We start from the raw sequence: 132093 nt of genomic DNA, 5'->3' as shown, positions 1-132093 counted from the left end.
TCCCACACTACCATTTGCCAGACATAACGGTTGGCAATGGTGGTCACGAGAGATCTCGGCATGCTTTCTCTTAACGTTGCACCGTAAAGATATCGAAAGAGTCGGGTCGTAGTCATTTCATCAGATTGTCTTAGAAGTAGCCTCTCACAGTTTCAAGAGCCTAAAGGCATCCATCTAGCAGCACAAGAATAACGGCTCGCCGTGTGTCTAGTGCGGTATCTTAGCGATTGGCCGGCGGTTGCTTCAACCCTTAGACTTGGCCATTGAGAAAGTCGTGATATCTCTGACGATGGGTTCCGTTCTTGCACTGGAACGTATAACCGGCTATGTAAAACGTTCTCATCAAAGCCTCATGTTGTAAGGGTTGTCACTGATGACTATCATCACATGTTGCTAGACATAAGTCTTGGGCTCGACTGTATACTTCTGGAAAGGTACGTCTTTTGGGCAGTAACCCCAAGCGTCTCATCAACGATGAATAGAAAGGCTAGACCTTGGTTTTGAATATGAACGTTGAAGTTACCATCAATCTTCGGAGTTACATTCATACGTCGGGCTCCGTCGTGCTTCCCGGATCAATTATTGAGCTCTCAACTATTTTCAAGAGTGTTGATGGCACTCTGACATATCCAAACACCACTGGGCTTCGCTTGCATTATCATTCAAAAGCACGATGAACGAAGCCTTAACTGCCACTGCGTGTCCGTACGTTGCTGTCGTTGTTCAGCGTCCGGGAAAACCATGGGTGTGCCTTGGTCGACGTTTGCTTCGGTGACAGCAGAAACAAGAAAGCTTGGTGCAAATGACACAATCGCCAACCTTAATTGCAAGCTGTCGAGTCGTTCGAAACAAGTCATAGTACACCAGAGACCCATGTCAACCACAAGTCCTCAACAAAATAAGGTAGCAGCACTGGGTGTTATCACACAATTGAGGTGACGGGCGATGCCCGTAACCTGAACTGAAGAGAGACTCGAGGTAAAAGAAAATGAAAAAGGACCTTGTTCTTATCATCTAGTTTGCTTTTTGTAAAGCCTGATAGCTAAATGCTTCAAAATGGGGGGTATCTAACTCGCTGTAGGTGGTTTCTGGAAACTTTTCAGGGGATTACAAATGCTGCTCTGGTCGAATTGACCTCACGATGTCACGTCCTCTCCTCCACTGACACCGGCCTCGTCCCGTCGAATATGTGATCCGGCCGATCCGGCTCGGGCGACACCATCGGTCCTCTACCCTGCATCATCTCCCTCTGCGCCTGCGTCAAGCCCTTCGTCGTGCCTGTAGTGTCCTGCGTGATCAGACCCTTTGTATACCCGCCCGGCGTATCGTCCAAGTGGTGGCAGTCGCACGAGTTCATCTTGGTGAAGGCGAGCAGCTTGTTGAGCACCGTGAACTCAACCTTAAGCTTGATGCTGTAGACCAGGGGCTTGCTCGTCGTCTGGAACACAAAGTTGTTGGTGTACTCGAGCACAATAAGCCCGACATCCAGTAAAATGACGAGGACGAAGAGACCAAGCAGATACCACGATATCAACTTGGCCGCCCTCGTCTTGAATGCAAACAGCGGCTTCAGATTGAAAAACCCTTGCCGCGCAAAGATCCCCGTGATGAACGTCTCCTGCAGCGTAAACACCACAATCGACACCTTTTCTGTCACGAGTTATGGCACGCAGCAATGGGCATATGAAGTGGGTTAAAGTGGGTTAAAGTGGCTTGAAGTAACCCATCTAGAATGAGCACATGATGATGATGATGATGATGATGTATTTAACGTCTGGTAACAAAAGGACGTGCCGGGCGCAATGCCGACATGGTCTATACTAATCTAAACTATATTACAGGCTACCGTCTTCACCTAACGTTCCTGTTCAATGACTCGGGCAAATTTCGGAAAAGAAATTAGTCTCCTCTATCCATTCGCATAGAAGAGAGGCTCCCTTAGCAGAACCTAACAAGAAATCAATGCTTGCTTTAGCCATACGTTGGCGGAGGTAGCGCGGTGTAGCCTTGCGTCCACGCTTGCAGAAGTAGAAATGGACTGGTGTCTTGGGTTTCCCACAGCTGCAGTTGAGCAACGCATCTTGATGAGCGAATCTCTCGTGGTATGCTGCAAAGTCTCCATGATGGGATCTTGCTGCGTATAGCCTTCCTAGTAAGTGCCGAGGGAGGCGGAGTTCGGGCGGCTTGGGGTGAAGAATTATCTCGAGGTCGGCATATTGCCGAGGGCATTGGGAAAGCCATTTTCTGGCAAAGGCTTGGAAGGCAGCTGCTTTAGCTTGCATTTCTAGGTGCGCTAATGAGGGCTGTGGTTGTGATTTTGGGATTAGTTTGCAGGCTTCCTTGGCTAGAGCATCCGCTTCTTCATTTCCTGGTACTCCCGTGTGCCCAGGGCACCACCAAACATAAACCCTGCCGGGGGTTGTCCAGCTCTCTCTTTGTCTCCGAGTCCAGGAGGAAGAGAGCCTATTGAAGGCCCTAAATCTAGCCTGGCTGCTTCCTGTGCTCTAGGAGTATAGTCTAGCCGCGACTGCGAGGTTGTCGAGGCAGATGTGGACGTTATCTGCCATACGAGCCGTAGGAGCCCGGGTGGCTTCCATCAGGCCGTGATACGCAGCATGTGCCTCCGCGTCATACACCTCAGTTTGGGAGCCGAGTGGTTCGGATCCGCGGAAGATCTGCCGTGTAGCTTGGTACCCTACCCAGCCTGCTCCGGCGGAGGTGCTGCTGCCGTCCGACATCTGGGACCCGTCAGTGTAGACAACAATGTCCCGCTTGGAGAAAGTTGCCATCCTGCCTGCAAAGGAGAGGGCCTGTTCTTCTTTGGTCTTATTAGATTCGTAGCCGACCCTGGCGAGGGCTGTCTGCCAGTCCGCTAGTTGCTCCCAAGGGGGGAGTTCTAACGGATCGATGTATTCGGTATTTTTGCTTACGAGGCTTGCCATTCGTCGTAGCCGTGAGTCTGGTCCTGATTTGTCCCTGAGTCTCGTTCGGAGAGGGTGTCGCTCGTCCAGACGATGGATTCTGGTGGACGCTGTGTGGAGCTTCGCGTCCAGTATCACCTCTGCTGGGGGTAGAGCCGCCTCGCGCTGTAGGATCGGTACAGGCGTCGTTCTGTATACGGGGACCATCGCTCTGATGGCTTTGGTTTGCGTCGCGTCCAGTTGGTGTAGCAGACTACCAACCCCGTTTGAGATAGTACGTCCATTCTTTATCCGGCTCTTGCCGGGCCACCATGCTTCAGATGCATAGTACTGAGTGGGTAATACACAAGAGGTGATCGCTCGACGAAGTAAGTACGCAGGCGCGCCCCATACAGTGTTCCCTAGTCCCCGTAGTCCATTGACTACTTGGCATGCTTTTGCAGAGAGGTTTCTTACGTGACTCTTGAATGTGAGTTTACGGTCGAAGTAAACGCCGAGCCAGCGTAGAGAAGAGCCTTCTTTGATAGCCTGAACTGTATGATACCTCCCATCCGGCAAACCTACTGTGATTGATGGGTTTCCGTCTTTTCGTCTCTTAGTGAAGTGGATCAGTTCGGACTTATCGAGGTCAAAAGTGATTCCTTCCGTCGCGCCCCATCCTAAGGTTTCTTTCCATTCCTTGGTTAGGATGTCATAGTTGTTCTCTAGTGATGTTGAGCTTGCCAAGATAGCGACGTCATCGGCGTAGCCGAAACGAGATCGCTTCCTTCCTAGGCGAGCTATGCCTAGCTTGAAAAGAGGTTCAATATAGAGCATGAATAGAATGGGAGACACGGGTGAGCCTTGTAGTAGTCCGCATTCGAGACCGAAGACGTCTCCTACCTCCCCATCAAGCCTTATTCTTACTCTCCTTCCGGTAACAAAACTTGAGACCCAGCGTACGAGGTTCTCCGGCCATCCTTGTTCGCAGAGGCGTCGGACCAGTCGTCCTGGGAGCACGGCGTCGAAGAATGAGCACATGAGAGCAGTCTATATACTAAGAGAGTGTGATATCCACGTGAGAAAGCACGTGGCAAGATGCTTGACAAGTGCTGATACCATTCCTGTTTCGTGACATTTTCATACACCCCGTACTTCTCAATCCAACCCGCCTGCTCCCCCGCTGGCGTCGCCCAGCACAGAACCCACAGCACCGCCGTGGGGATATGTATCGCGCACCCGTTGGCGACGATCATGGCGAGAACGAGGCGTATCGACGTGCGATTGTACACGACGAGGTGCAGCCGCGACCACAGCACGACGGACTGGCCCGTCACCATGGCGCACCAGGCCAGCAGCGCGAAGGCGCCAGGCACAATGGTGCCGCCGCGCCGGAGGTAGCGAATCAGCGAGACGATGGCGTGGACGAAGATGCCCGTGTTGGCGACGACCATGCTCCAGAAGTAGCGGCCGCGGCGCTGGCGAAAGGTGCTGAAGATGAGGACGTAGATTTCGACGGCGTTGTAGATCCCTGCTGTGGCGAGGGCGGCGATGGCCATTGCCTCCTGGCGGGTGAGGTCCAGGGCGCCCTTGATGTTTTCTGCCATGGTTTCTGCGTTTTTTCCTTGCTCTTAGATCGTGCGTTTCCGCTCGCTCGCTTGCGGATATGATGGCTTGGGGGGTTGGTGAGAATGAACAGGGCGAGGAGCGGGCCGAATCGTCTCGGCAATGCAGAGGGCGTACTCCCCCTTCTTGGGGTCCTTGGTTGGTGGAATTGCGCGACTACCTTCAAAGCCTTCGATTGCGTATCCGGCATAGGAGACGCTGGCTCAACAGATATATGGACGGCCGAGAATCTCGGGCCTGGTGGAGTTTGGAGCCATTGGGCAGCAAAATGGAAAGAGCAGCCGGGTGGAGCGTAGGCAAGCTATGAAAGTTGATTGTGTGGTTGCCCCCATCCTATAAAGTAGAGCACGCGCTTCGTCCCTTGTCTGTTCTTGAAACGGGGTTCACAGCGATGAGTCGGGTTAAGGTTTCGAAAATCGGTTTTGTTGAAAAACTCCATGGTTTAGCCAGCCGAAGTTTGCAAAAGGAGGATCCTGTTTGTATGCACAAAGGCGCAGACATGCAGAGAGCAAGGGTGGGAAGCGAGAGGGCCTCGGTGTCGGTTCTCCTGACTCGGTCTCGCCGCAATATAACTATCCAAAGTGTAGAGAGGGCAGACATTATCGGCGTAAGGCGTAGTTTCCATCTGATGTTGCCAATTTTCCCCAAATCCCTTTCGTCCGCCCCGGTGTGCTCTGACGATCGACAGCAGCAGACGTGTTAGAGCCAAGCCAACCCGCCGGCCGGCAGCCGATGATTAACCGGTAAAGCATTCGGCGACCTCGATTTGACAACCAAATTGGGATTATCTGGGGCTAAATACTTTCACGAGAGACGACGAATGAACCGAACGAACCCTGTATCCGAGAGGAAGGCTACTGGTTCTGTGCGCGGAGCGCGTGGATGGACGGGTCATTCGGACATCATCTCAATCTTTCAGATGCGTACTGTTCTCTCGCCAAATGGTTCCCAGGTCAGCCTTTGGCAGGGCGCAAATTACTAGGCGATTTTATCTGTAATGACAGTTGACAGTGAGGACAAGCTCGTTTGCACTCAAAGAGCCTGCTGACCAACAACGCAGTTGTGATTTCTAGCTTATCGTCCCAAACTACAGCTGGTGGCTGGCCCCTTTATGGTTTACTATTCTCTTTACCCGGATCACTAAACAGTAACTTAAGTAGCTAAACAAGCGCTAGCGAGAAACCCAATCTTCTTATGGAGCGCTGCTTTACCATGCCTCGATGGGGATGTCGATACCGCCGGTGGAATATGTTTTCCGTGGATCGCTCCGGATGACGATCCACTTCGGCGCCGGCTCGAAATGCTTCCAGTTCTGGTTAAACGGGGCCGCGCCGAGTTGTCCGGGCCCCATTCTGACGAGCATGGACCGAAGCCGGTGGGCGAACCCCACTCGGAAATTCCGTTGAGATGGTACCTAGAATCGATGTCTCATCTGGAGAAACAATCGCTCTATCTACTTCTGGTCTAGATTTTGCAGAGAGAGAAGACATAACATGCCATACTGAAGCAAGGCCGATCTCCCCGAGGGGCCCGCGATGCGCGGGTCTCCGGGCTCGTGTCTGAGACATGCGAAGGGAACGTCAACCTAGAAAGAGTTGGACACGACGGTGTCCAAAGCCTTCAAGGGTAGGTAGTTTGGCAATGCCGGGTCTTCTGCAATGGAATATGTCGGAAGACCTAAGCCCCAAGCCAACACTCAAGCCATGGCATGGTGAGCATAGTTCACGAGAAGCTGCGTGACTTACTCCTCGGACGGCGTCCAAGTACAGCCTTTGTCACGTTGAAAGGTCAGTAATCACGCCGAAACCCCATATCCCTGAGATCGACACTGGTTAGCTGGCTACCGCAACATTGCGCTCCAGATTGTGTCACTACTTCAAGTCAAAGTCTCCTGTCTAGTTAGCAGCATCAGTAGTCTGCAGTTGAGACGCTACATCACTGGATGCAATCTAGAAGATGGTTGCGAGTCTACGTCCGTATCGCGCCTTGCCCGCACACCTACCTCAAAGTCAATATTTCTGTGTCTACTCTTATGCTCTTTGGGATTAAATGCTGTGTTGATCGTTAGATCGTTGGGTTGCAAGAAGCCCATCGTGAAACTTCTCGAACGCAGTCAGTCGCCGAGATGGTGACAATAGATGAACTCCTGCATCAAGCAGAAGCGAAGTCGTGGCGCTGTAACTTGGGGGGTCGCAAATGCTAGGTCTGATGCATCTTGCATCCGTTACTGCGCCTTTGGCTCTTTGCGGGTTCATCACCCGCAAGTATCATTGTCTGCACCAGCGGGGAGGTTTGAGTTGCCATTGCCTGGCACATCGTCTCGGCAGAACCCCGCCCCTGCTGCTTAACCACAACCTTCAAGTTTTTGGGTCGGCTATTGACATCCTAGCCCGCCGTGCGCGCGACTAGACCTCTGTAAGTGGGATCCCGCACCATCGCCAATTCGCTCGGGTAAGGGGGAACACCATCTCCGCCCGTGATGAGATAATTGTCCGGACGGACACTAGATGCATCCTATTCTCACTCAGGGAACAAGAACGATTCTCCTCATGACGGGAGCTTGTTCAAGTAAAGAAAGGGCTCGGTCCGGGGGCTCTGCCAACTAGGGAAACTGAACCATTGTTTCATGCGTCCACACGTGGGAAGAGGAGTCCAGTGACCCGTCGCTCAGCCATTCAATCCTGCAAGGCGATCAGCCTGTCAAGTCGTCGGCCCGCCGTGCTGCACGCACTACCCCTCGGCGGTCGGACGGCCGGGTTCACGTGTCTTTTGAGGATTGTGGCATGATTTGAGCATAGGCTTCGACCGTCGAGTCGCAGTCGGGTTCGCTCTTGATCATGGATCGTAGTGATAAATTGCCAACGTGCTGCATGCTGCGTGTTGCGCTGCCAGAGCGGGGGATCAGTCTCATCGCAGTGATTCTTCACACGCATCTAGTAGATGCTCGGAGTCTCCGTAGCAGAACTGCTCCGTACCGACACCGAATTCGAGAAGCCTGTAAGTTGGAAACTTGTTCTCTGCATGAACAATCCCACGTCGCTTGGAGACTTCTGCGGGAGAGGGCCGGTGGGATACTGGGTATTGCATCCGATGGGGATCAGATGGCATTTGGGGCAAAGACCCGATCTAGACAGTCCTCTTGAGTGAGAGATCGTTGGCTGGTGCTAGAGCCTAGAAGGCACGTGGAGGAATAGACCAGTAGATCTAGAAGGCGAGAGGATCTGGAGAAGATGACCTGGTGTCTGATCTGGCACTTGATGTTGGGGAGCAGTCGGGAGCAGTGCCCAGTTGGATACCTGTAGTAGAGAAGTTGCTGACAAAGCACCGCAACTAACAGCACGTGACTGACGTGACGAGTTCGCGCTAGGGCCATCGGCGCTGACCCGCCCGATTACGCCGGTGCCCCACCTGCGCAATGCGAGACGCGACTTCCATTGCGCCGTGAAATTGCGTCGAAAGTTGTCGATGGTACATTTTTGACATGCCCTAGGCGCCTCCCACCGGGATAACCACGCCTCATAGTCCCAGGCTGACCGAGAAATGGCTCGAATCGTCAAGAGTCATGCCGCCGAAGTGATCGACCTTCTGTCCAGCAGCCCTTCGGCTGGGGTTTCTCGTGAGAACGCAAGACCCCCACTATCTCGTCCTGTGTCACCCGCTGTTGCAGTCGTCGCAACGGCGCTGGCATACGGCGACGAAGATGTGTTTGACTTGACGGCCGAATCGCCAGAGATGGTCCCGAAATCTCTACCACTGCCATCCGTACTGCCGAAAGCGACATCCCCATCATCGACACACTCAGCGACAAAACGAGCACGGGAGGAAGCTGCTCCTGTAAATACGCCCATCTACTTCAACTCAGACGACTTTGATACAACTATCGACCTCGACAGCAGCCTACTACTCGGAAATGGGTTGCACAACGAACCGCGAGAACGCAAAAGACCACGGCTCTCTTCTCCCCGACGCAGTCGCAGGTCCTCCTTCGACCGTTCCCATTCCGCCACTGATCAGGGTTACCGGCCCCCGCAGAAGCAAGCTGTCGGTTTGCGACAAGTCCATTCGGTTGTGGACCCAATCGTCTCTAGCTCCCCCGGTGTCTACTCCCGACCAACGACAACTGCTCCAGCTACTTCAGCGGTGGTAGACAGGCTTGACTCCGATGACCCGTTCGCAGCACTACCACCTTCAGCCCAGCCTGCGCCGATATCTGAGCCCCCTCTTCCGAAGGCCACAGCTACCGGGGCCGGCCGTATAAACTACAACTTAAGCTCCGATGATCCTTTTGCGAGTTCACCCCCCGTGGCACGGAAAGCAGCGCCACAACCGAGTACAATACTCTTGGACGACGACAATGACGATCCATTTGCCAGCTCACCGAAACGAGCGCCGACGGAGACTATGAAACCTCCAAACACTAGAACATTAGCTGGGCCCACAGTCAAGGGAAAAGAGAAGGCAGTTTCACCGTCCAGACGAAAAGCTCATTGGGACCCGATCTCGAGCTCTGCGCCCGAACTAAAAGCTAGAAGCGATCCGTTCGAGAGCTCCCCTCCCCCGCCGCGAAAGACCATGACCAAAGCCGCCAGCGCTGTGATCAATCTCAGCGATTCTGAACCGGAGCCTGTAGCCCGTGGTTTCGATGCCGACTCAGATGGAGAGTTTCCGGACCTCGATAACTTCGACGTTTCGAAACTCAAAGCACGATTGGATACCAAGAAGCCTACTTCCCGACCTACGTCAAAGGCGACATCGAAAGCCACCTCCAAATCGAATACCGGCCGCGCAACGACTGCAAAAACTGCGGAAGACAAGACGAGAGAAAAGGAGGCAAAATCGGCGGAACGCGAACGCGAAAAGGAACGCAAGAAGCAAGAGAAAGAGTTGGCCAAGGAGCAAAAGGCCAAGGAAAAGGAACGAGCGGCTGCGCTGGCAGAGGTCAACAAGATCAGGACCGACAAGAAGGTCTCGACGCCGGAGATGATTGCAGACCTACCGGCCAGCCTGCCCGCCGCCATGACGCTTCAAATACAGACGTTGTTGAAGGACCTAGACGTGCAACACTCTTCCTGGGAGAGCCCTGTGGACAACGTGGTCAAGTGGAGGAGAAAAGTCGCAAGTCGGTTCAACGACGAGCTCGGGCACTGGGAGCCGATTCCGATGCGCATTCAACCAGACAAGTTCGCGCTCGTCATCGTCACCGCGTCAGAGTTTGTCACGTACGCTCTAGGACCCGAGGGCAACAACCTCGAGGCCCACGTCTCCAAGATGAAGCGCCATTTCCCACAAGAGCAGCTCATCTATCTGATTGAAGGCCTCAACCCATGGATGAGGAAGAACCGCAACGTCCGGAATCGACAATTCGCATCCGCCGTGCGCGGTGAGGATACCGCGACAGGAGATGCGCAGGCTTCGACGAGCGCCCCTCCTCCTAATCCGCGGCGGCGCAAGAACCAGCAACCGCAGGAATACATTGACGAAGACTCGGTCGAAGACGCCCTGCTCCAGCTGCAGGTCATGTACGACGTTCTGATCCACCACACCGCCGCGGCCGTCGAGACGGCGCAGTGGGTCGCCGTCTTTACGCAGCACATCTCGACGGTGCCGTACCGGAAGCAGCGCGAGGCGACCAACGCCGCGGGCGCCGGCTTCTGCATGGAGACGGGCCAGGTTCGCACGGGCGAGGACGTCAAGGATACCTACGTGAGGATGCTGCAGGAGATTGTGCGCGTCACGCAGCCTGTGGCGTACGGCATCGTGTCCGAGTTTGGGACGGTCGGGGAGCTGGTGAAGGCGTTTGAGGAGCGAGGGCCGCTTTGTTTGGAGAATTGCCGTAAGAGTACGAATAAGGATGGTGGATTTTCGGACCGGGCGGTTGGGAAGGCCGTCAGCAAGAGGATTTACAAGATTTTTACGGAGACGGATGAATGGAGTACGGATGTATAGGGTATGAATAGGATAGGTGTGGGTTGTTTTGTATGAATAATGACTGAATGATATTGGCATAGCATTCACAATTGAGGTGTGATTAGGATTGTATTCCATCGATGGTTATTGCCCAAGTCACGAGGCTTTACTTCCAAAGCAGATTCGCAATGGTCACGTCGAGATATGCACGATGAGTTTTACGAGGTACTTCAATCCAGATTCTATTCATGGTCACAAGAGATTCTAGACTAGGTGTCCCTTCGCTCTCCTTCGCCATAGCGTCTGTATCCAACAACAGTACTTCAATTAAGAGACAGATGATTATTCCCGTGAAATGAGTTTTGTATTTACACCCTGAGGCAAAGCCCTTGTTGGAAAGGCCGCCGATGTGACTGATGAGTACCGGCCCCCCTGGCCACGAGATGAGGGGTTCGAACCCTCCAGCACTCATCAGGATGTCATGTTGTATTTGACTTTAGGCAGTTTGTTTCTGACGCATGTTTTGCTTTGCTTGTAGACACAGTGTGCTTCTGACATGTGTTTATTTCGACCCTGGCTCCAGGGCGCTTGACTGGTAGACCAGAATACCGCTTGCCGGAAACACAGGGCCACCGTCAAAGGCAAGCCGCAAGGCTTCGAAAGTTCAGTGCCGTGGTTTAGATAGGTTTGCTCTGGGTATGTTGGTGGGTCCACGTAGAGTTCCTCTGGGCGTTTTCTGCTCTGTAGAGGTTCTTTGTGGTTCAAGGTTCTGCGCCTCGGGCGAATAGTGCTCTGTGAAGGCTTTTTTGATGTTAGCCAAGGCTCTCAAAATGATCCGGTAACAATGAAGATGAATAGCGCTTGGATGTCAGACAGCGGTTGGACGAAGTTGTTTCCACATGTATACTTTCGGTACAGGTCTGTGAATAGTCTTGCCTCATCATGAAAAGCGCGCATCGGAGATGTCGTTGACGAAATGAAAGATGTAAACATACCATTTGGTTATCGACCGAAGTAGGATGGGTAAAACTCTTACGGGGCAGCAAAATTTCCTCAATTCAGCTGTCCTCGTGCTTCCGTTTGGATGCAGTTGGTTTGAAGAACGCGCTGAGCGTCTTCTGCTTCTCGTCAAACTTTGCGCTGCCAATCCCTCCGCGCGTCTTTTTCAACCCGCGGAGGTGATCGGTGCAGTTGACTTCCACAATTTCGAGCTTCAAGTGGGGCCATTTGGCGTTCTGCGTGCCGCCTCGCGAACCAGCAGCAGACTCTTTCGCATCGACTGCCGGCGGCATCGTCTTGACACGCATCAACAGATAACCGGTGTTGCTCCACGAAAAGTGCTGCTGCTGATCCGACGTACCGGTTGCTAGAGACCCAAAGTTGCCAGCGGCAAGGAGAACCCTCGCCAGCACGCCCAGGATGATGCCATGGGCGACGATGATGATGCTCTCCGTGCCAATGCTGCCGCCTTCTTGTTCTTCATCCCGCTCCCCTTCGACGCAAGCGAAGAGGGGAGCGAGGTACTCGTCCACGAACCGCTCCGCACGCACGCGCATCGAGTCGTGGTCTTCGGCGCCTTCGTGTCTGTCTCCAGACGAACGGGCGCCGAAACTCTGACCCTCGCCTGTCCCAAAGTGTTTCTCACGGAGCTCTGCTAGCTGCAGCGGGATCACCCCAACAGTCGAGGCTGTACGCCCTACGTCGCTACTGGACGATGCCAGGGCATCGGCATCGCCAGTTTGAGGCGAGGGGGTCGGGGAAACCGGCGCTACCAGCATCGCAGTGCGGTGGGCTCTTTGGAGGTTCGACGAAAAGACGTGCGTGATTGGGGCCGGAGCTGCAGCGGTTCGTGTCGCTAGGTGTTCACCCAGGCGCTTGGCTTGCAAGACGCCATGGTTCGTCAAAGGTGCATCGCGAGACCCAGCACTGCAAACACGCGCCACGCCCACAAAGAGCGCGCTGCTAGTTAGAATGGGAAACAAGTTGAATTTTCGCTGAAGAGGCGAAAAAGGAAGTTGCGACCCAGACTAGAATCTGGCAAGCGCACAAAAAGTGGTATTGTGGCGGTGTGGGAAATGCGTACTAGAGGTTCGCGACGTTATCGACGGATTCGCCGTGGCGAATGAGGTATAGATGAACCGCGCCCATGGTTGCCTTTTCAAGCGAGCCAAAAAGCGCCTGTCTCAAGGAGTGCTCTGGAGATCGCTTCGGAAATGCTCTTGAGGCAGAGTTCGTAACGGAAACCGGATGAGGATGGAATGGAAGAAGGCTGGAAAAGAAAGAGGCGCGATCAGGGTTTTGTAGCCGCATGAGTGGGGCACTCACCGTGATCGTTTAGATGCATGACGTGCCCTCGGCTCGCTTAGTAGAATTTCCCAGCCCTGGTACGGATAAATCTTCTTGGATTCTCGTCGACGCGTCAACGCGTCAATGTCTGGAAGTTTAAGTGTGGATTCAATTGCAGATTGCCCCGCCTCTCTTGTCCTCCAGAATCCGAAAGTTAACTCTTCGATGTTCCATTTGAGGCTACCATATTCTACGAGCCTTACGTTCTACCTTCTGCCAACTTAAGTCTCCGGATGGGGACGACCAAGCGAGCACTCGGAGCTTTCACCGTGGAGGGAAGACTACAAACAATGGCCACGAGATAAAGCTACCACATGGAATTCTTGCCCGCTTTTCATGCATTCTCCCAAATCGGCACTACGCTTGTGGTGTAACTTGCTCTACTCAATCCTACTCAACATTTGCTGCTAGACTTCATCCCGAAGCAGCCCAGTTTGCTGCCAGAAAGCCACACGTCATCATCTACATCAACATGTCAGCAGAAAGACTATCGGCACGGCATAGCATGGCTCCATGCTCTTATGGCTGTACTCACCAAGGTATCTATGGGTCTCGCGAAACTGGGTTGGGCTTCCGAATGCGCACTGGCAGACAAGGTTGCCAATGTCGGGATGGTATACGCAGTCCTTGCAGCTCTTGGCGAATCCGCCCCTGTGCACCGTTATTAGCCTCAAAGGTTTTAGGTCTCGCATGGTATCTTTCGGGGTCTTACTTTTGTTGTCCACGTAGGACCCCGTGATCATTGATGATGCAGTCGTTGAGTTCCAGGCGGGAACATTGCATGTAAGGCGGCCTGTCCAATTAGCACGCGTAGTGAATCCAAGGGTTCTGGTCCTTGTCGCCGAGACCGAAGTTGACAAACTCGCAGTTGTGGAGGAAGTTGTCGTCATTCTTCCGCTCGTCGGCGTCGGCTGGGGCTGCCATTGCCAAGGTCGTAGCAACGAGGATGTCAAGTTGGGATGTTGACGCAGGGTGGAAGCTCTCAGAGGCCAACTGCAGTTAGGGGTAGAATGATGAATTACTGAAATCTACTCCTCCCTCGACGTGTACTCCCTGCGCTGTATATATATCTGAGCTGCTCCTTTGTTGCTTGGACTCCTTACTACCTCTGACTAGCCCCTATCCGGGAGGGCTCTGACAGAGGAGTACTGTGAAGCACTTCATCGTGGGATTGATTCTCTTACTTGTCGAAAAATAGTACAGGAAGGGGCGAAAGCACGCTATCGTAGGCCAGCTCTGGTCTCTGGATAAGTCAGTCAAAAGACCGATCTAGTGGTGCAGGTGACAGCTTTTGTTGTTGTTGTTGTTGTATTTAACGCCGTGGCGGCAAAGGCGCTGCCGCCCTTGCGGCCGACCTCCCGAGGGGTATATGGCGTGGAGGGCCGTAGGCTCGAGCTATATACTCTATAGTACACGCCTCTTCCTAACGTCCTCCAAATCTTGCCCGTGGGCTACTGTTTCTATCCGTCCCTAGTTCCCGCTGGTTCCCTAGCTCCGTTGTTACCGTCTGTCCCTCTAGGAGGAGAAATTCGTTAGTCAGGCCTAGGTCAAGACCTAGTCCTTAGTACCGCGGGCAGATCTTCTGAAAGAAGTCTGTTACGCAGAGAAAGGCCTGGAAGCCAATAGGATCAGTAATTAACCCCTTATAGTACCGCTTAAGGGATCCTATAGGTCCTATAGGATCGAGTAGGCTAGAAGGGTAGAGGGTAGGCCATTAATACCTCCTTATTAGGGTTTTTTAGTAATAGACTAGATGGTCTACCGCCTTTACCTCCCCGTAGGAGTAGGTAAGCAGTGCTTGTGTATGGTTAAAGCGTTGGTGGTATTGTTCGAAGTCTCTATAGCCTGATCGGGCTACTAAGAGATGATAAAGGATAGCCCGCGGTAAGGCTAGTTCGGGGCCGTAAGCGAGGGTAGCCTTGAGCCCTAGCTGGGTATAATAGGATATTGCCTCCCGTTTCCACCATTTTCTTTATTGGCGACGTGACGTGTACGCTCCTTAGCAAGCCGTTTGATCCCTGATAGAGTTGCTAGCTGTCCCTGTGGAGGCAATACTACTGTATTGGATCTGATGATGATGATGGGAAAAGCTGAGCGCTGGCTGGGCTGGATATCTGGGCAAGGTGTAGGTGGGGCAGCTCCGAGATGTGAAGGAGCTGTCTCACGTGACCCACCTGCACTTGCCACAGTTATCCCATCGAGTGCTGCAAGGCGACAGTACATTGGCTCCACATAACGGGCCCCCTTTTACCCCGCACCGCATCTGGTACATCCACTGCTTGAGTTGCCCCTATGATTTCCACTCCGGTACATCTACCAAATCCATCATTACCAATACTCAATTAATGGATTCTGACGATTCTGACGGATCTGGCCGTTCCACGGGCTCGGCGAAGTCGTGTATCTTTGCCCTGCTGCCCGAGGACCTCGCCGCCGCCTGCACTGCCGACTGTACGCCGGAGCAATGTGATAATGCCACTGTTCGGCCCCGCGAGCCTCCGGAGGTTGAGCCCGGTATCCCTGGGAAGTACACGAGGATGGGCTGCCTCGAGTGCGATGTAGCTCTCTGTAACTCAGAAGATTGCTGGTACCGATTTCATACGCAGAATCTCTAGTAATTGGAAGTATCTATTATCAATTACGTTGGTTGGTTGGAAAAAGGGGCCCGAAGTGGCCCGATTGGCTGCTCCCCCGCATCTCAATGTACTGTCGCCTTGCAGCACTCGATGGGATAGAGTGGCTGTCGGTTACAGTATCGGTTCGAATGATATCCCTGGCATCCAGGGTCATGTCTAATTAGGGTCTTCTTCTTTTGGATAAGCTGAGACCTGCTGCTTTGGTTAAACAGTCTGAAGGGTGGTACTTCCACAGAGAAGGAGATGACCCAGGAGACTTCGTTTATAATAGGGTTTATACCTAGCCGGGATTGCTGGGCCTGGGTAGGCTTACGTCCTGTTTAGGCAAGGACCTTATCTTCTACCAGAATAGCTAGGTCAAGGGCGTCGCCATCAAGAGTCCACATCTTAACAGGGCAATATAGGACGACGTAGGTAAACCACTTAGTAGGGGTCTCAACCTTATAAGCTCCAAGATACTCTGCTAGTTTCTGTTTGTTTGCAAGGAGGGCTTACTGGACCTGCTTATTCAGGGATCTTAGTGGGTAGCTAGTTGCAATATGGTAGATATATGGGATATCTGCCAGCTGGAGCCTAAGGGCCTGGCAGACTGTCCGGCATAGGGCGAAGGGGGCGTGCTTCCTAGCAGCCGCTAGGCCCTCTTCTGGGATACGGGTAAAGACCCGGAGGTCCTCCTTCGGTTGGGATAGAGCCTGGGCCCGGGTCTCCGTCAGACTCTGTGTCTGGACTTCGGGCCGGGTGGGGATTCGGGTACGGGTCGGGGCTATGGCCACGGCTGTAGTTGAAGCCGAGGCTACTATGTCAGTCCATTTCCGGCTCGGAGCCGGAGCCGTAATCTCGTTACCCATAATCCTCTTCAAGGCTTAGATTACATAGGTTGTAGCTTCTTTTGCAATCTGCTTCCTAGGCCCCTCAAAGCAAGAGATCACGTTATCCATAAACTAAGCAATAGCCATAAAGACGTCCTTTCGGGCTTCATAATGCTTAGCCTCTTCATTAAGAGCTGTAAGGACAGCTCCAGTAGCTGTCCCAGTCATAGTCGAGGGCCCCTTAGCCGGTAAGGGGGTTGTTGTTGGGGCGTCGGGCTGGCTTCCCACGAGGCTGGGCTAGGATGGCTAGGCCTCGGTTTCGCGGCGGCGTTTAGCCCTTGAGGATGGGGACGGCTCTAAAGAGGGTCCAGAGCCTCTATCAGGGCCGACCGAGGAGGCCGGCAACGGTCCAGAGCCCGCCGGAGGCTGCGAGGCCATCGCGGGAGGGCGCCGGAGGAGAGGTGAAGGGTTTTCAGCTGATAAGGATTTTGGTGGTAGCCCACTTATTACACTAACAGTAGATGCCAAGAAAAATTAGGCGAGAGGGAAGTCAGGTGACAGTTTTATTGTTGGAACAGCAAAGGCTGATGTCAGGCCCATCCCAGTACACTCGTTACAACGATTGTCACACTATGCCTATGAAACAATATGGTCTTACACAAGCATGACTAAGTTTGCCAAGGATATGCCAGTATAAAGGGTCTTCCACTCACTATATAGATAGTCGGGATATTCCCATAGCCACTCGTTCTTCATACTCATCAATACATCCCATTGACCCCCTACCTGATAATCGCTGCCCAACAAGGAGTAATAGGCAGGTACCATGGGCTGGCTGGCACCTGCCCTGGGCGAAGGGGGACAACTGGCTTAGTCATCACGGCCGGATAAAGGTGGGGCAACCACCCAGGCCGTCACTACCTACTTCGACCGACTCCTGCCTACAATGTAAGATAGAAAAACAAGACGAACAAGCAATAGGATCACCAACAGACGAGTGATAATTGCTACCACTATTTGTCGTATACGACCCCGTGAACCAAAATTTATGTACTAGAGTCTCAGTCAAGCTCCTACATGGTGAATCTCGTCCAGCACTCAGCAGATCATGAGCACGGCCTTTTCGGGCTTCAATTCTATATCAATCAATGGCTCGTGTGATATTGGCTGCTGGCATAGTTAATGACCTCGAGGTCGTTAATCACGAGGGCGGATATGACAATTGAATGATGTTTGGATGGACATTGCGATCCTCGGAACCAAGGGGGCCTCCAAGACTTCAGCTACCGTAACATAAGTCCCTAACTTCGTCGTACATGCTCCCTTTAAAAGAACAAAGACAAGAAAGAGCGATCAATTCACCACATATCCAAGCTCGATAAATGGCTCGGGCGAAAGTTCAACCATGCTTGCTCATAAGCCGCCTTCGAAAGCCCATTCCGGCTCATCTGGAATGACATCGGGAGCAGTATGAAAACGGATTGCCATCATCTCATGCTCGGTACATTCAATTACATTTCCCCCAAATCTGTGGCAGCCAAGCTGGCCTCCTCTATTGTCCATCCACTCATCTATTTCCCCAGTTGTTGAGTGAATGCTCTAGACCCAGCAAACAGTAGACGGAATTCGGGACGGAGAACTTACTCAAATTGATGACGGACTTCACCGATCCCTTGGGACCCGTGCATTCACATGACATGTTTGTGCCGACGTTCTCATACTTGCAATCCGCACAGGACTTGAAGAATGCACCGCTTTGAGAAAAGTCAGCCGAACGAACTGCCGTGCCCCCAAACAACTTCAAAAAGGGAACATGGAACTTCTTACTATCTCCGGTAGACGATCTCTCCGTGAGCGTTTGCGAAACAGGCGGTCAGGGGCATCCAGGAGCACTTTTGTCCTCCGTTGCCATCGCCGCACTTGGCCACAAGATAGGGGGTCGAATCCGTTCTCTTGTCGCCTTCTTCTACGAGGTCTCTCGGGTCGAAGAAGCGAACGTCTGAGCAAGAGGCCCTGAAATTAGCTGGTATCCTCTTCTTTGCTCGGGTTTGGATGACGTCGAGAGCCGTAGAGGACTCGTGTGGTGCTGCGATAATCCCGGAAGCCATCATCAGTATGGCGAGGAAGAAAAGGAAGATCATGATGAGTGTTAAGGCAGGTATCGGCGACGGGGGGAACTAAAGTCAAGAATTTGGAAAGACAGAAGATGTTCAGTAGAGACTGGAGTTGGTCTAGACTCTAGAGTGATCAGTGTTCTGAGGAGAGGTCCCGAAGGCAGGATTTAAATCATGTTGGCTTAGGCAAGGGTACTCGAAGAACACACAAAATCTTCCCTGGCCGGACAAACGTTTGATGGAGGCATTTGAAACGCACAGTCTTTGCCCGATGCCAAGCTCTGAATAGGTTGAAGATAGACGAGCAAAGAACTACCCTCAATCGCTCTAACGCAAAATGACAGCAGTGACATTCTCGGTTAAGTATGGACCTATTACACTGGAATTCAAACGACCATAGGAAGTTTCAATGTCAAACACCTTATGAGTATTAAGCGCTCGTTCCGAAGCGATTTGGGTCTTCTGGCCACGGATAGACGTCTGCAGACAAACTTGATTGCCTTGTGTCCGTAGATTACTCTTGCGACTCTTTGGCCAATTGTACAAGAGAGATATGCATTCGTTCTTGGGATACCGGGAACGTATTCTACATGGAAAGTTACAAGTATCTTAGTGACCAGTCTGGGAGTCGTAAGGGAGAGGTCTCGCGGTGCGGTGTCTCCGATGGCATGTTCCGATTGTGTGGTGTAGACGTGGACTTGTTGTGAACAAAGGGCGATGAATACTGACACCCCTCCCTTTAAGTCGCAAAAGAACCCCAAGCCTCTTGGCAACGACATTGAAAAAACCGGCCTTCTCCCTGACTTGTTCTACAAAGCCTTGTGAACAAGACAGGCAAGCCGGCCGAGCTTCTCGTAGCCATCGGAGCACTGATTTATCGCCACGGCGCTGTCCCTGGAGAACAGTTCGCCGTTGCTGCGAATACTAGACTTGGCCTCGCTGAACTGACACGGATCTTGTGAGAAAGAAAAGCTCAAAGGCATCGCTAGTCTGTCCCCGGATCATCGAAGTGGTATGATCTACCTTGAAACATCACCGGTAACCGGCAATGTCCCGGGTCCGAAAGATTACATGTTCTATCGGCCGAAGAGACACGCAAAAAGAGTTTTGATGCAAGTCAAGTCTGATTCTTATTTGAGCCATTACTCAGGAAACATTTTGACAACTTCTTGGCATCTCGCTGACAACAGGGCCACCCCGACAAGTCGGAGCCGAACCGGGCTCTGTGGGGCAAGGCACGATGGCGACTGGCCGGGCGGATCTCACGTCATTCAAAAACCGAAAAGACTTTTTGGAGCGGCACCCAATTTAGCCGCCGGTAGTTCTGGTCATTTGTCGGCGGAAGCCCGACATCACGTAAAACTCAGTGTCCGCACTCGGACGAGGTGCCACGGCCTTGGAACGACCGGCAGACCATGACCTTGCCTTCACCGATACCGAGGGCTTGGCTGCCTTAAGCCAGTGGGCTTTTGCCGGAATTAAGACATGACCCCTAGTAGGCTAAACATGTCGAATTTTGTCACTAAACATGTCGAATAAGACATGACCCCGTTGACGTGATAAGAGAGGATTTGCGGGCCTGGATAGCGCATCTTGAGAGATAAACTTGCATGGGTGATATAAGGAACCGAGAGAAGCCTGTGAGATATGAAATCCTCTGCGGAACTTGGTTTCTCGACTACCCCCTCGCTTCTGTCAATATGGCAGATTTCGGGAAAAACGCGACTGTTTCAAAAGACTCTACGGTTGTTACTGCGACTGCGTTGGATACAGACGTTCCCTCGGCCGTAAGCCGTGCAGCCGGTGCTTCGAACGAGGCACCTCCGATCCTGGAGGACGACAAGTCGGATGACGGTTTGAAGACGAATGATCCTGAGCGAAATGAAACAGATGACGAAAGAAAGCTTGTCAACGGCGGGCCTTTGTCTAAAATGCAGAGTGCTGAACATAGGCTGACTTTTGAAGGCAACGATGTCGCCAGATACGTCGTCAGTACCCAAGACGATGGTGATGCATCTTGCACTTTTAGATCTTTCATCATTGGCTCTGGTATGGTTCTTCATGTTGCAGTGATTCTAGACGATTGAAGCTCCCATGAGCTAATTTCGTACAGGCCTCACCGCCCTTGCGGCCTGCATCGATCAAATGTGACAAGAACCCGAGCCAATTCCCGATGTTTCGCGCTGACAAAACTATGCGCAGTTACTTTTACAAGCCCGTCGATGTCTCTTTTGCTTCGGTGTAAGCTGCTTTATTCTACAGTCAGATCCATGACCATAGACTGTCGATTTGTTCAGGTTCCTTTGCTTGATAGCATATGTGATCGGAGTTGCTTGGTCAGTTGTGCTCCCTCGACGGCAGCATGTTGAGAAGTACCTACCATCGCAAGCAAAATGGCTAGGACCAGTCGTTCACTTTATCAACCCTGGTCACTTTGGCCTGAAGGAACATGCCGTCGCATCAATTCTTTCCACATCAAGCGGAAATGGCGCTGCAATCGTGCAAGTCTTTGGCGCAGAACGGCTGTGAGTGTGGAATCGAATCTCCATCTAGCTCGATATTGACCGATGATCAGGTTTTACAACCGCACCACAGATCCTGCCACGGCGGTTTTAACAGTTTTCTCGGCATCGATCTTCGGGTACGGCCTCGTAGGCATTCTGCGATCCATCATTGTCCACCGTCAGTCACTTTCGGAGGTTATATCAAGCCACTAGAGAAGGAAACTTTTGGTATCACAGGCGTGATACATTTCCTCATGAGGGTGTATCTTCGGCAACAATCACGTCGATGTCCGTGATAATTGCTGTTGTTCTTCTTCCTATTTACATTGTGGGCAGGGGCCGATCGAAGTAGGTGGGGACGGCCTGTGTGGTTGCCCCACCTTAACCGGCCGTGATGACTAAGCCGGCTGTCCCACTTCGCCCAGGGCAGGCGCCAGCCAGCCCACGATACCTGCCTATTGCTCCTTATCAGCCTTGCCGTTCCGACAGAAACATATACTGACCAAAGGCAGCGAGTGAAATGGTCTGGTGGCAATGCCTCCCCACGATCTCCATCTGTCAGACTCTCCACCGCGAGCCCGAAGGCAACAACAAAGACAGGCTCCGAATGTTCGGCTTCACCTCCATCGGCATGTTCATATGGGAGCCCATAGCATCCTACATCTGGCCTTGGCTGAATGGCATCTCCATCCCCTGTCTCGCCTCCATGAAGGCCGCGCCGCCAACTCGGAAGGTCCTGATGACAATCTTTGACGGTATAAACTCCAACGAGGGCCAGGGCATCTTCAACTTTTCCCTGGACTGGCAGTATATCACGTCGCGGTACATGTCCTTGCCGCTCCTGCAACAAGCCAACTCCTGGGTGGGCATCGTGCTCTCCTACATCATGTGCTTCAGTCTCTACTATGGCGGGGCATGGGGCGCAAAAAAGTTCCCGTTCATGTCGACGGCCATGTTTGACGGGAAGACTGGCAAGGTCTACAACCAGACGGCCGTGTTTGGGCAAAACGCAATCCTGGACACCGAGGCGTTGGCAGTACATGGATTTCCTCGGATGACGGCGTCCAACGTCTGGGCAAATATGGCGGCGATGGCTGCTATAGGAGCGCTGCTCACTCACATAGCTCTGTTTTACGGACCGCTGTAAGTTCGCAAATCAATCTGGGTTTTGCAGGAGCATTTCTGACCTAAGTAGCATTAAGCGATCGTTGAAATAAGCTTGGAAGAAGGAGGAGACAGATATCCACTACAAAATCATGCAAGAAAACTACAAAGACGTGCCTATCTGGTGGTATGTCGCCATCCTTCTTGTTGGCTTCTTCACTGGCCTTGGAGCTGTCATCAAGGGCCACACCACCCTTGATGCCTGGGCATACGTTTGCGCTATTGTGAGTTTACCTTATCTCTTGAAGACTTTTCAGCAGAATACTAAACATTAATTCAGCTGCTCGGATGCATTGTTGCACCATTTTCACTATGCTTGTATGGCTTGCTCGGCACCAGCGTCGCCACGAACAACCTTTCTAAGATGCTGTGGCGTAGTTCAACCCGGAAAACCCGTTGCCAACCTCTACTTCTCGATGTTTAGTCATGAGGTTACTGTCCTCTCCGTGTTCTTGTCAACTGACCTCAAGATGGCTCAATATCTCAAGATTCCGTGGAGGACCATGTTCATCCTGCAAACTTGGGGGAGTTTGTTTGGAACAGCCTTGAATTACGTTATAATGGACACAATTGTGGCGAATCGTCGAGAGATTCTTCTTGACCCAATCGGCACCCAAGTTGTAAGTTGCCTTGAACTGAAATCCCAGTCATCAGATCTAACCCAAGACCAGTGGAGCGGACGCAAGATCCAGTCTCTGAACACAACTGTAGTCACTTGGTCGCTTGCCAAGTACGTCTATGGATTTGGTAAAGATGGTTACGGGTGGTGAGTATCTCTCAGAAACTTTCAGGTCTTTTTACATCTTTTGACATTGAACTGCTTCTAGGATCCCTCTCTCTATCGTCGTTGGGGCTGCTATTCCCGTTGCCCTGTGGCTCGTATCCATGAAGTACAAGACCATTTATGGCTGGGAAGTGAGCAAGTTTATTACCCCTGTCGTATTCCACAATGCCTCGGAGACAACATCCGGAACTACTTCTGTCATCTGGTCTCAAGTCGTGGTCGGCTTGTGGTCTCAGTGGTATATGCGTTTGCGCCATCCTGCTTGGTTTGGCAAGTACAACTACATCATCGGCGGTGGCCTCGATGCAGGTGCCAAGGTCATGATGTTCATCTTGACATTTGCCGTTGCCGGCGGTTCAGGCAAAGAGGTGCCTTTTCTTACGGTAAGCAGTCTATAACTGAACATAGGTCTGAAGATGCAGCTGACATGTTTGCAGTGGTGGGGTAACCCGGAATCTAGTTCAAAGCAGTATGCTGATTACTGCGGTACTGGTTAGAGTCCATACCTGTGGTCTTGCTGTATTGACTCCAGGATCAGAGTATCGGCGAAGCCTCGGGAGAAGCTGGTCTGACATGTCGATATGACAACTAAGTACCTTAGTTAATGGGTTTATCTAGGATCAGCTTAAACATAAATCGCAGCTGCAACGTCACCAGAATTTCATATGAATGGTCGTGGAAAAGTAGACATGATATTAATGGCTAAATTTACAAAGGCTCCAGTGTTCCTTGACCGCTAATGGGTTGAGGCACTGCATCTCTCGCCAGCTTCTCCCACACCTTTAACCGGCGCTGATCGACCCAGTTTCCGTGGACCTGTGCTTTGACGTGGAATGGCAACTGGATGACTGCAATAGGATTTTCAAAGTTCTTCGTGTCCAGTACCACAATCTCGTTTCTGTTAGCACCTCTGCGCTCGACCATGGTCATAAGTCAAACCCCCCACTTCCTGGCACCCCCCTGTTTCTGGCACCCACAAAAACGCGAAAATCCACCACAACCCAATGCCCACCCCCAACCTCCTTTTATCACAACATTTTCAATTCGCGTCCAAATGGGCTCATCTTTTGCACATACCTTCTTCTATATCTAATGCCTCAATATACCGAAGATCAGCTTCGTCAGGCTCTCGAGGACATCTCAAACGGCAAGAGTCAAAAGAGAGCCTCATTGGAGTATGGGATACCACGATCAACCCTCCAACTACGTCTCCAAGGTGGTCAGACTAGGAAAGTGGCTTTTGCTGACTGGCAGAGGCTGTCTCCTGATCAGGAGAGTAAGCTGGCACAATGGGTTCGCATTCAGGCTTCGCTGGGCCTCGCACCAACGCACCAACAGGTGAAGGAATTCGCAGAGCGAGTTCTGGCTGCTGCTGGGGATACCAAACCACTGGGAAAAGGCTGGATCTATGCCTTTGTGAGAAGGAACCCTATCATTAAGGTTCAGAGAAGTCGTTCTATCGATTCTAGACGCGTTAATGGGGCATCTACTGAGGTCATTAGGAACTGGTTTAAGTTCCTCGCTATCCCTGAGATCAAGGACATCAAACCAGCCAACAGATATAATATGGATGAGACTGGCATCCTCGAGGGTCAGGGAGCTAATGGGTTAGTGCTGGGTATGGCTGAGACGACGTCTGTTCGCAAGAAACAACCTGGGTCGAGGGCATGGTTCTCTATCATTGAGTGTATCTCAGCCTTGGGTAGGGCACTTCGTCCTCTTATCATTTTCAAGGGGAAGACAGTCCAACAGCAGTGGTTTCCATTACATCTCGTTCTGTTGGATTCACAGGTGGAAAAGGAAAATACTCGAGTATCGTGGGTAGCAACGATCACCGACTGTAGTGGTGATATTGCTTGTTCTTGTTGTTCTTTAGTGGAAGTCTAACCAGGTGCCAGCGGCGGCAGGAAGTCTGGGGTATACCACCCTCGTGTGGCTGAGCCACACGGACCACCGTGGCTGGAACGGACCGCGGCAGCAACCTCCTGCTGCCTAATGTAGGCCTATTCCAACACGTTCCATACGATGGGTGGGAGTTCAAAGCAACAGATAATGGCTGGACTACAGACTTAACTGCCATTGAATGGTTAGAGAAGGTGTTCATCCCACAGACTATGCCTGAGGCTGAGGGGGAGGCTCGACTGCTGATTGTGGATGGGCATGGGAGTCATACGACGACAGACTTCATGTGGAATTGCTATATTAACAATATCCATTTACTGTTCTTACCACCACACTCCTCTCATGTCCTCCAGCCTCTTGACCAGTCTGTCTTCAGCCCTGTTAAGTCAGCCTATCGGAAGGAGCTCGGTTACTTGTCTCAATGGAACGACTCTACCATTATAGGTAAAAGGAACTTCCTGGACTGTTACCAGAAGGCTCGACTTGCTGGTCTATCAGTCTCGAACATCAGAAGTGGTTGGAAGTGGACTGGTCTACACCCTGTGGCGATGGTTAAGCCCCTGATGAACCCTATGGTACTACCTGAGCCTCCTGCTAAGCCCACCACACCCAAACCAACTAGTCAGGGCAGAAAGCGATGCCATAATGGTCAACAAACTACCCCTGTTGAGCCATGGGATTCTGCCTCCTCTGCAGTGGTCTGGTCGACACCCAGGAAGCTGGCAGAGCTCAGCGGTCAACTGCACTTATACACCCAACTCGACAATGATACCAGCACTCAACGGCTGCTATTCAGGAAGGTGAAAAAAGGCTTCACAGAGCAGGCCTGGCAACTGGCAGCTGCCCAGCAGCAACTAGCTCACCTGAGGGCTCAAGTTACCAACGCTGCAGTGAGGAAGAGGAAGACTGTTCAAATCGATCCCAACACGAAGTTCGCGAACATCAGGGATATCCATCGGGCTCAAATCGAAGCGGGTGAAAAGGAGGTTATCACGGCTGAATCCAGCGACTCTGAATGCCCTAGTGAGGCTGGCAGCTGTATTGTAGTGGGTGTGGTTGAGGATCAATAGTTAATAGTAATGAGGAGGTCGGGTTGTGATCCCATCGTTTTTGTGGTGCCAGAAACAGGGGGGTGCCAGGAAGTGGGGGGTTTGACTTAACCCATCCGTCTCCTTCCGGCGCGTCATCACTTCGTGGTATGAAGATCGGCTCCTGACAGAATGACTCAGTTCCGGCGTTGAAGCACTGGGTTTCCTTCGTCTTTGAGTTATGCATAGCTAGGCCATTGAGTCCGTTGACAATGGTGTGGCCATCTCCGTTCTGGTCTTCGTGGATGTAAACATTGATCCAGACGTAATTGTAAGGCTTCGACAGGAAACGCTCATCAAGCCGAGGAAACTCTGCGGGCATGTCGAGAATTATCTCCGGATCTGGAACCTTGTTGTTTGTAGGCTGGGAGAGATCAAAAGTCCAACGGACGTAGTCGGACTTGGGATCAGGGGCGGGATACACCCCTTCATTTGGAGGAAAAAATGGAAAGCCATTGTCGTGCACCCGAGTCGTTTCCATGAACAGCGTCTCCCCATCCTCGCTCTCCCACGCACCACCCGTGTGAATGAGCATACAGTTCTTCCACGAGTACACTCGACTCTCGCCCGGCTGCCAGCCAGGTGGAAGCTTGGTCGAACTCCGACGGGGAGCAACAATGAAGGTGGCAGGAAGATCATAGTCCCAGGCCCAGTGGTGTCCTCCCTTCTTCATCCGCTCTACGCTGGCTTCGAATGGCCAGAGTGCTAGGATGATCCAGTTTGGCGTGATGGCACAGTCGTGTATCGGTGCACACCACGGCGACTTGATCCACTGCTCGTCATGCTTCACACCCTGACTATCCAGCGCGTATATGACAATGTCCAGCGACGCCAGACCTCTGGCCTCGTATCCGAATACTACAAGCTCATTCGTGTACGGATCGATCTTGGGATGAGCCGTAAACGTCTTTGCCTTGATTTGCCCAAAGGGATCGTACTTGATGGTCTCCAAGGTCTGCGGGTCCACGGAATAGGGCAAACCTCCTTCTTTCAGGGCGAGAAAGTGATCGACCCATAGCACGATATTGGTGTTAGCCGTGGAATCTACCGCGGCGCGAACACATGGGTGATGCGTGAACGGGTTGCGATACAGGCCGAACAAAGCCTTGTTGGCTTTGCGCTCGAGCTTGTAGCGCTCGGTTTCGACGTAGCGCATCTTCATGTCGACTCTGCCGTCTTTGATACGGAATGCTGAAATGTTACCGTCGCCATCAAGGGGAACGTTGTTGGGATGGGGCGGCACGAAGGGGTCTGTCATGACTCGGTAAAAGGTGCCATCGATCTCCTTTGGGATTTCTCCCAGGACCACCAGGTCGCCAATTTCACCCTCCAGACGGCATGGCAGATTGGATCCGGCGAGATCGTAGGCCTCCGGCCATTTCGTGTTCAGCCCATAATTTGAATTCGCCTTGGAAGAGGTAGAGACCTCAGCCGTCTCGTCGTCTGTTCGACCAGGAGCCATTGCTTTGGATAGTCGAGGGGTTGATGGTAGTAAGTTAGGTCTTGTATGCCGGCGAGGATTGCAGTAATGTAAGAGTTGGTTCTCAGCACGTCCCAGCTACGTCTTATACGAAGAATCATCAGACGATATCTTCCCCAAGACAGTGATGGAACCATTGTCATTGATCTCAACAAAGGGAAAAATGTAACTACCGAAACCTCACTCCTTGCCAAGTCGGAATAGAGTTCACCGGCCCAGACCCTTGCGGCCGGGCCGCGGGTCATTCACGCTATTTCCCCAGAATTCCCCGCATCCAGGGCGGCCGCCTCTGCTTCTAAGCGCCAAAATGGGGCCTCGGTGAGTTGTCGATGTCCTCCATCGGGCACCTTCCACAGAGATGCGTTGTGAATCTAGTTCCAAAATTTTCAATCATGGATGCAATTACTATCCGTCATCTCAATCGACCCGTTAAGGATGGTTCCCATCCTCAAGATCTGTTATCTCGTCCGCCGGTCGTCCGAAGCCACGGGTCCATCCGGCTTGAAACCCCATGTGACACTGACATAGACCCATATGCTGGTGCTGACACTGCCTTTCCTTCGCTTGGGATTGGTCGTTAGCATTACTTTTATTCAGATTGGCTATTTGATCAGAGGAGCAGTTCTTATGCAGCCTACGGATACCACTTGGACTCTACTTAGGTTTCATTGGCGCTACCTCGGGTATGTGGCGGCCACAGACCCGCTTCGGCAGAGTGCCGAGTTTACTGGGTCTGTGCAACGACATATCATCTGGTAATATTCTAGCAATGCGATCCCGAGACGGACACGGGGCAGTGTCCCGGCCCGTCCAATCGTCGATGTGTGCCTCAACCGCAGGATCATGAACAACTTGCAAGTTTCCGCAGCAAATATGCCTGCCGTGGTAGCTCAACCTCCTTTCGCCCGGAGTAGCCCAACATCGTCTTCAATATTTTGCGGCTTCGATAGCGTCCCGGTCTCCAGTGTCGTGTCAACTAGGGGCCTGTTTCTCTGTGCCAAGTGAGACACAAGACATCCATCCGTTCTCTCTCGGGGAGAAACGTTGTCCTCCGTTGCCCTTTCCACATCATGCCTGGATTTATCCGTCCGGCTGTCGAAGATCAACTAGCTTCAAAAAAAAAAAAGATTATAGGAACCCAGGTGGCTTTATTGTGATGAGCCACTTCGAAAGATGCGAGATATTCGCTAGAGTTCGGGGTATCGTATGGAATCAAGGTCTTGATGTCTGGTAAACCGATGATACGGTCAGTCATTTGTTTCAGGAACGATATCATAAGCCGGGCGGTTCTTTCAAATGACTTACATAGCCTGCAGTTCTGCAAATTCAATTCAAACTTTCTCTTGTTCTCCACAGGCTCAATCGGAACCCCTCTGTTCTGCCTGGTGAGAAGCAGCAATTCCTCCGACGGCTCCGGCAATGATACCACCGACGATGAGGATCGCCATTGCCAGCACGAAAATCCAGTATCGCCGGAACCACGATCGTTTGTTCCTGGATGCCATGGGCTCCGTCGAAATAGGAATCGCCACGTATGTGCCGGAAGGCCTGTTGTCGGATCGATCGACTACCGCAATTTCTGGCGGCGCCAACTCCCGCTTCTTCCCGTCTTCAACAAGAGCCGAATGCCCAGACCAGTCGCTGAGTGCCATCTGATCACCTTATAATTACTGTTGAGTTGGATCGGAAAAGTTGGCAAGCAATTGACCCTGAAGCAGTCGAGGGCAGAAGTTCGTTCTTGGCTTCACATTGGACGGCGAATATGAGAAAATCGATGAAGGTCAGCAGAAGATTACCTTTCGAATTGCACCTGGTGCAACAACGCGGAGGCGTGCTGCTTATTTCAAGCGAAGAACGGTTTGTGTCTTTCCACGTGCCCCTTGCACAGAATATGCGCCTGCCCGGAATTCCCGGCTCTTGTACGAGGCAATCAAGAGACAAGTGTATCTAGTTCGCATGGTCAAGCTTGCACGTCGAGCTAGTCAACGGCGAATGGGGTTGACGGTGGGGAGCCCATCGTGGTCGCCAACGCGCGCTAGCTGTGATATTGACAAGTGATAGGCGAATAAGCACGTTGACTCTCTGAAAGGAGTTGGGCATTTGATAGAATCCCGCTGTGGCGGCACGGGTGAATACTCTTCTTACTTGGCGACGGGCAAAAGAAATTACACAAGCCGTGAAGACGTGAACCTCTTTGCTTTTCTCGAAATCACCCCCTGACCCTCTATTGTGTCCAGGTCGATGTAGCCTAAGCTTGCATCAAGCAGGGCATTGAGCGTTCTTCTTTTAGCATCACCCGAAGCTCACGAGTCTGACAGAATACCAGCTCGGTTTGATAGGTGGGATAAGTCTGTAATACAAGGCAAACGGTCTTGATCGTGTCTGTACTTGTATTCGAATTGTATGGTCGAAATTCTGTTTACGCTCTGTGATACTTCAGCGCCGCTGGGATGTCCAATGTCTTAGCCACGGATCATTGGTTCGAATTGGCCGCGTGGATCTGAGACTAGCGCTCCTCGCAAAAGCGAATATGGACGCCTCCACGGAGCAAACTCGTACCACTTTGGAACATCGCTGCGTGTCTTCTCTATCCCTTCGCTCAGGCCTCGTCGGAAAAGCCGGGTTTCTCAAGCCCGAGCAGTGCAAGACAAGTTGCGGTCTTTCCATTCTCACAACGCGACTTTTTCGATGATTTCCTCATGATTTAGGTTTGATCATTATTAACTGTCAAGTACCTTATCGAACAAAGACGCTACAGTCATCTCTGAATGCTGACAATGAGCCTTTTAGTCATTTGACCATGTAATCTAGCAGCATTGGAAGGTCCCTTATTTCCCAGTCCAGCCGACATGCTCGATGATAACAGTTGAGTGGGCAGCATTTGTTCAACTCAGCATACCTCCAGACATGAAGACCTGGCCTATCGAAAACTGTTTCGCATGCTTTTATGGCTTTGTATCCGAAAGTTTGGTGACATTTACGTCTATCGACTTTTGGCAAGATTTTTGAACATTCTTTTGGATCTGACACAATGCTGCTGACCGATGAGAAAGTCTTGGCATGGGGTGAAGGACCTAGATGAGCGAACTCAGCTGTGGCACAGGCTCTTAACCATTTCTACCTGCGGGCAGAGATCAAGACTCTCGGGGTGTAAAAGAAGTCTCCTCAAGGTTGAATCTTTGGCAATTCATAACAGCTCCTGCTGCTGCTTCTGTGAAGGGCCGACGAAGGATCGTCAGGGTCCAATAATCAGCCTCTTAGAACCCACATGACCGCGCACCGTCGCCGCTATGCCGACAAAAATTACTAAAAGCGGGTGGCATATCGACCGTCTCTCGGGCACTAAGCACGGGTGGGAGATATCGCAGTCTGGATCTCCGGTCACGCAATTGCTGGTTGGCAGGGGCTCATCTAGACCCAACCCCGACGGAACACCCCGGTCTCTCGCCAGCTCTCACCACCGCGGCCTCCGTCACCACCAGTGATTGGACCAGCAGCGTGGTAGGAGGCGAGAAATGCAACGTTTGGTCGACCTCTGGTGGATATTGCCCAGACTTTGGCGTCCTTGAACAAATGCACGCTGGGCGCGGTATGCCAATCTTTTTGGATCGCGACATCGAAAATCACTTCATTCGGAAGGATTCGTCCAACTTTTCCTTGGTAACTTGAATCGTATTGATGGTTACCTTTAGCTAATACGGCCGAGCTGGCTGTTTATATAGCCATGAATCAGCACCACGTTTTTGCCAAAAGGCACTCTATCTCGCTCACCAGATCATCTCCACTTTCTTGTGCTCCGCTGGTCTTCAAATTTTGCTTGCTGGCAAATGACACTAAAGCCACGATGGGTGAAGCCACATCAGTGACTTTGTCGACACCCCGGCCAGAGGCCGAGGAATCCATCAACTATGGGCCCCCACAATAAGTCATCTTTAAACACATTTCAAAGTTCATTCCGTACTTCCGCGACCCTAGCAATGTCCTAGTCTTTAAGCTAGATGTCATGTTGCTTGCATGGATGTTCCTGGCAGGCATCATGAAGGAGATGGACCAGTCTGCCACAACCCAAGTCTACGTCTCGGGGATGAGAGAGTCCTTGAGCCTTTACGGTAATGAGCTTGTTGAATTCAATACATTTTTCTCTATTGGATATGCGCTGGGCTTGGTACCTGGACAGTTGATTCAGACGAGGTTCCGGCCTTCAATGTTTCTCCCATTCTGCGAGATGAGTTGGGGACTCCTGGTCCTCTTGTAAATCTCCACCAACGTCGTCCTCAGTAAACACCAACTTACCACTAGCTTAGCACATACAAAGCCCCTAATGCGCAAACCATCTTCGGACTCCGGTTCTTCCTCGGCCTCTTTTCATCCGCCTTTTGGCCCAGTGTCGTCGCCCTTATCTTCAACTGGTATACTCCCGCCGAGCTCGCCGTCCGAGTTGCCTGCTTCACAGTCTGCGATGTCGCCGGCGCGATGTTCCTCGGGGCTCTCCAAGCCGCCCTATTCCGGGATATGAACGGCGTCCACGGGCTCGCTGGCTGGCAATGGCTCTTCATTATCGCCGGTTCCGTCACAGTGGGCCAAGGTCTCATTGCCTTCGTCACCGTGCCCGACTCGCCGGCGAATACACGCGCCATCTATCTCACCGAGAACGAAAAGCGCCTGGCTCGCGAAAGGATGGGTAACTCTGGCGTCAACACATCCAAGCGCATTCCGGCATCGGTGCTCCGCCAAAAGCTGCGAAAGCTCATTGTTCACCCAGTCACATATTTCTGTCTCTTCTCATTTGCCTTTGGGGCTTGGGCTCATCGGGCGAATTCGTATTTTGTGTTGTACCTCGAAAGCATCAAGGACTCAGCTGGCAACCGCGTTTACGACACGTATCGAGTCAACATCCTACCCCTGGGCGGGTACGCCTTGCAGATTGTCACCAATATTGGTCTCAACTGGCTTTCCGACTGGAAGCGTTGGCGTTGGCAGATAAGCGTCTTCTCTGCCGCTGCTCACGGCATCTGTCTGGCCGTTCTGTGCGGATGGCCATCTAACCATAAAGTTATTCTCGCTTTTACTTTCTCACGTATGGCACCAAAGCTGGTAGCCCGTCACTCATGGCATGGATGGCCGAGATTTTACGCAAAGAGCCTGAGGCTCGATCAATCATCGTGGCATTGACTGTCACCGTTGTCTACGTTGGCCACGCGACTATACCCCTTGGAGCGTTCCGTGTTGCAGACGCTCCGAGGTATCCCATTGGTTTCCCTCTGACAACTGCGTTCACTGTAGCAACAATCTTGGTTCAGCTGGGTATGTTATGGTGGTATAGGCGGCACCCGGAGATGGCCGAGTACGGGTACGAGCCTGCCATCAGTGCCCAGGGTTTGTCGGACGAGGAGAACGCTAAGATTACCGAATAGGAGTCTCCGGTCAGTGGATTGAACGACAAGTCAGCTCAGATCTCGGGGACGAAGGAGCTATAATTCCTAGTAGGCTAAACATGTCGAATTTTGTCCTCATTCTGCCGAGAATTGACTAAATTCCAACTTGCTACCCAAACAGTTGAAACCACCGTGGACTATGTGGCACTCCATTACTACCTTGGGTTTATTCCGTTTATTCCATTTTCACTCAGCCTCAATGCCTACATCATAATAGTGCTTCAATCTGTCACCAAGGTCCGTTGTGTCTCGGAAAATAGCAGCGTATCTGAACGAAATGCTCCTCACGCATGGGTCCCAGGTCCGGGTCCTGTCTACCTTTTATAAAATCCTTCCATCGTTACGCCTGAGGCTGGTAAGAGTCTCCTCGGATCTTTCGTAGGCTCCCTATATAGGGTGCCGAGGTTTTTGCATCTAGACGATTGAACCATCAGGACAATCGCACGTGTATGAAGTTCACCCTCCACTTCTACATACATAAACTCTATCATCCGAGCCGAGGATCTGAGGAGGTCAAGCATGCGATTGCGACAACGACCAAAATGATGAACATCACCCAAGCACACAGCTCCGCACTTTCCGACACGTGGTAAGAGGGATCAGGTGAGGAAGTGAAAGTTCTCTGGCCGACCTCAATATCCGCAGGAAGTAATCTGTATCTGTGGACGGTTCCTTCAGTATCGATGAGGTAGAGCTGCGGAGAGTTCACACTAGAGGGCCCTGCGGCCCAGCTTTGTCGGAATGAATTCGTGCGTCCCCGCGAGGATCTTTTCTTTTGGGTAGGTAAAGTTCCATAGGTTGATGTGGGAGCAGAAGGTGCTTCGGAATTTTGTGGACAGTCCAGTAAAGTCGAGCATGAATCACCATCTGAGTCAGAGGTATCAGACATTGTTGCGTCCAAATCGTTACAATCGTTGATCGGCTGTGAATTGGGCACGCGGTCTTCCCATAAACAAATTTAGATACCGGGTAATGGAGTTCAGTGTTCGAGTAACCATCCTGGTGTGGTAATGAAGGGGAAACCGGCTTCATATGAGGCCGCTTGCTCAAATGATTTCCAGGTTCCCTCAAGGGTGGTTACACAGAGGACAATCAACAGCAGGTTCATGGTCGCACAAAATGCAGCCACTTGTGTGATAACAACGCAAACAGACATGGGTTCTTGCATGTTAATTTCATGTCACACCGAAGGAGCCTGGTTCGTGCCTCGAGCCCTTCCTGCACGCGAGAAGACGTAGATTTGAAACATCTCTCAGTCATTGTTCTACTTGCTTGGGATTCAGAATCTATTACTAGCAGGCACTCAGGGGGGTGAAAGATCCACAACGCACGAGTATCGCAGCAACTTAATTGCTCTGAAGTAGATAATAGAGGTACTATTCTATATTAATCGGTCCAAAACCAGTGCTGGCTATCGTCTCTGCCTTTACGTGTTTTTGGTGCGCGATGTGGTCAGTGGTTGCGTTGAGCCACGACGCGTGGTTTCCGTGGCCCTACGACCTTCGTAAACACAGGCGCATGATTATGGAAGAGAGAAGATAGTAATCTGTAATTAAGATTGTCAGTATTTCGTTATTCTTCTGGGTGCCTACTGGTAGTGGATACCACGGATTGAGCATTGCCGTGGCATCACGGCATGGGAAGGAAGAAAGCTCTGGTCAAGAGGCCTACCATAACGAAGACGAGAACTACCAACATTAACGTAAAGAATATGGTATATTCTGCGCTCCTGATTTCAGAAGAATCTTCCATCGATTCAATTATGGAGACAATAGAACCTTCAAAATAGCGTGGATGGATATGGCGCCTCGGGACGTGGAACTGATGGCTCGATTGATTCCTGGAATCTTCGATGCATTCTAGACCGTACCTCGGATCTTCGACCTCTTGACCTGGTTCGACTTCTTCGGGAACGAGACGGTATTTCCTAGAGTTCCCTTGGCTGTCAACTAGATAGAGCTCGGGAATATCGGCAATCGGGCTGGCTTGCTGCTGGTATTGAACTCGCTGGCTTTGTTTTTTTCGACTAGGAGCAGATTGGTTGCCTGTTGAAGCGAGAGAAAAACGGCCCGTCAGGGCATCCCGATCAGAGCCGTCATTCCAGTCCAACAAGGTAGACATGTCGGAATCATCGTTAGTATCTGCGTGTGATTGACAGTCGGTTCCTGACTGATCGCCGAAGTCTGAACCGTCATCATCATCATCATGATCCGATGAGTCTGACATCCTTAAGGAGGATGGTCGTTGAGGGGCCAAAGAATCGTACGCGTTGCAAAAAGGGACAGAGTAAGGGAAATACTCGCTCTGAAAGGGGACTTAAATAATGACGAACTTCTAGACGAGGGGACGGAGGTAATTATTCGATGGAGGCAACTTCGGGAACTGATAAATGTGACAATTGGTGGCTTGCTGATTGTCTAACAGACTCGACGTTTCAACTCATGCAGCTGTCCGTGGAATTACTACAATATTAAAGTGCTAAGTGGCAAACACTAAGCACCTGCATTTGAACTTCGATTCATCAAATCCATATTGGGGGGAGGGTCCGTAGACACACACAGCCGCCGGGTGATGAAGATTGCAACTTTGCCAATGTCAACCTCGCTGGACGTTATTGCAGCAGCGAGTTGACGAGTTTTCTTATTGTTGGGCAGCGATTATCAGGTAGGGGGTCAATGGGATGTATTGATGAGTATGAAGAACGAGTGGCTATGGGAATATCCCGACTATCTATATAGTGAGTGGAAGACCCTTTATACTGGCATATCCTTGGCAAACTTAGTCATGCTTGTGTAAGACCATATTGTTTCATAGGCATGGTGTGACAATCGTTGTAACGAGTGTACTGGGATGGGCCTGACACTTATCAAAAATCCTCTTACCTTGTTCCATTTGTACTACTCTCCATGGTGTTCAATAATGGCTGAAAGATCATCTGAAATGATAACTCATTCTGTTGGTATCACAGGCGTGATAAATTTCCTCATGAGGGTGTATCTCCGGCAGCAATCACGTCGATGTCCGTGATAATTGCTGTTGTTCTTCTTCCTATTTACATTGTGGGCAGGGGCCGATCGAAGTAGGTGGGGACGGCCTGTGTGGTTGCCCCACCTTAACCGGCCGTGATGACTAAGCCGGCTGTCCCACTTCGCCCAGGGCAGGCGCCAGCCAGCCCACGATACCTGCCCATTGCTCCTTATCACCCTTGCCGTTCCGACACATTCCATTCCAGTAAAGGCGCTTCACTCCCTTGTCATGAGACCTTGCTTACAAAAGGTACTCCAGGGTCGATTTCCCATGACATACAGATGGATAAAAGTACGGCCGTATCGTGAATTCGAATTCATCACCGCTCCTCCGGTGATATAAATCCCCGCATTTTCGCAGAGCGGAGTCAGCGCCTGGTCCCGGGACTGGATCGGATGTGGAATTTGCGGGGCCCCGTAGACTCCGGAAGTCTCCGGACAGGGTTCCGGCTGCTGCGGGTTTAGCCTAAATGCGCCGATTGCACCGAAGTTAACGAATCAAGGCAACTTTTGCTCACGCGTGACAGGAGACTCCGTCGCGTTTACCGACGATACTCCGAGACGGCCCGCTCATCCTACGGGGAAGGACAGTATTTCGGTGGTTTTTATGCTTCGGACTCCGGTCTGTGCCGACCGAAATCCTAGATGACACCGCATAACATTGACCGGAAAGCCACTTGAAGTTTGGCTTCAATCCGTGACTACCGGACTTCCCAATTTCTCCCCTGTCTCTCGGCATTTGAACCAACCCAACCAGATCATCAAGATGGCGGCCGAATTCACACCCCTCGACGTCGAGGCGTTGATCAAGCAACTTACCTGGGACGAGAAGATCGAACTGCTCGCTGGTCAGGGATCTTTCCGAACGACCGGTCTACCTCATCGTCAAATTCCAGATCTCATTGTAAGTTAACGTTCTAGTGAGAACAAGTACATCTTACTAACCTCCCGCGCAGACCTCAGACGGACCTCACGGTATTCGAGGGCGTCGATCATTTGCACGTGTCAGTTTACCTTCTCATTTGGTCAAGGGGATAGGAAGTCTTCTAGTGTTACCATGCGCTTTAGGCTGCAATCACAGTGCTGATAAATGCTTTCAATCTTCAGAACCCGAGCCCTATGCTACCCTCCGCCACTGGTATGGGCGCAACCTTCAACGCCGAATTATTGCACAAGGTCGGCAATCTTCTTGGAGAGGAATCAAGAGCTAGAGGAGTCCATGTGTTGCTGGCGCCTACTATCTGCCTTCAACGCTCGCCATTGTTTGGACGAGGATTCGAAGCGTTCGCCGAAGATCCCTTCCTGAGCGGCATCCTCGGAGCGGCCTACATCAATGGCGTGCAAGAGAGAGGTGTAGCAACCAGCGTCAAGCATTATGCTGCACACGACCAGTCAGATAATTCCATCGAAGACAACGTGTGCATGACGCAGCGGACCCTGAGAGAAATCCATTTAATGCCATTCCAACTCGTCATGCGCGACTCTGACCCCTGGACCTTTATGACCTCTTACAATAAGATCAACGGGATCCACGTTAGCGAGGACCCTTTGCTCCTGAAGCAGGTTCTTCGAGATGAATGGGGCTTCAAGGGACTCGTCATGAGCGACTGGTTTGGTACTTACAGCACCTCTGAAGCCATCAACGCCGGGCTGGACTTGGAGATGCCTGGGCCCACGCAGTGGAGAGGTAAGTGTCTGAGTCTAGCTGTCAACAGCCGCAAAGTCGCGCGTACGACAGTCGACGAGGCTGTCAGGAATATTCTCAATCTGGTGAACAAGGTCAAGAATACGAAACCGGCTGGCTATTTCGCGGCGTCGAATACACCCGAGCAGCAAGCTCTGATTCGCCAGCTGGTAGCTGAGAGTATCGTCCTGCTCAATAATGAACGCAAGGTGCTACCCATTAAGAAATCAGAGGGGAAGAAAATTGGATTGATTGGCGATCACGTCAAGAATCCTGCCTTGAGCGGCGGTGGCAGTGCGGAAGTTGAGCCGTACTATTTCGTGACACCCTATGATGCCATTATTGAGGCCGCTGGAAAGAAGAATGTGTCGTATGCGCTTGGCTGTCATTGTAAGATTCCCTCCAAGGTGTTTGGAGCTATCATTGACATAATTCACAGCCTTCAGGTTCAGCCCACTGTTGAAGAACATAGCGCCTCAGCAATCGCAACACAAAGGCTTTGGGTGGTCAGTCGAGATCTTTGAAGACAACCCAGACGAGAATCCCGACGCAGAAGTGCTTGTAACGGCCCATGCCCAGAAAGAGCTCATCGATGTCCCAGAGAGTTTCCACGCATCACTTCCGAAGAAATTCTACGTCAGAGCCCGGGCGACCTACATGCCTTCTGTCACAGGCCCCTTTAAATTCGGCTTCAGTACATCGGGTAAGGGCAAGCTAAGGGTAGATGGGAAAGAGCTCATCGATTTATGGAGTGACCAGCCTCCAAAGACCGGGCCTACGCCGTGCTTCAACAGGCTTTCCATGGAGAAATTTTGCAATACGGACGTGGTTGAAGGCCGGACTCTCGAACTTGAAGTTGTCCAAGTCAACGAAGATCTTTCAGGGGGCGTTGGTACCGCATTGACTCTTGCAGGACGCGTCGGTGGATTCGAGCTCATTGACGAGGAGGTTGCCATCAAAGAAGCTGTGGACTTGGCCAAGAGTGTCGATATTCCAATTGTTGTTACTGGACTGTCATCAGATTTCGAGTACGAAGGGGCCGACCGCAAACATCTCAGACTGCCGGGCCGCGTGGACGATCTGATCGAAGCTGTGCTTCAAGCCAATCCAAACGCCGTGAGTGGTCTTTAATCCCATGAAATGCAAACGAGCCGGTATGAGTCGCTTGTTTCGATGTTAATCAATTTTCACAGGTCATTGTCACCCAGTCAGGCTGCCCAATCGAGATGCCGTGGGAGTCGAAGGTAGCTACCTTGGTCCATGCTTGGTTCGGCGGTCAGGAGACAGGCCACGGCCTCGCAGACGTTCTGTTTGGCAAAGCCAATCCCTCCGGCCGCCTATCTCAGACATTCCCCGTGTCCGTTAAGCATACTCCGGCTTACCTCTCATTCTCAAAGTCCGACTATGACATTGTTTACGGCGAGGGGGTCTTCATCGGCCACCGCTACTACGAATCAGTCGACAGAGACCCACTCTTCTACTTTGGTCAAGGCCTGTCCTACTCAACGTTCGAGTACTCGAAGCTCCAAGTGCCAAAGACATTTGAGGCGACGGAAGATCACAAGATGAAGGTCTTGGTTGACGTGAAAAACACGGGTCCTTACGACGGATCAGAGGTCGTTCAGGTCTATGTCCACGACCCGGAGAGTACGATGTTGAGACCTGTCCGAGAGCTCAAGGGGTTTGCCAAACCCTTCCTGGCTGTGAATGAGAACCAGACTGTTGAAGTCGTGCTCGATAAGTACTCGCTATCATACTGGTCACAGGAGAGATCTAAGTGGATTGCAGAAGCCGGAGATTATGTTGTCATTATTGCTTCGAGCTCCAAGCCGCAGGACGAGATCCTGCGAGCCACTTTCAACTTGCCCGAGACGTTTTTCTGGGAGGGTGTCTGATTGCACGCAATTACACAGCCATTTTAGAAGGTGTACAATGTGAATGATATAGATCTCAAGAGTCGTCGAGAGCACTCCATCAGTTCTAAATCCACAGGTTCAGAACTTTACATGTCCATGACAATGTCCTCTTGAAGCCAGGCTTGCAAAGTGCCTTAAATCTATGGTTATGACCATTCCACCTTGAGCATATAACTTCTCGGCAACCTCCACGAAACATCTCTCCAGCTTGGCACGGGCTGTTAGTGCCATGCTAAGGAGGGGCCCCAGTCCCCGCGGTTTGCCGCTGCGCGCTGGGGTGGATTAGCTATACGCTAATCAAACCCTTAACAATGCACATTTTCCCCTCGAATCGAGCCGACGATTATTCAACCTAACGAGCCGCCGTCGACTCGAATTCGCCTTCCGCAGGCTAGACGAAGTCTTCCTGGTAGGGCAGGGAGCAGAGGTTCCATCTAGCCTCCCGAAGGAGACGGGCGACTTTCTTTCCCGGCGCAAGTGGCGCTTCCGGGCCCAAATTGAACATCACCGACCGACTTTTCGACTTCGCTCTCTCAGCACCTTTGCCCCTTAAACGATCGAAGACTCCCTCGAAGAGACGAAACGACCATTGGGTAGCGATGTATAGCCACGGCTATATACAGATACGCTCGTTACAGAACCTAACAGCAAGCCCTACAACCTAGTCTTACGAGGTTTTGCCCCTTGTGGTTTCCCTTGTGGCGGTATTACCTATTACGATATACTCCGGACGGTTACTGGAACGTTGTGTAAACCAGAAGCCTGCGGGCTCTGGGTCGAAGGATAGGAGATACTGGCGGAATTGCGTTCTAGGGACGACCATAGCACTGTCTCGGGCAAGCCAGCGGCACCCAGAGACAGGTTAAACACATAGTTGCCTTTGGGCACGATTTGGAGGACGAGCTGGACTGTATCTAGTGATAGCTATAGGCCTACGGCCCTCCACGCCATATACCCTTCGGGAGGTCTGCCGCAAGGGCGGCTGCGCCCTTGCCGCTACGGCGTTAAAATACAACAACAACAACAACAACAACAACAACATATAACTTCTCGGGCACGACCTAGCATACATGTATTCTTGCAAAGTCGTGCATGATCTCTGTGGCGGTATGATGAATGTAATTTTGTGCCAATAATAGTCTGCACTGAGAAGCTTGGAGACTACATGCACTTTCCGAGACTCGGCCCATTGGTATCGATAGAGTCCAACATTCCAGACAGTGTCGCAGAATACCATCCCTCTATTTTGTGGACCTAGCTTGAGTCAATGATGACACTGGGACTTCCCCAGCTGGTTTTGGGCTTTCTTTCAGGTCCATCGAAGTCACTGCAGGAGTTGATCATCAATAGCAAGGGATATGCTTTCAAGATTTTCACGATCTCACCTCGCTTCGGACTATCTTACTGCAAGCCATCCTCCGTTTCGATTCAGACAATGAGTATCAAGGCAACGGCTGCTTGGATGTCAGCCGAACCGGAGTAAGATCCTGGGTTCCCTCGCTAAAGTTTGTAGGGCGACGGAAAGAGGTTCCGTGGAACGCGGCAGTTGAATCGCGTCACCAACAAAGACATCATCTCCCTTTACAGCACCACTTGCACTTTGCACAGTCGCACATAGGACAACTGGATCCTTTCCTTCAGCTGTCTACTGATTAAATGGCGCCGTTACAGATCTGAGACCGTTGAATTAAATGGGAATGCAGATCTCTCAGATGTTGGCTCGATGATCTCAGCCGATGCTTGCCTGCTCAAAGCTCCGAGGGATTAGTAAGGTTGACCACGTTCATGCTAGTCACGCAATCAGTCCTGATTACATCTTGGCTACCCTCGGAGACTATGACTTCCGTGAAATGATCAATCCAGTGACACACTATAGTGCTTCATTGAGCTTCAGCCTTTTCCTCGTCAGCTAGCCAGAGCATCGGAAGGTTTCCTAAAGAGGACAATGGGAGATGAGTCGACGTACCCGCCGAATAACCTCAAGGTCGGCATGGGCCCAGATCATCGCGAAATCCGATGCCATGTTCCTCAGCCTTCGTATCCTGGACCCATCGTCTCGGCGCGCGTGGCAATTTTTGAGATCTGCCAAGCCTGGTGCCAGAAAGCCGACTTGTCACTTTGATTCTTGCATCTCACACAAGCTTTCGCACTTTGGGAGTCCATCACAGGAATATGTGGATATGGCGCGCATCTGGCGGGCAGCGGTCTTCGACTCCCACCGGGATACGGGTGAGACCTCCGGCACGTTCGTGGTCTAGCCTGTGCGCAACACCCATACAATGTCTCGCGCGGAGTCACGGCGATGATGACGTGAAGTTCTCCCTCGTGTTGTTATTTAGGGCACTTGAGCAAGACAAGGCCTCCACGAGCTGAACGGTAGTGATGGTTCCAGACCCAAATAAGTTCCGGTCTTTGGGAGATCAGCCGGTGCTGGGACGGTGAGGTTACTCGAGTTTGAAGCCATCATTCACACCGAGAACCACAACGACCTCAACTTTTGATACACAGAATTCAAAACGGCCTTGGCATAAGAGACAAAATTGTGGGCGGCCGATTATGGGCATGCGAAACTGGGGAAAGAGGGCATTTCCATCTCCACAGCCCACACTCTCGGTAACCCGGAGTTGGTCTCATTCGTCAAAATACAAGGTTAGTAATGAGTGACGCATCAGCTGGCACGTCATTTACCGTAATTCTGGGTTCATCCGGCACGCAACAGCCCGCCTTGAGGCTCTGTTACACATATCTCGCAGGGAGACGACAAGCCGAGCCAATCTTTCCCATGCGGTCTCACGATTTTGACAACTTCACGTTCAGTTCAGCTCAACCAAAGATGGGATGAAAATCCGGATTCACAGCCGTGGCGCGCTTGTTTCTCGTTTGCATCTTGATGCAGGGCTTTCTGAAGACCTTCATCAAAAAGTGACTCGCACGTGCAGGAAGCGTAGCTCTTAGTCCGTTCATAGAGCCCACTCTATCGCGCGAAAGCACGCTTTCTTTTCCGCAAATTCCATTGGGACCTGCAGCAGCGCAGGTCTTCTAGACTAGATGGTGTTTCTTTTTCTGGGCTTCCTTAGGCCAAGTTCCGCCCCTCCATGGCCCAATCGCACAAAACCTGCTTCTTTTCGACGTGCCGTGCGTGTCTCCCCGCAGCTGGGGGGCCACGAGGGGCGGCCTTCCTCTCTTAATCTCTCTCCCTTTCTCACACGGCTCTTGAGCTTCCCTTGCCAAGGGCCTACCAATGGTGTGCCATGGTCCGATGTCTGCATCTCGGACAGACAAATCATTTGGCCCTTGCAGCAAGCCGGACGGGTTCCTTGCAGCGCAGTTAATCTGAGGCACACCACCCACCAGAGCCAAGTGGCTAGTGAGGTTTCCCACAGGGATCCACGGATCCTAGGGAACATCCTCTCATCACGCAAGCTTATCTACCTTTTGCATGTGTACGAGCCCTACCAGGCCCAGGTCCCTCGGAGCTGTTCCGAGGCTGAGGAGACGGGTTTCTGCGAACCGCGTAGCGGCGATCTACCTATTCATCCCGCGCGCGGGGCGAGCACACCACTTGGCACCACGCTGCTACTAGTCAAGCCACATTCGCTAGTGTCCGCAAGCTTGGCCTCGTCTCCAACGGACATGGCCAGGCAGGGATGCGGACTACTTCTCAGATTGCTTATGTCTCGATGGGCAAAGCAAGCAACGGACGGTGTATAGCCTGCAAGTCGCGAGTCTATGATGGAGGAGCCGCATGGCCAGCACTATCGCTGAGGCAATCGCGAGATGAACCAAGGGAAGAAGGAGTCTAAGACCCAGAAAAGACGCGATATTGGTGGCCGATTGTTGGCTCTCTCAACCCCACCATCCCTTGGTACACCGCGTTGGTTCCTCTGGAAATCGCCGTGGGCGGTGCTTTTTCCTATGCCGAGTCTGTTGATTTGATGCTCTTGATGGTGCCTCTGTCGAGATGCCTCTGTGTGTATAAGACTTGGAGGTTTCCAGGCCCGGTTGTCGGGAATTGTTCTCATCTCCACACCAGCGCAGTCATCTCCTGCATCTCTTCCCATCGACAAGCTCCAGACATTCACTCTTTGCTCTTTTCGAAGTTCAAGGGTCACCAGTCTTTAAGAGGTCCAGTTACTAACAGCAGTCATGAAGCCTTCCACCTCCGCCGTGTTGGCCACCCTCTTTGTGTTCGGCGCTGCTCAGTGTAACAGGGACAACTGCCTGAGAGGTGGGTGATCCTCCACCCCTACCTCGAACCTGGAGGGCAATCTACAACAGAAGAACCACATGGACTGACTAACAACCCCACGCGTAGCCATTGCGGCCAGTGCCTTCACCACCCGAAGTGGTACTGCCGACTGCTCTCGGTTCCTGCAGGTGACCGTCTACCCCGGTGCCACGTAAGTGCCTCTTTCACGAGTATCCATCTCCACTGGACATCATTCAGAACTAACACTCTCGCAGGACGACCACCACAACCGTGACCGTCCCGACCAGTGGAATCTTCACCTCCACGGTCACTCTCACCTCCGGCGGCGGCGGTGGTCCCGTGGAGACCAGCCTGGTCGTCGAGACCGAGTTGGCCTCCTCCACGGCCACCTCCCTCGTCGGCGTCACCCAGACCACGACCGTCGCCACCGAGGTTGTCATCGTTCCCACCACCATTGTCGTCTCTTCCACCCGGACCCTCACCTTTGGCACCACCGAGATTACCACCGTCGCCACCGAGACCCAGACCATCTTCGAGACCCTCGCTCTCGAGAAGCGCCAGGCCGCCACAACCGCCATCTCCGCAAACACCTTCCCGGCCTACGCCTCAGCTTGCAGCTCCGTCGCCCGCTACGCTTCGGCCTGCTCTTGCCTCGGCATCACGCCGGACACGGTGACTTCAGCCGTCGCCACCGCCACGGCAACCGTCTCGGTCCCGGCCACGATCCTGTCCACCTCCATCGTGACCGTCACCGTCTCCGGCAGCGGATCCCCTGGCTCCACGGCTCTCTCGACCACCACGACGACCTCCACTGCCATCACTACCGTACTCGCCACGTCTACGGCCTTGGAGGCGGTCACGGCCACGACCTCCGTCGGCAGCACGTCTACGGAAGTGGTTGAGGAGGTTACCTCTGTGACTGGTACTTTCCTTAACAACGCTACCTTCACCACCTTCGTTACCCGCACCACCTCGCTGCCCCCTATTTTCAACACTACTATTACCCTTGGACCCTCGACCACCACTTCCGAAGCCGAGTCTTCCTCCACTGGTTCCACCATCTTTGACAGCACCAGCACTGAGGCTAGCTCTTCCGCTCCCTCTTCCTCTTTCTTCCCCAACTCTACTATTATCTCTACCATCTCAGAGACCTCTTCCACCTTTACTTCTACTATCTTCCCCAACATCACTTCTACTGGATCCAGCTCGGTCCCCACCGAGTCTTCCATCACCTCGACCTTCTTCCCCAACACCACAATCACCTCCGAGTCGACCACAATCACTTCGAGCTTCGCCTCCACCACCGTATTCCCTAACACGACCACTTCTTCCGTGGAGACGGAGTCGAGCACCGTATTCCCTACCAGCAGCGGTTTCCCCAACACCACAATCACCTCTGGCAGCGAGACCTCGACCGTCTTCCCCTCGACCACGCTCTTCCCGAACTCGACTACTTCCGAGACCGCCTCCGTCTCGCCCACCTTCTTCCCCAACAGCACGACTCTCACCTCTAGCAGCGAGTCCTCTGCCTTCCCTTCGTCGACCCTCTTCCCCAACGTGACTTCCACCGAGTCGTCCGTTTTCCCTTCCTCGACTCTGTTCCCCAACACCACGACGGCCACCGTCCCCGAGTCCTCTTCTTCCTTCACCTCTATCTCTAGCCTCTTCCCTAATGTGACTTCTACTGAGTCTTCTTCGGCCTTCCCTTCTTCCACTCTCTTCCCCAACGTCACTTCCACCGAGTCCTCTTCGGCCTTCCCCTCCTCCACCCTCTTCCCCAACACCACGACCCTGACCATCTCGGAGCCCTCCACGACTATCACCTCCACCTCCACCTTCTTCCCTAACATCTCCTCCACCGAGTCGTCGGACATCTCCTCCTCCACCGCGGCCCCCAACGCCACCCTGACCCTCATCACCTCGGGCACCGAGACCTCAACCCTGTTCCCCACGTCGACCCTGTTCCCGAACTCGACCGCCATTGAGTCTTCGACCATCACCTCCCTGACTTCCTCCGTCGGTCCTACCTTCTTCCCCAACAGCACCATCTTCACTGATGATCCCACCGTCACCATCAGCATCATCAGCTCGACCTCAACCGATGCTTCAACCACCACCGATGACGTGAGCTCCTCCTCCATTTCCGCCTCGGAGACATCCTCATCTGCCACTTCCACCGCAGACGACTCTTCCTCGACCTCTGCCTCCGCCAGCAGCAGCAGCACCGAAAGCAGCACCTTCGTCACAAGCACCCTGACCACAACAACCTCCTCCTCAACCTCCTCCTCCGCAACCCCGACCTCAACAGACGTCATCGCCCGCAACCTCTGCCTCAAGGTCTCAACCGGCCCCGCCCCAGGCTCCGTCGTCGCCCTCGGCTCAAACCGCTTCTCCATCAAGCCAGCCGGCTCCCAAGCAGCCCTCTTCGACCTGAACCTCTCCACCGGCGAACTCTTCCAGACCAATGGCGAGCTCGTCGCCGTACCCGCCCCCTACGCAGACGACAACCGCCCCGTCAACGGCTTCACCCCTCGCCAGACCCTCGTCCGCAAGCTCGCGCCCTTTGTCTGCGCCGCAAACGGCCAGTCCCTCCTCGTCGGCGTCCCCCTCAACTGCACCGCCTCCGGCGACGACGGCGTCAACCAGAACACGTACTCGCGCTTCTTCTACAACCGCAACTCGGCCGACTCGGTTCTCCGCGTCGCTACCGAGGGGCGTAACTTTACCAACAACAACCAGGCTATTACCCTGGCTCCTTTCAACCAGGGCGACTGCTAAGCGTTTTTTTGGGTTTTTTTTTGGCAGCGGCCTCATGTTTTCACTATACAGCCCTTTTGAGCTGATTTTCTTTGCAACAAACGGCCTACAGGCTTGGAATCTCTGTACTTTTACCATGATTGGGCAGAGTTGGGAGCCATAATCATGTGCTATATACTTTGGACCCACGTAATGGATAGCTCACTACATACACTCGTTACAAATTGAATACTTTCTTTTCTGATATAACTTTTTGCAAAAATATGCTTGACTGTGCCATGATGTTCCGAGCCAACAGAGTGACTTGATTGGATCCCAACAGCATTAGCATTCCAACTTCTCAGTAGAGAACTGGTTTTTAGCTAGAATTGATTAAGAGTGAAGTTCAAGATTAGAGGATTTGCAAAGAGAGTAAAATTCCCCTGAGCTTCAGTGCAATTTTCCTGTTCCAATGCTATGGCAATTGAACGGGGTTGATGCTCAGAATCATTGGAATTCTGCATGTTGGTTTGACTGTGAGTATTGACCGAATGAACCCACATTCGTATTGAACATTCACGTTGAACCATCTACGACATTGCAAAGACTCCTTTTAGTAAGCGGGATAATTGGAGACACGCAGTGGCGGAAGTTGGACCGCCAAAAATCTTCCACTGGGCCGGCATGAATCCTGTTTCTTGACAATGATCGACTTTGCGTTCCGGCCCTTCCGACTCCAAGGGGTTCAAGGGTACTGGCATTAGTTCTCTCATTTTTCAATCATTATAATATTGCAGACACATGGTGAGGTTTTCGCCTTCCTTTCAGTCATCCTGTCCCATCACCCACAGCATCTTTATCGACCCAGGGCTGGGCACGAGTGTCTGTCGTTGCCGCTCACGTGCCGCTGTTCGGCAAATTTGGCTCGGGCGGCGCGGGGGCCGCCGAGTGGGTCCACAATCGGCCGGGGGTGTAAGAAAAGCCGGAGGGAGCCTGCCCTGGCCTGCCCTGGCCTGCCCTGGCCTGCCCTGCCCGGTGGGCCGTGGAGGCCTTCGCAGAGCATCGGAAAGCCACCCTCAGTCTAGAACGCAGCCACCAGCCACCAATACCACACAGAATTAGGCAGATGACGAAGATGGCTCATCAAAGATTTCGTATGCCGACGACAACCAACATCCGGAGGGAGAGGGAAAAGAGGCTGTGTGTTTTCGTAGTTCGTACTCCGTACAGAGTAAGGTAGCGTGCCCACTTTCCGTAAATATGCTTTTGATCCGGCGGTTCGGTAGCTGTGAGCCACGTTCTCGTAGCATCGGACCGGCGCCCGCCCGATCGTACCTTGATTGTAGAGTTAAAAAATAGCAGGGCAGGCGCCGCAATGGAGGCTGAAGCTTACGGAGTACAGCCCGAGAAGGATGAAGACCGTTCTGACATCGACTCATTGTAACAAAGCGGTCATGACGACCGAAACTTCTTTGAGTGAAAGTCTAGCGTCGAAACGGGAGCGAAAAAAGCTCGGACGGGGGACCGATAATGATGCAGGGGCTTGAGGCTGCAGCTACGAGCCTACGACCAATTATCCTAGCTCTCAAAGGAATCTCGCTGCCTATTGGACTGCAGATTTCATCTCAGCCCTAGTCAGCCGTCTACTGTGTAAGTAAGGTACCTCGCGTCTGCACAGCTGCAGTGATATTTGACGTCGTTCGAAGGCTCTCGATCGAATCCTGATGCGTCGTGCACAGTCGAGTGGTTCGATGGCGGCCAGGCCGAGGGGAAACCAGCGACGGCAAGTTGGGGAGGACCCAAAAGAACGGATACGCGCAACGGAAGCGAACCCGGCGACCGTCGCACTGTCCTGGTCCAGGGACTGTAAAACTGGAGCTCGATTTGGAGGCCCCCGTCTGTGACGGTCAAGCTTTTTTCGTTCTGAGGCCGCAAGGCCAACAATACGAAGAAGAACGTGAGAACCCACAGTAAAGTGTGGGAAAAAGTGGTGAGCCAATGGCCGGGGAAATCTCCACTCGACGGGAGCTACGATTCTGATTTCCCAAAATGGAAGACGGTGGGGCCGTTTCTTCCATCACCGTGAACTTTTCTTTTCCCTCCGTCTTTTCTCCCCCTCGAGGGTACGGCCATTTCGTTTCCCCACTTTGCCAAGGAAGCTTCGCCACCACAAGAGGGGACCTTCAATTCGCAACAACTTGCAACGTAGAAGAAAAAGACTGGAGAAATGGCCAAACTTGGTTTATCAATTTCACAGTTAAAGGCCGAGGCTATAACGGCGAGTCATCCAGGGCATGTTCGAATAGGTATTCGTTGAATCGTCAGTACCCTACGAATAGGGTTGGCAGCTCTACTGTCTCATGCTGCCATTCTCCTTTATCACGGATATAGAGGTAGACAAGCACGGGTTGCATCCGCGGTATTATCTACGCAGTGTATACAAATACTCGAGTAGCTATGATATTTACACTATTTAACACTATCGTTTGACATTATTATAAGATTATTATAATATATATAAACGTAACCCTATCTCTAGGTTTCAGTATTATTTAACCTTAGTCTTTTCTTTAATTTTTCTTTCCTCTTTTTATCTTTTCTTTTTATTAAAAGATTGCTAAAATTGTAATTTCAATAACGTTATCTAATATAAATATATTAATAGTATTTTATAGCCGTATTATTATCTTTCACGGGTTGTAATTAATAACAATAATAATTTTAATATTAATCACTAGGTCTTTTTAAAGTTAATATTATAAATTATAACGTTAATAGATTTAATGTGACATTTCCTATCAGCACACTTGGTGCTACGGTCACGTGATAAGCGTGGCCTCTGTACTTTAGACGGTCTGACCGTGACCCTCCACATAAGGGGGTCAACCTTGAAGACACACATCACCCATGACCTACCATTGACGTTCACTTGCTCTTTCGCTTTGCTCTTTCGCTTGCTCTTCTGCGCGTGCTTCAATCGCTTTGCTCATTTCGCACTCTCCTGCCCGTACCTACACAGTCAGGCCACAGTCTTACCCCCTCTGTCAGAGACGGCTCTGTCAGAGAGACTGTGTCATTTAATATCCTAATAAATATTGTTGGAAAGGTAAATCTTTTACCTTATTATTTGCCTTTTTATTCATATTACATAAGCATATTATATATCATATTAATCTATAAGAGTTATAGATTGATATAGATTTTAATTACGTAAGCAAGATTGGTTATGTTAGCTTACGTGAGCGAAAGAAGGCACTGGAAAGTAATAGAATGCACTGGAATTTACTTGAAAGGTATTACGTACTACAATTACACATTCACTTACGTATATGCTTATTAATTATAATATGATTAATAAGCAATGGAATATTCTAGTTGGAGGATCTTATGCCTATATAAGGGCATCTTTTTACCTACTTAGACCTTTCGTTAAGCAAGCAACTTCTCATATAGTAATCTAACTATATACTCTCTTTACAGTTATTAACCTCTTTTATATACGCTTAACTACCCCTATATTCATATATTCTTGCTTCTATATGAATACTCACCATTTAATACTCTTGTATAAGAGTCTTATTACTTACCTCTTAAAGCTATTGTGCCAGTTACATTTATAATTAAATAAATTTAAAAGCTTTTATATCTTTTAAAAAGAGTTATTAAAAGGAGTTATAATTAAGTTTTGTGGCCATTATAATTAATATTATACTTAGAATGTTTATTAAAATTCTAAACTTATACTTGATTAGTACCCTAAAACTAGTACTCTATAATATAAGAAATAAATATTAATATTTCAATGAATATAAGGGCTACAGATGTTTTATAAATATATCTAAACTCATTGAGTTTTCACAATTTTAATGACATATTTATAATTTATAAATATAGGTACTATAAAAGTTACGTGCTTAAGAGGTTATGTAGTAATAAGATGCTTAACTAAAGTACGTATCTACTGAGATACAACGCTTTGTACGCACGTATAGCCCGTACGTAAATACGCTTTACATATACATGTTAAAGCGCCGACTGGCACATATGCCCGTATAAACTTAATAATAAATGCTTAGACTTAAGCACCACATGTGATCACATGTAATTACATGTGATTAAATATATTATTTATATACTATATATATATTATATATAGACTGTACTTTCTCATCATATTATAAAATAATTATCAATACAATCAATTCTCTGATTATCCCAACTCGTATCTCAACTTATTTACATTTTCTCTTTTTGCCTACCTCTATGTTACGAGCAGGACAAGGCAACCAACTGTGGCACAAAGCAAAAGCTTCGATAATGATGACTCCGGCATCATTGTCCCTTGTTCTGCATTATATAGCTACGCGCCCACAGTGACAAGTTGCGGCGGGCGTAACACTCTAACCTCTTAGTATTATTATAATTAAATTATGAATCTTAGTAGAGAATCGTTATTATAATCAACTTTTTTTTAATAAGCCTAAAAAGATATATATTAATTTAAGTGCTAGGTAAATACTATATTATTTTATTAAAACCGTATTCTCGTACCTATGACTTATATAGAATCTTTTCTTCAATAATAAGATACTTGGGGGGGGGGGGCTGTGATATTTAGTTTGGTTACGAGATTGGTGTGTGAGTGTGAAATGTCAAATGCAGGGGGCAGATGTGGGTTCTTGGCACCACCATGAATCAAGGGGAAACGAATTCGTGATGGGCCGCCGGGGGAACTCACACGAGACATGATGAACAGTGGTGGAACGTGATGATGAACACACTGAATCATCCGGTCCACGGTAAATATTGGATGGCGGGCGGCATGTGGGAAAGACGGCGGCAGGCAGATCCATGCCGTCCGATTAGAACCCGCGTCCCCCGAAGAAAAGCTGCCGGCTGCGCGTCTGAGAGCGTCGTCGTTGTGAGCCTTGAGGCAAAATTGCCGGCCGACTGACGCTACGCCGCTCACAGCCGCACGCGAGTGACCTTGCGAGGCGCGCCGGCACAGAGGACCTCCCGGCTTCTCGTTGGCTCAGACTGGAGGCTGCCGTGAGGGCAGTGAGCACTGGAAAAGTGAGGTGTACTCCGTAGGCGTGCGTGGCTGTCGAGGACTTGCTGACTGTGCAGCGGCTGGTGGCCACACAAGTATCCGTAACGAGCAGCGGCTTAAGCTTGAGCTTCAGTTTCAGACATTGAATGCTAGGCGTGCCAACTTGGATTATTAAGGGGACTCCGCCAAGACCCAGTGTGATGTCGGTGATGATGGCTTGAAAGGTGCTGGCGAGATTGGCACGAAATGAACAAGAGATGGCGCCTGGCTCGCCTCACCCGCCAAGACCCAAATATTCCAACGCTTGCTTAAAGTTGCGGGCACTTCGGCGTGGCACGCCGCACGGCTCCAGACGGGAGGGCAGCCTGGAAACAGCAGGATCGTCGTCTCGCCGCCCGTCCTTCGTATCGGCATTCGTACGGTACAAAGTAACACTGCGGCCAATACACGTCCAATGCCCTGTACGTAGACCGGGCCTGGCCATCAAAGACTCAGGGTTTCCACTGAGGTCTCCAGGCACACAGATGGGGACCCTCGGGGGGTTACCATTGTCGCCTGTAACGTCTTTCAGGGGCACGAACCATCGGTGAGCAAGGCCTAGGGACCTAGGGAGTACAGGTTAGCCCATGTGTATCTCATCGCTGGTCGATGAGCCGTGAGTTCTGAGGGACGCATGGGTAGGTTTTCACACGCAAAGGAAGAAGTGTGCTAGAACCAGAGGGAGTGAGAGGGAGCAACAGACTCACTGAACAAGAGTTTGGAGGCATCGGAGTGCAGAGTGACCCGACCTGTATCCGTACCTTACATTGCAGCGTCTTGGATTCTTGGCAGAGGAATGAGTCAATAGCGAATCAATCTCGATCATCGGCTGAGGGAAAGGTGGAGCAGGAAATCAATGCTGTCAACGGCCTTGGCCAGGAGAGACCCGTCTGCGGTGTCGTTTTGTCCAATCATCGGCAAAGCTGCTATTTTCTGCGTCTCTTTGCCCCCGTGGAGGTGCATCTGGGCGACCCAAGATGAGTGCCAGAAACAAGAAAGCCGAAATTCAGGGAATCAAGCGATCAACTTGGGCGCCTCCACGTGTCGATGGCGGTCGGGCTCAGCTCAGTGGGCAGATGAATGGAGCGAGTGGAGGAACTGCGATGCAAGTAAGCTCGACAGCCGCCAGCATGCTCGTGCGAGCCCGATTCTTTCTGCCTGTAGATCAGGAGCAATGTTTTTTTTTGTCAGCGCGCAGGATATAAGTGCGTGGTGATGATGGCCAATGTGTACGAAGATCCCGTTTGGGAGTTGATGCAGCAGTTGAAAATCAACCCAAGGCATTCGTACGTGCAGTGAGACTGTGACATTTCAGACTCGTCAGACTAGTCACTCACCCAAATGCTGCAAAGGCAACTGCAAAGAGAAGAAGAAGGAGCAGTCCTGACGAAGTGGAGCCGCATGGCCCCTGTTTCAGCTCCGCCCCTTGATCCTTCCACCGCTTTCCACTTGGGTCCGAATTGTGGGTTCCTTCCCCGGGGCTGGCTGCTCCAAGTGCCCCACACCCTTGTCTCTCGCTCCTTCCCTAGGCCTGACAATTTTTTTTTGGTAGACTGGGGCAGGAACAGAGGAAACACACGCTTTCCATTGGGCGAAGAAAGGCAGGCATTGGCCGTTTGACGATCCGGCAGCGGGAAGGTGTGAAGGTCTGGACTGAAGAGGAAAGGCGCCAAGGGGTGCATCTGTGGCCTGCAGGAGCGAATGTTCTCTCTCACAGGAAAGAGCGAGCCGTTGGGCCAAGAGGTGGAAGTGGGAGCAAGAGCGAGAAAAGACGGTAAAAAAAATTCAAGTCATGAAAATAATCAGTGGCCACAGACGCGACGGTGACATTTCTCTTCTCTTGGCTGCTGTTCGCCGCGTACTTAACAAAACATCTCCTATTTCACATCTCTTCCTCCTACATCCCCTTCTCCTTCTGACTCTTCCTCTTCCGCTTGGAAATCCCCTCCAGTCACTACTACTTCTTCATCTTTTCTTTTCGTCCGACACTCGCTTTCACCAATTCAACCCCTGATCACCACCAAGTTCCTACTTCACGGTACCTGTGCTTACCACACCATCTCACCTCCCGGCCCTGGTCGACTTCCACACCATCAGCGCCCTTTTCGAGTTTAACTCCCGTCTAATATCCCAACTTCACACAAGGTCCCCCCTCCTTCTCTCATCATCCTTCCGACCAATTTCGTACCCCTTCCAGCGTTACGCTTCATATACCAAACACTCCCGCGCCAAAAGCTACCTTACCGTCCTTACGGTCCCTACTCTTTTCGACCAACCATCCCTCACTCCCGCCGCCATCGTTGCCGATTGACAGACAGGGTCTGTCTATAATCGACACGTTAGGAGCATATCAAAGAGCTCCTCCTCCCCTTCCCGCTCCCCTCCTTCCCTCCCGCTTTCGGATATGCCACACCTAAACACCTCGGCCTACGAAGTTCCAACAATCAATATACCAACCAACGACTCCGGAGTCACGCCTCACATCATGGCTGAAGAAGGCGGTCACCATGCGCCCACGGGCGGCAACAACCACAACCCTGCCAGCGACAACCAGAACCACCAGGATTTCACCATTAAGCCGCGCATGACCGACTTCAACATGGAAGAGCTGCGCGACACAATGTCGCCCACCGGTCCCATGACCCCGAACCCCTTCAGCAGAAAGAACACCAGCATCGACATTGACGATTACTTCACCGGCCCTCGCGATATCCTCAAGCACTCCAAATGGCCTCTCTTCATGCAAATGCACGGCAGCATTTTGCCCAAGATGGTTGTTCCCCTGATTTGGATGTCTCTCTGGTCCGCCGCTATCACCGTCATCGACAAGTACCGCACCACTATGGGTGTCGACTCTGTCCTGCTTACCGTACTGGGTTTCGTTGTCGGTATGGGTCTTTCTCTGCGCAGTTCTACCGCCTATGAACGTTACGCCGAGGGTCGCCGCTACTGGGCCCAGCTCATTCTCGCTACCCAAAGTCTTGGTCGCGTCTTCTGGATTCACGGTGGTGACAACGAAGGCATCGATCCCAGACAGTCGCTGCTCCGCAAGGTCGGCTGCATGAACCTGCTCCTCGCCTTTTCCGTTTCCCTGAAGCACAAGCTTCGCTTCGAGCCCTACACCCAGTACGAGGACCTCGAGCACCTCGTCTCCCACATGACGACCTTTGCGCAAGAAGCCACGGCTGCCGAGCCCGAGAAGATGACCCTGAAGAAGAAGAATTTCTTCAAGGAGACTGGTGAATACCTCGGCGTCTCCTTCGCCGCCAGTAACCCCCGCAAGACCATCAAGAAGGCCTCCCGTCCTCTCGGCAACCTCCCCCTCGAGATTCTCTCTCATATCTCCTGCCTCATCGACAGGATGGTCGAGGACGGCCAGCTCAAGGTCCCCATGCAGCAAACCCTTGCCTACAACAACGTTGCCCTCCTGAACGACATCATGACCGGAACCGAGCGTGTCCTGACCACACCTCTCCCCATTGCGTACGCCATTGCCATCAGCCAGATCACCTGGGTCTATGTTATGCTGCTCCCCTTCCAGCTGATTGACAAGCTCGGCTGGATCACCATTCCCGCCACCGTCGCCGCGTCATACATCATCCTCGGTATCCTCTTCATCGGTCGCGAGATTGAGAACCCCTTTGGCGAGGACGTCAACGATTTGCCTCTTGAGGTCTACTGCGAACAGGTCGCCTCTGAACTCGATATCATCGCCTCATTCGAGAAGCGCGAACCCTATCGATTCATGGAGTCATCCCAGAACTTGCCCTTGTTCCCTGCCAGCATGGCTCCCTACAACATCTGGATGGACCGCTCCGAGAACCGCGTCCGCGAGGCAATCAAGTCCAAGCACAACACCGTCTTCGAGTTCCGTAAGAAGGTCATTCTCGAAAAGGTGGCGTCAAGGGCCGGCAACACGGCGACAGAGAAGAAGCCCAGCAGCGAAGGCACCACCACTATTAATGGCGACCACAATGTCTAAACAGACTGCGTGTGCCTTCAATTTGCTTCCAGTCTTTCTTCATCTCTCTCCCTTCCCCTCTATTTGAATTGGAAACGGGTTGGGCGAGAGCGGGTTTAGCGATTTACGTCAAGGAGCATTTACGGCACGGAAAAACAAAAGATTCTTTCATACATTGCCCCGACAGGTGGCTTTTTGCGGCATAGGAATGGTTTCGGATCTTTCTTTTCACTGTAATTACCTAGTTTCTGGATGACACAAAAAAGGGACAGGTGTGGTTTTGAGCGTGGCATTTTCTCTCATGGTATTGAGACGACTACAGAAACAACTCTACAAGAGTAGACATCAAAATTAAATGGAAAACATTTCAAAATGAAGAATTTCCCAATAACTAGTGCCAAACGTATCACTTTGAGCACCTTGCGATGAAGTCTTAGATCCTCTGCTTATCTCACTACTACAGGATATAGATACACACGACCTTTCCACCTCGACAACAAGATCCCATCCCCGACCTCGAAAACCTGGGCACTATCGAGCAACGGCGCGGGCCGCCCTCCGTAAAGTGGGTGTGTGTGTGTGGGTTTCCTCGGACCTCCATCGACCGGGGTCTGAGGCGGAACGTCAGACCAAGCGGAAACCAACCCAAACGAATAGTAAATGCGCACGACTCTTACTTATAGGTTACCTTGGATCGGAACAAGGGGCTATTTCCCGAGCTTTGGAATCCGTAGTTTGACTGGAGGTGGGGTCCAGTCAATTATTCCGTCGTTTTAGACTTACTGCGCGATGTCGAGTGGTCCACGACAGGGCTGGTTATTCTCTGTAGTTAACGGGGTAATTGATGTAGATATATCGTACCACAGTGCTTCGCAATTTGGCATAGAACATCAAGCTAAAGTACTTACTTACTTAGAGTGTCCAGTTGATAGGGTGTCATGGTCTGCATGTTTTGGGGGTACATCATTTTGATACCCACCTTACCTTACCTAGTAGGTACTCAGGCAGCTGCGTACTAGGCACTTTATCAAGTCGAGGCAATACACGATTCTGATTTTCTGCTGACTCGCCCGGGGGGATCCTGGGATATGATTAGGCACGCGACAAGTTCAATGTAAGCATTCCGCCCCGGCACCCGCCCCGGCACCCGCCCCGTCGGACAGCCGTGCGGGCGCGGGATACAGCCGGGCCCGGGGACATGTCCATACCCGGTCTCAATTTCCCACCGAGAAGCGCCCTCCCTCAAGGATATTAGACTTGCCCGCGGCAAACCGGGATCACATCGTCCCATCTACCCAAGCTCGGCGCCCGCCAAGCAGCGCCCCGGCTCCGCGTTGATTAGTCTGGAGCCGCCGCCGGAGTATGGATTTTGGCACAAATGGCGGGGAACGCCACGGAAAAACGCCACGAGAATCAGTGCCTTGGGACGGACCCGCCGGTATAACCGAGATCTTTACATCATACCTACCCAAGCTGCTAAGGTAAGGCTTAAATCTGACAGGCGTGACAGGCGTGACAGGTCGATCTGGTCGATTCCGACTCCTTGGTCCAGATTTTCGGGATCCTATCGATCGCGCCCAAGGGTCACTTTCTCCACTTGAGGTGGGAGAATGTCGCGCCTCGCTACGTATGTGCGTTTGCAAGGAGATCCAAGTAGCAGTAGACTGGACGACTCATTGTGTATGATTCAATGTTGATTTCAATGGATAAGCTCTGTATTGGAAGGCATGGAGTGATTCCTTGTTTGTCGCACGTCAAATTGATAGCTGGTTAATGCATGAGTCCTCTCGTTGGCCGGTAGGTATTTCTGCACGGCGCCGCATACCGAGTGAGACATACCGCTGGGAAACATAGCATCTCGTAATGCTGAAAGAAGTCCAAGACGTTTCGATGAGAATGCCCATAGGCTATCGGCTACCATTCCGAATTCAGCGGTACGAATGCGGCCATGGGAGAAGGACTCATGTTTCAGGAGAGGCGAAAGTCGTCTGCGATGAACATGAAGGAAAATATGAATTTGGAACAGAAGCGAACGTTGACTGGGTGTCCTACCGAACCTAGATGGGGGAAGAAGATCCAGCCGCGAGGGGCGCAACCCAAGCGTGGATCGGTTCGCCGGATCCGGAGCGGCCATCGCGCAGCCGGGGACGCGGCCTCTGAGACATTCCCTGTTCTTCTTACCGAACGCGTGCCGGAAAATGGGTTGAGGCTCGTTTAAGCGCTCTAAGCCCGTGGCGTCTTTCGTCCGTATATGTGGTAAAAGCCTCCCACTTCCTGAACCCCGATGCTGGATCACTCTCTTGGTTCTGCTCCTCTCTTCCCTTTCTTCCTAGTTTCTTGTCCTGGCCTCCCTTGTTTTTTTGGACTGCATGATATTTCAATTACACCTCCTTCCGAAAAGGGGTGAATACCAGGGCTCCAAGGTCCTTAGCTTCTCATTCTGCGTAGCAGCTTGAGGGGCTTGACACCGAACTTCACTCCGCGAGAAGCAAACCCCGAACCGAAAACGACTGGGACGCCCGTCGCCCAAAAGGACGGAACCCAGACATCCGATGCGCGTCTCGGAATAAGGAGAAACACCAGGGCATCGAATTTACTCAATGTTGATTTGGCCCGGGCTAGAAAAGGAAGACATGAATGTGTCTTCCAACGAGACCACCGGGGAAGGGTTCGGCTTGACGCAGATGCAGGCGCTCCCGCACGAGAGCCTTGCCAATATGATGCTCGGCGTCATCATTGCGGTGCTCATCGTCACGACTGTGTTTGTTGGGCTGCGGATCTACGTGAGGGCGCGGGTTATCAAGCAATGGGGTGCCGATGACACGATGGTTACGCTTTCGTTTGCTACGGTGGCCTTTCATGGGGTCATGCTATGTATGGGTACGTTTCTGAGGTGACTTTCCAGGAGAAAATTGTGAAGAAATGATGTTCGGCTGGGAAGGACAATTATGAAGGGGGAGTTTGTGGGCTAATGTGGTTGAGAGGGACACAGGTACGAGATTCGGACTCGGAAAGCATGTGTGGATGACGCAACCGCAGACAATCGAGAAAGCTCAAAAGGTAAGCCTTCACGAAACATAAGATTCTATATATCCTCGGATACTGATTCTAGATGGCGAAATAGCTCGCCATGTTCATCATCATGATCTACAACATTGCCTTCGTCACCATCAAGATCGCCTTCCTTCTCCAATACCGGCGAAGCTTTCCCCTTCCAATGGTCGAAATGCTGTGTAACGGAGGCATTGCGTTCCTCGTGTTATTTGGCGTATCCCTGATGATCTCGGCGGGCGTCACATACAGCATCATACTCAAACGCGATGTGGCGGATTCGTCCGTTAGTGTATTGGGATGGTGGCTTGCCAATGCGGCGATACATTTGCTCACGAACATCTTCATCTTTGTTCTGCCGTTACCGCTACTCGGAAGGCTGAGACTTCGGCGAGGGCAGAAGCTTGCTCTCGCCATCGGCTTTGCTTTGGGGTTATTGTGAGTTGAACTCTGCATTCGTTCATTCCCTCATGAGACATTTGGTGTTAATGTGAATTGGTTCCCGCCAGAACATGTGCTGTATCCGTAATTCGGACCGCATATCTTCCGGGGTCTTTTGACATGGTCGACATGACGTACGACGGAATTTCCATGATCCTCTGGTCCGTCGTGGAACTATCGTGCGCGGTCATTTGCTGCTGCATCCCGACCCTCCGACCGGTCGTAGGACGACGACGACAAGATCTCAGCGGCGACTATGACGACGCTACCATTTTTGGCGGAGGAGGCGTTTGCAGAGAAGACATGAGTTTCGGCGAGGGCCCGCAACGCGTTCGACCGGGAGGAATCGGACTCAACAACGAGAGGATATCTTCATCCATAAGCTGCGCCTCAGAAACTGGCATGAGGAAGCCCGGCCCGACCTTTTTCTGGCTACGTTCGCGGAAACAGAGCGACCACTCGAGCATCAACGGACTCGACGACATTGAGCCGATGCCACCCGCAATGCCTATGATGGCGGCGACGGCAGCAGCGATGCCTGTGGTGGAGGTGAATGGGATCCGAAGGGAGAGCGAGCACGGCATCATCGTCGTCGAGAGTGAGCGCGTCGACGGGGTGAACCGCGAGCGAGGAATCCCGCGACGGGCGAGCGTGAGGAGCAGTCTGCGGAGTGACAACAGTCTTGGGGTGGCGCTGCGTAGAGATTTGAGTGTGAGGAGGCAGATGAGCATAGCGATGACGGAACGGGATTCGGATGATGATGTGTACTATTTTGGTGTTAATGAGGAGGATGTGGACTTGGAGTGTCCGACGCCGCTGAGTCCGCCGCCAAAATGTCGAAAGTCGACCAGTTCTTGAGGGGGTCGACGGATGTCTGTTTAGACTTGTAGAACATACTGTACGGCGTTTGGGTGGTCTAGTTCGCGTTCCAATGATGGCGACCTTGGAGTTTTGCATTCACGAGACGGTTTCTAGGAGCATATCATCGCATACGTCAATGATGAAGTTGATTCCGGAATGGCATGCACTGACATCCGCTGAGACTCAGTCTACCCGTAGCCCAGCTTCCTTGAGTAACGGCAATATCTTCTCACCAAAGTACTCTAAGTCCGGTGCGAAATCGTAAAAGTTGATTTGGACACCATCGATCCCAACCTTGTGCAACGCATCCAGCTGTTCAACGACCTGCTCCGGCGACCCGATAATCTCAATGTTGCCTCCCAGATTCAGACCCTTGTTCTCTCTGGCATCCTTCCTGCCCCGCCAGGCATGGGCATCACTATCATACGCGCTGTTCGCCGTCCCAAACTTCTTGACATCGGTCTGGACCTTCTTGGTACCCTCGGCGATGCTCTCCGCATACGCCCACGCCTCCTCGGGCGCATCCCGAGAGACGATGATCGGGTTGATGATCTTAACCCCGCTGCGGCCCTGCGCCTCGATAGCGGCTCTGATGTTGGCAATGTGAGCCGGCAGCGTCTCAAGCGCGCTATCAATGTGCGCCGTCCCCGGCGAGGTGATGAAGATGAGGTCAGAGTACCGCGCGGCGAATTCGATGCCCGCAGGCGAGCCCGTCGCGTTGACGAGGATCGGGCGGCCAAAGTGCGGTTTGGGCGTGACCCACGCCATGGCGACACTTTGCCCTCGTAGGAAATATCCTCCGTTTCGTTCCAAAGACTGTTGACTACGTCAAAGAGCTCGCCGGCCATTGTGTACCTCTGATCGTGTTCGATGCGCTGCTTTCCAAACATCTCGTGCTCGACGGCCCGATGACCCGTCACCACGTTGATGCCCCAACGACCCTTGGCGATGTGGTCTAGCGTGGCGCCGTACTTTGCAATATGCAAGGGGTGAAGTGGTCCGTAGAGGACGTGCATAGTAGAGATGAGCAAAATTGACTCAGTCACAGCTGCCATGGCGCCGAGGGCGACAAAGGCGTCCAGTGAGGCCTCGCCGTCGTAGCCGCCTTTGGGGAGCCATTGGGTGCGGCTAAAGGCCAGTTCGAAGCCGAGTTGCTCGGCGCGCTTGACGAGAGCGATATTGTAGTCAAAGGTCCATGTGTTTGTCGTTGGGTGCGTGGAGAAGTTGATGTCTTGGAGGTTCAGGAAGAGGCCTAGGAGGAGAGGTTGTCGCGAGACTTTGCTTAGAGGGCTGTCTTTGAAGTCGAGGGGGCCTTTGAGGTCTGGACCACCCTCGCGGACTGAGGTTGGAGACATGGTTGAAGGGAAGAATGTTGGTAGTAATAATGTCAATTTGCCGTGTGAAAGGTGGTGAAGCCAAAGTGTCTTATTCTTTTCCACAGGAAATGACTGATCAGTCTGAGAGTTGAGGGGTCCTGATATACATCTTTTGTGAATATTCGGCACTTGACTTCAGACGAGTTGGTTATGTAAGTTGGAGATGACGCGCAAGTGAGGAGCAATGTCGAGATCGCATCCTGCGTCGGTTCATTTGCATGTTGATTGCCGACCATCTCCGCCATCGGCAGACTTTGAGCACGCCATCGAGTGTTATCTCTGCCCTCCACTCTCTACATCGGCGTTTGAGGTGCGTTACTATTGGAGTATTTGAGTGCGAAACCAAGTTCTGATTCTAGCTTTTGAAAATGATGGCTTCTAGAAGATTTGTTCTCCGCCTTAATATACCATGACTTGTCCATTGGAAAGGACCCAACCAAGTTTCTAAACATGCCAGCGCTTTAGATACCAGTATTGACAGGAATAATGGTGCTAAACTTCAAGTTGGAATACCGACCCAGTAATATTGAGAAAGTCATTACCTCGATTGGACTTTAGAGCTTTAGTCTAGCTGCCTCAGACTTAACAATGGCGGGCACCTCATCTTCCAGACTCTTCTCCTGTGGCTTCCATCCGAGTACCTTCTTCGCGCGCAAGGCAGAAGCTCGAGAGTTCAAACCCCAACTAGCTGCCTCAAATCCAGCAGACGACTTGACGGCCTCGTCATAAGACAACTCTCGTACCTCGGGCTCTTGCTTGATGAAGCCCTGCTCATGGGCGGCCTTCCCGACCAGCGTTGACAAATCACCCCAAACATGCTCCCCGTTCTCAGTGAGGAAGTACCCCTTGCCGCCCCAGATCTCCTTGTCATCCTTCCGAGATGGGTCCAGCGCTGCCTCAACCAGCAACTCAAACACTACGCTGAGATCGTGAACATGGACATTATTCCACCGAGCAAGTCCCATTCCGATGCGGGGACTATATCCCTCTTTCAACACAAAGGCGGCCAACTCGTACACCTGGCGACCTCGGCCCGACACCGGTCCTCGTCCTTGGCCATAGATCGTGGGCGGGCAGACAATCGCAGTCTTGACGGAGTCAGGGTGCTTATTGCCGGTCTCAAGAACGATCTCGTCAATATTGCGGTGGAAGGCGGCGGCTGGCAAGTTGACGAGCTCGTCAACACCTTCGTAGTCGTTGAAGACCTTGTCGTCGTGCTTGCCAAACGTCTTCTTGACTTCCGAGTCAAAGTAGGTCAGGATGCCGGTGCCGCCCGTGTGCAGCCAGAATCCTGGCCGAGCTGGCGAGTGGCCCGATACGAGACCCTTTGCAATGGCCTTGGCTGCCCCTGCGTGGTCTGACGAGTCGGCCGTGTCTGGGTAAGGGGAGTAGGTGTTAGTGGGGTGACAGACTAGGATCTGGGAAGTACCTAGATCACAACTTACGAACAACAACATCAGCCCATGCTGCCTCGCGTTCCAGGGTCTCGGAATCATCGAGTCCTCCGATGACAATCCTGGCCTTCGGAAACTTTTCGAGCACCTTGTCTGCCTTTTCTTGAGTTCGGATGAGAAGCGCATATTCGAAATCGGGGTGCTTCTGGTACAGCTGGTGGAGGGCGTCGCCACCGATGTAGCCGGTAGCTCCCGTGAGAAAGATCTTGGCGGTCATTTTGGTAGTTTGTGTTGTGTGAGCAAGAAGAAGCTGGATTGAGCTTCTTGTTAACCTAATAAATGACAAGAAAATGATGTTATTGCTGGCGTGATTTACGTGTGACTTACGTAGCTAACTGTAGCTTCTTCTATGACGTCTGCGTGGATTTCTAATCATGAGTAAACCGCTCCCGGATATTTGTTTAACCACCGAGGGGCACGGGAAGTAGTTTCCGTCTTGCCTCATCCCCGCCAGAGACGCCGACAACCATTGGCTTCTGTCATTATAAGAGCTATCTCTAATGTTTCTAGATGCATCGCTCGTTGAAATAAGCTTATTTTTCCCATGACACGTGAAATATCTGCTTTACCAAGAGAGCCGTGCGATCGAATTGAGGCTGCCCACGTAGGCGGGGTATCGCAAGGTGCCCCTCACTTGCCATTTTCACACGGTCCCACGTTCATCAAAATCTGAGATGTCGACGGTCATTGCAGCTCAAAGTCCCGCGGGAATCACGGATGATATATCCGCCGTGACAATATCTTTCGTGTCTTCGTGTTCAAGAATGTTGAATTACTCAAATACTCCAATTTTCATCTAAAGGGAACGTTCAATGTTCCTCAGGCTTGTCACAGACTCGGGAGTGATAGCTAAGGGCATGACCGACCCCCACCCCCCTCCAGCCGGACACGAGGGAGACTGAAAGACAACCTGACTAAACCTCAGCCTCTGCTTGGGTACACGAACTCACTCAAGGGCGGCACATCTTTTCGTTCATAAGGAAGACATCCATGTGTGGCTGCGAACTTTCACAGTCTCCCGATTGGCAGATTCCCATGCCGCAAAAGTCTTCGCGTCCCCCACAGCGGCCGTATATGCTGCAGCAAGTTCCCTGCTTTCCAGCACACTTGCGATTGCCATTCGCGTATCCACAGGTCCCATCGGTCGTGTACACTTTGTGGCCCCAGCAGATACCCTCCCAGCAAGTTCCAGGCGCACAGTCGATGCTGAAAAGTGGTGAGAAAGATTAGCATCGCCAACTTCCAGTGAAACACGGTTATGAATGCGACCAAGGTAGCTCGGCGTTTCCACTTACTCTTTCTGGCCGCATCGCCAAGTCTCCGAATTGCAGCATTGCCCGTTTGTTCCAACACAGGTGACGCCTGGGCGCGACGGGCCACACACGCCATCCCAGGCCCTCTTCGGCTCTACGACTAAAGCGAGGAGAATGATAAGTTTGAAAACCGTGACGGCTCGTGCATTGTGAACACTCACATCCATCAGTGCAGTACGTGGCACAGGGAAATATGTTCTTGCAGTCGCGGTCCAAGGAAGGGTTAAGGAGGAAGAACTTGTCCAGTGTAATCTGGTAACGGACTGCTAGCTTCCGACAGGTCTCCGGACCGACATTTTCGTAGGTGTTACTCTCATAGCGACAGTTAATCTCCCCTGGTTGTGTAGCGGCACCTCTGATTCCATGAATGAGTGTATGAGTTGTGCATTTGCGTGGTCGTGATATCGTGACTGCGGGACGCCCGGGAGTAGTGGGATTCGCCCAAGTCACTGGCTTGCATTTTCCAGTGCTAGCGAGGAGAGAGGGTAGCGGGGTGATGCCGCTCACTACAATAGCGAAAAGAAAGATGGCAATAGTGGCGCTTGCGAGAGCACTGCCAACCTTGAAATACATCATAACCTCAAGTCGGTGTGAAGTTGGTGACGGACAAGCGGAAGCAACTTTCAGTCTGCTTCAATGACCGTTCAATGCTTCTCACATCTGCCAGAAAAAATGGGGGGGGGGGTTTTTTTTTTTTGAAGACGCAATTCCTGCCATGTGTCCAGATCGTGAGATAGCGAGACTGTGCCACAGAGGAACTAGGTAAGCTAGAGCACCTTAGGGAACTTTGGTGAGTCGCCATGGCAACATTAGGCATCAACTTCACACTAAATGCAATACGATGAAGACTGATATGGGAAGGCAGTGAGCAAGAGATGAGTGAATTGCTGAAGGCTGTTTCCAGTCTCAATCTCATCAGTCCATGGTAGACAACATCAATGATGCAGCAGAGATGGCATGGTGATATGCCTATCATCAGTGCCGACCCGTTTTTCGATAGTGCTTGTTGCCGAATGCATTCAAGAGCAGCATCTGAGCATCATAATGAGGGTGAGCATCTGATATATAAACTCCACGAAAGTCGAGCAGTTGGTTGCAGCGGTATCCTTTACGAGTCATTTCGTCCTGGAGCAATGACGTCTGTATAGCTGCCAAGCCCGACTCCGAAAACGAAGGGGAATCGTTCGCACTATTTGGCAGAGAATACGCGTATTCCGAGTCCTGGTGGATAGAGGAATACAGTGATCCCCGCCTACCAGCAGTCCGTTTCTGTCTGTGTGTGTGTGTGTGTTATATTTAACGCCGTGGCGGCAAGGGCGCAGCCGCCCTTGCGGCCGACCTCCCGAAGGGTATATGGCGTGGAGAGCCGTCGCCCTATAACTATTGCTAGATACAGTTCAAATCGTCCTCCAAATCGTGCCTTATGGCTACTATGCGTTCTATCTGTCCCTGGTTCCCGCTGGTGCCCCAGTTCCATTCTTGAATTTTTGCGGCTTAAGGCCGGATATGTCTGGAGAGGGCGGCCTGCCGAAACAGGCCCCTCGTACATGTTCTGATTTGTACAAGACCATTCCTGCCCCAGTACTTGGTTGACGACGTGTACTCGCCGCATATCCACTTTTTCTTGGTCGGAGGGTGTGGATATGAGAAAACCCTGGCGAGGGCCCGGAAAGGGTCCTAGGCCCCGCATTGGGCTCTGCCCTACCCTTCCCACAGGTAGTTAAAGCAGTTGCCGGCGGCTGGAATCGAACCAGCGACCTCTGGGCTCCAGAGGCCTTGCCAGGTGTATGCCACTACACCACGCCGGCAGTCCGTTTCTGTCATAGCATGGGCAATTCCCTTGTGAAGTCTAAATGTTGGTATACACGTCAGCAGGGCAACCGTACGGTTGGAACGAAGTGTCAATAATGGTCTATTATTGCTGCGTCTGGAGGTGGAAGGAGGAGATTGTAGGCAGAGCCCACGATCTCCCAGAAGTGGTATATAAGTGAAAGGGCCGTTTGCAAGTACCTATACCGCCTTCTAGATCTATCTTTTTTACTAACAACTCAGAGATCTAATACTAGTAGTTTTTTAATTATAAGCAGAAAAGATAGTGGATTTAAGGCTGAGTTCTATAGTTAAAGTCGAGATTATGGAATCTAGGGGTAGTATACCCTCTTTAGCCTTAGTATAACTTAACCGATTATTAAAAACTTAGTAGCTATAGTTAGCTTCCGTTATAATTGCTAAATAGAAATTTTAAAAATCCTATTTCTTAGATTCTCTTTCTAAACCTTTAATTTAATAATTTAAGTGCCTATACTCGTCGGAAATTGACGAATTGAGTATAGTTAAAAAAGAGCTTTTTTGTTACGACCCAACATGCATGACCAAGAACAGGGCCTGCCCCGCAGGCTCGCGGCGGTTATAATACACCACATATGCAGGAGATAAGGGACACTAGGCACCCTCTCACGGAACGGAAGAACTATGGTACAAGTCACGTGATGATAAGACAAGACATGAGCGGCCATGGTGGGGCCATGAGCGACCATGGTGGGGCCATGAGCGCTCATGCCAAGTAATGAGCGCTCATGCCGAACAATGAGCGCTCATGCCGAACGATGAGCGCTCACCCGATCAGAGGAACTGATCATTGACAAGGGATATTGTTACGCCCGCCGCAACTTGTCACTGTGGGCGCGTAGCTATATATGCAGAACAAGGGACAATGATGACCGGAGTCATCATTATCGAAGCTTTTGCTTTGTGCCACAGTTGGTTGCCTTGTCCAGCTCGTAACACGCAGCCACCTTTCACCTTCACCACAACATCACCAACCAACCATCAATACCAGTCGTATTGCCTCATTACTTGCCTCGTTGGTCCAGATGAGCAGTGTGTACTGCCCACAGCACACACCAAGTAGGTTGTCGCAGCGCCACACGTGGCGCTGCCGGTTACTGCCGTACGATACCGCTTTCCACAAGCCGATTACCCATCTTGTACGGTATATAGATATGACCCTTATACAGATCTTCCACTTAGAGGAATCAAGCCACTTTCTACTATACATGTCTTCCACTTGCTACCTCGCTTTATGATATAGGTAAATTAAGAAAACATACATGGCCTAACCTCAGCTCCTAAGCTCCATACAGATGGGAGTCTCCAGTCAATGATTTGACCACCGCTGTCAAAGCTTAGGCTGTCAAAACTTCACTTCTTGGTCAAAGGTCATGGCCAGGTCGATAGCCACATTTTGCCTTTGGGGTACTCATTGTGGCAGGTGCAGGTGGGTCACGTGAGGCAGCTCCTTCACATCTCGGAGCTGCCCCACCTACACCTTGCCCAGATATCCAGCCCAGCCAGCGCTCAGCTTTTCCCATCATCATCATCATCATCAGATCCAATACAGTAGTATTGCCTCCACACTCATCAATCAACAGTTTTCCAACCGTATTCACCTCAGTTACTGCGCATTTGTCGGCCCCTTTTCGCCGCTCGGCGGCGGAATTCCCGCTGGCTCCTTGTCCTTAGGAGGTGAATTGCTAATCGGATCCTCCTTCTCACTGGAACCAGACTCCTGACTAGAACAGCCCTGCTGGTCCGTAAGGCCACCGTAAAAGCTCTCTAGGTACGCGGCGTCCAGCTGAGCCTGAAAGTTGGCGTCGGTGACCGGAACTTGAGTCTTTTCATATTTGACATCCGAGAGCGCTTTCTTCGCAGCCTCAGGAAGAGAGAACCAACTGACGACTGTGCGCTCAAACACCTTGTCCCCACCAGCACCCGTAAATAGCGAGAAGGCATTGTCGTGGATTTGCATTTTGGGATGCGTTGGCGTGTCCACACCGACTCCTGAGGATGCATATGAGATCTTGCCTGACGGTGCGGTATCCCAGAAATGATCAGTTGTGAATGACACGCCCACAGGCGACACAGATGAGGCATCTCCCTCGCAACCGAACTGGTTCAACCAGACTACAACACTGGCCCAGTAGTGCGTGTGACCCTCGTTGTTGCCCTTGCCCCAGCGGACCTTGGGCATGTAGTAGGAAAACATGATGCCAGTGCGGTTTTGACTTTGTCCACCTCTGACGTAGACCTGAGCGGCACCTCCAGCATCACATCCACTTCTGCCACCTCCAGTTGGCCTCAAGCCCTCTCTGCATCACTTCTCGTTAGCTATTCGTTTTGTGCTTCAGAGGCTCGTGTGGATATTGATCTTACCCGAGGTTACCGGTAGCATCAACAGCAGGGTAAGGATCACAGCCGCCCGAAACATAGAGGAATGGATTAAACCGAAGCTCAAGTTGTCCCTCGAAACCTTGCGAGGCGCTCTGGGTGAGTGGAACGATCTTGTTATGGCCCAGTGTTGGATGTCCGCAACGCTGCCGCCAAAGCAAACAAACAAATCAACGCCAAGATTTGACTGATTTGACTGCCTTTTCCCCAAGATTGGTTACTTTGCCCTATTGGCCAATATATCAAACAAATCCATAGAACACGTGACCCGACGACGCCCATACTAATTACCCAATTAGGAAATAAGTGAAGCTATTCACAACTATTCATGATGCAATATGTGAGCCAATCTCAACCCCCATGGGCATGGCTTTCCTTTTCAGCCAATTCTTCGTCAACTGCAGCTGACCCATAGTCTGAGGCTTCATTGAGTGCCTTTGCGACGTCAGGGTCAGCTTCGCAGTACTGAATGCCCTCTCACAGTCAGCAGCCATGGCTGGTATTGCCAACACATCAAGAGCTAGTCTACTGAGTAGAGGATAGGTTGACTGGTGGTCTCTCCACCACTTAACAAGATCTTCCGTAGATTTAGGAGGCTGCCTGAGGTACGTCTCCAGCTCATCCTGCTGTCGAGAAGGCTCACGACTACGTCTAGTCTGTACCCATTGCCTGAAGTGGCTGTCTTCATGGGATGGAAGTGTGATCTCAAGAACAGCCGTAGAGTCATCAGACTCTTCCTCGGACCTATACCAATGGTCAAAGTAGTCCCTGAGCCCCTTCTTTGCATCACGAACCCACTCAAGCTGAACCCCTTCATCCCAGACTGCCTCAAGGTATGAGATACCAAGTGAAGGGTGGAGAATAACAGAAGCAGCAAACAAGGGAGACTCCTCTAACTTCGTATAGTATGAGGAGAGCTTCTGCCAGGCCAACTCAACAGAAGTACGAAGATGCTCCTGGTACGAGGAAGAGAAACCCATAAATCGAGCAGTACGTTGACTCCAGTCCTCTCTTACATGTTGTGGAAGTATGGATTCCTGAAGAGGCTGGGTCTGGCTGTTGACTGAAGATCGAATGGGGCGCCCTGATCGAGTCTGTGATGGTAGGGACTCTTCATCAGCAGTCACATTGATCGTAGACGACTCGTCTTCCTGTTGAGAATCAATGGGATGGAGTACGGAGTTGTATAGACTCTTCCACTCCCCTAGATGCTCAAGGAGGTACTCCATGCCAGTCATGACTTCCCAGAGACGACCATGCCCATCCCCTTACCCCATCCCTCCGTCCTCTTCGTCTGCAGGTAGAAAGGCTCAAGGATAGACTTGACTTCAACCAAGACTTTCCAATCTTCTGAAGAAAGGAGGTCATCGTCAGGTATCCTTTTACTGGCATTGTCCTGCTCCTGGACCCAGTTGATGTAGGTCTCGATCTCTGCCCTCTTCTGAAGAGCTCGATGGATCATGAGGTAGGTGGAATTCCATCTCGTCTCGTTGTTGAGAAGAAGATATGACTCCTGAGACCCCTGGCTGAATAGCTCGAAGTCTGACCCAGCATCAACTTCTTGGGCTGCTTTCCTGAATCGCTCAGATCGCTGAGGAGAAGCCCTGATGAAATTCACTATGTTACGAAGCTTACCAACAGGCCCCGTCTTCCTCCAGAGCTTCAGATCTTCCTCCTCATAATAGACAGACTGGTAGAAGAGTGACTCAGCCTCAAAGACTTTACGATCAGCACCAAAAAGAAGGGCTCGTGCCACCAGGTTGGGTATGTGGCCGTAGCATCGCATTCTCCTTGCCTGATAGTCCCCCTGATCCATCATAGGGTCGAGTCTCCTGAAGAGGGCAGAGATGCAGGTATCGTTGTTGCTGGCGTTATTACAGACCACCACACCCACTTTGCCAGTGATATCCCATTGCTGAAGAGTCTCGTAGATATTGTTGGATATGTTGGGACCGCTGTGATCGCCGCTCATGTGGTTGAAGGCGATGAGACGAGACTGGTGCTGGCCCATACTGTTGATGAAGTGGGCAGTGACTGCAAGGTAGGCGTAGTTGTTGGGTGACGTCCACAGATCAAACCCAATATGGATCTTAGTGAGGGCACTGTGGAGTTCATCCTTGACGTAGGATTGCCCCCTAGCGAAGAGAATGGGAAGATGGTCCATCATTGAAGTCCTACCCCATGGCACCTGATCAGCCAGAGAGGAGTTGTGGAGTCGTGGAACTTGTTGAACGAAGCTATCTTAAAAGTGGTCGAATGGTAGATCGTTGGTGATGATGGTGGAGAGACAGAGATCTATGACAGTAGCCACTTTCGACTTGGGTATATGGGAGATCTTCCTCCTCTTCGATGAACGAGTACCATGCTCTGAGCTGTGGAGAGTCTCTCCTGAGCTTGTCTCATCGGTAGCAGAACCCCATTGTGAGACTTGATGGCATCTGTATATAGATCAGTTAACAATAATCATACCAAAGGACATATACGTACCTGCGAAGATGGTCTGCAGCAGAGCTAGAAGCAGTAGCAGCAAAGAACTCTGGCTTTCCTTTACTGTCACATTGTTGACAGCACCAGTAAGCACCAGCTGGCCCCTCATCACAAAGCTCAACAAGGAAGACCCCATGGTCCTTAAGCCAACTCTTCCTCCCCCTGCCTCCTTTACGGGCCAGCTGCTCCTCAACCACATATCTCTTGTTCTGCCATATGATCTGTAGGCAGTACACACTGCTCATCTGGACCAACGAGGCAAGCAATGAGGCAATACGACTGGTATTGACGGTTGGTTGGTGATGTTGTGGTGAAGGTGGCTGCGGTGGGCTGGATCAACCAGGAGGTGGATCAGGCAGCTGGTGCCTGGGGCACCAGCCACTGCCTCAGGTATCCACAGTCCCACATGATCGTAGGGAGGTCGAAGATGGATGGATTCGAGGGAAGAACGACAGAGACACTGTTGGCCACTTGAGTTGCAATTCTGGAGGGGGATCGAAGCAGTTGAAGTACGTTGGTAGGTAAAGGAGTGGGGGACAACATCTGTGAATAGCATCGTTAGTTGTGAAACCAAGACATCATCATGCCTGGGGAAGAAGAGCTTCCTGGATGGATGGGGAAGCCCTTATATAGGGCCAGGGAGAGAGGAGGGGGGGAGTGGCTGACGTACGGTTGAAGTCATCATGGCAAAGGTAGGCAAGCCCAGGATGTTGGCGATGTTGCTGATGCTGGCTGCTTGTGAGGCATGAGGAAGAAGAAGAGACGTAGTAAGAGAGCGGTTCCAGTGCTTTTATACCCATATCCAACGTCGCTGGGAATCATAGATCACTCAGGAGTATTATCTGAAGAGAAAATACAGCCAGGAGGGCAGAAAAGAATGTCGCAAAGCTGTCAGGATTAATGGTGCTGCATACAGAAAAAGAAAGCTGACCGCGTTAGGGCGTGAATATTCGCGATAATGGCATCCCATTGGCTATATACAGACTTATGTAATATGCCAAGCCAAATCAACCCAATATATCAAATCCCGGTGGTCAGAAGTTGTTTGATTGATAGTTGGGAATAGCCTCAGTTGTTTGGTTTGTTTGGAAGTTTGATTGATAGATTGGCTTTAGCGGCAGCGCTGGATGTCCGGCGTAATCATCGTTGCCTCGCGGCAGGACGAAGGCCAATGCGCCGTGGACGAGAAGGCAGCTAAGTGATGGCTGTAAGATACCGAGCTTCATGATGAGCTTTATCGTTGGAAGCTTAGGAGTCTCAAAGGGCCACACTTCAAGAGGGTTGACGCGAGGTGTGTGGATTGATAAAGATGAAAGAAGCGGTGGCTATAGAATTATCAGAGAGACAGGTTAGCATTGAGATCTTTCTCGTGTAAAGGGCACTAATTTGAGGCTTTATCTAGTAATGGCTGCCCTCAGGATGTTAGTGTTAAGAGCCCAGCCCTCGTGAGGCCACGTAGGGGTGATTTCGGTATATAGAATCTAAGCTGAAGAGGAGAGATTTGGAGCGGGGATTCCGCAGAGGAAAAACGTCCAAGTGCGCCGCTCGGACTCTGTGAGAGTCGATGTCGGAGTCATGATTCCTTCGCCTCAGGATTGGAAGCCCGACATGTTCTGGAGCATAGACGATATGGCCGTCTACCCGAGTGAGAACGAAATCAGAGTGTTTAACGCGATCAACGAAGAAGACCCCACGCCCGAGCCGCGCAAATGCCGCTTCCAGACCATCATGATGGCCACTTGGAAGGAATATTCGAGCAAATACGTGTCAGAGCTTGAATATGTCAGCTTCGCTAGTATCACGAACGAAGATGCGCTGGAGTCAATCAAGCAGGCATACCTATGGATGGAGAGAAGCCAAGATGCGGGCGAACCGAACGAACTTCAAATTGACAAGACTGAGGAGGGAACTGATGAACGGAAGGCCTTCAACTGGATCGTGAACCAGAACCCGCTTGGCCGGGCTGTTCGAGGCATTCCGTCAACGTTCACCGCGATGGAGGATAAGGAGATAGATCGAGTCGATTTATGGACCAGCAACGGAAGCAGGTATATTCACTTCCGGCTTCGCTGATAATTCTTGTGCTCGAGCACATGTTTTCAACATATGTAATCAGCTTGGAGCATTGATGTAATCTCAGCGCGTCTTCTTGAGGAGGACTTCCGCGGTCCGACAGATGGTACCTCCGACTACTTGTGCATCTATAGCTTTCAGACTTATCAGGTTCTACTTGGTGTTTATCTTAATCTGCACTCAGAATACGGCAATGCCGTGCAAAAATAGAAGGGCATCTATAGACTAAAAGCACTCACTGGTCCAGGCAGCGTATCAAACCTGTGACTTTCTATTGAGCTGATGCCACATAAGCGCACGCTTTAAATGGCTTAGGTAGTAATAGACAGCTGAAGTGTGGTTGCCTAATCCAAGAAGGTAATGTGAAAGTCACAGCCACCCCGATGAATCATACAGATGGTTTCTTGTGCCATAAGCTTATGTTTTGGTTCCCCATAAGACTTCGTGGGACACATACTTGGGAAGGCCAGCCCTGCATTCCAATAAACACATCAATCATTCAAAAAGTTTGATTTGTGGTTTTGTCTTGTTCCCTTGGAGACATCCCACTCAGTATCCGAAAATCAATCTGATGGTCCATTGGCTTGACCAATCAAAGACTCTGGGTGTCGTTCTTCATTGTTGGCTGGCCTGAACTAGTTATGCTAATATTGGTTGGCTCGCATTGGATCCTTGTCGCCCCGCAGGCGCACCATGAAGGAACATCCGGATTATTATCTCCAGACGCCAGAATTCCTTCTTCTCCGCACGTTCGCCTGCCGCCGCTGATGGGTGTGTTTGTCGACATTACACAGCCAGGTTGAGCTTCCTTCACCCTCTACGGGGTCGAATCGCGGGTGGCTTGCCCCGTTATCGCTCCGACGGAGAGGCTGCTCCAGTGGGGTCGCGGCCTACGCAGACGGCCTGAAACAGAGACACGATGGCTCGAAAGGGCAGTCGGAAGACCAGAACTGGCTGCATAACGTGCAAGTGAGTGTGCTTGGAAGAGGTCCAGTCTCATGGACCGGTACACAGTGAAAGTTGAAAACTTGGCTCAGAAGATACCTCTTATCTAACTCTTCATCGCTGAGCAGGATACGTAAAGTAAAGTGCGACGAGACCAAGCCCACATGCAATCGCTGCGCAGCTACCGGCCGTCAGTGTGATGGCTACAGTCCAGCGCCTTCGCCAGCAAACAAATCCGAGCTCCGCCGCTACCGACCACACCATGTCTTTCCGGGGGCAGAGGGCGTCGGGGAGGGCAGGGCCTTGCAGTTTTTCTGCCAGGTAGCCGGCCCTTACATGTCGGGCGCCGTGGATCCCCATTTTTGGCCTAAGCTGGTGATGCAGTTCACCAGCTTCGAGCCTGCGGCACGTCACTTTGTCATAGCCATCAGTACCCTCTGTGAACGTCTACAGTTCCAGGAGGACATGGCTGAAGAGATCCTCTTAAAGGACGAAGTTTACGCCCTGCAACATTACAACACAGCTATCCACGACCTCAGGACTATGACTTCTCCTGAGCGAAGTCCCGTCATACTGCTTGTTTGTCTACTGTTCATCGCCGTCGAACTCCTACAAGTCAACCGCGATGAGACCATAAAGCACTTAAAACACGGATTTCAACTTCTGAAGAATACAATCAGAGACTATGCCTGGACTAAAGAACACTTACTGCCCCTGTTTTGACGGCTGAGCATTTACGCGTTCCTGCACGCGGTCGACCCTAAGGACTTTCCCAATCTAGAAGGGCTCGAACATCCAGTTCCTACTACCTTTTCAACGTTCTACGACGCCCAAAGGATGATTGACGACATCTTCAGCCGTACCTTACGGCTGGTTCGGAAAGGTGACCCTTATAGAATATACCCAGAAGAACACCAACTTGTACCGCCTGATCTACTAGTCGAGCAAGACAGCCTTACATCGTCACTAGATCAGTGGAAGATCCTATTTGACGAGTTTGAAGCCCGGCCTGCATCGCCACCGAGCGACCCTATACCCGGGCAAGGCACTTTAACGACAGCGTTGAGATACGTCATTCTATCGCGCTACGAATGCTGCAGGATATGGCTGAACACGGCATTTGGCGACAAAGAGTATGACTACGACGATCACTTGGCTGTATTTAAAGCGATGTCTACAGAAGCAGGGATTGTAGATCCGGAGGTTCTTGTGACCTTTGAAGGGTCACCGTATTTCACATTCGACACCGGCTATCTACCCTCAATCTCACTAATTGCAACGAGATGTGCGCATCTGGAGACGACATTAAAGAATCTGAAGCTGAAGCCGCTTCCAGCTCTTCCAAGAGAAAACATGTGCCTGCTTGCCCAGGCTGGAGATTGTCTCTGCATAGCGTTACCAGCATCTTCGCGGAACCGCCCGAGTGCAAGTTTGGATCGACTGGAGATTGCGGACTAAAGTAATAGAGGTTCTGTACTCTGAGTACTTAGATATCCCTACGCATGTATGTATACGAATGAACGTTTCACGGAAGAAGCAGACTGTTCGCTTTGTGCTTTGTCCCATTTACTGCACCGGCGGGTGTCCATCTTGAAGCCAAGAATTGACGAGTGAGGCAGACTCAGCTGGCAGGTCAAACGGAGCCAAGTAACCAGAGTTGAAAATCTCGGCGTAGGTAAGTTCTTTGTAAGACTTCCACCTCCCAGCTTGTTTAGCCTCATGGTACCAAGGTATCATCTCTCGAAAGCGGAAGAAGGGGTGGCCATGCCAAGCAAGCCCTTCGTTGAGTAATCGTCGCATTCCAGCTGCGTTGCAGTACAAATCCTTGTCATCCACATATACGAGAACGCGAATGCTCTGCGAGAATTGTCAACGAGTTCCTGTAATATAGAGCTTATTCGGTCTGTAGGGTAGGTACTTACCTCATTTAGAAGCCTATTAACGTACCCATCGCTAGACTTCCACAAGTCACCCACGCTCTCCCACTGCTTGAGGACTTCATACGAGATTCCATCAAATGAGGCATCCTCGTCAACTCCAAGGGCAGCCTTGACCTTGGTCTGGTTCAATGGGGCGTCGATATGGCCCAGCTCAGCGTAGCACTCTTCCGAAGGGCCGTCACCGCAACTTCGTCTCCAGTCGTAGGGGTTTTGCTTCATACTCTCAACCACATAGCCACTCATGGAGGAGCACTTTTCATGAGTTTCGATACACGCTCGGGATGTCCATCCTTCATCATCGCGCGTCCCTTCGCAGACACCCAAATTTTCCTCACACCATAGGTTCAATGGAGCCCATTCGATACACTGTGAGGTGCTGAGAAGGCTATCAGGTCCAGAGCAAAGCGCTTCGAAAGTTCCTGGATTCTGAACGCGAAGTCGTACCAGTCCATTGCCGATGAGAATCCCCTTCAAGTTAATACGCGGGGCCCGCAAAGGTAGTTGGATTGGCGAATGATCTCCTGCCCGATGGCGCTCGTCATCCTGAACTAAAAGCTCTGTAGGAGCGGAGTGACTGCCGAGGTTGTGGGGGTCTTGGTTGCGAGAAATTGCCTCGTTGTCAAGTATCGTTGAGGCCAGAGCCGGCACCCATGACCCACCGTAAGAGTCTCCAGCGATGTAGAAATCAAGGTCTGAATACTGGGGAAAGGCGATCATAAGTTGACGGAGAAAGCGATCCATCATTTGAGATGCTTCTTGCAGACCATTGGGTATCTTGGATCCTGTTGAGTAGCCAACACTCACTGGCTGGCTGGAGATGGATCATACAAGCATTAGCCTGGCATCTTTGGAGGTGACAGATAGGAATCCCGAGATCGAGGTCGCCCTCGAAAGACACAACTCAACTTACTCGACAAAGACCAAGGTTGCATTCGTGTTCCAAGCGTACGGGTTGTCGATGGTGTACCCGCCCTCGGGCGCGATGCGACAGGGGCCTAGTTCCATGAGGTTGCCATAACCTGTGGAGGACGCTCCTGGGCCACTAGAAATGCCCAATATCAACGTTAGCAGTGAGGTATCACGGGTATGTAAGTACGGGTGGCCCTAGCGTATGCGACAGACCATCGCTACGGCGCCTCCTGAACGATCGAGACGACGGCAAACACTGACCCAGACATCCATAGTATTACGGGATCATTAGAAGGCCGATGTTTACTCTCAAAGAGCCAGAAGAAGATATGATTCTCATCATCGCCTTCAGTGCTATCAATGAAGCCGGCGACACCGGGAGTTGAGCTATTGCACACACTCGCCGTTTCAGGTCCGAGCCTGAGTGAGAATCCCGGGATGTCGGCCGTAGCGGGGAAATGTTTCGCGGGAGAGCTGGACGACCGAGAGTGAGTTGGTGAAGCAATGGCCAATGCCAACAGCAAAGGCTGGTGGAGAGGCCATGACACTGAGAATATCGATCGGCGTGACATCTTGACAGTTCCGGCTTTTTTTGAGACACCAAGGTGCCGTGAAGAAGTTGGATGAAGGGCCAACTTTTGACTCGATTCCGATACAGCGCATTTGATGACCCGAATAGGAATAGTGGGGGTTCCTGATCAAGTTGACGGATCCTCGCGATAAGCAGCAAAGGGGCTAGCTAGCTCACCTTAACATACTTATCACCGCAACTTTTAAAGTCAAGTGGCGAGAAGAGATAATAATCCTGATTCCTACATAGCTATTTCGTTACGGTCATGGCACTTATCATATACAAATTTCAGGCAGTGGCACCAGCAGCCTCACCATCAATAATCAAGCTCGAGGCCTCCTCTGCATCACTCGGCTTGACGAGCTTAATGGATACCTCAGGGTCCCGAGCATACACACGCAAGCCCACGACGCACACAGCATTCCATGGAGACCCGGGCAACTCCTCGTCGTCATCCAAGACAACTGACTCAGTATCGGAGTCTGAATCAGAAGCTTCTTCTTCCTCAGCAGCCTCAGCAGGGGCCTCCTCAGAGACATCTTCAGACTTGGGTTCAGTGACGACGGTCTCCTCAGCCGGCTTTGACTCTTCGGACTTCTTGTCGCTCTTATCGTTGCCGGTTTCTTTCTCAGAAGTTTTCTCCTCGGCAGCCTTCTCGTCAGTCTTCTTCTCCTCGTCCTTCTTTGGCTCCGGGGTGGGCCCATCGCCAGGCTTTGACCCAGATAAGCCTGATGGCTTCTCTGCCTCAGTGGGCTTGGTTCCCTCATTCACCGAGATCTTGATCGCAATCGAATCACCTTCCTTCTTTTGATCATTGTCTTCCGCCTTCTTCCCTTCCTTTTCGGCACCATCTTTGCTGTCCTTCTTTTCATCAGTCTTCTTGCCCTCATTGGCGAGGTCAGACACGACTTTAGCCGAATCTTCAAGCGTCTTGGCCACAATTCCAAGAGCCTTCTTCTGCTTTCTTCTCTTCTTCGCCTTCTTGCTCTCCTTCTTCTGCTTTGATTCAAGCTTCTTCTTCTCCACGAGCTCGTCCTCGTTCCGGACACCACCCTTGGCGTGGGCGATATCGTACTGCAGGCCGACTTGTCGCAGTTTTTGCGGGTTGCGTTCAGCGTACTCCTTGACCACTTCCTCGACAGGCTTGATTGTGCTGACGTCACCTTCGCTGTTGCGAACGGCTGTGATCTTGGGCAGAACCTCGTAGATCCCTGGCTCCAAGTCGACCTCGCAGGTTACTGAACGGTTCTCCCATTTGTGGACAGGGCGGACGCGGCAGATCTGCTCTGGTTCAGGGACATCTGTCTTTTTCTTCTCTCCATCCTTCGATTCGTCGCCGGCCGTGGAGGTCGCAGAAGCAGCTTGCTGAAGGACGAAGTGCAGCTCGAACCAGTACTGTCCCTCAAACCCGTGGAAGTAGCGGTCGTCGAGCTGCGTCAGGACGATAACAACCATACCCGACTTCTTGACCTCAACGACGAACTTGGTTTGGAGAAAACCTGTGACCCAAGATATGTTGGCCGATGTCCACTGTTGCACGACGGTCCACTTGTCATCGAACAGGCGTGTGCGATGGATGTACATGAAGGTCGAAAGCATATCCTGGTACGACATCCAAAAGACGCCATCATCGCCAAAGGTGTGATTCATGCGCTTAAGCCAGTATGGTGTCCATTCCTTGGAGCCGTCAGACCATGGCCCGTTCCATTCGCCGACACCACCATCAGATCGTTGACCCCAGGGGTTCCTGTGGGTAAATGTGTCAGAGCAAAGCAACGTACTTAATCTCTGGGAACAAATCTTACCTGATCTGAACGAGGCGGACCTTCTTTCCATCCTCGTCAACCTCTTCTCGTGACTGGAGGATAGAGTATGCGTGTCCCAGAGCGAGGCCACTCTTCTGCCAGTCCCACCCAGTGCCCATAGCAGCTAGGGCGAAGACAAATTCGCCGTCCGAGTTGACAAGCTCCTTCCACAACTTATCCTTCCTCAACACGCGGTTAGTAGCGATAGTTGAGGTTACGCCACCTGTCATATCCTCAACTCCTTCGCCGGGCCAGCCACCCGAAATGGCCTCATAGTCACCGTGAACCTTGGCATATGCCTTTTCGAGAAGCGGCAACCACGTCTCATTCTGATCTTCGCAGCGGGCAAAGTAGAGTGCATCGGATCCTGTCTGTAACCTTTTCCTATGCAGGCGAGCTTTCTTGCCACTGGCATCATAGACATCTCCATAGTAGTCAAAGTCCGACTCGTTGAGGTAGAGATTATCGTCAATGACTGTCGAAATCCACTCGCCGTCGCGCTGGAAGACAAAGCCATAAACACCACACTCTTCGTCGCGAGCAACGCAGACTTTCTCCATGAGATCTTTGCGATGCGCAATGGTAGCGACTGCTGCGAGCCACCAACAGTCACCATTAGAGCCTTGCTTGATGTCGGAAGACGAGTAGCCGTTCATCGTGAACTGCGGCGAGTCGAAGATACAGTCAACGCGATGGATTGAGCCCGGGTTGTAGTACTCGCCTCCGCGGACGCCATGACGCTTCGAGACTTTGCCAGATCCAGACTTAGCTCTCTTGCCGGCGGCTGCATTGGCAAAGGGGTTCCAGATGTCACTGTCGCCCCCAAGAAAGCGGCTCACCGCCGTGGGGTCGATGGGGATAGTGGAGCTAGGACCCAGGATTTGCGCGGCGTTGAGAGTGTCGAGGCTGTTCTTCACATCCCAGCTGCTCACATATGGAACATCTCCCGCGCCGCCGCCACTTCCGCCAGTCCCCTGGTCCCCGTCGCGGATAAGTCCGTTAAGACAGTTCTTATTAGGGTCACGTTCGATGTCGAAGTCGGGGTCGGTAAACTTTTCATTCGTCCTCTCACATTCCCGGATAATTCGCTTGACCTTCTCTCGGCATTCGCGAGCAGCCGCATCATAGGATTCTTGCGCGTTGCGAGTGGATGATGCTCCCTTCTCCTCAAAAGCAGGGAGGAGAGAAGAGTAGAGGGTACGAGGGAAGATAGATGTCACCTTGCCCGGGTACTTCGAGTGGAACTTGTCCCAGAAGTCGGACAAGTTTTCTTGAGGACTCTTCTTTGAGCGTTTCGTCGCTGAAGGAAGCGGGGGCACTGATGGTGGTGGATCTCCGTATGTCGCCATATTGGGCAACGTCGCCAATCAGATATTGGGGCAGGTGAACTGATCGATGCCCTAGTAGTCTTGGTTCAAAACGGGTCAGGAGATAGGAAGTGACTGACTGGTTTAATGGACTTGAGTTTCTATCGGCCATGCCGTTGGACTTAAGTAGTCCCCGCAGTCTGGCCAAGGCATCATTCACACCTTGGAGGGTTGTATGTCACGGCCATGGTAAGGCTACGAGCTACCTACCGAACCCGGCATCTAGTGCTGACGCACGAGAGATAGTTCCCGTGTACAACCGCACATCAAGATATTTGGGTGTGAGGCTGCCTAGAATCGCCTTACTTGAGTGTTACAATATTGAATTTGACAAAATTGGACCAATTGAATGGAACAAGTGGTATGAAGGCGCCTTGGGTATCGGAACGACCGGCTTGCTTGGCCGCGCTCTGCAGAACATTGGACCAAACTTGCTCTGGTTCGTAACGACTCGCCAGGGTTGGATCTAGAAATTCGTACTAGAAACACCAACAGGACGCAGATTGGGGGCCATCCTGCCGCTGGGCTTCAGGGTCTAGTGCCGGGTGAGAACATGGCGCCAATGACTTTAGCGCCGCGAGGTAGGATCGATGATAGCGAAGCATGCGGCTGACCCCTAGGTCTCCTCCTTGGCCACGCACACTGGATAACATGAGGAAAGGCTTGCTGCCTCATTTCAGCGAAGTACCTGTGAATAAGATAACCCCGCGCGATGAACTGGCGACTCTCACGTAAGATTTGGGGGAAAGCCATGCATGCATGAGATGCAGGCCGCTGCTAGTGTGCGTCGCTACCCCAAGCGTTTACGACCAACTCATTTTGTATGAGGTAGCGACCCAAAACAGGGGTTCGATGCAGATGAGATCATGAGAAGGTGAAGCTGAGGTTTGAAATGCACTCACAGCAGTGACCGGCTTGCTGTTGGTCATTTCCAAGAACACATTGGTTAAACCATGGCCGCCCAGAGAGAGATTAACCAGGAAGGTCGCTTGTGAGGAGTCTGGGACCTTACCGCGAATCCCCTGAATAACGCTGGTATTGTCGATGCAGATGTGTATAGGCTGGCCTTGGGAGGTCTGAAGGGCCCGTCGGAGCCCAGCCCTCGCCCCCTCCGCCTCACCATCAAACACTTCTGCTAAGCCGAGACGGCCGCAGCCCTGGGCTATACGTTTATTGTTGCGGTAGATAACAAAGCCGAACCCTGTAGCCCCGTCAGGAGCTTTGGAGCCGTCTGATTATACGACTGTATGCTGACCTGGCACAGTCTTGAGCCAGGCCTGGAAGATCCTAGCTGCTACTTCCTTCGTCTGTGTAACTATAGGGTCACAGGACCCTGGGAGGTATTGCGGCTGTAGGAGCGCTGGCCTTGGACACTTAGGTAAAAGGCCAGCTGTTCTTTGAAGCCTGGTCTGTTGCCGCCCTGACTGCAGCAGCCTTGGGACCAAGGGATGCTGTTGGTCAACCTTCTGCAGGCGTATAGCGAAGCGTAGTCGCGCTGCTTCGAGGGCTACCTCTGCTGTGGGAAGGCCAGCGTCTTGGATGAGGCTACTGGTCGGTGTGGTTCTCCAGACAGGCAGGATAGCCCTTGCTGCTGCTGTAATAACTTTGCTAAGTCTACGGGCCAGGCCCTTCTGTCCTGTACCAACTGTAGGTATCTGTAAAGCAGTGCTACTGCTAGTATTGGTGCCGCTGTTTAGGGCTGGTTTGGTTAGGCCCGCATACCAGGTCTCAACTCCATACAAGGCTGTTGGAAGGACACAGGCAATAACCGCTTGTCGTACTGCGGCTGCTGGGAGTCCCCCTTTGGTATTTGTTAGGTGCCGTAGGAACTGGGCTACCTTCTTTGCCGCTGCCACCTTAGTTTCGACATGGTGACGGAAGGTGAGTCTCTTGTCGAACCAGACTCCTAGCCATCGTACAGGCTTAGTTGAGGCCTTCATAGTTAGGCCCGTCGCCTGTATATCTGGTAGGTCTTTTGTCTGGTTATATTTCCTGCTGAAGTGGACTGCCTCACACTTAGCTGGGTCAAAAGCAACCTTGTTATCAGTGCCCCAGTTAAGGATATGAGTGATCTTTTGGCCTAGGGCTATAGCATTTCCTTCTAGCGACGGGCTAGTAGCTACTAAGCCTATATCATCCGCATAGCCAAACCGTAGTTCTTGATCGTCGGCTAGGATATCCGCTAAATATAGTAAACAGAGAATAGGGGATAGTGGGGAGCCTTGTGGTAGCCCACAGGATAGAGGGAAATCCTCTGTAGTTGTATCCTCTAGCCTGACCCGGGCTGCTCGGCTAGAGGTAAAGGTGAAGATCAGCCTAATCAGATGAGTAGGCCAGCCCTGCTGTCGTAGCCTGATAATAAGTCGGTTTCTTAGGACAGAGTCAAAAGCCCCTTTAACGTCCATTGTCACAAGAGTTGCAGTGAGCCCTGAGTCTAGAGCCCTCTCGATCTCGTGGGTCAGACAGGCTGTTAGGTCGACTGCAGCCCTGCCTGGTAGTGCTCCAACCTGCTGTGGGCTAGCAACCCCTTCTAGGATAGTAAGGTAGGCCATCCTTTTTGCTATTAGCCGCTCTAGGCTTTTACCTAAGCAGGATAAAAGGGATATCGGACGCCAAGACCCAGTCTTCGAGAAGTCTGTTTTCCCTGGCTTCTGGATCATGACAACTTCTGCTTTGCGGAACGGTCGAGGGAAGTGGCCTACTTGAATACAGGCCTGGAAGAGCTGCTGTATAGGCCTAGCTACTGATTCCCAGGTGTGTTGTAGTAACTTTGTAGTAATCCCGTCAATCCCAGGGGTTGTAGTCTTTGTTAGAGTAGCCTGGCGTACTTCTTCCATGCTGACCACATCCTGCCAGGGCATTAGACGCCGTGCAACTACTGGGATAGCGAAAGGGTCCCCAGGTAAGTCGTCTGTAGCGTTAAATCTCTCTAGTAAGGCCTTTCGTAGGGCCTGGGCTTTATCGTAGCTGTTGTCGATTGTCTGACCTTCCACTATAAGAGGCGGGTCTTTAACAGCTAAGCCAGCCTTCCGCCAGCCTACTATCTTATATAGGTCTTGGTCTGTCTTAGCCCCTTCGATCTTAGTAGTCCAGTAAGCGCGTTTTGCCCTTCTAACAGTTGTTAAGAAGATCTTCTGCTCCTCTAGGATGGGGGGAGGTATAACTAGCCCAGGTTCCTGGGCCTGCTGGCGCCTAGCCTCGATAGCAGCTCGGTGGGCTTCTGCACACTCTTCTGTCCACCAGGGGGCTCCCCTACCCTGATTTGTCCGTCTCTTACCTACAGCTTGAATAGCTGTATAGAAGAGGCTGACTAGTTGGGTAGCTAGAGTGTCCAGCTCTGCTGGACTAGGTACTTCCCCTAGGGTAGGTAAGGCTGAGGATCCAGCTCTTACTAGGTCGATAAGTCGGGGTAGGGCTGACTCTGGGACTGAGAGGTGGCCAGTCTGGCGTTTCTGTTCCTGGGCCTTGCCTATAGGGATAGTTGTGGAGGCAATACTACTGTATTGGATCTGATGATGATGATAGGAAAAGCTGAGCGCTGGCTGGGCTGGATATCTGGGCAAGGTGTAGGTGGGGCAGCTCCGAGATGTGAAGGAGCTGCCTCACGTGACCCACCTGCACCTGCCACACCGCCCCTCAGGCCAGCCACAGTGAAAACTATCGTACATGTGAGAAGCAGGCTCAAATACCGACAATCCCAATTAGTCCTCCGCTGTATCCCATGCTCCGCCTATATCCTCCGTCCTGTGCCTGAGCCAAATAATCCTTTATCCCTTGTTTGTTCGGTCGGGTATAAGGATATCTATATGCTCATTTGCAAGCGATTTTCGTAAGGCCAAGCATTTTGACGAAGTTGGCGTGCTTCTCGTAATTTAACGGCTTCGTGAGTCCGTCAGCAGGCATGTCATGTGTTCGGATAAGTTTGAGGTTGAACAAGCCGTTTTTGACTTGATCGATGATCCACTTGTATCGTAGATCGATGTTCCTGGTTCGCGCCTGGTTTAGTGGATTCGTTACGTTGATCAGCGCGTTGCGGGAATCAGTAAATAGGACCGTAGGACGAGGTTGAGTGCAGCCGAGAAGTCTCAGCAGCTTATGAACCCATTGGACCGAAAGTCCCGTTGGAGTAAGGTTAATGAATTCAGCTTCCGTGGAGCTGGTTGTGACGTAAGTCTGTTTCTTCGACTTCCATAGCACTGGGCCACCGGCAAGGATAACGACGTATCCTCCAGTGCTCACTCGGGTAAGGCGACAGTCGCCAAAGGCCGCGTCGCTGGCAGCATGGAGTCCGAGGTCATCAATAGGCATAGAAGCGTCAAAGGTGATGCCGAGGTCGACTGTGCCAGTGAGGTATCTCATGAGGTGCTTGATTGCTGCGAAGTGGTGCTCACCAGGGCGGCTGTTGGCTTCGCAGAGTTTGCTAGTTGCGTAAGTTATATCGGGGCGCGTACCGGTCGAGAGGAAATTAATAGAGCCTGTCATTTGCAAGTACAGCTTGCAACGGTCAGTTTCAACTGGTTCATACTCAACTGGCCACTTGGCGACGATATTGTGATCCATTGGTGTGCGGACTGGATGGAGGTCCACGTATCCGAACTTCTGAAGCATCCTGCGACAGAATTCGGCTTGTGATAGGTGGAGGGTCTTGGCTCTCTCATTGCGACAGACTTCGTAACCTAGGAATCTCTGAACGTCTCCCAGTTCTTTCATGCTGACAAATGACTTAAGGAGATCCTTGACTTTGCGAATAGTGTTCCGGTCTGGAGCAGCGATGACGTTGTCATCAACATACATCAAAACAATGCAGTTGTACTCGTCATGGATAAAAAGGCAGACTTCGCCTTCAATAGCTCGAAAACCGAGGTCAGTCATGTGACCTTTGATCTTGTTGAACCACCATACAGGTGCCATGGGGTGGCCGTAAAGGGCACGCTTGAGGAGGCAGACTTTGTCTCCTTGGCGATAGCCATGGGGCTGCTGGACGTACACCTTGGTATCGTCCGGGATAGAGGCGTGAAGAAAAGCTGTGTCGTAATCGAATAACTCTGCGATGTAGGTCTTGGTTGCAACAACAGCAAAGAAAACACGGATAGAGGTTGCATTAGCGACAGCTGCGTACAATTGTTCAGCGGACCAGTCAGATACCGCGTGGTTGCCACAGACAACCCATCGGGCACGATATCTGCCGTCAGACTTGATATCGCATATCCATTGGCCAGGAAGAACTTTTCTCCGGTTGGAGGGTCAACGAGTTCCCAGGCTTCGGCTTGCTGTAGCGCCTTGATTTGCTTATCAAAAGCAGGTTGCCACTTGTCCCACTCAGGACCCTCTTTGGCCTGCTTGAAAGTGCGAGGTACGGTTGGACCAGCGAGTGCGGCAGCGGCGATGGCAGATAATACTGGAGGCTGGTTGTCTTCCCACACAACTGTGTCAAGGCTGACATAGGCTTGTTGATAACCGTCAGACTTGGCATACGTGTTGCCTCGGAGAGAGCAACCGCTGAAACCGCCCCTCTTCTTGACCCAAGTGCCCTGTGAGTTTCTGACATGCTCACGTGTTGAGGCTCTGTTTGGTTGGCTTGGAGGAGGGCGAGATTGACGAGTTCGTCTAGTTGGTTGTGTTGTAGGTTGAAGATCGTGATCTTCTGTGGCAACTACTATAGTTGCTTCATCTATATCCTGTTGGATAGCTTCTTCGATAGCGTTATCGAAAGATGTATCAGTATCGTGCTGTTGAACAGTTATGTTAGCAGACATCTGCTGATCAATAGGGCTGTCTGGTTCAGGGGTTGGAAGAGGGTTTTGGGTAGTTGCCTCTTCGGCAGACTTGTTGTCAGTGGTTTCGTCCTGGCGGTCAGGAGTGCTGGACGACTTCTGTGCTCCTTCATACTCAACAGATGAGGTGCTGGTATCTGGATCAGCAAAAATGGCATCGTGATCAATGGTTGGGTCATTGTCTTCGTCCTGGTGCTTGCCCTGTTCATAGAAACGAACATCGCGGCAGCGGTATACCTTGTGGCTTTGAGGTACGTAGACGTAGAAGAGATGGCCGTGAAGTGAGTCGTATCCAACGAGATATCCCTTGATGGCTCTTGTCTCCATCTTATTGGCGCGGGCTGGTTGCAATGACCCCTTGCGGTGGAGATAGGCAACGCAGCCGAAAGTGCGGATATGGTGGATATACGGTACGTGATGGGCTTCGTCAAGATTGAGATCTTTCGCGAGCATCTCGTGGGGGCTGAGATGGCCTGGATTGGTTGCTTTGGGCAACAGGTTGGCAATCGTGATGACTGTGGTGACGGCATAGTCCCAGAGATAATCAGGAAGGTTGGCGTCAATCAGCATGGTTCGGGCCGCCTCTGCAAAAGTCCGGCCAGCTCGCTCTGCCTTTCCATTCATGCTTGGGGTGTCAGCAACAGTCAATTTGACTTTAATGCCTCGTTTGGTGTACAGCTCCTGCGAAAGAGCATTGAAAAGCTCGGTGCCGTTGTCTATTTGAAACGCCTTAATCGAAAGGTTGGTCTGGTTTTCGAAGAAGTTGATGAATTCTTCGATACGATCAAGCACTTCGTCAGCACGCTTGCTCTTGAGCAAGTATCGCCACTGGAAGCCTGTACGCGCGTCGATCATGTGAATTAGATAACGTGACTTTGTATAGGACAAGGGTTCGAATTGTACCAAGTCCATGTGAATGAGATGACCGGGCTGGGCCTCTCGAATGGGGGTTTCTCTGCTGATGAGTTGTTGAGATTTGCCTAGGTGGCAAGCCTCGCAGTGAAAGGTGTCAATTTCTTGTTGAGGAAAAGTTATGCCCACACGACGGCAGGCTTCAACGACCCTGCTCTTGCCCGCGTGGCAAAGTCGCTTGTGCATAAGCTCAAATGTGACTTTGTTGTTATTCTTGCTTACCATAGCAAGGTTAAGGGCCGCGTTAATTTTCGGGCCTTCGTAGTTGTTGGTGACGATAACGGCAACATTGTTATGCCAATCGAGTTTGGCGATCGCGACGTTGTTTCCAATGTGGATAGTGTCGTCGCTGACCTTGTAGCCCTGCTGACGGAGTGTGCCTTGACTCAGCAGGTTGACTGGGCAGTCAGGGCAGTACTGTACATCCTCAATTGACCAGTCGACCACCTTGTTGCTGTCATCTGGATCAACGGCAGTGAAGTAAACCGTGCCGTAACCAGCTGGCGATGCGTACTGACCGTTGGCGACTTCCATGGGTGGCAGTATTGCCTCGGTGAAGGAGGTGAACCAACTGAGGTTGTTGAAAGTGGTTCGCGAGCACCCGGAATCCAGGATAATGTCGTCACGGTTAATTCTGCCCGTTGCCATCGAAGTTGAGCACGGTAAGACTGTATGTCCCATTGTGTTCTGGTGGAGAACGTTCGGCGTAGCCTTGACCGCGACTGCCTTACCCTCCCGGCATTCGGAGGTACAAGTATGAGCAGCAGCTTTCTTGAGCAGGTTCTCACGGTACTTATGGTTGGATGGGATGAGGTCGGGATGGGCGACCCAGCAAGAGGTAGTCGCATGTTTCTTGCCGCAGTGTTGGCAGTCAGGACCATTGTAGTTGTTGTTAGGTCGCTGATTGTTGTTTGAGGTGTTACCGGAGGCCTTGTTGTTGCCGTTGCTGTTGTTTCCAACGGCGACGTAGCCCTTCGCGGCATTGAGTGAAGCAGTCCTTTCGGCATTGGCCTTGAATGTGAGATCGCGTGTGAGATCTTCAAGGGTCTTGGTGTTGTCCTCGACGTACTTGTCGTAAAGTGCTGGATATTCTTGTTGGCATCCGTTGAGTAGGATGAACATGGCTTTCTTGTGCCAAGAGGGGACCAGCTCATCGATACGACGAATGAGATACTGGCCACGCTGGAGATACTTATGAGTATCTGAGAAGTCCTTTCGCTTGAGGTTGCAGAGCTCTCGAACGAGCTCGGCGACGGCATCCTCTGAAATCTTGGGGATGATGGTCTTCAATTTGTTCATGAGAAGGAAGGGGTTGCGGTCAGCCGTCTTGATGTCGTATCCATCAGCGAGGAGACGATCGAGGACTTTGCTGATTGATGCGATGATGATGCCGTACGTTTCAATGCGCTGGCTCTTCCAAGTAGTGAAGGCCACAGCCTGCGCTGGAGTGATAGGATCATCGCGATGAGGTTGAGGGACGTCTTCATCGACGTACTTCTCGTAATCGAGAGTCTCAAGGGTGAGATGCAGTACTGCGTACCATTGGTCCCAATTTTCTTCTCCCTTGAGGTCGGGCACCTCCCAGCGGGCGCGGTTGCCAGCCACGATGACGATGGAGGTGAAAGATTCGTGATAGTGTGTGTATAGGTGTAGACGGCCTGTACGGTCGCGTCTGTTATTGGTTTTTTTTTTTTTTTTTTTGAGGAATCTGTACCTCTGCCGTTGCCAGTCGCGACGCCGCGATCTCTGGTCGACAGATTAGTAACTGCTCAATTGAACGGGCTCTACGCAGAGCTGGGCGATCAATTCATATGGGGTAAAAAGAAAAAGAGTCAACGCTGGGCTCTCATAACCTGTGGAGGCAATACTACTGTATTGGATCTGATGATGATGATGATGGAAAAAGCTGAGCGCTGGCTGGGCTGGATATCTGGGCAAGGTGTAGGTGGGGCAGCTCCGAGATGTGAAGGAGCTGCCTCACGTGACCCACCTGCACCTGCCACAAGAGGTGATCGCTCGACGAAGTAAGTACGCAGGCGCGCCCCAGACAGTATTCCCTAGTCCCCGTAGTCCATTGACTACTTAGTATGCTTTTACGGAGAGGTTTCTTACGTAACTCTTAAATATGAGTTTACGGTCGAAGTGAACGCCGAGCCAGCGTAGAGAAGAGCCTTCTTTAATAGCCTAAACTATATAATGCCTCCTATCCGGTAAACCTACTATGATTGATGGGTTTCCGTCTTTTCGTCTCTTAGTGAAGTGGATCAGTTCGGACTTATCAAGGTCAAAAGTGATTCCTTCCGTCGCGCCCCATCCTAAGGTTTCTTTCCATTCCTTGGTTAGAATATCACAGTTGTTCTCTAGTGATATTAAGCTTGCCAAGATAGCGACGTCATCGGCGTAGCCGAAACGAGATCGCTTCCTTCCTAAGCGAGCTATACCTAGCTTAAAAATGTTTAGCCCCCAAGTCATGTTGGATCATATTGATCCCAAATGATCCTTATGTTATCATCACGTGACCTGTATCATAGTTCTTCCGTTCCGTGAGAGGGTGCCTTGTGTCCTGACAGAATCCATGCATGCTCCTATGCGAGTCATGGACATAACCCATTCGGAATGGTCTGACCATCACGAAACAGGCCAGACTGTCATTTCCACTTGGTCCTAGCTCTACAAGACTTATTAGGATAGCATTAGGCCCACAAGCCTGTGGTGATTCCATCCACTCTTTAGTACGAATAGACGCTCTTTTCTGCTCACTCACATATGCATATTCCGCTGGCCACCCTGACTAACCGTCACTATCCCCGACTACGAATACTGTTACCAGTTCCGCAGCCTCAACTTCTGCAAACTACCCCTATGACTAGCTGGCCGTAACATCTGTCCTTGAGCCCGGCTTGAGTTTATCTTATATACAAGTCCTAATTTTAAATATATCCTTTGTTCCTTAGGTCGCCCTAGATTATTCTGATCTAGAATGATCGTTTAGCCCCTAAGTCGTATTAGATTATATTGATCCTAAATGATCCTTATTTTATTATCACGTAACTTGTACTATAGTTCTTCCGTTCCGTAGAGGGTTCTTGGTATTCCTGTTTTATCTGTATATATGGTGCGCTATAGCCGCCGTGTCCTGCGGGGCAGGCCTGAACTTGGTCATGCATGTTAGGTCGTAACATTTGGTTTGTTGCTTGGCACACTTGGCGGTCATTGCCGAACCTTTACTCGCCTTGGCTGAGCTTTGCTGTCTCAACTTGGGCATTGTATGCATAATACTTACTCGGAGTCACTTCCGGTCTCGGAAGCCCATTGACTGATCCTAGAACGTTCAATTACACTACGCGACAATGGTCAGAGATGAGCCGGCTTAGTGAAACTCAACGCAGAAGTCGTCTTGAGACTAGATGAGCCAAGAATCGTCATCTCATCCATACCACGTGGTCTCATTAGATCTAGCCGTAATTCTACTTCAGACAGTTTCGTTATCTTTAACGTCCTCTTTTGAGGCAATAATAACGACACAGTATACAGCAACCGCGGCAAAGAACACGAACAGGGCAGTGATTGTACTGAACCAGCCTACACCAATGCTTTGGATAGCAGGCAAACACGCAGCAGTACCAACCGCTGCAACAGCGTATCGGAAGAAGTAGTTCCCCGCTAGATTAGCACACTTTATTAGCATTGGTGATGTATGAGACCAGCGGTAGAACAGGAACAAACCTATAACTTCGGCGCTCCTGCCTTTGAACACATCCAAGCAGTACGTGTTGATGCTGGGAAACGCGATGACCTGGGCGAAGCCCTGGATAAACATGCAGATGACCGGAAGAGGGATCCCACCGACTGCCTTCTCAATGGACCAGCCGTAAATGATAATACAGATAGGGATCACGGCTCCCATTGCCACGAATGAGCTTCTCAGACGGTCTTCGGGGACTCGCCTACCCCTGATTTTGATCCAGCGCTTGACGGTCCGGTCTGCCCAGCGCCCTCCGGCGTACGTACCAAAGAAGAAGCCACATCCTGGTGCTAGGAAAAATAGTCCTGATTCGAGCGGCGACGTCAGGTGAAACCTGGGGTTGATGACGTATCGGATGGGAGTGAGCAAGGCTTGCATGTTCCACACCAAAGCTGAAGCAGCCATTGCCTATGTTAGATGGTTAGAGCCGCTGCGATTGAAGATAGAGTATACGTGGTTTCTGAGTGAACCTTACAGCCACAAAGAGTTTAGGGATCAGCAGGAGAGCAAGTACACGGAACGGGTTCGCCCAGTCCCAGACCTGCGCCACCTTCGCCTTAGTACTTAAGGCCTTCAGCTCGTCGACTCGCATCCGGTGGCTGGTTTCTGGGAGGAATGACACTGCCAGGATTGCGGTGAGTCCAGCCAGGGCAGACTGAAACCAGAAAAGCGATCTCCAGCTGTGGAAGTTGACCATAACACCACCAATGAATGGCCCAAAGCTCTGGCCGATGAGGGTGCCATTGAGGAAGAATGCGAGTGCGGTGCCTCGCTCCGTGGGCTTGTAGATATCACTGATACAGCTGGAGCCGAGCACAAGATACGCTGTTCCCGTAAACGCCGAGAACATACGGAAGACGAAGAATGCTGCGAGGTTTGGTGACAAAGCAGTTCCTACATTAAAGGCAAAGAAAGTAGCTGCTGAGATAATGCAGGGCTGCGCGGTTAGTTTTTGGTGAGCTGGTGCTACTGTTTTGGGCAGAGACTTGTCAACCTACCCATTTCCGACCGTAAACTTGACTGATGGGACCCCAGAAGAGAGTGCAAATGCCCATGAACAAAACGTAGATGGCGTTGCTGATATTGATGGTGGTTCCCGTTGTGTTGAGATCAGCTGCGATTTCGGGGATGGCAGCCAGAAGCAATAAGGAAGAGACCGTCGAGGCAATCCCACCGCAAGCCACAACCGCGGTAACGAGCCTCTTCTTGGCTGGCGTGAACCTGTTGTAAATGGCTTCGGTGTCTTGGCGGCTTAGGCGCGCGTCGTTATCGTCAACAGCCGGCACAATGCTGCCATTCTTCTCCGCATTGGAAGTTGTCGGTGCCAAGTCCGGGGTTTCGGGCCAGCCATCGCTACTCGGCTCCGGCTTTTCAGATTGTTCAACTCGGTCGTGGGGCATAATGTTCGTGGGCTGCCGATGTGGGACGAGAGGCTTGGCTTCTCCGGTCGACCATGCGGGGATGAATCTTAGAGAAGACTGTTACTTGGCATCTCCATAACATGGCGCAAAGATGAATGGGGATCCCAAGTTTTTCACAGCTAGCCAGTCGAAAAACTCGGCAAAGAAACGGTATTGACCGACGGCATTGCGAAGAATCCACCCGCGGCGGAAACGTCTCGAGCGCTGCACCTGGCTTACTTTTCCGACCTCGGTGACTGGACTGATAGATCATCCCCCGGAATAACCCAGTCATCCCCGCAAAACTGGTAGATGAATTGCTTGAAACAGAAGCCATCACTTCATTCCCACGAATAGGACATGGCCTTGTTGAGTCCAAACTCCATTGTAACATTCATGGGGCGCGGGGGTTAGCCGCGTGACGGACATCTCCCGACGGGCATCTCCCGATAATCCAGCAATCAAGACCAAATGGTGGGGATTGGCCGATGTTGTCGGTACCAGCACGGCAATGTTTGTGCCTCAGTGGACCTTTTGCGTGGTATCCAGACCTCCGAGATCGGCTGGCTCCGAAATCAACGGCTCGGTCGCCGAGTCCCCATCCGAGATCGGTGTCAATGGCTTGACCGGCTTGCGGCTCTCTGCCGGGCTCGGCGCCGATAACACGGAATCCTATTTTGGAATGAGAGACGTGAACAATGATGCGTGGTTGAGCCGCATCTCTGTCCGCAACCTTAAAGGGAGTTTGGTAGCGCAATGGTGGGCGTGATTCGGTGAAGCAGATGATCATCCCCAGCTTTTGCAAAGTCGCCAGAAATGACCGAAATTAGTAACAATATCCTGTCGCAGGTAAAGAGTATAGTTGGGACTCGTCCTGGGCGTCTCAATGCCCTTCAACCTTCTTCTAATTTTGACCCCCGAGAAGCCAGTCCTCGACTTTCAAGTGATGAAGAGACGTGATTTGTATTACCGGTAGTTGGAGATGCAGATGAGAGGTGTGCCGATAGCCGGGACGATGATGACCCGAGCAACGGAACAAGATCCAGTGCGGGGAGTGCGGGCACAACCTCTGCCCTGACTCTTCGTCATCTCAAAGCAGAGAGTTCGTTCGGGGAAACTTTCATCCTATCTGTTCTCGGCCAGCACTAACAGATGCCACTGCTCCGATGTTGACAGGCTGCATCCTCAAGCACTTACACAACTCGCACAATGATGGACAAGGGATCGGGTGCAGCCAATGACACGCAAGCTCTCAACATCGACGACTACACCGCCGCGCTTGAATTGGACTTCATCACGTCCAACTTTGTCAACAACCAGCAACTCGATATTACCAATTTTGGAACCGGACAAGACGGGCTTTTGCAAGATCTACAGAGTGTTGGTTCTATTGAATCTCTTGGTGTTCTCGGTGTTGAGTCATCTCATCAACAAGATGCCTTTGCACTTGCCCCTGCCACGACCGCTCTCGGTGGCCAAGATGTCAGCATGGAGTTTACCCAAAGGCAACCCGTGAATAACGTTAACCAGTTCGACGAGCCTGGCGTTTTCATGTTTTCGGAAGCCTTGGGCGATGGAGAGCCTATGGGACACCTGTTCGGCAACGACCTAGGGAATAATATACCTTCACTCCAACCTTCAGATACCACAACGCCGCCGAAGATCGGAACTCGCTTCTCATCCAAGTCCCTTCGTATATTGAAGACATGGCTCGCGAACAACAATCATCACCCATACCCAACCACCGAGGACATGGAGATGTTGCAGCGGCAGACTGGCCTCAGCAGACAACAGATTACCAATTGGCTGGCTAACACACGCAGACGGACACGGTTCAAAGTGCCGCCCAAACGGCCGCCCTCTCCAGCGATCACTTCATCGAGAGCCATGCCCATCAACATTCCTCCAGGCTCCGGCCTTTCCGATACTCTCCAAAACTTGAACCCCATGCAGAGATGGCAGGTTTCGCCCCCAGAACATGAACCTGCGTCTGTGTCGGCAATTGCCAATGCTGTATCTGGGTTTTCGTCTGAAGGAGAGGATTTGGGCGACCGATCTTTGACAGACACCATTCCAACGCGATCCTTGTATGGGCAGTCGTCTGCGAGCAGCGCAGGAACGTCGCACTCTAGCAGAAGCTCAGCCAATTCGGCGTACTCACACAACTCTCGCACGTCTCTGAGATCTCTCGAACCCCTTGGAAAGAGTGCAGTAAAGCGCAGACGACGTCGAGCTCTGGCAAAACGCCCCGAGGCCAAAGGCACGGGAACCCTATGGCAGACCAGCAATACGTATCAATGCACATTTTGTACGGAGACATTCAAAACCAAGCACAACTGGCAGCGTCACGAGAAGTCGTTACATCTATCCCTCGAGCGGTGGGAATGCGCCCCGACCGGCGCAACTGTACCCGACGCCAGCGGACAGCCGGTGTGTATCTTTTGCGGCGAAGCGAACCCGAGTAAGGAGCATCTAGAGAAGCACAATTACCAGGCATGCAGGGACCGCCAACCTGAAGATCGTACATTTTATCGAAAAGATCACCTGCAGCAACACTTAAAACTGGTTCATGATGCCAAATTCTTGAGGTGGCCTATGGGAGACTGGAAGTACGAGAGCGAGATTATACGTTCCCGGTGCGGCTTTTGCGGCCACACGATGTCCTCTTGGACAGACCGGATTGACCATCTGGCCGAGCATTTTAAAGATGGAAAGACGATGGCAGATTGGCATGGTGACTGGGGATTCGATGACAATGTCTTGAACATGGTCGAGAACTCGATGCAGCCTTGTAAGTGTTACCGGAGAATTTAAGCATGCAAGATCTAAGTTCTAACCGATGACGCCTAGACATGATTCACATGGAACGAAACTCACCTTGGCCATTCACGACGAAACAAGGCGTCCCAGAGACACCACCAAATGCATACGAGCTGATCAAGCTGGAGCTCAAACACTTTTCTGCCGAACACCAGAATACAAATGAGCGGATGCCCACAAACGCAGAACTTTTATATGAGAGCTGTTGCGTCATCTTTGGATGCGATTCAATTTCATTTTCCAAGAGACCTGCAACATCAACCCAAAGCTGGCTGCGAGATCTACTGATGTCGTCCGAGGCCATCGTGCAGCAGGCGCGCGTCCGGCCGATGAAGAACAACGCAAAATCACGATTTACGTATCTTAGCATTAACGGCAAAGCGTGTATCTTTGAGGCTTGTGGATTGGAAGAGCAACTACAGAGTTACGTGGAGATTTCGAAATTGATTGAGCCACAAATCTCGGACGAAGAATTACAACGAGAGGCTTGCAATATTGTCGAGCGAATTGAGATCTCTTCGCCAAACCCGTCAAAGACCTTTATGAACTTTTTGTTTAGTCTCATCAATGGATCCTCCCATTGGCTGGCTGCGTTCCGTCACAGGACTGGACTGTCACCATCGGAGGCTTCAAGTGCTATCCCTTCATCCGGCACATCTGATGCCATCTTAGGCGCCATCCCAGCAGAGCCCGGTCTCGAATTCTCAGCTGCAAACCTTTCCTCGGGAAGCACACCTGATCCGTCACAGGTGAACGCCGCCGGAGGCAACGCAGGCGAGATCAGCAAAGTGTACTCGACCTCCACGTTCTTCGTCAACGACGATAACTGCTACAGGAAACTGATGAAGGAGCTCACTCGTTTCGTGACGATTACTACATCACCACGCAACCCGAACAGGCGGATCCCCACCGACGCCGAGCTGCAGCATCAGGCGAGGTGGATTTCTTTCGAAGAGTAAGAATTCTCAATGGCCACTTGGAAGAGACTTACAGCTAACGATAGCCTACTTAGTGACGATCCTTGGAATCAGACACCAGCGGACAACCCAGATTGGCTTCGAGACTTCAAGCGAGAGATGGGCATTCTTGACGATGATCCAGTGCCAAGTCATTCATGAACGAGATTTTCATCTGGAGCGTAGCTGCAACAAGCGGGCCAATGGTACATTTAGACTGGTTCCCGTACGTCGCAAGACTTGCACTTTGCAAGTCTGGAAGACGCCCGAGGCGCAGCAGAGCAATTGAGCTTGCAGTACTCCGTAGAAATATTCTAGTTGCCAAGACGCATGAAGATGATGACTCGAGATACCTCAAACCAGAAGATTTTCTCCTCTCTGTCAACTCAGCGATGTCGGCCAGATCCACGCACGCCCTTCAGTGTGGGCGCATTTGAATCACAAGTAAGGCGTAGGGAGCAGTTGACATGTATTTTATGGGTCCTGTCATACGCCCATTCAAAGGGGCTAATACATCCCATCGGTAGCACCACCGTCCTAGGGCGTGAAGCTAGTCACATTAAAACAAGCCATCACGTCCCCCCAGACGAAGTAGGTAATCTGATGATGTAGAGTGCTGTAGTAAGAACTGTATTATTTATCATCAGTTGATTTGTCCCATTGACAAGGCGTCTTTCTTGGTTCTGAAATTACCTTCGTTAAACGCAAAGTAAAAGATTGGATCTCTTGAACGCCATTTTTATCTCGGTTTAGTTTCTAACCTTCGACCATCTTTAACCCCCAGAGGGCCAAACCTCGGACAATGCGTGTCAGCTTCTTGGGTTTAGGGTTCATGGGCACACCCATGGCCCTGAACCTCGCCCGCAAATTCCGATTGACCGTCTGGAACCGAAGTCCCTCCAAATATACGGCGCTCATACAAGCTGGTGCTAAGATCGGCGATACCCCGGCGGCGGTGGCTCAGGAATCTGATGTCATTTTCACCATGCTTTTCGATGGCCCGGCGTTAACCTCGCTTCTCAACGACGACTTTAAATCGGCACTACGCGGTAAAACCTTGATAAACACGAGCTCGATCACTGTGGAAGTCAGCAAACACGTAGCGGAGCAAGTCCAAAGAGCGGGAGGCAACTTTATCGAAATGCCAGTCAGCGGCAGCAAGGTCCCGGCGGAGCAAGGCACATTAGTGGGTCTCATGGCCGGCGACCCGGCCGTCACGGAGAGGATGCGGGCGGTGGTGGAGCCGCTCACCTCCGCTGCCGTGTACTGCGGACCAATCGGTTCCGGACTCAAGACCAAGTACGCGGTCAATCTCTACCTCACCAGCATGACGGTCGCTCTTGCAGAGTCGTTCAGTCTTGCACGGGCGCAGGGCCTCGATCTCGATGCTTTCGGACAAGTACTCGACGCCGGGCCGATGGCTTCTGCGTATTCAAAAATCAAAGTCGCCAAGATTGTCAATAGGAACTGGAACCCACAAGCGTTTATGAAGGATTGCTATAATAGCATGCAACTCATTACAGAAGCTGCGAGGCAGGCGAATGTAGAGTCACCTCTTGCAGAGTTGTGTCATTCGATCTACGGACAGGCGGACGCGGCCGGGCTGAGCGAGGAGAACATGATTGCGGTGTACAAAGTCTTCCAACCTTCATAAGAAACATGTAAAGGCTCCTTCACATCGCTTGAACAGAGGAGGCACTGGTCTCTGTGTATGTCCATAACTACTGGTGAAGCGATTATAAGAACAGTAGCGTGGTCTGACCAGTCACGTACATGTTCTGCGCTCTGATGGTTTGATCCACGCTTATTATCATGTTGGCTTCCCATGCGCGTCTCTGGAAGTAACCGTGCTGTACTGATTTTGTCTCCCAACCGACTTCATAGCAACGTGCTTATTTTACTCCGCGCCTTTGCCTGAATCTCGTGTGATGCAAGGGCCCGGGATCTCTCTCAAAGCAGTTGGAGCCAAAATCGCTGTACCACCAACACATGAACGGGGAAATAACCTCTGGGGGATATCGGCCGGGACCCCTGTAGCCTGTGCCGCAGCGACTACGCTGTAATGTCTCGTACATTTCCACACTCCTGCTGTCGGATTGGAAGTCCAATTCGACCGCGAGTAAGGGCAGAGCATGGGCCACCTCGAGGGAGTACAATTAGACCTCGACTACCCACCCAACCTCCGGTTGGAATCTCCCTTCTACTCCTTACGCAGAATCAATCAATACAGAGATATTGATACTTCGTCACCCCCAGGACCCTACGGTTCGAACCAAAATCCCTGTGAAAGGAATACCAACACCTGCATCAAGACTCATCATAGATCAACAACTACTTGAAAATAGAGGAAACATTCCAAGGTTTCCGACAACAGAAATGGCGCGTGCTCGGCTATTGAGATTTGGGTATTTCCAAAGTTCCTTCAGTCAACGGATACTACCACCGATTAGTACAAACAAGGGGCGAAAGGCGAGACCAAGGAACCGACAGTATGCCATCGCGCATTGAGGTAGCAACTGTCGTTTATGACGAAGACCAGTTCCACGAGTCAAAAACATCCAGCATCTATTCTTCCGCAACCTCGGTCTCTTCGAGCATTCTCGACTATCGCCAATTGCACGGCCGAACGTATCAAAATAGTTGAAAACAGGAGAGTACTGGGCCCCAAACGACCAAATACAGAATGAGGGTCTTGACTTAATATATACTGCGCTTTTGATGCTCCTCAAAAATCCTCTGTCATCCATTCCCATGGAAGGCAACGATGGGCCTGAGCGGGTACTAGATGTTTGGACAGGAACCGGGATTTGGGCCATCGATTTGGGGATCAGTACCCGAAGTATAAAGTCGTCGGCACTGACCTGGGCCCCATCCAGCCGGCTGAGTCCCATCGAATGTAGAATTCATCCTGGATGATTGCACTCTGAACTGGACCTTGGGGAAAAGTCACTTCGATTTCATCCGCCTGAGGTCTCTCTACGGAAGCATCCTTCATTGGCGGGCGCTGTATGCTAAAGCATCCAGTCACCTCAAGCCCGGAGGCTGGGTTCAGAGCACTGAGATGGAAGTCAGAATTAGGACTGTTCATAATGACTTCGCGGTCGCGAATGCAAATCAAAAAGCCAGTCATCAGCGCTGTATCAGGATATGCTGTCGCTGGAGGATTGGAGCTTTCCCTTCTCGGTGACATTCGAGGCGCCGAAGAGACCGCGGTCTTTGGGGTGTTCTGCCGACGATTCGGCGTCCCCCTCATCGACGGCGGCACCGTTCGCTTGCAAGCCATTGTGGGCCTCGGTCGAGCCCTCGACATGATCCTCACCGGCCGTGGAGTATCCGCGGAAGAAGCGTTGCATATGGGCCTGGCTAATCGGATTGTGCCCAAGGGACAGGCTCTGGCAGAAGCAACAAATATCGCACGACAACTGCTGGTATTCCCACAAGCTTGCATGAACACCGATAGGACGAGCTGTTATTACTCAGCTTATAGTGCTAGTTCATTCGAGGACGCTCTGAGCAACGAGTTCAACCAGGGGATCAAAGTGATCAACACGGAGAGTGTCCGGGGTGCAGCGGAATTTTCCAAGGGAGCGGGAAGACATGGAAGTTTCGAAAAGGTCAAGATTTGAGGCTTTGGCTAGATTACTGGCAGGCCAGAAATGAGCCGGCGAGATTGCCGACATCGGGACCTGTAGACATAAGGGAGTTGGGCCAGGAAGAGATGTCTGGCTGTTTTGGAGTTAGCATAGGGCGCAGAATGTCATATGGATTCCTTGTCAAGGGCGTGTTCGTTTCGTCGACTGGGGCGCTAAACGGCCCACGCATTGAGCGAGGTGAGCAATAGCCATGGAGCTGGAAGTCAAGTATGACTACCATCCATGCAAAATGTCTAAATTGTTCCTGTTTGATTTGTAAGAAAGGTAGAAGAAATAGGCGATGTCGAGATTTCGGATAGTTCCAACACGCCGCTAGGATCATGGCATCTTTGCGGAGTAGTCGGCGTAATCGGCGTAGAGTCAAGCGGGTAGCGAAGTCTTTGCAGACCTGTGTATGCGTGGAAATAGACTAGCGAATCCAATTGTAAGTAGAGTCATACCATCAGTCTTTGAGTTACAGTATTTCTACTTGCTTGGGCAGATGCCATGAATGAACTCATGTACGACTTCACCATTGAGTTTTGATCTACTAGCTTGTTCAGCCCCTTCTACTTCAACATGGTGGCATGAAGCCAAGTTCCCTCCAGTCACCACTCAAAGTCTTCGCATCCCGCTGCCAAGCCTGTTGTTGCTTCATTTCCGAGAGGCAAAGTCGATCATCCGGGTATCATGCGAGCAATGGCGAACGGTATCACGTCTATGGCAAAATTGATTGGCATTCCTACGAGAGAGGACGTCGAAGTTCACATCGATCATCACTACACGTCAAAGATCTACTCTGCGGGATCGCAAGTCAACGGCACTGTCCGGATTAGTACACAGTGAGATATAGCATTCAGCGTCGTCGAAATCAATCTCTTGGGAAAAGCTAATGTTCGGCGGGAAGATGTCCACGTCATGACCGAAACGACACATCTGCTCCTTAAGTTGTACATGCCTGTACCCGAATCAGTTTACTCATCGACGAGGGTTTTCAAACGTGGACAGATCTACTCTATACCCTTCCGATTCATTATCCCCCACCAACTCACAAGCAACGTTTGCCAATACGAAGTCCAAACGGAAGCAGTCCGTAGCCACCACCTCCGCCTGCCATCGTCCTTGACCGGATTCGACAAGGATAATCTTGCTACAAACGTGACAAAGATCCAATACAGCGTAAGGGCCAGGGTTTTCAGCATCAAGGACGGTACTCCTGAAGAGCCACTGGTACCGATCCTCGAGTCTGAGCATCCCATCAGCATCCTCGCACCATCCCCCGAAGACCCGCCTCTCATCATCGACGAGCACGACCTTCACTACGTTTTGAAAGAAACCGCCTCAGTCAGAAAGAATATGTTCTCCATGCCCACAGGCCAAATCACGGCCGAGTCATCCCAGCCACAGGCAATACGTTTGGGTCTGGATGGGCACGCAGCATCGAGCTCGTCGGCCTACATCAACATTGCTTTTCGCCCTGCCGCTCCAGATATGCTTCCGCCGCAGATCAAGATAAAATCAACAAGGGTATTGGCACAGACCTGGGCTTCTCCACGACCTGCGCCGAGCTTTCCCAATGTCGGCGGCAATCCATGTCGAGAGGCAATTACACTATCTACACCTGCCATAGTCGACTCTACGAGGACCACCCCTTGGATTCAGCACGTCCATATTTTGGAGGACGAGGTATCAGAGAGAAAGGCTGGAGGGTCCAGAGGGTCGAGAGACATCACGGTAGTAGGCAACAGTCGCAGCCTGAATGAGAGCGTACCTATCACTCATACCTGTTCAACGCAAGTCGACTTTAAACTTCCGACGTCAAGTCACGTATTTCCTCCAACCTTTCACTCCTGCTTGATCTCGCGGACGTATACTCTCGAGATCAAAATTGCGGCGGGAGGAACTCTCTCCACTGCTGCCTCTTCAGATCTTCATGGACCAAGAAGACGAATACTCTCGGAAGCCTTTAGAGGTGGAGTTGCCTAGCTGGGATGATGTTGGAGGCGAAGCTGTCTATGCACGTATGAGGGAGCATCGTCGAGCGCTGTGAAGAAACCCGTGAATCGGACAAGGTCGACGAGGGGTGCTTTGCGTTTGATGGCACAGTAGTCGTAGCGATTCTGAGGATTCGGAGTTCAGAATCAAGGGACGAAAAGTATGGCGCATTTTGGAAATTTGACAAAACAGAAGGAGGTCTGGTAGCTGCTTCGGGCCACCTACGTAGTTATGAGACGCAGCATTGCGACATGAGAAGCGATCGACTTGTCGAAAGAGCCAAAGATAAAAAATCGTCGATAGGTTTCATTTACATACGCTGTATTAATATCTTGTACACGACTATACCCAGTCCTGTAGTCCGTTCCTATCCTGATACTCCTGAGCCACTCATGATTCGTTACCATTGCGTTTACCTTTTCAATCATACAGTACCTTTCCTACGCTTGAGCTCGATCTTTGCGTCAACGGGCGGGACTACAGTCACGCCAACCCACTGGTGCTTAGGTCTCTCGGCCAGTGGCTTGGCGTCGTAATTGAGGAACAAATTAGCGACTACCATCTTCAGCTCGTGAGCAACGAAGAAGCGGCCGGGGCTACAAGTCGTTAGTTCCATGACAATAGCGGAAACCTAGGAGATATAGTCGCTAGTTACTTACCATGCGTGTCTTCCATGTCCGAAAGGCAGATGAGCATCACTTGTTGTAACCATGCCAAGGTTCTTTAACCTCAGTCCCTCATCCAAGTTGCGTTCTGACTGTGGCTTCGCCTCGTACTCTTCCCTCTTCCTGCTCGTCCGGAACGCATCGTACTCGCTCGCGTTGGCGTTCAGTTCATCGTCATGGTGAAGACCTTCGAGATTCACGGTGAGGAACGTGCCTCTTGGCAGATGCCACCCCTCCTGCTCGTTGGTGATACCCTCCTTGGCAATAACCTTGCGCTCCATCAGAGTACAGCTGAAGTTGCTGAGCCTCTGGCTCTCGCGAATTGCGCTGTCGAGGCGATACAGCCGTGAAAGTCCGTTCTTTGTCCAGCGGCCGCCCTCCTCGCGAAGAACGCGCTCTGCCTCTTCCCGGATGCCTTCGATATAGCCCTTCGCCGGGTCAGAGCTCAACAAGTCCAGGACTATGCTGTGACCGGTAATAACGGTCGTGTGGATGGCGGCGAATTGGATCGGCAGAAGTCGCTTCGAGATCACGTAGGGATCGAGTTCGAAGAACTTCCTCTCGGATTTGGCCATGCGGATATCCCAGGTGATAAAGTCTTCGGGCGCAACCCAGCTCTCATACGCCGGATCGCCCGCCTCTTTCTTTGCCATGTCGTCGAGTCGTTTCCTGATCACCGGCAAGCTGTGCTTGGAGGCTTTGCGCCATAGCCACCAGTTGGGTAATGCGATCAAAGGTCCGAGGATGGGCAGGATGGTCTGGGGAACCATGTGCAGCGCAAAGCAGTTTAGAATGACCTGGTCGACAAAAGAAACCATGGCCTTGCAGAACTCTTTGGTGCGACACACGCCCTCTCCCACGAGCATTCGATTCGTGACGGGCGGCACAATCGTCAACCAGGCGTCCCAGAGGTTCAGGGTCTTCCAATCCTGGGTATCCGTGCCAAAGGCCTCGTCCATGGCGACGGATACCTCTTCTGCAATCGCGGGGATCAAGGTGCTGAGGTGGCGCGCCAGGCTCTTGTGGATTACCAGAGTATGCCACACATCGTCGGCGTACACCTTTCCAAGAAAATTATAATCGCTGTAGAGGACGTCGTTATGCGCTTCGTGAGCGGATACCACCGAGTCCGGGTATTCGAGGAGCCATTTCGTAAGGGATTGTGGGAGGATGATGTCGGGTGCTCGGCTTGCGGCAGCGGGGACCACGAATGCGCGGTTCTGCTTGTTGTACTATATTGTCGCATACCGAATCAGTGTCTGTTCTGGCCTTGCCAAGTTCCCACGGCGGGGGACAATAACATACCTTCTTGTAGCCCTCAATGACCCAGTCTCGGTAGCGAAACATGTAGTAGTAGAAGTTCTTGAAGCGTGCCACGGTGCCCTTCCCATAGCCCACGACGGGGATGTTCTCTGGGTATGTGGGCTTCCACGTGTGATCGAGGATGAGCAGACCAACAAAGACGAGGAAAAGAGAGCCGAAGACGCGCCCGGGCGTCAGCGACTCAGTAATTTGGGCGTGAAGACTGCCCGCCATGATCACGTAGTGTACAGTAGAGCTATCGTTTTCTGGACATCGTCGTCTCTGAACTTCAGAGAAAGAAATGTGAGATCAACACAGAGTACAGGAGTGAGACGGAGTTGTGTAAGTGGAACTCCGGACCTTAGCAACAGACCGCTCAGGAGTCGACTATTGGTAATGCTGGTTTGGGCTTCAGGTCATGACGCGCTGGCTGCATTGGCGGCTAGGCTAGAGCCTGTCATTCGAACGGGACTTTAAGCTGCCGGCATGCCACAACAGCTCTACTGTAATCAGGTAGTAACATTCGTTTTCAGCTGCTTTCAATAGTCCCCAACAACATCCACCCCACCATTTGCTCCCCACAAGAGCTCTTGATTGGAACTTTGGGAGCACGCCTGTCGGATCCTGCATGCTTAAGCGAGGCACGCTGTGACCTGTTTCAGGTACGTGCCGTCTCATCTTTGCTCTCGGCCGCGAGGTGTCCTAACATAATTCCACCGAATTCACAGGCAAGGCCTGTTAGTGCAGGCTCATGGAGGGATGAGAGGGCATATGCAGGGTATTGCTTCCTCTTGTCTCGAACCTTGGTCAGAATGGCTAGGTATATCGGGGTGGTCTCCGCCGTCGCACTCGTATTGGTTGTGTTGTTCAAGGGCAAAGGAGAGGAAAAGACATGAAGTCATCCTTCACACAAACCGAGAAGTGGTAAATATCGAACGACAACGAGTTTATTGAGCTTAATGTCTGCCTCCCGTGCAACAGAGGGCGATTATTGGTGTAGTTGTGGGAATTTGGGTTGGGAACTTCCAGCCCTCCATGGATCTCCCATGAGCCGTGAAGGCCTTCTTCATGTCTGCACGGTTATCAACTCAACGAAAGCTTGCCCACCCTTCCGGCTGACCCGGACGCCCAGCAGACTCGGCCGTAGACACACTCGACTGCGTCAAACGAGCCTCTGTCAAATGTAACCCAAGTCGTCCCACCATCAAGCGTGATATCGGATCCGGATGGTCCAACAGCGACAGCCACCCCACACAGCCCCGGGGCCCATGACGAGCCCGATCGGTATCCGCCCGGAAACACCTCCGATGCTGTCCAGGTCTCTCCGCCATTCTCGGACCATGCTGATGTGTGGAGGGAACCATTAGCCACGTTGAAGTCGCCTCCGGTTGCAATGCCGTTGTGCGCGTCTTTGAATCGTACCGAGAACACCCCGGCCGAGGCACCACCCGCAATCGCACTGCCCGAGACATCCCACTGGTACCCATCTGAGCTCCGGAAGACTCTGCCGGGATCGATGCCACCCGATGCGAGATACCATCGGCCCGCTGCGGTAGAGATGCAAGTTCCGCTGGCCGCGAATCCGAATTCTCCCCCCAAAGCAGGGGACATCCCGCTGGGGTCCATGGTAGTCCAAGAATTACCCCCATCAAGCGTTTCAATCAAACGAAATTTGCCATCGACTGGGTCGCTCACGGCGATACCCCTCTCATCGTCCTCGAAATCGACGCAGTTGAAGAATGCGGATGCCTCCTCATTAGCGAAAGTCTGCATCCAAGATTCCCCGCCATTGGCCGTGATGTAAACGCGCGAATCCGCTCCTTCGCCAATAGACAGGATGACAGCCTTTTCGGCCGAGAACGACTGCACGTCGCGGAACTGCAGGTCAGCGTCTTCGGTTGACAATTTGGGGCCAACTGATTGCCACGAAGCACCGCCATCGGTGGTGCGAAGAACCGTCCCTCCTGTGCCGGATACCCAGGCTATTTGGTCCGACACTGGCGACAATCCGCGGAATTGCTGTTGGCTGTTGGTCGGTAGAATCTCCCATGTCAAGGTCAAGTTCAAGTTCCGCTCGTGGACACCACTCCTCGCTGCTAGAGGAGAGGCGGTGGCGACCAGAGTCAAGACCAATGCAAAAAGGCGCCTCATCGTGCCGGTTGTTCGTACTGATTGGTTCGATACAGATGAGAAGAAATGGTCGGTCAAGAGAACTTTGTCCGTAGCTAAGGTATTACTTGTAGGTAAGGCGGGGTTCGTGTTGGTTTGTGGTACACCAGCCTCCTCATTTCGTGTTGATAACCATTTCAACATCCTTCTTGCAGATCATTGAGGACCTTCCGATTCGGGCCACTTTGTTTGGCGATGTTTCCTTCGTCCGGCCCCACTCACCAATCCCATGGTCCTGGGATCCCAGATCGATCATCCTGGAAACACGATCGCTTGCTCGACTTCACGATGCACCGCTCACGACGGCTTTCATGAAACACTTAAGATTGGTAGTATCTTGCTACTATCTTCAGACATTCACCTCATCTTTGTACCATTGCTGTGCAGCTCCAGTGCATCTTGAACAAGACGTTTCTCACTCCAGAAATATGTAGGTACTGAAGTAATGCATGCAATCTGGGCCTCGTCGACATTCAACCACCATGCTAGTCGCCCTCCGAGTGGTATTTACACGTAACGTTACCACGTACCAACTCGATTTAACTCTCTGACAACTCTGCGAGGCATTTGTCTGTCATCGTCGCTGATCGCTCACTTGCCCCCGGTAGTGAACTCGCCGTTCGCAGTAGCGTCAGACATCTCCTCGTCGGCGCTGAAGTAGGCGTCTAGGTCACTTCGTTTCTCCAATAAGAGGTCAATCACCATGCGACCAAAGACGATTTCGCCAGCTTCACCCAAGTGGGTTCTATCGGTGCTCGCCAGGTTGTAATACTGGGCGCTATCCTCTCCAATGGCATTGACGTAGTCGGTGCTCTCCAGGTTGAGGTCAAGCCACTTAATGCTGCTGGTCTTTGCTGCTGCGATCGTCTTGCCCCTCCATTCAGCAAGGTCTTGGACCACTTCACCATCTTCGAAGCGACGGCGAGTGAGAGACGTGACGAATATCTGGGTAGGATTAGTTATCAATCTCAATGTCCTGCGCAAGAAGTGAAAACTCACCGGAGTCGCCCCAGCCTCCTTGAGTTCGGCAGCAATGGCAACCAGATTGCCCGAAACTCATCCAAGGTAAGACTCTTTTGGTCATTGTGACCAAACTGAACAGTTACAATGGGCTCGTAATCGGCCTTTGTATCATTGATGCCCTGCAAAAGCGAAGCCCAGCGGCCGTTCGACTTCCAAGAGACGGTCGTAGAGCCACTCTTCCCCCTGTTCTCGCCTTTTGCGGGGTCTTTGGGGTAGGACAGGAAACCGTCACTCCAGCCGCCGTTGACCGCGACAGTGGAGTCGCCGATGAGGAAGAAATAGGGAGATTTCTTGGCTCGAGCTACGGGCGATCCCGTGGTCATCGCCGCCGCCAACGCGATCAGTGATGTAAAGATAGTAGATCTCATGATGCTAAGCTTGCAGAGTAGAAAGCTGGTTGATGGCGAATTTATCGCAGTCTTGTTGGGGCTATCTGAGTGTACTTTTCCTTTCAAGCCTGAAGAGTTCTGAGATTCCAAGGTTTCGTGAATCTGGATCTAGACGCTTTATAGCCTTGCGAGCCTCTCAACTCACTGCTCTTGAGCATCGGAAGTCATCATCATGGAAGTCTCATATGACTTTCCCAGACTGCGTGACGGCTGAATCCACCAGTTGAAACTCAGCCATTCGGCCGAGAAGACAAGTCGAGCTGAACTTCCGCCATCTCATCTGCACCTTCGCACATAAACGCGGGGCCCCGCGCTGCAGTTGCCGGCATAAATGATATTTTCGGAGCAAAGGAAGCTTCTGAGGCACGAGTCGACCTCCCTTAAAGCCCATCGAGATGTCAATGTAGACACTCTCTAGCAGCATTTGTTGGAAAATGGAGTCTCCCGGGCTTTGAATGTGACACCCGCACAATCATTGCCCCGAAGTGTCATATGCACACTCAGATACATCCCTGAGGATGTGGTCGTCGGGCTAATGCGGGTCGCTCCGTTCAACCCAACCATGTTCTTGGCCACCGAGAGTGGGTGTTTTCAGGTGAACCGTAGTGATCGTCCTCTATGCATCCAGATCAGACGAATTGACGGGGCAAGTCCGTCGGATTCCAGGACAAGCACCCGAAAATGAATTCCACATTCCAGATGAGAGGCTCGATTCGTGGATCCCGGCCATGACGAGATTCCCTGCCTGGAAGAATGTTTCCCAATAAGGTCGTGTGGATGACCTCGTATTCTAGTACACGTACCTCAGGAAGATGAGATAGAAATTGAGGTGTGGTACGTGGCCTGAGTTGTTGATTTGAAGTGCTAAGACGGTAACGGGTGTTTCTGCTTTGCCCTGCTTCGAGGCAATAAGGTCAACTATACAACTACTTCTGGTGGATCATCTTCACTATTGGAAATAAAACAGTGACACTGTGTCACGAAATAGGAATAGCATTAGCACTCTGTAATCAGTCCATCAAGTGCGTTATCACGTGATTCTCTCATTTGTGTTACGAGCAGGACAAGGCAACCAACTGTGGCACAAAGCAAAAGCTTCGATAATGATGACTCCGCATCATTTTCCCTTGTTCTGCATTATATAGCTACGCGCCCACAGTGACAAGTTGCGGCGGGCGTAACATAAAGTAGGTGAAAAAGAGGTTATTACGGTTGAATCCAGCAAGTCTGATTGCCCTAGTGAAGCTGGCAGCTATATTGTAGTGTGTGAGGTTGAGGATCAATAGTTAATAGTAATGAGGAGGTTGGGTTTTGATCCCATCGTTTTTATGGTGCCAGAAACAGGGGGGGGCCAGGAAGTGGGTATGTTGACTTAAGTCAGGACTTCAATTACGTCGGGTAGAGATCACGAAAGCTCACTCAAGATTGAAGATGTGGATTGTGGAGCTTGATCCGTACGTTACCTACAATACGGAATCAACAATTCCCAAATAAATCTATCTTACAATTCATACCTGAACTCCTTGTTCTCAAGATCTGTCAAGTCCCAGAACTCGTGGTTCTCCTCCGCCATATACGCATCTCCCAAAGCGGCCTTCTCGGCATCACGCTTCTTGTTTCTTCTTTCCAGCACCCAGCGCATCAAGAACAAATCAACGGTGACCAAGAAATAAATGGCGCAAATCGATATCTTAGCGGGGAGGTATCTCGGTGCATCACGGGCCTGGAAGGTCTGAGGAGAAACGATGTTACCGATCGTGTATGCGATGGTGCCAGTGCATGCGACGGTGACTTTCTTGGTGGAATCTGCGACATTGGTACTCTGGAGCCCCAGAATAGTCGTCCATCCGATCGGAATACCTCCTGAAGTGTAGTATCCGATCAAGGCGGGAACTTTCGAAGTCGTCGCCATGAGAATGGCACCGATAATGGCAGGGATGTGGCCGGCAATGCACCAGTAAAGCCGTTGTCTCGTCTTCATTGCCAGCCAAGTCAGGCCGATCAATGCTACGATCTCGTAGGCACCGAGAGGGGTGACGAGGAGAAGAGACTCCTCGCTCGTGTATCCCATACCTCGCACCAAGATATTCCCAAAGCTGGTCGCAATGGAGTTGGGGATATTGGCCGCGAAGATCCAGAAGGCGTACAGCCAGGTCGTGACGTCAAGAAATGCCTCTTTCACATGTTTCCATTTGAACTCCTGTGAACCAATGCCTTGCTCGTTATCTCGAATTCGCTCAAGATGTGTTGCCTTCTCTTCTTGAGACAGAAACTTTGTAGTTGCCGGCGAGTCAGGCATGATGAAGAAGAACGCGATGCCAACAAGTGCGGTCAGCAGGCCGATGAACAAGAAGATCACTTGCCAGCCCCTCAAGGCCGCACTTGGATCCTTTCCGACATGCGTTGCAACGCCATATGCAAAAAAGCCACCAAACATCTGAGCTGCACCACAGACAGAGAACCAGATTCCAACGCGGAATGCCTGCTCCTGCTTTGTGTACCACTGCGAGGTGAAGAGAACCCAAGCAGGCACTACAGCGGCTTCAAACGCTCCTAAGAGGAATCGGCAGACAAGGAGACCAGCGTAATTCTTGCAGGCCGCGAGACAAGCTAGAACGACACCCCAGAGGATGATGTTGATGGAGGTGTACTTGGCTAGGGGGAACATCTGAATGAGTCGGATAGTTGGGAACTCAAAAGCGAGCTGACCGAAGAAAAAGATGGAGGCAACCCAGTTGAATTGGTTTCCGTGAAGTCCGGTTGATTGCTGGATGCCTGTGACGCTAGCGTAGGAGATGGCCGTCTTGTCGATGTATTGCAAGAAATACACGATACAGATCAACGGCATGATGTGGGTATCAATACGGCGCTTGAGTCTTCGATTGAGCTCTGGATCAACAGTGCGACCTAATGGCCCTGTCTCGTTGAGAAGGTCGAGGGCAGCATCGGCGCCGGTCTTCGGTAGGCTCTTCGTAGTTTGCGCCGGGTGGACCACCCCTGTCGGGGCCGGGATGGACGCATTCGATGCGGAGCGTTCGTCCGAGTCGGAGACAGCACCCGTGGCAGGCGGCTCTGTGACTACTTTGACGTCATAGTCAGCCATGATCTCACTTGTTGGGATACAAGATGACAAGGCGAAGTATCCGTATGTCGACTCGCAATTGGCGGCGAGACAGGATCGAAGCGACAGAGAATACCAGTTCTGACAACAGCAAAGTAAGGCTGCATGGGCAGGTTCTTGCTCTTATCACTTGCATACTTATGCATTACCACGGCAGCGTTCTTGAGCACATCATCGGCGACGTCTAGCTACTCATGGCTGGGCAAATCCATACGCAAGGTGTGAATACTGAAACTCTTCGCCGACGACATCCACACAATCCCGATAAGAGACGAAGCATCCACCATAAACCAACGTATCAAGTCAATTTTCGGACGACTTCTGATCCTTCGTGTTACTCTCATGAGCACGTCATCGTCAAGCCGATGGTGCAAGACTTCAATTGTTGCCTGTTGTAGGTTGAATGCCCCACTTGCTCGGCTCACCACCACAATGGTTCGGTTCAGTGCCCAGGTCGCGGCCAACCTGAGCTGTAAACTGTCGGCTTAAGTCGGTTCTAGAAGGTAAAAGAGCGATAGAAACACGATGGATGGTTTTTAGAGAGCTAATATCTTAGTCTACCCTTATCTGAGCACCTGTGTTCTCTGGATTCCGCCGCAATGATTTGGCTAAGCCTTTAAGGCCCTGGCAGTGCACATGTAGGCAAGATGGGCTTGCATGAACCCCTTACCACATGGTAGGGTCCGCGAGGTGACGTCAATACACCTAACGGGGTTGCGTATAGAACGCGTAGCCGTCTCACGAGGAATATCTTGACTCGGATCCTATGAGGCCGAGAAACTTTGATCTCCGTTATCTCAGCTCTGTAATTCCTCCTCCCGTTGCTTACATGTAGAATGAAAGAGTTCCTATTGATCAACGTCTGTGCCACGAGATTGACGAGAGTTTCTAAATGTTTCTCAAGGGTACAAGTCATCATTTTGGATAGAATAAAAGTCATTTTCATGTCTTTAGAACTTTTCGTCCGGATCATTTTCATAAAATCACGGTTCGTGCATCGTAAGCGGTGGGAGACGATGAGCCAAGAAAATATCCATGACCTGGTAGGCTGAGCCGAACTTGGGTCACATATGGCTCTCATTCTAGGAAAGCTCTGATTGAGCCTGGTAGTGTACCCAACCACAGGTGTCTCGCACCTCCAGTGTGTTACGCATATGGGCCTTACCCGGGCACGTACCTGATGTGGACAAGAGTGGTAGACAGTATAACTGTTTACCAATGTATTTGCCTGCATGCAGCCTTTAAGCTACATGTTTACCAATGGAAGCATGAACAATCACGTCTGGTGGCATTAGCCCTTACCTTACCACGCATTGTTAACATTTCCAAGGAGCCGCGGCGAACATGCCCCGTTGGTAACATGAATTATTCCTCGTACAGCTCAATCCTGACTAATTAGGTATTAACGGTGGTGCCGAAATCCGTCAGCCTTTTAGACGGCGTTATCGGGCTCAATTTCGAAGTTTCCGGACTATCCCCGTTCACAGAAATTGTCATGTTAGCACCTGGGTAAGAACGTCTTGTGACCATCGAGCGACATTCCGCGCCTTTCACACCAGACCCGCAAGGATTCAAATATTTAATATAGCGTAACGCAGGATGTACTGGAAAGTCTTGCCGATATTCCGCAACTTAATCGCGTCCGGCCCCGAACGCGCCTTAGACACGCCCTAGATCGACGCAGGGCTCCGGCGATTGCGGGGGTCGAGTGGTCGATATTCGCCGAAACTTCGGGAGATTCTCCGCTTTCGGGGGGTGTGGCTCGGTATCCGGTTGGCCGGGCCGTTATCTGATGCCCCAAGCCGATGCGGGGAAGCGTCATCCGGAATCTGTTGACAGCTTGTCCCTGCTCCTAATGCTCACTGGAGCGACTCGATCGTAGTGCGAAGAACTCGAGTATTTATATGAACAACACCTCCTACCCTGACGCCTGAAGACAACAAGTCAAGCCGCCATGTCGCCAAACACATTCGATATCTCTTGCCTTTGCGGCGCTGTCTCGCAGCGAGTTCTACCTCTGGTTGCTCACGGAGAGGCTGTGGAGTTGTCCATCAACCACGGCGACGTTGATCGACATGCCACGGGTACTCTCTGCGCCTCATACTATCCCATTCGGGAACCTCACCAGCTGCTGGGAACGGCAGAGTATCATGGCCTTGACGGGTGGGCAAGATACTTTTGCAACACCTGCGGATGCCATGTCTTGAGACGCAGAGATATAGATGGGGTATCTGTATGGGAAGCGGCGACTGGCGTTCTACTGAATAGCACTGGTGAAGATATTGACGCGGACGCGCGTTACGCAAGACATACCGGCGTTTCCGACACCAAAGACGGCGGTATTTCGGTGTGGCTGCCCGAGATTGAAGGACGGCGGTTGGATTCACCCACAAACCCAGTCATGGTGGAATCAAGAACTACGACGAAGCTTCCTCCTATGCCACTTATCTGTCCGAAAGACACTCTGCCTGCCTCATGCGACTGCGGTACGGTGAGCTTTCACATCATACGGCCAACCGAACAAAGCTATCTACCGCACTCCGGCTTCCCCGATCTGCAGTATGCTGCCGTCGAGCACTCACACGAGTTCATGAAGAACTCTGACAGCCTCAAATGGTGGATTCGAAGTAACGGCGCCAAATACTTGGCTGGCAACTGTGCCTGTCGGTCTTACCGTCTCATCTCCGGATTCGAGATCCAAACCTGGGCATTCGTCCCCCGATGCAATATCTTCTTCCACGTTCCCGGACCAGACGACGGGCATTCCGTTATCTTACCCCTCAACTTTTCGGACTTACCGGCTGGAATCGCGAAAACGTATGAATCTTCACCTGGCGTCTTTCGCGAATTCTGTGCCAAATGCGGCGCGACGGCATTCTGGCGCGACAGTTGGCGACCAGACGTCATCGAAGTCAGCGTAGGGCTGCTTCGGGCAGAAGAGGGCGCGCGGGCCGAGACGTGGCTGGACTGGTGGACAGAGCGATGTAGTTTCGAAGAAGAGACGGAAAGGGGTCGATCAGGAGAGCCCGCCCGCATTGCTAGGAGGCTCATTGATGGCCTAGAACGAGGCTTGCGCTCAGGGGCCCAGTCAAACAGATGCAGCTTGGAACCACGGCAGATAGCTAGAGGTTATTCAATCAGAAACAAATCGTTCACCGTGACGCTCGTTGTAGGTCGCTAGCAGGCCTATAATAGGCAATTTGAAGAGTCACGTTCTTCTTGGCGAGCAAGACAAGAAATCATTCTTGCTGCGGAGTATAGAAAGATGGATCAATCCGGTAATCTGGAATCTGGATTCCGTTTTGTTACCCCTGAGATTAGCCAAGGATACCCGAGTCATCCCATGTCCGTTCCAAGTTGAACATTGATTGAACTGCTATTCAATTCGGATGAAACAGGCAGGTTTCTATAACGATCTAGAGAACGTGGAAACAGTGCCTGATAACTTATTAAGCATTGTTTAAGCGGCTGTTTCGGCCCGCTTCCCAGTGTAATAAACTTGGCGAATGACTCGGGGGTCACCTTTCGGACCTGCCAAGCGCGCCGGGCCGGGCGGGGCCCCCTTGACGGACGGACACGGACTCTGTAAAGGTCGGGGCCGCGGCGCCGGGTCATGTGGAGGGACTCGTGGGGTGTTGCCGGTATTCTGGATTCATGGGCACGGGTATGATGGGATACCGGACAGGCTCATACTTGCCGAGTTCTCCAGGTCGTAAAGCTGAGCTCACCGTTGTCTGACCGAGCTGTTAGTCTACTTGGCATGCTTATGTGCTTCTGGTGACAGCAACTCGGATCATTGCCAAACCCCGCAATCCTTTAGGTGCTGACAGCTTACTGCTGCGCCTCGGGGTAAAGGTAGCATGGGAGAAACTCTCACTTGGAGGTCCTCCTGTGACCGTTGCGCAGAGAATGTCTGCCCGTATCTTCACAAGTGGTCTAGTCTGTCGATGCACAGCATTGTTCGCGATGAGTCCACAACGAGCATCGCGCCACTTTTCACTGGCACACGACGGGATACCGACCGGACCAAGGAGCGCTGACGAACCGAGCCTCCTTTATTGGCAGCTGAAAATAGAAGAGTCCATCACCCGCTTATGCAGTGTGATGGATTTGGGTCCTCAAGCTTGGCATGCACAGCTCAACCTAGTCCGCGTCGCGTAGTTGGCTTGAATGGCGACATAAGGTCGACGACATGTCTGGTTGCTTTGAATGTCTTGATGTTGTAAGTTATTTTCATCTTTGTGTGTATTGACGTGCAGTCACAGAGGAATATGAGCATCTGCTTTGCGAGCGTTGCAACGCGATGTTCAGAGAAAGCGGCAATTTTCTTGGCTGCTGACACTGAGATGCAAGCAAAGTGAATGCTGATATGATATTGCTCGGCATAGGACACAAATGTTCACGACATGAGCATCCAGCGTTGTGCTGTCGGATGTAAAAATGTCCGTGGCGGAGTTTGGCTCAACAAATGAATGCCATTTGACACAAGCCGACCGAATGGTAAAACACCGAGACGGACATAGGTTCCTAAAAGAAAATTGGTCAACTGAGTTAAGCTTACAAACATTATTGAAGTATCACTCGTGACTATGAGATCATGTTGCATGAACTCGGCATTGAGTTAGTTGGATGTCAAAAAGTAATTGCTTGAATGCTTTCCAAATGATTCACGCTGACCCCTCAAAGTTGGCTCGTCGCCGAACACGAATACTCAGCAGTAGCTTGTAAGTCCGATGAAATTTGGATTGACAGTCCGGGTTTGTGAGCTGGGAAACTTTTGACTTTGCATGCAACTCCAAGGGAAACGGGCAGAATTGATCACATGAACCACGGGTTGCATTCACCTGGCCTTCCCAAACGGATATGTCGTCCGCCTCGGCATCCCAGAACAAAGTCAATTGAAGATAATGGTAAGTTGGACGGAGAGACAAGCGTGTCTAGTGTCAGTGTGATCCTTGCCGGCTTTGACCGGTGCCCTATAGAAAGGAGGCAGTTTATAATCAAAAAGGGTGCAGCCGAGTTGATCAAGGTTTCCGGAAAGGTATACTTTTGGTATAGTGGGAGGGGGTAAAACGATATGAATCATCATTGGTAAGTTTGCGCGCGTGAAAGGGTGTGAGATGAACCCCGAAAAACAAATCTCCCTCCCCCTATGTCGTGTAGTGTTCCCGAGATGATATCACAAAGGTAAACTTTCCGTGCCCCCTCAACACTGCAACCTTCGTATAGGTAACTGTTGCTTGTCGCGCACGTGTTGGTGTGGACTAGACTGCGGAGGAAAAGATTATAGCAGGCCACGGACACCGCGGACGCATACAGCAGACGAAAGAGGGTAATGTTTCCGGCAACTAAGTGCGCAGTGCCCAGCCAATGTGGTTCGACACATTCCTAGTCCAGGCTCATGACCCGTCGGCAAGTGGGTGTCGGCCGAGTACCATCAAACTACCATGTCCGCAAGCAACAACAGCCTACAGGGATAAACGTGATTCAGAGAGTTGGACGCTACGGTAGTTGACAGGGCGGCAATCTCATTCCCATCTCAGCCACTCCCAGCGTCAGATTTACCTCCGCTGTCACCGTGCTCCCAAATGCCCCAGCAAACTCCCAAGGCCTCCCGGGTTCGCAGTTTCCAGCCCAGCGTCCAAGGGAACAGTGTTGCGTGTCCAAGGCCCAAGGGGACTCTGCATGTGATGGGAAGCCACCTCGCCAAGCATCTTGGCAGCACAGGTGGACGGAGTGACTGATGTGGCTATACTCAGGGACAATCCTTTGGCTCGGGCACAGCCGGGGTCGCAGGATCTCGGCCGACAGCTCGCCTACTGTGAGGTGCATGCACGAACACTCGTACCTCAAATCTAGCCTTCCTATTCAGGATGGTGGTGCTGGCTGGGTTGGCCCGGCCTGTGGTTTCTTCCGTGCTTGCAGCTGGCGTGCTGATCTGCCACGCTGCCTGGCTGCGTGGCTGCATCCCATCCCGCCCGCATTTCCGTGTGGGTGGTGTCACCTTGGTGTGCCGTGTGTACGTCTGTGGACTGCGGTTCCGAGTGTTGGTGTGCCGTGCGTTCCAGTCGAGGCCGTTGAAGGCCGCCATCAACGGCCGGCCGGCGCGCGGGGATGGATCGTCGAGGACTGGGGGGGGGGGGGGGGGGGTCGTCTAGGAAGGGGGAAGCGTTCGGGTTCCAGATCTCCCATCCAGAGGCTTGCTTTTGCTTCTTCCACACCCAAAGATTTGCCCGCCGCCGGCGAGAGGTAGGGCTGAGTCAATGCACGATTGATGAAAAGCTTCCTTCATCCCATGTTGGGTGGTCACGATTTGGGCCAAAACCTTGTGCGACTCTTAGATTCTAGGCTTGTAGTTGCAGGTTGTCTGTAGCCGGGTTGCCTAGTCTCCCACCCGGCATAGCTTTGCCAGGGTTCTCGAGGCTCTCTGGGAGTTTCGCTAGGGGAAAAAGTCCTGAGCCCACACAAGCAAGAAGGATGACGGAGGCATCAATTAGCCCGTTGCGCGCGGGCAGCTCCGTAGTGCTAAGTGTATGTGCAGTGCTAACTTCTAAATGGCGTTTACAGACAGGGTACAGCAGGATAGCAGGGAGAGGGCGGGTTGATATGATCCGATTTGTTACTCTTCGGAGTTTAGGGGGCGAAGTCTATTAGATTCAAAAGTGGCTCCCGCAGCTTGAAAACTGTCATCGCACAATTGGTCGCGGTTGGTGTGAATAATTGCAGGCTTTACAGAAATACTACCTTACTCTTCCAGTCACCCAGTAACTTGGCACCGGCCCGCATCCAACCGTTGACTTTTGACCATCAGAGCAGGGAGCACAGCTCGTCAGCTCCCCGGATTCCCTAGCTTATGCCTGGTTATGGATCAACATCTGAGCTCATGATCCTGGCTACACGAGCCCGATCCTGGTGTTTCCCCCCCTGGGGCCCATGTATTCTTCATACAAGCTGCCGTAGGTTTCACCCATATGGACATCGCTTAGGATACAATCCCCGCCCAAAAGTGTGAAAAGCGGACCAGACCACACCCAAGAGCCATCTGCCAATCTGCGTATGTTCACGCCCATCCTAATCAAACAAGATTGTTATTCCAGGCGCTTATTCTGGATCGTAAACCTTGCCATGGGGCATCTTAGTGCACAATACCGGCTCGACTGCCGTTGTAGGAAGCTTATTACCAAGGCCCCAGTCAGCGATGCCTTGCGCCTTGGTAGCGGCCTTCGCAGGTCTTGGAATTATTACTAATCATGGAGTTCTGGAATCAAAATATTCCCACATGGAGATGCTCCATCGTGGCTCGTGGTACCTGCTCAGTAGCCGTGTCATTGCTCGTGAGTCGTAGGTCGCCACAGTTTATTACTTATGTCCTGGGGTTCGTCCCATCTTCGAATAAGAATCCGTTTCCTCTTCTCCAGGAATATACTCATCTTTCACCCGTTGAGTCTGCTACCCCCGGTCTCACCTAGTCATTCCTTCTTTGAACTTCCTCTGGATCAACTTGTCTGTCAACATGCACGCCAAACTGCCAAGCTGCCTTTTGGCAGCTTCTGCTCTCTTGCCCGCCGTCGCGGCTGAGGGCTGCCCTTTCGCCAAACGAGATGGTTCCGTCACCAGCGAGCTCCCCAAGAGAGACACAGCCGAGGGTTTTGGCCGGTGCTCGAGAATCAGCAACCAGGCCGGCGGCGGCACCCGCAGCCACGACTGGTGGCCTTGCCAGCTTAGACTCGATACTCTTCGCCAATTCCAGCCCGCGACCAACCCGTACGGCGGCGATTTCGACTACACTGCGGCTTTCAACTCTTTGGATTGTGAGTACACCCGATGGGCTCCGATGGGGAGCAGGCAAAGGACTGAGGAAACAATGCGTGTGAAGGACCCTCACTAACACCCCACGTCAGATGAGGCTCTCAAGAAGGACCTCCACGCCCTGATGACCGAATCCCAGGATTGGTGGCCGGCCGACTTTGGCCACTACGGCGGTCTCTTCATCCGCATGGCCTGGCATAGCGCCGGCACTTATCGCGCCATTGACGGCCGAGGTGGCGGTGGAATGGTGAGCCGTTTTTTTCTTCACTACATTTCTTGGCTTATGTTTTACTCTCTTCTCTTTGGCTGTGGTATCCCCAAAAGTCCTTCCCTCCTCTCCCCCCGGTCTTCCTGGCGCTGTTCCACTTGGCACTGGAAACTACGCGTTGCAACCCCCCAATCCCTTTTAGCATATTTCTTATTCCTTGCCCGTCGTTGCACTTGATCATCTCTTCGCGGTCCTATTCGTCTCGCGTGGGAAGATCAATTGGCTAGACGGAGGTTTTTGTCCTATCCCACAAGAAAGCCAAGAGGTGCTAAAGCATCTCCCTCAATCCTTTCTCCACCCGCACCGCGTCACGAAATATGGACCTGGGCTGTTTGCATCTTATCACATCTCTGCATCACTTTAATTCTTCTCGAGGACTGGCGTTTACTAATATTGGACTCCTGCAGGGCCAACAACGTTTCGCTCCGCTTAACAGCTGGCCTGATAACCAGAACCTCGACAAGGCTCGCCGCCTGTTGTGTAAGATTTCCCGTCTTTATGCGCTCTTTTGCGATGTGGCCCCCCCATGTTCGACTTGCATCATCGACTCGGTAGCAATATCCACTCTGCCGTGGCTCGATGGCGCGAGTAGAGCGATGTTGTGGGCCCCTCCTGAGAGATAGAGAGAAGAAACGTTTACTGATCCTCTTCCATGTTCACAGGGCCTATCAAGCAAAAGTACGGCAACAAGATCTCATGGGCTGACTTGTACCTCCTCACTGGCAACGTCGCCCTCGAGTCCATGGGCTTCGCTCCCATTGGCTTCGCTGCTGGCCGTCCCGACACCTGGCAATCCGATGAGTCCGTCTACTGGGGTGGAGAGACGACCTTCGTCCCCAAGGGCAACGATGTCCGCTACAACGGCAGCACCGACATCAACGAGCGCGCCGACAAGCTCGAGAAGCCCCTGGGTGCCACCCACATGGGCCTGATCTACGTCAACCCGGAGGGCCCCGATGCCAGCTCCGATCCCGCCGCCTCGGCCAAGGACATCCGCGTCGCTTTCGATCGCATGGGAATGAACGATGAGGAGACTGTCTCCCTGATCGCCGGTGGACACGCCTTCGGCAAGACGCACGGTGCCGTGCCTAAAAGTGAGTTTGCACAACATTCACGCCCCCCATCTTCACCTTTCTCCGGTTGAAGTCGGACTTCCGGGCGAGAATTGAGCGTCTCCGGGGAGAGCTCCGATTCACCCCCGGAAACACGATTTTCATCGCTACATGTACTTTTGGAACATGCAGAAGCTAACCCGCGGCTCTCATAGGCAACATTGGAGGCGAGCCCGAGGCCGCTGACCTTGGCGAGATGGGTCTCGGATGGCACAACAGCGTTGGCGATGGCAACGGCGTCAACCAAATGACCAGTGGTCTCGAGGTTGTTTGGACCAAGACCCCTACCAAGTAAGTGATTATTGTGATGAGTCTATTTCCGCGTGCATTCGCCCCCCTGTTCTTGGCACTACAGTCATCTTTCTTCCCCCTCTTCTCGCTCTTGAGGCCTTTTTTCTCTCATATGCCAAGTCTTCGACTATGAGAGAAGGTCATAAGAGAAATGTTGAGGCGACAAACGACAACACCAAGAAAAGCTATTTATACATCAACCACGCCGGGTGATTATGCAGTGATACACCGACACTAATCCTTGTACCTGCAGATGGAGCAACGACTACTTGGAGTCTCTCATTCACAACAAATGGACCCTCGTCACCAGCCCTGCCGGCGCTCACCAATGGGAGGCTGTCAACGGCACCCTCGACTACCCCGACCCCTTTGACACCACCAAGTTCCGCAAGGCCACCATGCTTACCAGTGACTTGGCTCTCATCAACGACCCGTCCTACCTCAACATCACCACCCGCTGGCTCGACCACCCGCAGGAGCTCGCTGACGCCTTCGCCAAGGCTTGGTTCAAGCTTCTCCACCGTGACCTGGGTCCCGTTGCCCGCTACCTCGGTCCCGAGATCCCCAAGGAGACTTTCGGCTGGCAGGATCCCCTTCCCGCCAGGGAGGGTGAGCTGATTGACGATGCCGATGTGACCAAGCTCAAGTCTGACATTCTCGGCACCGCCGGTCTCGACGTCTCCAAGCTCGCCTCCGTCGCCTGGGCCTCTGCCTCGACCTTCCGTCACTCCGACAAGCGCGGTGGTGCCAACGGTGCCCGCATCGCCCTCGAGCCCCAGAACCAGTGGGTTTCCAACAACCCTACCGTCCTCACCGAGGTTATCGATGCCCTCAAGAAGATCCAGACCAGCTTCAACACCGGCGCCAAGAAGGTCTCTCTCGCCGACTTGATCGTTCTCGGTGGTGTCACCGCCGTCGAGAAGGCCGCTACTGATGCCGGAGTCACCGTCACTGTCCCCTTCACCGCCGGCCGTGTCGACGCCACCCAGGAGCAAACTGACGTCCGCGCTTTCGGCTACCTCGAGCCCCAGGCTGACGGCTTCCGCAACTACGGCAAGGGCACCGCCCGTGCCCGCACCGAGGAGATCCTTGTTGACAAGGCCTCCCAGCTCACCCTCTCCGCCCCCGAGCTGACCGTTCTTGTCGGCGGTCTTCGCTCCCTCGGCGCCACCTTCGACCAGTCCAACACCGGTGTTCTTACCGCCAAGAAGGGCCAGTTGACCAACGATTGGTTCATCAACCTTCTCGACATCTCCACCGTCTGGTCCAAGACCGACACCGAGGGCGAGACCTGGACCGGTGTCGACCGCAAGACCAAGGCCGAGAAGTGGACCGCCACCCGCGCCGATCTCGTGTTCGGATCCCACGCCGAGCTCCGTGCCATCTCTGAGGTCTACGCTAGCTCTGACGCCAACGAGAAGTTCGTCAAGGACTTTGTCGCTGCGTGGGACAAGGTCATGAACCTCGACCGCTTCGACTTGAAGAAGTACTAAAGTGCTGTCCGCACTAACCCCATTGTTTCTATGTTAAGGATTTAAGGTGTTGGCGGCTATTCTTGTATCTACTTTATATACCTCATATATTTTTTCGATTAACTACACCTTTTCGCCTTTGCCATGATCATCGTCACGTGTAACATTCTACATAGCCGTCTTCGCAGTAACGCATCTGTCCTAGACTGCTTCGTATGTGTAAGTAGTGAAATTGACGACCTCTTCAACCTACGCGGTTTCGAGTCTTCTAAAGAAGGTCTATCCGCTTATGTTCCGCAGAGCCGACTTTTTTTGGCTTCGGCTTGATGAAAATCGCAGCCAGAAGCATACATCCGGAAACGCCAGTAAAGAATGCCCACATCACACGCAGCGCAGACATGTAGCTCGACTGGCTTGCCCCAGGCGTCCCATCACTCCCTTCTTCAGAACCAAGCCTCCCCGCAGTCAGCTCTCCGCCACCGAGATTATGCTGCAACAACACGGTCCTAATAACAATCGACATCGACGAGAAGAGAGACCTCAGAAAACTAAAAGCTGACATGGCTGCCGCCATATCCTTTTGCTTCGTGTGAGTCTGGATTGAGATCATCGGACTTTGGAAAAGCACGCGGGCTCCGAAACCGGGGATCATCTGGAAAACAACAATCTTAGCCCACTGCGTGCTGAGGCCAAAGTTGATGAAAAGATCGTTTCCGAGAGTCATGAGTGCTGAGCCGAAGAAGATGGGAATGATGCAGTCGCCAGTCTTCCGGGTGTATAGCCCCCCGAGCATTGTCATGACCGTAAGCGGGATTAGCAGAGGAAACAGTGTGATTCCGGCAATAATCGGTTTAAAGCCGAGTACAACTTGGAAGTAGAGCGGCAGGAAGTAGTCGTACGATATGAAGACGAAACTGTGGATGCAAGCAAGGGTGAAAGAGGCAATGTTGGTGACTTGTTGGAAGATTCGGAATGGAATGACGGGGCTCTTGGCGAAGCGAGCCTCCCATACAACGAAGAGCGCGAGGATAAAGACCCCGAAGAGGATGAGACAGATCACCAGAGCAGACCTCCAGGGTACGATGCCACCGGCGCCTGTTTCGAGGCCGTAGAGGAAGCAGATTGTGCCGCCTATGATGAGAAGAAAATCGACCCAGTCGAGGTCTCGAAGGCCGGCGACCAAGGGCTCTTTTGGGGTTTCAACCTTAAGGGTGAAAAACAAAACCACCAAGGCAATGCCGTCGAATGGTAAGTTGATGAAGACTAGCAAACGTCAGTTTCATGCCATTTCTTATGAGATCAAGGGGGTCGCCCTCACAGCACCATCTCCATCCGATTGTCTGGGTAAAAACACCACTAAGGACCGGACCAACCGCACTTGCGATTCCATATACAATGCCGTTCATGTCATAATACTTGGCCCGATCCTCCAATTTGAAGATATCGCCAATCACAATCGTGATCAGAACCAACGAACCACCTCCCCCAAGCTCCTGAACAGTCCTCCCAGCAATTAGAACTTCAATGTTCCCAGCCAGGGCCGCGATCAAACTTCCAGCCATGAAAGTAGCCGCTGCAGTCATGATAGTAGGTTTCCGACCAAAGATATCCGACATCTTTGCCCACCGGTGTAGACGCTGTGCTTGACAACGTGTACGCGCTACCCACCCAGGCCGTGGCTTACAGAGTTGATGCGATTTTTGGAAGGACCGTGGCGATGATTGTTATGTCTAGCGCGCTGAGCAGAAGAGTCAGGCAGAGTGCACACGTAACGGCGCGGCGACGAATCGGGCTCATGTCAGGTGGCTCATACGAAGCGGCAGTGATAACTGGCTCTTGGTTGCTGAGAGTATCGCCCTATTGCTCTGATTTTGTCCCCTCTGCCTTCTCGTTCGTCTTGGCCGCAAAGCCATCGCCCATAGCGACTAGAGACGGGGTTAGATAGATTGAAGGGTGTTGAGTGCGCCCTATTGGTTCTGAGCTTTAATGGTATGGATTAAACAATAATAAATATCAACTCTGGAATCTGTAACACTGCCATTGATGAGAAGGGTCCTGAGCAATACTTTCACGAATGCCTTTGGTTCCATGGCATCCTCAGGTGGCTCGGTTCGGTTCGGTTCGGGGACCTTGGGTAATATTGCATGTCAACGGGACCACATGTCCAGTACCCGCATCCAATTGGCCAATCTTCCCGTCTAATGTCTCTTAAATCCGGAAGCTTGACTCTCAGGCCTATCTGATGTACATCCTAGGTACGTGGAGAAAAGCCTACTGGCCTTGCCTCCATCTCTATCAGCCGACCTTGGGTCATTCTCGGCCGGGGTCGATGACGGATCGGACTGGGGCTGGTACTTTTGCATCTCGCAGCCAATAGGTAGCGAGAGTTGGATCGTTCACAAAAGAATCAACCTAAACGAAAGCTGAGGTTTGTGGTTAAAGAGTTCGATTCCGCACTCTCTAGAGTTTTACGTGCCCGTGGGTGAACCAACTATTAAAACCCTCCACTCCTCTGTGAAAAACATCCGAACAAGCAGCCCGCAGCTCAAGTCAGTCAAGCAATGGTTTCCGCATGTCCCTTAAGCTCCTTCTGAATCCACCCAAAAACATCCTCTTGAAGTCTGCGATCCTGGCTGAGCTTCGATCCAGACTCGGCTTTGGCAATAGGTCCGTAGTATTGTCCGCTCTTGGCGTCGGGGCTCGCAGTCGCCCAGATCTGTGATAGGGCGCCCTTTTCCAGCGGTGTTGCGAAGAAGATGGCTGCGTATAGGAAAGGCTTGAGGAAAGTGCCTGTGGATGCATAGTGAAGACCATGCTTGGGTGAACTGGTATGATCTTGGCCTGTTTCTCTCGTTCTGCCAAAGCCTTGGCACAATGAAGGTCGGCAAGCTTTGATATCGTATATCGCTGGGTAGTGGCTCGGTGGGGCATCGTTGTTCGGATTTCGTCAAAGTTGTAGATATCGCTCGGTGCTCGGGCATGCGCAGCTGAGGAAAGCATGACAACGCGTGTCTCTCGATTAACCTTGGCAGTTTCCCTTATAATAGGGAGCAAAAGCTGAGTAAACAGCGCCGGGCCCATGACATTGGTTCCAAACTGAATCTCGTATCCTTCCGTCGACAGACCCTCGGGAGTCATCATAATGCCAGCATTGTTGACGAGTATGTCCAACCTGGATTCTTTGCTCAGGAAGTCGGCCGCTGCAGCCTTGACGCTGTCGAAAGATGCCAGGTCGAGCTTGAGGAAGGTAATGTTCGTCGCCTTGGGGTTTTCTTCCTTGAGCGTTTGGATGGCCTTTTCGGCTTTGTCTTTGGATCGAGCCGCAAGGTAGATTCGGGCTGGGTTATGTTTGCTGAGCTGTCGTATCGTCTCGAAGCCCAGGCCAACATTTCCTCCAGTCACGATAATGACCTGATCACGAAGATCAGGGATGTCGTTGGCAGTGAACGCGGGCATCTTGGAGCGAAGTAAGTGGATGGTACGAGCGTGGGTGTTGATTCGTGGAAGGTAGAGAGACTGTTGATGTTAGCTAAAGTCAAAGACGGACGGAAAGGAAAGAGGAGGTTTAATACACTGATCAGAGAAGAAGCCGAATATGAAGAAGGGAATCCTAGTGCTCGGTAGAAGGTGCTACGCGGAAGCTTCGAAGAGCCCGAAGGTGCAATGCTTGATAAGCTAGCCAAACGGGTTGATCTGGGGCCTAAGCAAGCCATTGAAGGAGGACGGGAATATTCTGGACCAAAGAAGATGAGGCGGCATGGATGTGTCTTTTGCAAAGTCCAGCCTCGACCTTCGATTCTTGAACATAAATGGCTTGAGGCTCTGGTGACCAGCTCGCGGCTTCCTTGTTGCTTACACCCCTGTCGGGCAGTTCCGGTCTAGACTTAGAACTGCCCAACGTACCTTTCTTTCAATGGAAGTAAGAGGTACTGTACGTAGGTCCGTACCTAACGTCGGGAGCCCGGTCGGGTAGGTCCAGGGTACATGGCCGGGAGTTCGGCGTTTGTTTAGGCCGGAGCAACATCCATCTCGGTGAGGTCCCGTCGGGTCTCCGGTTCTTTTTGACTTATGCATGATCATGCCATCGTTCCATAAGGCAGCCTACCTCACTCGGGATAACGGCGTCCTGTGGCTTGAAGCATCTCCGTTCTCCATGTCCTAGACATCACAGATGCTGTCGGCCCCGAAATTCTCGTGGCCGCCCTCGGAGCATCAATCTTCGGGCTGCGACGAGTCTCTATGACTCAGTCTCCGAGGCAAGTCGACTCCTATCAGCACGTTGTCTCCGAAAAGTCCATTCCGTTGCGGAGCGTGCTGTAGTTGTCTCCGAAAGTCCCTGATCAAAATCCGGTTAACAATTAGTGACAGACTCGATACTTCGAGAGTTAGGTTAGACGCGTGGAGTTGACCGTGGCTTCCGGACTTTCAACGGTTGACGGGGTTTCTATCGAGAAATTCACCATAGGTCGTTGTGCGGAGATCACCATTTCCTAGCGCACAGCAGCTAATCTTATGTCTGAAGTTTGACGGAGAACCCCCGCGTCTTTACATACAGCCCGTGGTGGATGACTCGTGGGTTCTTCGGCTTTGAACAGAATGTAAAGGCATAAATGAGCCTTTCCAGTTGGTCGTCGACTGAGGTGACCAAACTGGAACCAGCCTAGCACGAGTTTGAATGGTTCCTCTTTTGCCACCAACACTGAAGATGGACGAATGACAGGCTTTCAACTCTGAAAGAACATCCATCGTCTACGAGAGAATCCGCACGCGAGATATACGGAACGTCAAATCAAGATGGAGCCCCGACAAGTAGAAGCACCTGATGATGCTGACGATTGGACGGGCGTGGCGAGCGCCGCCGAAAGAAGGAGACGACAGAACCGGGTCCATCAGAGAGCCTACCGTAGGTCCATTCGACAACCGGGTTGTCAAACGTGCTCCCTCCTTAGCGAAGAATGCTGACAACACAATTCAATTAGGCCAAAAGAGACATATGAAGCGCATTGCACTCAACAGCACTGCAACTCCATCTGCAGCAGAACCCCGGGCCGAGACATCTCTTGTACCGGCTGCAGCGCCTAACAAGCGGAGATCCATGACTCCATCGCAGATGCAGGAGATGCTTGGGATATACTACTTGCTCAGGTGCTCAGGCATACGCGAGAACGTCGCCGAATTCCTTAAAAGAGCCTCTTCGAACTGGACCTTGGGGGTCCCCACACCCAGAGATCTCCCTGCTCTTACGAGGGTCAATGCATTCGACGCGCTGGCGAGAAACGCACTGGTACTAGGCATTCCGGTAGACTTGATCGAGAGTGATGATGGCGACTTTCTCTTCATACATCAAGGCCCGGCGCGGCCCGGGTCATCTAACGAGGTCCTCCCGCCCCATCTCTCGCCGACAGCGCTGCAGAGGACTGTGAAGCATCACCCGTGGCTGGACCTCTTCCCAATGCCAAAGATGAGAGATAACATACTTCGTGGCATCGAAGCGGGCGAGGTAGATGAAGATGAGCTGTGCAACGCTTTAGTATGCGACCTCTTGGACTTGGATTCGCCCTCCAAGTCATCGCTTGTCATATGGGGGGACGCTTGGGACTTGAATGGATGGGAGTTGGGTCCGGAATTCTTTAGAAAATGGGGCGGGCTACTGCAGGGCTGTCCTGAAATGCTTGCTGCTACCAACTACTGGCGACAAAAGAGAGGGGTAGGAAAGATAAGGGAGATCTGCTCGGGAGGCTCTCCGGTGTTGAATGTAACATGATTATGAGACGGCGGTTCCCCTTATCGTTCTCGGTAGGAGACTGCAGATCCAGCAGAGCCGTTGGGAGCAGCTTCGAGGGCCCCATGTCTAACAGCTCATCCCCAATCGTTGGGTGCAGGTCTCCAATCCCGATAGAGTGAAGTGTCTATTCCATAGTGTTTGGACAACATAGCGAGGCTCGTGGGAATGTTCGTCGTGGTTCGCGTCAACATTGCCTGTGTACCTGAGTTAACGCCTTCTCCAGAGCGGTGGTCTGCTGGCTGTAGGTCTTCGTCGTAGACCGCAGCCAGACGTGAAGCCTTCGGCATCGGGAAGATCAGCCCACAGCCGACCCGAGCCAATAAAGTCCGTGACTGGATCGGCCTGAATCAGGTTGCAAGATACGGAGGCGGAGGCCACATGTGGCGGCCATGTCTACGCCGCCTCAACTCGCATGGCAAGCTGGCTGAGCGCCGTGGCTGCGTTTCCGGAGTCGCGGACGGAAGCGGCAAATTTGTGGTCCTCAGTCCGCCACTTGCGCACATTGATGAGCACAACTCCGAAATCGAGCAGCTCAGCTTCCGAGGTTATTGCTCGGCAGGGTGTTGTTAGTCCGTTCTCGAACTGATCACAGCGCTGGTCCCAGGTGAGGTTGTCCGACCGGGCCACATCCGCATGCTCCCCGGCAACGACCGAGCTAAGAGTGTCTGGTTTATCTTGACTGGTGACGTTGGCGATGAGTATGTAGCCAGCCCTGCTGCAAGAAAGACTGATGGATGACCCAGTGTGTCACCTCTGCCGCGTTAGGGACGTTCGGAGAGTTACTCAAGATATCGTCAGGAATATCGACGTTGACAATTCGCGCTGAAAAGAGCTTTGAAGTGTGATGTTAATTTTCCTCCTGTTCACGTCTGGCAGAGCTCGAATAGATAGTCAGACGGCCCAAGGGCAGCATAAAGCCAACATAGTGTGAGTGGAACAGCCACACCGAGACGCCAACTAAGTCTACTGGGAAGAGCACCAAAATTTGGGCCTAGTCCGAAGGATGACATGGTACTGAAAGGAAAGAACAAGGTCCGAGAAACCAAGTTGATGCTCCTTGCTGTAGCTATGTTGAGAACGGGCAAGGAATAGATTTCAAGGAACAGAGGTCAGAACAAACGTGAAAGATTATTACTAGGAAGCGGATGGGAAAAAGAAGGCAACTGGGCGGAAGTAGCAGTACATTTTTTTGTCCACATTTCAAGGCCGAGGCTGGCCTCTTCACGAACCTTCTGGGAGGAAATGGAGATTCTCGTGACTACAATACGAACCTCTAATATTTATTGTTCACTTGGTGCTTCCCCCTTGATCGTGTGTAGAAGGCTAAACGGTGATGGACCTTTAATTACGCGGCCCTAGCCTCTAATCCCACATTCCAGTCTAAGTCAGAGACCAGGTAAACGATGGTCATGTCTTAACTAGAACCAGAAGCCATGTCCCAGGTTATGGGTAAAGCTGTAATAGCAAGGCCGCAGACGGATGGTCCTGCCGACACAGCTCTAGCCGTAAAAAATGTTCCCCGCCGCTAATTTGGCGCAAAAACGCCCTGGTTTGCACTCAAGGCCTCGATTCTGGAACTTCGGTATTCGATATGTTAGTCTCCCGCACTTTCTGTCGGACACGACCTGATTTCGTCGCAGCTCTATCAGAGTTCGACTTCTGGACCACTTGGAAAGATCCGTGTTTTTTTTTGCCATGTCAGCATCATTTTTCGCCGCGAGACCATTGCCAGGGGTGTCTGGTTGGCCATCTTGTATCTTGGGGTACCTAGGTAGTCGACGCTCAATATGCCCCTGGGCTGAGACATTTCATGGCGCCAGACTTAACCCGGAAGTGCAAGATAATTTGTCCTAGCAGATTCACTTCGGATCGTGCAGGTGGCCATCTTCTGCGCTGCACGCCCTTGGATAATTAGCGTCTTATTATCAGGTTAGACAGTCGGTAGAACGAGAAGACAAGACATCGCAGCTAAACTTTGTGCCACCAGCGGTTCTTTTGTGCAATCCAAGTAACGTGTGACTCTTAGTCTAGGTGACCTTGTATAAATCCATCCGCCCCTTGATCCTCCGAGGTGTGGCATTTGGATCTGCTCAAAGGCATGGTGGCAAACCAGGTAGGCGGCATTAGGGACGCTCATACTGTTTCAGATGACTCACGAGGATGAGCCTAGGCCCTAACATTAGGCTTGGTACATGTCGATGCCATCTGCTTGGCGCCGTATCAACTTGGAAAAGTCCAAACAGAGGGTATTATGCTAGCTACTAGGAAAATTTCTAAGTTGAGACGCGGGAGAGAATCGTGTAAAACACTTCCTGACGTTTACTCGCATCTGGAGATCCCTCATAGGCCCGACGCAATTATTGGAGGAGCGTATCCATGGTCCATCTTATCTGTCAACTTCGGTAGCCAATCGATTTGATAGCATGTAGTCCCTAATTTTGAGCTTGGGAAGCAAAAGTAGTGACATCGTGCTCTGGCCGTCTTCCTACAAATCTTTAATCCAAAGTTGCCACCTTGAGCTTGATCTTGCCCAAATGACGGGTGTCTTGACATTGTGGATGTCGGACAAGAAGTGGACGGCGAATGGGATTAGGTATCGCTATCATCATCGTAGTATACGATCAAGCCTGTAAAACGAGTTGATCTGAGGTTGTCATGGCCGGGATTCTGGGCAACAGCGTGGTAAATGTGTTCTTGTTGGGATGACACAGAGCATGTGGTGTGCAGTTATTGCTTCGGCAATTTCCGTGCAGACAAATGGCCAAGAAAGCTTAGCAGCAAGACGTAGCGTTTCTAGGGTCAAAATCCAAACTTACCATTCAACGCAGGGCGAACCTTATAGCCTGAATCACTCAGTGGTCAAGATACGATTCCAGCCCACCGGCATTCCTCCCAGGCACGCCAGGGTAAGAAATGGTTATGTCTCACATCAGCCCTTGATTTGTGGTCGTCTCCAAGCCACACTCACCCCCGGCTGACACGCGGTGAACTCTCTAAATGATAAGCGCCGGGAAAGTCATTTGTTAGGAAGCATGCGAGTGTATCTTTTGCCTCATAGCAATCCATTTTGAGAAACACGTTAAACTTTGCGGGCTGGAGGCGCCGACGGAGATGTTCGTTGGATCGAAAGTGCCCCCCCCCCCCCCCCCCAGTAGTCTGCGTATAATAATGCATGGTAAGGACTTGGGCGAAGGCGATCTGTGTGTTGGGCAACAAGATAACGATGTTCTTTTCTCCATGCCGTGATGGTTAAATGTCGTTCAAAAGTACATCAGCTTGATGTGGTGGCAACACACATGGTTGGCTGTATACCTACGAGAGAAGCAGGGATGGGCCGAAACTGAAGAACAGGGAACTCTTCGCTGCCCCTTCATTATCTCCATGACGTCTCGGCACATGTCTGCCAAGGGGAGCGAATTTTACTAGGTAGACTGCCTCAGAGAGCCCCTTCGATGTGGATGAGACATGTCTTTGCCAAAGACCGTGGGGAACGCAGATTTAAACAGGGCCAATGCACCGAGTTTCCCAACTTGATAATACACCCCCGACATTTGGTTCAGGTATGAGTGCAGCCATTTAAACCTCTTTCCCTAGAAGGCGGCGCCTCGGCTGGCGACTTTCATGCCACCGTCCGCATCTTTCGAAGGGAGTTCCGGTGATCGAAGTGCCCGTGGAGGATAGCACAGCAGCTTTGGCGCTCGAAGATTCCAAGAACAGCGGCATCTAGAATGGTAGTATGTGGATGATCCCGATCGACCTTGACCCCTAGCACCAGACTGCTACGCAAGGGAAATGGATTCGAAGACCAAGCGTTCCTTAGAGCTACTCTGGATAACAAAGGGACTTCGCAGGCCGGAGTGAGCAACATGGACCTGCTCAGATCGGACCGCTTGTTGCAACGGAAGTATTTATTGCAAATACTAGAATCGTTTCTCAGTCGATTGAACAAACCATCCCGACACAACTTTAGACCCCGCATTGTCTTCTTCACCGCCAACATGGGGAAGTTTCTAGTCGAGCCTTTCACTGTCCCTGACCGAGAGCCGGCTTGGAGACGAAGGGCTCGGTCTCCTCTGTTGCCTATTCTTGTCATCTTAGCAGTAATTATAACTTGGTAAAGTCCTTTAGGCACGGTGAATATTGCCCAACATCAACGTCTTTATTGAAAGCTGCTGATACTGACTAGAAGTTTGACGGCAAGACCGTTGATCATCCTTTGGACCGTCAGTCCGAAATCGTCCCTTCGACGGCGAGACAGGCGTTCTACAATCCGACTCCGACTCAGGAAGAAGAACACAATGCTTTTTAGGTTCTTATTACGACCCAACATACATAAGAAGGCCAGTGGGCCCGCCCCGCAGGCCTACGGCGGCTATCTACTAAATATATATAGAGAACCCGGGAACTTAGGTAACTCCTTACGGAACGGAAGAACTATAGACAAGTTACGTAATAATAAGGAGGTAAGTATACGATAACGTACATGATAAGCGAGTGGGCCAGACAAGCGAGTGGGCCACCCAACCACGACCACATGACTTGAAGGAGCAAATATCAACACCCACCTCATGGATTCAATCCAAACTATTCAGAGTCCTCTTCCTCAGACATTTCCTTATTAAATCGATATGTTCGCGCATTATAACCAGTGTTCCCGCAGACGCCACATCGTCGTTAGCCCGTCTTAGTCCTCGGTCGGCGACCACTACTCCGGCGCGTTTCCTCCTCTACCTAGGCTATAGCCTCTCTCTACGACTAAAGGTCCTCTCCCTTAGCTATAGTAAGGCTTCCTCCTTATCGGAGACGGTTTTTCTTAGCTCTCCGGCGTCGACTAAGTAAGTTATTCTCCTCTCGAAGGATCTGGTTCTCGGATCTTAATAAGGCGATCTAGTACATAAATCCACGAGCCCCCTTAGATAGATGCTCTATAGCTTCGATAATTAAAGTTGGTAAGCTGTTTTGATAACGGGAGATTCGATTCTTAATAAGTTCTAACTAAGAAGATACTTCCGTTAACTAGGTTATTTAGTATCTAAGAAGTCTATACCGGTGGTGTTATCGGGAGGGATCCTGGAGGCGTCGGAATACGTAACTTCATATCAAGCTTTGAGAGCACACTCTACACTCAAAGGCACAATTCCTGCCCCTCTGAATCCTCCCTAGATGTTTTTCTCCGTAATCGCTTACGTAAAAGCCCTGTAAAACGCCGGGAAAAAGTCCTCCTTAGTAATATACGTATTACCCCGACGCATCTTATCCTCGATTTCTCGACCGTACGCCGTTTTTAAAGGCCCAAAACATCCAATATCCAAGGGC

At 51.7% G+C, this 132093-nt stretch overlaps 39 protein-coding genes and 1 non-coding gene across 40 annotated transcripts; 19 read left to right on the top strand and 21 right to left on the bottom strand.

Annotated features, from left to right (window-relative positions):
• Positions 1-3950: 3950 nt before the first annotated feature.
• On the bottom strand, positions 3951-4507 carry BDP81DRAFT_452401 (uncharacterized protein; the record flags this gene model as incomplete). Its single annotated transcript, XM_060592745.1, has 2 exons — positions 3951-3957; positions 4047-4507. 2 exons carry the CDS (start codon positions 4505-4507, stop codon positions 3951-3953), a joined length of 468 nt encoding a protein of 155 aa, XP_060441908.1.
• Positions 4508-7756: 3249 nt separating this feature from the next.
• On the top strand, positions 7757-10472 carry BDP81DRAFT_463504 (ERCC4 domain-containing protein; the record flags this gene model as incomplete). Its single annotated transcript, XM_060594035.1, has 2 exons — positions 7757-7827; positions 8123-10472. The coding sequence occupies 2 exons, from the start codon at positions 7757-7759 to the stop codon at positions 10470-10472; spliced, it is 2421 nt and encodes an 806-aa protein (XP_060441907.1).
• Positions 10473-11189: 717 nt separating this feature from the next.
• Positions 11190-11488, bottom strand: BDP81DRAFT_434622 (uncharacterized protein). Its single transcript, XM_060590976.1, has one exon. The coding sequence runs from the start codon at positions 11429-11431 to the stop codon at positions 11246-11248; it is 186 nt and encodes a 61-aa protein (XP_060441906.1). The 5' UTR covers positions 11432-11488; the 3' UTR covers positions 11190-11245.
• Positions 11489-11491: 3 nt separating this feature from the next.
• Positions 11492-12581, bottom strand: BDP81DRAFT_326674 (phosphoglycerate mutase family protein; the record flags this gene model as incomplete). The annotated part of the gene is made up of 3 exons (XM_060585082.1): positions 11492-12084; positions 12142-12359; positions 12517-12581. The coding sequence occupies 3 exons, from the start codon at positions 12579-12581 to the stop codon at positions 11492-11494; spliced, it is 876 nt and encodes a 291-aa protein (XP_060441905.1).
• Positions 12582-12889: 308 nt separating this feature from the next.
• Positions 12890-13795, bottom strand: BDP81DRAFT_434617 (uncharacterized protein). Its single transcript, XM_060590975.1, has 2 exons — positions 13492-13795; positions 12890-13430 (listed from the first exon to the last, which is right to left on the bottom strand). The coding sequence occupies exons 1-2, from the start codon at positions 13560-13562 to the stop codon at positions 13247-13249; spliced, it is 255 nt and encodes an 84-aa protein (XP_060441904.1). The 5' UTR covers positions 13563-13795; the 3' UTR covers positions 12890-13246.
• A 6243-nt stretch (positions 13796-20038) lies between these two features.
• BDP81DRAFT_452398 (oligopeptide transporter 8) lies at positions 20039-23287 on the top strand (the record flags this gene model as incomplete). Its single annotated transcript, XM_060592744.1, has 11 exons — positions 20039-20326; positions 20452-20579; positions 20636-20863; positions 20914-21020; positions 21179-21190; positions 21355-21985; positions 22106-22133; positions 22178-22230; positions 22287-22772; positions 22834-23173; positions 23228-23287. The coding sequence occupies 11 exons, from the start codon at positions 20039-20041 to the stop codon at positions 23285-23287; spliced, it is 2361 nt and encodes a 786-aa protein (XP_060441903.1).
• A 2867-nt stretch (positions 23288-26154) lies between these two features.
• Positions 26155-27458, bottom strand: BDP81DRAFT_495590 (carotenoid oxygenase; the record flags this gene model as incomplete). The annotated part of the gene is made up of 2 exons (XM_060595409.1): positions 26297-27458; positions 26155-26180 (listed from the first exon to the last, which is right to left on the bottom strand). Exons 1-2 carry the CDS (start codon positions 27240-27242, stop codon positions 26155-26157), a joined length of 972 nt encoding a protein of 323 aa, XP_060441902.1. The 5' UTR covers positions 27243-27458.
• Positions 27459-31104: 3646 nt separating this feature from the next.
• Positions 31105-32674, top strand: BDP81DRAFT_495589 (major facilitator superfamily transporter; the record flags this gene model as incomplete). The annotated part of the gene is made up of 4 exons (XM_060595408.1): positions 31105-31122; positions 31210-31511; positions 31565-32312; positions 32387-32674. The coding sequence occupies 4 exons, from the start codon at positions 31105-31107 to the stop codon at positions 32672-32674; spliced, it is 1356 nt and encodes a 451-aa protein (XP_060441901.1).
• A 3545-nt stretch (positions 32675-36219) lies between these two features.
• On the top strand, positions 36220-39482 carry BDP81DRAFT_434602 (glycosyl hydrolase family 3 N terminal domain-containing protein). The gene is made up of 5 exons (XM_060590973.1): positions 36220-36625; positions 36678-36725; positions 36829-37795; positions 37845-38521; positions 38599-39482. Exons 1-5 carry the CDS (start codon positions 36488-36490, stop codon positions 39298-39300), a joined length of 2532 nt encoding a protein of 843 aa, XP_060441900.1. The 5' UTR covers positions 36220-36487; the 3' UTR covers positions 39301-39482.
• Positions 39483-40591: 1109 nt separating this feature from the next.
• Positions 40592-41726, top strand: BDP81DRAFT_473951 (uncharacterized protein; the record flags this gene model as incomplete). The annotated part of the gene is made up of 3 exons (XM_060594669.1): positions 40592-40800; positions 41025-41088; positions 41198-41726. 3 exons carry the CDS (start codon positions 40592-40594, stop codon positions 41441-41443), a joined length of 519 nt encoding a protein of 172 aa, XP_060441899.1. The 3' UTR covers positions 41444-41726.
• Positions 41727-43467: 1741 nt separating this feature from the next.
• On the top strand, positions 43468-46309 carry BDP81DRAFT_397191 (uncharacterized protein; the record flags this gene model as incomplete). Its single annotated transcript, XM_060588282.1, has 3 exons — positions 43468-43549; positions 43637-43721; positions 43786-46309. The coding sequence occupies 3 exons, from the start codon at positions 43468-43470 to the stop codon at positions 46307-46309; spliced, it is 2691 nt and encodes an 896-aa protein (XP_060441898.1).
• A 5014-nt stretch (positions 46310-51323) lies between these two features.
• On the bottom strand, positions 51324-52301 carry BDP81DRAFT_71934 (uncharacterized protein). The gene is made up of 2 exons (XM_060596203.1): positions 52064-52301; positions 51324-51922 (listed from the first exon to the last, which is right to left on the bottom strand). Exons 1-2 carry the CDS (start codon positions 52180-52182, stop codon positions 51592-51594), a joined length of 450 nt encoding a protein of 149 aa, XP_060441897.1. The 5' UTR covers positions 52183-52301; the 3' UTR covers positions 51324-51591.
• A 1540-nt stretch (positions 52302-53841) lies between these two features.
• On the top strand, positions 53842-55338 carry BDP81DRAFT_397190 (Bestrophin, RFP-TM, chloride channel-domain-containing protein; the record flags this gene model as incomplete). The annotated part of the gene is made up of 1 exon (XM_060588281.1): positions 53842-55338. The coding sequence occupies one exon, from the start codon at positions 53842-53844 to the stop codon at positions 55336-55338; it is 1497 nt and encodes a 498-aa protein (XP_060441896.1).
• Positions 55339-58001: 2663 nt separating this feature from the next.
• BDP81DRAFT_463496 (uncharacterized protein) lies at positions 58002-59667 on the top strand (the record flags this gene model as incomplete). The annotated part of the gene is made up of 4 exons (XM_060594033.1): positions 58002-58197; positions 58310-58377; positions 58442-58806; positions 58878-59667. 4 exons carry the CDS (start codon positions 58002-58004, stop codon positions 59665-59667), a joined length of 1419 nt encoding a protein of 472 aa, XP_060441895.1.
• A 186-nt stretch (positions 59668-59853) lies between these two features.
• BDP81DRAFT_463495 (monooxygenase) lies at positions 59854-61025 on the bottom strand (the record flags this gene model as incomplete). Its single annotated transcript, XM_060594032.1, has 2 exons — positions 59854-60452; positions 60488-61025. 2 exons carry the CDS (start codon positions 61023-61025, stop codon positions 59854-59856), a joined length of 1137 nt encoding a protein of 378 aa, XP_060441894.1.
• A 575-nt stretch (positions 61026-61600) lies between these two features.
• Positions 61601-62717, bottom strand: BDP81DRAFT_397187 (uncharacterized protein; the record flags this gene model as incomplete). Its single annotated transcript, XM_060588280.1, has 2 exons — positions 61601-62421; positions 62492-62717. The coding sequence occupies 2 exons, from the start codon at positions 62715-62717 to the stop codon at positions 61601-61603; spliced, it is 1047 nt and encodes a 348-aa protein (XP_060441893.1).
• Positions 62718-63169: 452 nt separating this feature from the next.
• Positions 63170-64826, bottom strand: BDP81DRAFT_71897 (uncharacterized protein). Its single transcript, XM_060596202.1, has 3 exons — positions 63975-64826; positions 63796-63913; positions 63170-63706 (listed from the first exon to the last, which is right to left on the bottom strand). The coding sequence occupies exons 1-3, from the start codon at positions 64387-64389 to the stop codon at positions 63451-63453; spliced, it is 789 nt and encodes a 262-aa protein (XP_060441892.1). The 5' UTR covers positions 64390-64826; the 3' UTR covers positions 63170-63450.
• A 717-nt stretch (positions 64827-65543) lies between these two features.
• Positions 65544-65621, bottom strand: BDP81DRAFT_t258. The gene has a single exon. It is a non-coding gene; the product is annotated as a tRNA-Gln (tRNA).
• A 1646-nt stretch (positions 65622-67267) lies between these two features.
• Positions 67268-68195, bottom strand: BDP81DRAFT_326989 (necrosis inducing protein-domain-containing protein; the record flags this gene model as incomplete). The annotated part of the gene is made up of 2 exons (XM_060585107.1): positions 67268-67961; positions 68026-68195. Coding segments are annotated over 2 exons (864 nt in total), but the record flags the coding sequence as incomplete, so codon positions are not given.
• A 3588-nt stretch (positions 68196-71783) lies between these two features.
• Positions 71784-72712, top strand: BDP81DRAFT_71853 (uncharacterized protein). The gene has a single exon (XM_060596201.1). The coding sequence runs from the start codon at positions 72103-72105 to the stop codon at positions 72598-72600; it is 498 nt and encodes a 165-aa protein (XP_060441890.1). The 5' UTR covers positions 71784-72102; the 3' UTR covers positions 72601-72712.
• Positions 72713-73519: 807 nt separating this feature from the next.
• BDP81DRAFT_452386 (uncharacterized protein) lies at positions 73520-74268 on the top strand (the record flags this gene model as incomplete). The annotated part of the gene is made up of 2 exons (XM_060592743.1): positions 73520-73569; positions 73674-74268. 2 exons carry the CDS (start codon positions 73520-73522, stop codon positions 74266-74268), a joined length of 645 nt encoding a protein of 214 aa, XP_060441889.1.
• Positions 74269-75111: 843 nt separating this feature from the next.
• Positions 75112-76966, bottom strand: BDP81DRAFT_463492 (Alpha/Beta hydrolase protein; the record flags this gene model as incomplete). The annotated part of the gene is made up of 4 exons (XM_060594031.1): positions 75112-75402; positions 75468-76296; positions 76396-76527; positions 76656-76966. 4 exons carry the CDS (start codon positions 76964-76966, stop codon positions 75112-75114), a joined length of 1563 nt encoding a protein of 520 aa, XP_060441888.1.
• Positions 76967-77253: 287 nt separating this feature from the next.
• BDP81DRAFT_397182 (calpain family cysteine protease) lies at positions 77254-80119 on the bottom strand (the record flags this gene model as incomplete). The annotated part of the gene is made up of 2 exons (XM_060588279.1): positions 77254-78712; positions 78771-80119. The coding sequence occupies 2 exons, from the start codon at positions 80117-80119 to the stop codon at positions 77254-77256; spliced, it is 2808 nt and encodes a 935-aa protein (XP_060441887.1).
• Positions 80120-90176: 10057 nt separating this feature from the next.
• Positions 90177-92377, bottom strand: BDP81DRAFT_380299 (major facilitator superfamily transporter). The gene is made up of 4 exons (XM_060586838.1): positions 91567-92377; positions 91044-91505; positions 90550-90976; positions 90177-90486 (listed from the first exon to the last, which is right to left on the bottom strand). Exons 1-4 carry the CDS (start codon positions 91966-91968, stop codon positions 90296-90298), a joined length of 1482 nt encoding a protein of 493 aa, XP_060441886.1. The 5' UTR covers positions 91969-92377; the 3' UTR covers positions 90177-90295.
• Positions 92378-93177: 800 nt separating this feature from the next.
• BDP81DRAFT_434575 (homeobox and C2H2 transcription factor) lies at positions 93178-96121 on the top strand (the record flags this gene model as incomplete). The annotated part of the gene is made up of 3 exons (XM_060590972.1): positions 93178-94759; positions 94819-95743; positions 95801-96121. 3 exons carry the CDS (start codon positions 93178-93180, stop codon positions 95904-95906), a joined length of 2613 nt encoding a protein of 870 aa, XP_060441885.1. The 3' UTR covers positions 95907-96121.
• Positions 96122-96535: 414 nt separating this feature from the next.
• Positions 96536-97527, top strand: BDP81DRAFT_434574 (uncharacterized protein). Its single transcript, XM_060590971.1, has one exon. The coding sequence runs from the start codon at positions 96547-96549 to the stop codon at positions 97396-97398; it is 852 nt and encodes a 283-aa protein (XP_060441884.1). The 5' UTR covers positions 96536-96546; the 3' UTR covers positions 97399-97527.
• Positions 97528-98026: 499 nt separating this feature from the next.
• On the bottom strand, positions 98027-98868 carry BDP81DRAFT_434573 (uncharacterized protein). The gene has a single exon (XM_060590970.1). The coding sequence runs from the start codon at positions 98633-98635 to the stop codon at positions 98171-98173; it is 465 nt and encodes a 154-aa protein (XP_060441883.1). The 5' UTR covers positions 98636-98868; the 3' UTR covers positions 98027-98170.
• Positions 98834-99370, top strand: BDP81DRAFT_326944 (ClpP/crotonase-like domain-containing protein; the record flags this gene model as incomplete). Its single annotated transcript, XM_060585102.1, has 1 exon — positions 98834-99370. One exon carries the CDS (start codon positions 98834-98836, stop codon positions 99368-99370), a length of 537 nt encoding a protein of 178 aa, XP_060441882.1.
• A 705-nt stretch (positions 99371-100075) lies between these two features.
• On the top strand, positions 100076-101379 carry BDP81DRAFT_495527 (uncharacterized protein; the record flags this gene model as incomplete). Its single annotated transcript, XM_060595407.1, has 2 exons — positions 100076-100161; positions 100237-101379. The coding sequence occupies 2 exons, from the start codon at positions 100076-100078 to the stop codon at positions 101360-101362; spliced, it is 1212 nt and encodes a 403-aa protein (XP_060441881.1). The 3' UTR covers positions 101363-101379.
• Positions 101380-101651: 272 nt separating this feature from the next.
• Positions 101652-103705, bottom strand: BDP81DRAFT_483327 (cytochrome P450). The gene is made up of 3 exons (XM_060595052.1): positions 103342-103705; positions 102031-103268; positions 101652-101967 (listed from the first exon to the last, which is right to left on the bottom strand). Exons 1-3 carry the CDS (start codon positions 103570-103572, stop codon positions 101796-101798), a joined length of 1641 nt encoding a protein of 546 aa, XP_060441880.1. The 5' UTR covers positions 103573-103705; the 3' UTR covers positions 101652-101795.
• Positions 103706-104273: 568 nt separating this feature from the next.
• Positions 104274-105500, bottom strand: BDP81DRAFT_434570 (oxidoreductase). The gene has a single exon (XM_060590969.1). The coding sequence runs from the start codon at positions 105487-105489 to the stop codon at positions 104422-104424; it is 1068 nt and encodes a 355-aa protein (XP_060441879.1). The 5' UTR covers positions 105490-105500; the 3' UTR covers positions 104274-104421.
• Positions 105501-106098: 598 nt separating this feature from the next.
• On the bottom strand, positions 106099-106898 carry BDP81DRAFT_463484 (SGNH hydrolase-type esterase domain-containing protein; the record flags this gene model as incomplete). The annotated part of the gene is made up of 2 exons (XM_060594030.1): positions 106099-106474; positions 106507-106898. 2 exons carry the CDS (start codon positions 106896-106898, stop codon positions 106099-106101), a joined length of 768 nt encoding a protein of 255 aa, XP_060441878.1.
• Positions 106899-108420: 1522 nt separating this feature from the next.
• Positions 108421-110022, bottom strand: BDP81DRAFT_452375 (major facilitator superfamily transporter; the record flags this gene model as incomplete). The annotated part of the gene is made up of 1 exon (XM_060592742.1): positions 108421-110022. One exon carries the CDS (start codon positions 110020-110022, stop codon positions 108421-108423), a length of 1602 nt encoding a protein of 533 aa, XP_060441877.1.
• Positions 110023-111826: 1804 nt separating this feature from the next.
• On the top strand, positions 111827-113414 carry BDP81DRAFT_434565 (glutathione-dependent formaldehyde-activating enzyme). The gene has a single exon (XM_060590968.1). The coding sequence runs from the start codon at positions 111995-111997 to the stop codon at positions 113219-113221; it is 1227 nt and encodes a 408-aa protein (XP_060441876.1). The 5' UTR covers positions 111827-111994; the 3' UTR covers positions 113222-113414.
• A 2499-nt stretch (positions 113415-115913) lies between these two features.
• BDP81DRAFT_452373 (uncharacterized protein) lies at positions 115914-116694 on the top strand (the record flags this gene model as incomplete). Its single annotated transcript, XM_060592741.1, has 3 exons — positions 115914-116059; positions 116403-116571; positions 116608-116694. The coding sequence occupies 3 exons, from the start codon at positions 115914-115916 to the stop codon at positions 116692-116694; spliced, it is 402 nt and encodes a 133-aa protein (XP_060441875.1).
• A 711-nt stretch (positions 116695-117405) lies between these two features.
• On the top strand, positions 117406-121119 carry BDP81DRAFT_380275 (catalase/peroxidase HPI). Its single transcript, XM_060586837.1, has 6 exons — positions 117406-117851; positions 117942-118096; positions 118525-118597; positions 118780-119211; positions 119385-119520; positions 119774-121119. Exons 1-6 carry the CDS (start codon positions 117554-117556, stop codon positions 121011-121013), a joined length of 2334 nt encoding a protein of 777 aa, XP_060441874.1. The 5' UTR covers positions 117406-117553; the 3' UTR covers positions 121014-121119.
• A 41-nt stretch (positions 121120-121160) lies between these two features.
• Positions 121161-123082, bottom strand: BDP81DRAFT_463480 (major facilitator superfamily transporter; the record flags this gene model as incomplete). The annotated part of the gene is made up of 5 exons (XM_060594029.1): positions 121161-121193; positions 121300-122255; positions 122311-122608; positions 122703-122849; positions 123059-123082. 5 exons carry the CDS (start codon positions 123080-123082, stop codon positions 121161-121163), a joined length of 1458 nt encoding a protein of 485 aa, XP_060441873.1.
• A 464-nt stretch (positions 123083-123546) lies between these two features.
• BDP81DRAFT_495516 (short chain dehydrogenase) lies at positions 123547-124448 on the bottom strand (the record flags this gene model as incomplete). The annotated part of the gene is made up of 2 exons (XM_060595406.1): positions 123547-123768; positions 123804-124448. 2 exons carry the CDS (start codon positions 124446-124448, stop codon positions 123547-123549), a joined length of 867 nt encoding a protein of 288 aa, XP_060441872.1.
• A 1338-nt stretch (positions 124449-125786) lies between these two features.
• On the top strand, positions 125787-126858 carry BDP81DRAFT_483321 (uncharacterized protein; the record flags this gene model as incomplete). The annotated part of the gene is made up of 2 exons (XM_060595051.1): positions 125787-125895; positions 125972-126858. 2 exons carry the CDS (start codon positions 125787-125789, stop codon positions 126754-126756), a joined length of 894 nt encoding a protein of 297 aa, XP_060441871.1. The 3' UTR covers positions 126757-126858.
• A 3589-nt stretch (positions 126859-130447) lies between these two features.
• BDP81DRAFT_434558 (uncharacterized protein) lies at positions 130448-131311 on the top strand. Its single transcript, XM_060590967.1, has 2 exons — positions 130448-130910; positions 130964-131311. Exon 1 carries the CDS (start codon positions 130644-130646, stop codon positions 130893-130895), a length of 252 nt encoding a protein of 83 aa, XP_060441870.1. The 5' UTR covers positions 130448-130643; the 3' UTR covers positions 130896-130910; positions 130964-131311.
• Positions 131312-132093: the final 782 nt, after the last annotated feature.

Source organism: Colletotrichum phormii, assembly GCF_030913505.1.
Source record: "Colletotrichum phormii strain CBS 102054 chromosome Unknown BDP81scaffold_18, whole genome shotgun sequence".
In the NCBI taxonomy this organism is placed as follows: domain Eukaryota; kingdom Fungi; phylum Ascomycota; class Sordariomycetes; order Glomerellales; family Glomerellaceae; genus Colletotrichum; species Colletotrichum phormii.
Note: the sequence above shows the minus strand (reverse complement) of the source record. Positions and strands in the feature narration are given on the sequence as shown.

Excerpts from the sequence above, each read along its gene's own strand:
- BDP81DRAFT_434622 (XM_060590976.1), bottom strand. The coding sequence starts at position 11,431 with ATGGTATGTTTACATCTTTCATTTCGTCAACGACATCTCCGATGCGCG.
- BDP81DRAFT_434617 (XM_060590975.1), bottom strand. The coding sequence starts at position 13,562 with ATGCAATGTTCCCGCCTGGAACTCAACGACTGCATCATCAATGATCAC. Across the intron at positions 13,431-13,491 it reads GTCCTACGTGGACAACAAAA|GGGCGGATTCGCCAAGAGCT; the intron begins GTAAGACCCCGA and ends AACGGTGCACAG.
- BDP81DRAFT_434602 (XM_060590973.1), top strand. The coding sequence starts at position 36,488 with ATGGCGGCCGAATTCACACCCCTCGACGTCGAGGCGTTGATCAAGCAA. Across the intron at positions 36,626-36,677 it reads GTCAAATTCCAGATCTCATT|ACCTCAGACGGACCTCACGG; the intron begins GTAAGTTAACGT and ends CCTCCCGCGCAG. Across the intron at positions 38,522-38,598 it reads TTCAAGCCAATCCAAACGCC|GTCATTGTCACCCAGTCAGG; the intron begins GTGAGTGGTCTT and ends CAATTTTCACAG.
- BDP81DRAFT_71934 (XM_060596203.1), bottom strand. The coding sequence starts at position 52,182 with ATGATCGAGATTGATTCGCTATTGACTCATTCCTCTGCCAAGAATCCA. Across the intron at positions 51,923-52,063 it reads TGCCTCCAAACTCTTGTTCA|GTCCCTAGGCCTTGCTCACC; the intron begins GTGAGTCTGTTG and ends TGTACTCCCTAG.
- BDP81DRAFT_71897 (XM_060596202.1), bottom strand. The coding sequence starts at position 64,389 with ATGATGTATTTCAAGGTTGGCAGTGCTCTCGCAAGCGCCACTATTGCC. Across the intron at positions 63,914-63,974 it reads CACGTACTGCACTGATGGAT|TCGTAGAGCCGAAGAGGGCC; the intron begins GTGAGTGTTCAC and ends TCCTCGCTTTAG. Across the intron at positions 63,707-63,795 it reads TGGCGATGCGGCCAGAAAGA|CATCGACTGTGCGCCTGGAA; the intron begins GTAAGTGGAAAC and ends ACCACTTTTCAG.
- BDP81DRAFT_71853 (XM_060596201.1), top strand. The coding sequence starts at position 72,103 with ATGATTCCTTCGCCTCAGGATTGGAAGCCCGACATGTTCTGGAGCATA.
- BDP81DRAFT_380299 (XM_060586838.1), bottom strand. The coding sequence starts at position 91,968 with ATGCCCCACGACCGAGTTGAACAATCTGAAAAGCCGGAGCCGAGTAGC. Across the intron at positions 90,977-91,043 it reads TCCCTAAACTCTTTGTGGCT|GCAATGGCTGCTTCAGCTTT; the intron begins GTAAGGTTCACT and ends CATCTAACATAG. Across the intron at positions 90,487-90,549 it reads CAGGAGCGCCGAAGTTATAG|CGGGGAACTACTTCTTCCGA; the intron begins GTTTGTTCCTGT and ends GTGCTAATCTAG.
- BDP81DRAFT_434574 (XM_060590971.1), top strand. The coding sequence starts at position 96,547 with ATGCGTGTCAGCTTCTTGGGTTTAGGGTTCATGGGCACACCCATGGCC.
- BDP81DRAFT_434573 (XM_060590970.1), bottom strand. The coding sequence starts at position 98,635 with ATGGGACTCAGCCGGCTGGATGGGGCCCAGGTCAGTGCCGACGACTTT.
- BDP81DRAFT_483327 (XM_060595052.1), bottom strand. The coding sequence starts at position 103,572 with ATGGCGGGCAGTCTTCACGCCCAAATTACTGAGTCGCTGACGCCCGGG. Across the intron at positions 103,269-103,341 it reads TCATTGAGGGCTACAAGAAG|TACAACAAGCAGAACCGCGC; the intron begins GTATGTTATTGT and ends GCGACAATATAG. Across the intron at positions 101,968-102,030 it reads GGACATGGAAGACACGCATG|CCCCGGCCGCTTCTTCGTTG; the intron begins GTAAGTAACTAG and ends AACGACTTGTAG.
- BDP81DRAFT_434570 (XM_060590969.1), bottom strand. The coding sequence starts at position 105,489 with ATGAGGCGCCTTTTTGCATTGGTCTTGACTCTGGTCGCCACCGCCTCT.
- BDP81DRAFT_434565 (XM_060590968.1), top strand. The coding sequence starts at position 111,995 with ATGTCGCCAAACACATTCGATATCTCTTGCCTTTGCGGCGCTGTCTCG.
- BDP81DRAFT_380275 (XM_060586837.1), top strand. The coding sequence starts at position 117,554 with ATGCACGCCAAACTGCCAAGCTGCCTTTTGGCAGCTTCTGCTCTCTTG. Across the intron at positions 117,852-117,941 it reads GGCTTTCAACTCTTTGGATT|ATGAGGCTCTCAAGAAGGAC; the intron begins GTGAGTACACCC and ends ACCCCACGTCAG. Across the intron at positions 118,097-118,524 it reads GCCGAGGTGGCGGTGGAATG|GGCCAACAACGTTTCGCTCC; the intron begins GTGAGCCGTTTT and ends GGACTCCTGCAG.
- BDP81DRAFT_434558 (XM_060590967.1), top strand. The coding sequence starts at position 130,644 with ATGGACCTGCTCAGATCGGACCGCTTGTTGCAACGGAAGTATTTATTG.